Below are 144179 nucleotides of genomic sequence, written 5' to 3' on the forward strand. Positions count from 1 at the left end.
GCCTCAGCTTCTTCCTGGCGTCATTAGCTATCAGAGACATGAAGTGACACCCCTGCTCGAATTTTCTCACGAACTCCGCCACACTGCGGTCTCCCTGTCTCAACGTCATAAACTCCCTAGTCAGTCAGGAGCATACCTCATCAGTGAAGTACTTGGAGTAGAATACTCCTTGAAACCTTCCCACGTCAGGGTTTGCAGATTCACCGAAACTGATGCTCCTTCCCACCATAACCAAGCATCTTCCTTAAGCAAACAAGTGGCACACCTAACCCTATCAGCATCCTACAGCTCCATAAAGGTAAAGATCACCTCTATGGACTTAATCCATCCCTCGGCCACCATAAGATCAGTCGTACCTCCAAAATCCTTAGGGTCCATCTTATGGAATCACTCATACACTGCCTCAGGCCTCGTCCTCCTATCCACCTCAGTATTGTTCCTCACAAACTGCGCAAAGAATTGAGTCATGACCGCAAGCATATGAGCCTGAAGGTCTGGTGGTGGACGTGGAGGGGAAAAACTCTCTGCTCAACACGAGCATCATGACCCTCACAGTCAATAACACGTCTAGGAGGCATCTTGTTTCATAATTTAACCCAACACGTAACAAACATGCATTACCGAACTACTCATATAACATGCTAAAATGATTCAAAATTTAAACATGCAGTTTAAAAAAACTCGTACTTACACTTATATTTTAAAATCGTAAAAACTAACAAACTTAAAGCATGACTTCATGAGCTTATCGCAATAAGCAGTAGGCACAACCCTATATCAGGAAACCTTGAGCTCTGATATCAACTGTGACGAACCGTGTCTTAAAATACTACCACTTTAATATTTGCGGAAAAATTTAAAAATATTCTTGTTAAATATTTTTTTATAAATATAACGCGTAAAATAAATCACGGATCACAACTCATACTAAAAATAAAGTTAATATTAAACCTCCATCATTTGAAAACCACAACCAAAATTCCAAGTTAAAAAAATTCACCATAATTTTAAAAATCCAACAAAATATTAAAATTTCAGCATACTAGTCATTAAAATCAGTGCAATAAAAGCAGAGTAAATAATTTTAAAATATACATAATTAAAACTCTCGTGAACTACAAGGTCATTGGATTTGCACTATCCTTGGCCCGAGCTTGCTCACTAGTCAACGCCTCAAGTCTCCTCAACAACATCATCTATATCGATCAAGTCTAGTGAGTCTAATGACTACGCATGCATAAACCGTAAATAACAAGTAATACGTAATAAAAATCCATGCTATTTTAAACATAGCTCGTACATAGAATAATATAAGCATAAATATGTATAACGCGACTTTCCTGCTTAAACATTTTTATAAAATCATATTTTCGTGCTTGTCATAGTAATCATAGTCTTAAATCATTTTGCGTAGAGTTATTTTCAATGCAATTGGCCCATACACATAAATTGTTTGATCAAACTAAACCACAGTATTTCAATAATTAACCTTAGACATATAAGAGTTCCGAATCGAATCTCTTTAGAAATAAGATCTTTTGTCTCATGGTAGCCTGCTCCAGTCCCCTTATGAAACTTTTGTTATTGGGTTAGCCATACACTTTACATGTTTCTAGCGATTCACATGGCATCATCAAATGATACAAGTCTTGTACTAGCCGGAAGAAATCACCACAGCCCTTGGACTGGATGTCCGCTCCCTAACATAACATAATTCATCTGAAGAGGTTGGAGAGGTCCTTGACACGTTATCCGGCTTCCAAACCCGTAACATAATTAGGCCACAAGACAAATCAAATACCTAAAAAATAATTATTTTTCATGTCATATATACTTACGAACATCACGAACCTCATTGGATCATCCTCGGACATGCTGCCACAACATACTAAAATTTATACCCAAAATAGCCCCTAAGGTGCATTCGACACATACGACTCTCGAATTAAATAGAACCACTTAAGACGTACCAAACAACTCGGGACTTGACCCATACATAAAATACATCCTAACCTACTGCCCAAGGCCCTAGACCAGCCCAGAACCATGTTCGAACCTCGTACCATGCACAACGAGCAATCTAGACACAAGCTGCCCAAAGATTAACGCTATGGCATTTATGCGTTCCGTACGAATTCCTATCGATTCTAACTCGAACCAAACCCGAACCAAGCGCTTGAACCTTTAGACATAAATTACGACCTTGGTGCAGCCCGTTCCGGCCCATACACATGTGTCAGCCCTTAAACAAACCAAAACAGCAGCTCTAAGTCGCGAACAACACCCCATGCGTGCAAGCTTGTAACTTACGGCTCCAACAGCTATTTCCACCCAACCAGGACCCTAACCAACCATTACCAGACCTACCTCGGGATCCTAAGACCCCGCATAGACCCTAGCTACACACCTAGGTCCAGCCTAACCACCAACCCGACGCCAAACCCGCGGCCATCATCCTATGTGCGCGACTGCGCTTGTTCCGTCTTCCGTCGCACCAGTGGCCTATCAGCGCATCCTGGACCACCTAACGACATCTAAATACACCCTAAAACATAAACATATGCAGCAGCAAGACATGGGATTGGTCCAGCGAAGACGATGATCAACACTCGAAGAAAAACATAGAAGTTCATGCAATATATATATATATATATATCGAAAAAAGCTTTAATAAAGTTCTAGCACATATATTATTAAAGAAATGAGATTTCAGGCATATTTATATCAAAGTACAGTATATAACATGATCCATTCATAAAGGAAATATTTAAACATGTCTTTGCGTTAAAACACACGAAATATCGACAAATAAACGCGCGGGAAAACGGAGTTCTAACGGAGACGGATTGCTGTGTTTAATGGCTTGAAAAGTCACTAAATTAATAAATATTTTAGTGTGGTGGTTGGCTTAGGTTGCAGGTGGAAGGAAACTCTCGGCCAATGTGTGTGAGTTTAGTGTACGTTTTGGTATATCTTTTGTGTGTGCGTGAGTTTGGAATGAATTTGGGTAGGACTCTACCTCTTATTTAAATAGAGTAATGGCTAGATAATTAGGTTGATTAAATCTCAATTTAATTACTAATTAATCCCTCACAATTTAAATTACTAATTAGACCTTCCAATTTTAAATTAAGAGTCCTAAATTTTTAAAATTCTACCCATAATTAAATACTATCTAATTAGATTAATTAAGTTATAAAAATAATTATTAAAACATTTTATTTTGAGTGAAAATATTTAAATTTCTTATTTTCGAATTTTGCTAAATAAAATGTTTAACATCTCTTTTCACCCGATAATTTAATTTTAGCCCTTAAATGCTAAAATTTACAAATATTTTAAAATACTAAATTTCTTAACTTAAAATAAAATATAACATAAATTTTTTTAACATCTTATTATTCTCCGGTCTTCTTTCCCGGTTCGGTATCGAACATTCATTTGAAAACTAAAACTCATGAAACATTTTAAATATATATGCATTTAAAACAATTTAACGCATAACATGCATTTTAAAATATTAATTAAATAATTAAATTATTTTAATCATACATGAAATTTAGGTGTACTGGTTTTTTTTTTTTTTTGGTACTACAACATAAATAAGTAAACCAAAAAAAGAATGTACCATCATCGTCACATTTTCATTAACAAATGTAAAATCATTTCTATTTTTAATATTTGACATTCAAATTCTCATATCAAGCAAGCATTTTAAATTAGCATTTTAATTCTCATATCAACATAAATACTCATTTCAATATCGCAAAGCACTTCAAATACTCATTCAATTACAAAAAAATAAAAAAAATTCGAATTCTCATATCAACATAAATAACCTACAAATTGAGGATAATCGAGTGAAAATAGAAAACTACAACCTAATTTCTGAACTTTCATCAACAAGAAGAAATAATCATTTCAATATCCCAAAAATCTGTAAAAAAAACACATTATGACATCAAAAGTAACAAAACCCTAGGATTTTGGGATTATATGGTTAGCATATGAGATAAGAGAATAATCTCAACAACACGGAAAAAATTAAATAAGAATTGAAAAAATTCCTCAAATGGGTACAAATTCACAAGAACATTATCCTATGTTTCGATTTCGGATCCTGAGGAGCTTCTCTCAATTTCTTCTGGTTATCAACTCTAGGATTTTTCTACGCCTTTTTGGATTGAGGAGACTTCTTCATTGTTTGAGCTTCTAATATGAGAGAAAGAGAGGGTGAGAGTGTATGTCAAAGGAATCAGAGAGAGTCGATAGAAGATTGCTCAGGGACTTCTCTAATATGAGTGAAGGAAAGAATCCAATCTTTCCATATATATATATATGAAAGCACGAATAAGTTGTAATGGACCTATTTTTGTACGGTTGCCGGTCATCCAAAATACATGTGCTCTGCGCTGGGTTCTCCAACAAACAAAGAATTTGTGATGTCAAGGGAAGGTTGCTTGTCTCATAGTTGTGGAATTCGGTTTTCTCTTTTTCTTCGTCCATTTTCATTCCCATCTACTTGCAACCCCCCTTCCTCCCAAACTTTTTTCGTTCTCCGTCTCATACGTTGTTCGCCTTCTTTTCAGGCAACGTCTGCTTTCCATCCTTCTCTGTCCACCATTTTGTGCGTGGCTCGATCTCCTTTGCTTTGGAAAGTGACAATTTGGTGAGTGTTTTCCTTGGATTTATTTGAATATGGTGTTCTGCTTGTGTTATTTCCCCTACCCTGCTATATTTGGCACCTTAGAAAGTGTCGCCCGTCTATGCTTAGCGTTTGGAAAGTGTCGAACGATGTACGTTAATTTAGTTTTGTTGTCTCGGTGTTCTAGCAGAGGTATATTGTTTGCTCCTTGTTATGCTCCTTGTTGTCTAATTGAGCTACCAAAGGAAATACTATGGCGCACCTCTGTCTGGGCAACTAATCGTTTTATTCGAATTTTTTTGGAATGATTCGTTTCACCTTCCTAGTTACCTATAGCGCACCTGGTTTTAATGCTTGTTTGCCCGTGCTTTGAGGTTGCGGATGACTATATTGCTTTCCATGATCTTATAGGCCCTTCGACTTCGGCTTCACGGTTGTTTCTCTTCCTGGGTTCCGACAGAAATTCGTGGGTTAGCTCTTTTTTTATCCGTCCCTCGGATTTGTTTCGGCTTGTTATCAGTGTCCTGCATTTTATTTGCCTTTTTGTTGCTCAGGCAGTATTTTTGGGATTTTTTATTGTTTTTAATTTGGTCACCTCTTTTTTATTCTTGGGTTTTCTTATGCTTTGTGATTTTTTGGTTTTTTGGTTTCTATTTTAACGCTTAGCTCAGACAACCAAAGTATCTAGTTTGGATTTGATATAAGGGATTTGAAGTCTTTGTTGTGCTTGTGAAAGGGTTTTAAGCTAATTGTTATTGATCTGCAAAATTCACCTTCGTTGTATTTGAGGAAATAAACTATTTAAAATATTTTATTACTTTTTATTTTGTGTAAAGAAAAGGTATAATTCTTTCTATTTTTGGGAGGAAAAAATGTTAGGGTAGGTGCTCGTCGAGCCAAGTTTTGGCCGAGTGTTCACAATGAAACTCTATGTATAAATAATTTTTATTTTAATAATATTTGAAATTATTGTTTTGGCACATCTTTATCTGTATACCCATGCTAGTTGCATACATAAAGTCCTTGAATATACAAATAGTAGAAAGAATATGAGATGCTCATATGATGAGTATCATGAAACTCATATTTGTAATACTATATATTCTAAACAGTTCCTAGTCGATTCAGCTGCCGCTAAGAAGGATATATGTTGCTCGAGTTCGAGACTAGTATCTGATATCTGAGTACAATTTTTCATTGGTAGGTGACATTGTGATGTCCGAACATGCAGATAGGTGCTCCTTGTAGAGTGCACTGAACAACCCTCGATAAAGGACTTTCCAAGTGGTTCTCACTTATCGAGTGAAAACGTCCTAGTTTATGGTTGTACACCATTAGTCCTTATGACTCGGGACAACATTGAGACTCTATATGCTAGCATTGCACTTTGACTTGTTTACCGACTCATGTGGGATCATCAGGTGGCAAGGTTGGGTGTTTTGTCGAAACATATAGGAGTCGATACATTGTAGTCGGGGATTCACCGCTTACCTTCGGGTATGGATATCCTATGTGTATGTAGTTTGAAATCTCTGATCAGAGTATGGTGGTAATTAAGAAAGGGGTTTCTTAGATTACACCATCGATGCAACTACAACATGACACATAGTATCGATTCTTTGACAGCTCTCGATATACCAAAAGTTGTCGAATCGGTCGAAATATATGAGATGAAGGGACCGTACTGTACGCTAACTATAATTGAATGGTTCTTGCAGGAACTATCATTTGATACCTAGGGAATCATGTAAGCGATGCTGCTAGGCGTTTAACATGATTGGTTGGGTATTATCAGACTTGAGTTTTGACGTTCTTATTATCAAGGAGTTGATAAGTAAGAATGGAGCAATTGGGGTATGCTCATATAAGGACATGTTTAGTCCCGAATCACATGAAGATGTGAACCCATGGCTAGTTGTATCAATGAACCATTGAGGGCCACACAAGTGCTAACTTTCTAGATGCCGTTGAGAAGTTAAAATAGTTCAATGTGTTGAACGGCTTATAAAGGAGTTTATAAGCGTAAATAAAAATAGAAGTATGACTTCTATAAGGAGAATGTAAGGTCCAAACTTAAGACGACGTAATCCAACTGCATGCAAATCTAGGAAAATATGAAAATGGGTAATTAATTGATTTAATTGCTAAATTTATTTGTGTGACATGCATGATTTTATGCTAAATACGATTTAATTGTCATCTTGCATAAAATATATTTTTAATGATTATTCAAGTTGCGATCGAGGAACGGAGACTGAAGGCTGAAAACGAAAATTTTTTATTAAATAATTGTTTTTAATTATTTAAGATATGATTGTGAGTTTTTCTTATTTTGAAAATAAGGGGTTTTGAGGTGATTTTATACGCCGGGACGTAAATTTTATCAGCGTTGGTTGTTCAACAAAAATACGAATTTTTTGGCAACCCAGCTATTTAATTCACAAACAATTTTTTTTTACCAAAACTTTGCTAATATTTTATTTAATTCTAACTAAGACTAATGGGCTTAATTTAGGGGCTTATATGTCTAAAGCCTAGTTAGTATTTATTTAAGCTATATATAATACATAATTAGCACCCCAAAACCCTACAACTCTCATAACTCACGCCTCCCCACACTCATTAAAGATTCAGAAACCCTCCCCCACCCCAACACACGACACACACATCTACAATAATTGAAGGGAAAAACCGAGAAGCTCTAGGGAATTCAAGCCAAGGTCTTGCTCCGTTCTTCGACATCGTCAACGATTTTTCGTGCGTATAAAACGCAAAGGCACTCATATTCCTCCTTTCAAACCATCATCACATCATATTACTTTTTTTATGCATGAAAAGTTTGGAAAACAAGAGACACTTTGCAGTATTTTCGTTTTAATGCAATCCATGAAATTTCAAGCATGTTTTTGATCCAAACTTGTGTTATTTACATACATATAAGGGGCTGCCATGATTAGGACATGACTAGACATTGTTTGACATGAATATGTGGCTCACGGGTTTGGGGAGTGGAAGGCTGGGGCTTGGTTCGGTTGGTTCCAGGGGTTTTCCAAGGTCAGTAGGGAGTCTAGGGAAGAGTCCTAGCCATGCTACTCGAGCTAAGGGGTGGGGAGGAGTCCTTGACAGCAAGGACTCCAACGCGAGTGAAGCCGAGGGGGGGACGTTGGTTCTGTTCTTCGCGCAGGCTTGGAGGCTCGGTCCAGGGGGCCTGGGCTGGGTCAGTTCGAATCCTTAGGGCCCTTAGTGGGTGCACAATACGTTGGTTCAGTGGTTGGGGTCGTTGGTAGGGGCCTTGAAGCTAGAACTAGAGTCCTTGTCCAAGAAGGACTTCTCGGCCAGCTTAGGTTAGAGTTGGTGGGCTTCGTTGTTACGTTTGGGGCATTTTCCTTGGGATATTTGGGTCCAGTAGGGTACTTTAGGACGTATGTCAAGTCTTGGATCAACATGGTTCGGGGGTAACTCGTGAAAATCAAGAGATGGCTCGGGTCCAAGATTTTGGGTCATTAGGGTTTTTAGAAGTTAAGAAAATTGATAAACGGCTCACGGGGGGTCGAGTCGTGGTTCATGGGGACTAAAATAATATAAAAAGACTAAATTTAGAATTTAGGAATTTTATATTGAAGTTCGGGATTTTTCGGGATTAAAACGCCTTCAAAACGTCTAATTACGAATTAATTCAAAAGCCTAGTTTTTATGCTAAATAAAATTATGGGAATTTTAAATTAGGCTTAAATAATTATTTGGGACATGTTAGAGTCAAGAAAATCAAGAAAAGGTCAAAAACGTAAAATGTCACGTCCAGGGGTAAAACAGTCTTTTTACACCGGAAAATTAGTAAACGTCATGGCAGTGCCCTATTTGCTGTTCCATATGCTAATATGATTGTTTCACATTGTTTATGAAATTTTTTTATATGTTGAAATCATGATTTTCAAATGTTCATAAATTATTAAGTTAAATTGGACACTTAAAAGATGTGTTGCATGCTTGGTTTCAAAATAAAAACGATACGTATATGCATGATTTTTATTAAGTGATGATAACATGTTGATGGACAGTGAAGGGATTGTGACTAGTACATGTTGGAAATATCGTGAGGGTTATGGTCTCAGTGGGAGCCCAACGATCGTGTTTCCTTGGATACGGATATGAATACGAATACGTGATACAAATACGAATATGTTAATACGTTGGCCAAGGCCCAGTTGACGGGTGAGAGTGTCGCTGGTGTCCCCGCCGCCCAGTACTGTGGTTTTCTTTAGATGGATCCATCGCCCAATACGATCAAGAATACGAGTCACAATCACGATCTGAATTCAACAAACACGAACATGAATATGAATATGAATATGAATATGGACACGAATATGGACATGAATATGAATATGTTTAAGTGATATGTTTATGTCTTTTGAAAATGTTTTTATGCATTACTAAAATGTTTACGAAAATGTTTAAGTTTATGCATCCTCATGAAAATGATATTTTAAGTACAATTATTTTTCGCTGTTATATGTTTACTGTATTACGTATTACTTGTTATTAAGGATAGGACGTGTTGAGTCTTTAGACTCACTAGGTGTGTATGATACAGGTGATATAAATAACTATGATGTTGGAGGTCTTGACGAGTGACTTGCTGGACTGTCGGTGCACATAACCCGAGGACCAGCGCTTCTATTTCCGCATTTTAGTTTATGATTTTACATTAAATATTTTTACGACATTTTATTTTTGTTTTTGAGAGGTTTAGTATGGGCTACACTTTTCAACATTTATTGCTTTTTAGATTTGGTAAAACGATTTACGATTTCTTGTTTTGACTATTCCCTTTTGGATTTTCAAATACTAGTTGGATGGGTTATTTTAAATGGTGCAAAAGTATTTTACTGTATATGTATATGTATAGGCTGTAAGTTTGAGAGTTTAAAAAAAATTTCTAGTACTTTTTAAGAAAACGAATAAGCAGATGTTTCAGTTGGTATCAGAGCAAAGGTCCTGTAAAGGGTTGTGCCACCATCAGCGCGGGGAAGTTCAGTCGTCAAATCTCAATTTGTGAGTTTTACATGCTTTATATGATTTAATATGTTGTTACCTGCATGATAACATGAATAATATTTTTACGTTACATGTTACTAGCTCTTTGAATATTTATGTTGTACATGCTTAAATTGCTAAATGAGTTAGGATATGTCGCATGATTAGAGAACTTAGATTTAAATGCATGTTGATTACGTTAGAATTTGGAAAACGTTCAGATAAAATGCCTCCTAGACGTGCCCATGTTAATAAGAACCAAGCAGAGAACAGTGTGAATCATCAAGGGAATGCACCACCACCCCCTCCTCCAAGGGGATCCTGCTACTCGTGAATTAGAGTGGATGGCTCGCGAAACATCTGCTTATTCGTTTTCTAAAAAGTACTAGAAAATTTTTTTTTCTCCTTAATCTTCGTAATTACAGATATACTTATATATAAATATTTTAAAATATCTTGTCACCATTTTTAAAATAAAACATCCTACTAGTACTTGAAAATCCAAAGGGAGAAGTCAACCATGAAATCGTAAATCCTTTTACCGAACCTAAAAAACGAGCCCCTACCCTCCTACCATAACCTGGCCGAGAACTCCTTGTTGGGCAAGGACTCTTGATCAAGCTTCCTAGCCCTTACTAACGAGCCCAACCTCTGAACCAACGTTTTGTGCACCCACCAGGGACCCTAAGGACTCGACTTGACCCTGCCCAGGCCCCCTGGACCGAGCCCCCAAGCCTGCGCGAAGTTCAGAACTAGCGCGCCCCCCCCTTGGCCTCTCTCGGGTAGGAGTCCTTGCTGTCAAGGACTCCTCCCAGCCCCTTAGCTCGAGTCCTAGCTTGGCTAGGACTCTATCCTTGACTCCCTCGTGACCCTGGCCAACCCCTGGAACCAACCGCACCAATCCCCACCCTTGAAACATAAGACCCGAACCCCTTACAGCCCATGACAGCAAATTGCATGACGTTTTTGTGTACAGGTTCGTGTGTGGAGTTTGTGTGGCGTTTTAGGGGCCTAAAATTCATGCAAAACCTTACCATAACACTTCCTAGACATGGCAGCCCCTTTATGCACATAAACATCACAATTTAGATAAAAATCCTACTTTAAAATTTCATAATACATGCAAAAACGAGAATTTCATAAAGTGTCACTTGTTTTGCAAACTTTTCATGCATAAAATAAATAATATGATGTGCTGATGGTTTGAAAGAAAGAATAGGCGTGCCTTTGCGTAATTTACGCACGAATATCCGTTGACATCGAAGAACGGAGGGACTCCTTGGCTAGCTTTCCACTTGGACTTTCGAAAATCTTTTGAAGGTGTTTTGCAAGTGTGCCGTGTGTGTATGAGAGGGGTGGGGAGAGTTTTCACAATTTGAAAGAGAGTGGCCGATTGTTGTTGCTAGAATAGGGTTTTAGGTGTTTTAATATATTATATACTCTAATTAAATTACTAACTAGGCTTTAGGCCTATTAAGCCAATAATTAAGCCCATTAGTCTTTAATTAGAATTAAATAAAATATATTATTAAAGTTTTGGTAAAAATAGTTTGTGAATTAAATATCCGGGTTGCCAAAAAGTTCGTATTTTGTTGAAATCCAACACCGATAAAATTTACGTCCCGACGTATAAAATCACCTCAAAAACCCCTTATTTTCAAAAATACTAAAAAGCATCGACCATATTTTAAATAATTAAAAATAATTATTTAATACGAACATTTTACGTTTTTCAGCCCTCGGTCCCCGTTCCTCGATCGTCACTTGAATATTCCTTAAAAATACAATTTTATGCATGATGATAATGAAATCATAATTTACATGTAAACATGTATGTCACATAATCAAAGAGCAATTAAAATCAGTTAATTACTCATTTTTCATAATTCCTAGATTTGCATGCAGTTGGATTTCGTCGTCTTAATTTTGGACCTTACAATTCCTCCCCCCCCCCCTAAATAAAATTTCGTCCTCGAAATTAGAACTTACCGAATAGATCTGGATAGCGACTCTTCAAGTCCCTCTCGGTTTCCCAAGTAGCTTCCTCTTCCGAGGGATTCAGCCACTTGACCTTGACCATTGGAATGACTTTGTTTCGCAATCTTCTTTCTTGCCTTGCTAAGATTTGGACAGGTCTTTCTTCAGAGATCATGTTTGGAGTTAATTGAAGAGGTTCATAATTAGGTACATGTGACGGGTTTGACATGTACTTCCGCAGCATTGAAATATGGAACACATTGTGAACTCCTAAAAGCGCTGGTGGCAATGCCACTCTATAAGCTAGTGTCCCAATTCTCTCCAAAATTTCGAATGGACCGATAAATCTTGGACTTAGCTTGCCCTTCTTGCCAAATCGCATAACACCCTTCATGGGTGCTATCGTCACAAATACATGGTCGCCCACTGCAAACTCCAAGTCCCTTCGTCTTTTGTCCGCATAACTCTTTTGTCGGCTTTGCGCAATCTTCATTCTATCCCGAATTTTGACTACAAGCTCGGCAGTCTCTTCAATCACATCCGGACCAATCTCTCTTCTTTCCCCAACCTCGTCCCAATGAATAGGTGATCTACATTTCCTTCCATAAAGTGCCTCAAAAGGAGCCATCCCGATTGATGATTGGAACTATTATTGTAGGTGAACTCTACTAGAGGTAACTTTGGTTCCCAACTTCCTTGGAAATCAATAACACATGCCTACAGTAGATCTTCCAGAATCTGTATAACTATTTCTGACTAACCATCGGTTTGAGGATGGAACGCTGTACTGAACAATAACTTGGTCCCCATCGCTGCATGCAGACTTTTCCAAAAAGACGACGTGAATCTCGGATCCCTGTCAGAAACGATGGATACGGGAATCCCATGCATCCGAACTATCTCTCGAATATAAAAGTCGGCATATTGAATCATGGTGAAAGTCGTCTTAATAGGTAGAAAATGCGCTGATTTAGTAAGACGATCAACTATCACCCATATAACATTGAATCCCTTAACAGTCTTTGACAATCCCACAACAAAGTCCATAGTGATGTTTTTCCATTTTCACTCGGGAATAGGGAGTGGTTTTAATTTCCCCGCTGGTCTTTGATGCTCTGCCTTGACTTGTTGACAAGTCAAGCATTCAGATACAAATCTCAGGATGTCCCTCTTCATGCCTGGCCGCCAATATAATAGCTGCAAATCTCTGTACATCTTGTTACTTCCTGGATGGATGGAGTAAGGTGTGTCATGGGCTTCCTTCATAATAAGATCTCTCAAAGCATCGTCACTAGGAACCCATAATCGATCTCGATAACGAACTATACCATCCACCTCTGAATATAATTTCCGACCCTTGGCTTCATCTCTAGCTCTCCACTTTTGCAACTGCTCATCAGTGGACTGCCCATCAAGAATTCTATCTCTCAACGTCGACTGTACTGATAGTGTGGCAAGATTAGGGGCCTCGCCCCTAGCATAGACTGTAAGCTCGAACCACTGTATCTCGGACTGCAACGGTCCTTGGAGTGATAATTGAGTGATAACTGCTGCTTTTCTACTCAATGCATCTGCCACAACATTAGCTTTCCCCGGATGGTAGCTAATCTCACAGTCATAGTCTTTCACTAACTCGAGCCATCTGCGCTGTCTCATATTCAATTCCTTTTGGGTGAAGAAGTATCAAACTTTTATGGTCGGTGAAAATTTTGCACTTCTCTCCATAAAGGTAGTGTCTCCATATTTTCAAAGCAAAAACTACTGCTGCTAGCTCAAGATCATGAGTATGGTAGTTCTTCTCGTGAATTTTCAGCTACCTCGACGCATAGGCGATAACTCGGTTATTTTGCATAAGAACTGCGCCCAAACAAAGTTTAGATGCGTCAGTATAAAGAACATACTCCCCTTGCCCCGATGGACATAGACAATACTGGCGCTGTAATCAAGGCTTGCTTCAACTTATCAAAACTGTCTTGACACTCGGACCCCCAAATAAACTTCGCATTCTTCTTAGTCAAAGATGTCAAGGGCACTGCAATAGATGAGAATTCCTTGATGAATTTGCGATAATAGCCAGCTAGTCCCAAGAAACTGCGAATCTCGGTAACACTCTTCGGTACTGGCCACTCTTTCACTACCTCAACTTTACTTGGATCGACCTCCACTCCACTACTAGAAATGATGTGGCCTAAGAAGGCCACTCTATCAAGCCAAAACTCGCACTTGATGAATTTCGCAAAAAGCTTTCTATCTTGTAGAACTTGCAGTGTTGTCCTCAAATGTCGACTATGCTCCTCCCTGCTCTTAGAATAGATCAATATGTCATCAATGAAGACTATAATGAACTGATCCAGGTACGGCTGAAATACACGATTCATGAGATCCATGAAGATCGCTGGCGCATTGGTCAACCCGAATGGCATGTCCATAAACTCATAGTGCCCATATCTCGTGCGGAATGACGTCTTATGAACATCTGACTCCTTTACTTTCAATTGATGGTATCCAGATCGCAGATCAATCTTGGAAAATATCAATGCTCCTTGCAACTGGTCAAATAAACCTTCGATTCTTGGCAGTGGATACTTATTCTTGATAGGACCCTATTGAGCTCTCGATAATCAATGCAAAGACGCATACTACCATCCTTCTTTTTCACAAATAATACCGGCGCGCCCCATGGAGAATAACTAGGGCGAATTAAACCCTTGTCTAGCAATTCTTGGATTTGATCTTTTATTTCTTTCATTTCAGCGGGTGCTAGACTATAAGGTGCTTTAGATATAGGAACAGTGCCCGGCATTAGATCAATGGAGAATTCCACTTCCCGATCGGGTGGAATACCAGAAACATCTTCGGGAAAGACGCTAGGAAAATCTCTAACAATATCGACGTCCTCCATATTCTGACTGATAGGAGCATGCGTGGTAGTGACACATGCTAGAAAAGCTTGACATCCATGCTTAATAAGCTTCCGTGCACATAGACAAGAGATGATGTGCGGCATTTGCTTGTTTCTCGCCGCCTCAAAATAAAAGGTTTGCCACTAGGCGGTCGAATAGACACTGATCGCTGACTAAAATCAATCAAAGCTCCATTAGCTGATAGCCAATCCATCCCAAGTATAATATCAAATTCGGGCATAGGGAGCACAATAAGATCCGCCCGAACAACATCCCTGAATAAACGAAGGTCTAGATTCTTGACAATTTTAGACGTGAGCATCTGATCACCGGAAGGAATAGAAACTTTGAAACCCAAACCCATATCTTGAGGAGAAATTTTCAGTCTTTTGATGAAGGTTTCAGATATAAAAGAATGTGTAGCTCCCGAATCTAGCAATGCGTAGGTAGCTACACCTAGGATGATGATCTTCCCTGCGGCGAAAAACGTCTTTTAAATCTTTTCGTGTCGAAACTTAAGGATTTACTATCATTAATTTCCCAAAGGTTAGGTGAAGATTCGTGTTGAACTTAGGTATTTCTTGAAAAATTGCATTTTAGTCCTTCAATTTTCCGAAATTTGCATTCGTGACCCCATATTATCGAATTATTGCCAATAAATCCTGATATTATTTTCAAAAATTCTGATTCAGCCCTTCATGTTTCGAGAATTTCATTATTGATCTATAAAAATTCAGAAATTGCACTTAGGTCACGTATCTTTCGATTTATTGCATTTCGGTCCCTTAAATTTCGGTAATTGCATGTTGATCCTTCCAAAATTCGAAATTCTCCCCAACACCTTAATTATGATTTTCTTTAATTTTGCCCCTAAAAATTTTTATTTGGAATTGATTCATCTTCATATAAAATAAGGCACAAAATTCATAAAATTCTTTATGGTTTCTAAAATCATAACTTAATCGCCTAAGGTAGAACATGCAACTTAATTTCTACTAAGTTAGATCTTGTTCCCAATTCAATTCAAATAACCAATTTAACATTTCATGCAAATGAAAGCAATATAAAAACTGTTAAATGACTAGGTTACCCGTGATGAGCGTAGTGTCTGCCTCTTCTTCAGCTTCCTCGGCATTCATCACATATGCTCTTCCAACCGTAGGTGCTTTCTTCTTCGGGAAATCAGAAGCCTTATGCCCTTCTTCCTTGCAGATGAAGCATTTATAAGATCCCCACATGCACTTGCCAAAATGAAAACGGTTGCACTCCTTGCAAGGTTGCTTATCGGCAGGCTTTGGCGCTGCAGGTGATGGCTTTGGTGATGCTTTTTTCTTTACTTTACCCTGGGGCTTTTGAGGCCCTTGAGGTCTAGGAGGACTCGTATATGGCTTCTTGTTGGGTTGGTTATTATTCTGATGTTGTTGCCTCTTACGCTGTAACTCAAAGTCAATGTCCTTTAGGGATTGCTCAGGCTGATATGCATAGGTAACTGCTGTAGCATAATCTCCAGGACGCATCATCATGACCTTATCCCGAATGGTAGGTCATAGGCCATCCTTGAAATGTCTAAGCTTTTCTTCCGCATCCCTAGCAATAAGTGGTACAGAGTGACAACCCCTATCAAACTTTTTCACAAAATCAGCAACGGATACGTCTCCCTGATGGAGAGTCATAAATTCCCTCTTTATCCGGCCTCTGACATTAGCAGTAAAGTATTTCTCATAGAATTTTGTCTTGAACTGTGCCCAAGTGAGTGTAGCAAGGTCAACACAATGCTCGGCTCTTTCCCACCATAAAGAAGCGTCATCTCGAAACAGATAAGTGGTACACCTCACACTGGTCAGCATCTCCCATATCCAGAGAGCGAAAGTGTACCTCAAGTGAACGTATCCAGCTCTCAGCAGCAAAAGGATCGGTAGTGCCAGAAAATTCCTTCGGCCCTAGCCTTCGGAACTGATCATAAATATCATGCTGTGGCCTAGGTGGCTGCTGTAGCTATTGCTACTGCATCTGCTGTAACTGCAGCTGTAGCTGTTGCTGATGTAACTGCTGCTGCTATAACTGTTGCTCGAAGAGACGAGCCATACCCTCTAATGCACGAGTAGCAGGATCCCCTGGAGGAGGGGGTGGTGGTGGTGCATTTCTTTGACTATTCCCTCGATGATTAATAATGTTCTCTTCCTGATTCTCGATAACGGGTGCACGTCTAGGAGGCATTTTATCTGAACGTTTTCCGAATTCTAACGTAACCAACCTGCATTTAAATCTAATTCCTCTAATCATGAGTTATATCCTAGCTCATTTAGCAATTTAAGCATATAAAGAAATAAATATTCAAAAGCTAGTAAACATGTAACGTAAACATATTATTCATGTCATCAAGCAGGTAACATCATATTAAATCATATAAAGCATGTAAAACTTACAAATTGAGGCTTGACGACTGAACTTCCCGGCGCTGATGGTGGCACCACCCTTTACAGGACCTTTGCTCTGATACCAACTGAAACGTCTGTGTATTTGTTTTCTAAAAAGTACTAGAAAATTTTTTTTTTCTCCTTAATCTTCGTAATTACAAATATACTTATATATAAATATTTTAAAATATCTTGTCACCATTTTTAAAATAAAACATCCTACTAGTACTTGAAAATCCAAAGGGAGAAGTCAACAATGAAATCGTAAATCGTTTTACCAAACCTAAAAAACGAGCCCCTACCCTCCTACCATAACCTGGCCGAGAACTCCTTGTTGAGCAAGGACTCTTGATCAAGCTTCCTAGCCCCTATAACGAACACAACCTCTGAACCAACGTTTTGTGCACCCACCAGGGACCCTAAGGACTCGACTTGACCCAGCCCAGGCCCCCTGGACCGAGCCCCCAAGCCTGCGCGAAGTTCAGAACTAGCACCCCCCCCCCCCTTGGCCTCTCTCGGGTAGGAGTCCTTGCTGTCAAGGACTCATCCCAGCCCCTTAGCTTAAGTCCTAGCTTGGCTAGGACTCTACCCTTGACTCCCTCGTGACCCTGGCCAACCCCTGGAACCAACCGCACCAAGCCCCACCCTTGAAACATAAGATCCGAACCCCTTACAGCCCATGACAGCAAATTGCATGACGTTTTTGTGTACAGGTTCGTGTGTGGAGTTTGTGTGGTGTTTTAGGGGCCTAAAATTCATGCAAAACCTTACCATAACACTTCCTAGACATTGCAGGCCCTTTATGCACATAAACATCACAATTTGGATAAAAATCCTACTTGAAAATTTCATAATACATGCAAAAACGAGAATTTCATAAAAGTTTCACTTGTTTTGCAAACTTTTCATGCATAAAACAAATAATATGATGTGCTAATGGTTTGAAAGAAAGAATAGGCGTGCCTTTGCGTAATTTACGCACGAATATCCGTTGACGTCGAAGAATGGAGGGACTTCCTTGGCTAGCTTTGCACTTGGACTTTCGAAAATCTTTTGAAGGTGTTATGCAAGTGTGCCGTGTGTGTATGAGAGGGGTGGGGAGAGTTTTCACAATTTGAAAGAGAGTGGCCGATTGTTGTTGCTAGAATAGGGTTTTAGGTGTTTTAATATATTATATACTCTAATTAAATTACTAACTAGGCTTTAGGCCTATTAAGCCAATAATTAAGCCCATTAGTCTTTAATTAGAATTAAATAAAATATATTATTAAAGTTTTGGTAAAAATAGTTTGTGAATTAAATAGCCGGGTTGCCAAAAAGTTCGTATTTTGTTGAAAAGCCAACACCGATAAAATTTACGTCCCGACGTATAAAATCACCTCAAAAACCCCTTATTTTCAAAAATACTAAAAAGCATTGACCATATTTTAAATAATTAAAAATAATTATTTAATACGAACATTTTACGTTTTTCAGCCCTCGGTCCCTCGTTCCTCGATCGTCACTTGAATATTCCTTAAAAATACAATTTTATGCATGATGATAATGAAATCATAATTTACATGTAAACATGTATGTCACATAATCAAATAGCAATTAAAATCAGTTAATTACTCATTTTTCATAATTCCTAGATTTGCATGCAGTTGGATTACGTCGTCTTAATTTTGGACCTTACAGCTCGCCTCTTCGAGCAACAGATACTACAACAGCATCTACAACAGCAACACTTACATCAGCAGTTACAGCAGATGCAACAGCAGCAGTTACAGCAGCCACCTAGGCCACAGCCTGATATATATGAGCAGTTCCGGAGGCTAGGACCGAAGGAATTTTCTTGCACTACCGATCCTTTTGCCGCTGAGGGTGGGATTCGTTCACTTGAGGTACACTTTCGCTATCTGGACATGGGAGATGCTGACCGTGTGAGGTGTACCACTTATCTGTTTAGGGATGACGCTTCTTTATGGTGGGAGGAGCCGAGCATGTGGTTAATCTTGCTACACTTAGTTGGGATCAATTCAAGACCATGTTCTATGAGAAATATTTCACTCCGGATGCTAGGAGCCGAATAAAGAGGGAATTTATGGCCCTTCGCCAGGGAGATGCCACTAGTTGCTGAGTTTGTGAAGAGATTTGATAGGGGTTGTCACTTTGTACCCCTTATCGCCAGGGATGCGGAAGAAAAACTCAGACACTTCATGGATGGCCTACAACCTACCATTCGGGATAAGGTTATGATGATGCGTCCTGTGGATTATGCTATAGCAGTTACCTATGTATATCAGGCTGAGTAATCCTTGAAAGACATTGACTTTGAATTACAGCGTAAGAGGCAACAACATCAGAACAATAATCAGCCTAATAAGAAGCCATATACGGGTCCTCCTAGACCTCAAGGGCCTCCAAAGCCCCAAGGTCAAGTCAAGAAGCAAGGACAGCAGAAGCCACCACCTGCAGCACCAAAACCTGCAGAATCAAAACCATGCAAGAAGTGCAATAGACTACACTATGGGCCATGTGTGTGGGGTACTTCTAAGTGTTTCATATGCAAAGAAGAAGGGCACAAAGCAGCTGATTGCCCAAAGAAAAATACACCTACTGTGGGACGACCATATGTTATGAATGCCGAGGAAGCGGAAGAGGAGGCATACACTACGCTCATCACGGGTAACCTAGTTATTTAACATTTTTATATTGCTTTCATTTGCATGAAATGTTGAATGGGTTATTAGAATTGAATTGGGGACAAGATCTAACCTAGTGGAATTTAGGTTGCATGTTCTACCTTAGATGGATTTAAGTTATGATCTTAGAAACCATAGAAAACTATATGAATTTTGTGCCTTATTTTATATGAAAGTGAAACAATTCCAAATAAAAAGTTTTAGGGCCAAAATTATATAAAATCATAATTAAGGTGTTTGGCGAGAATTTCGAATTTTTGGGAGAATCAACATGCAAGTACCGAAATTTAAGGGACCAAAATGCAATATTTCGAAAGATTTGGGATCTAAGGGAAATTTACAAACTTTTAAGGGCTGAATCAGAATTTTCAAAATAATATAAGGATTTATTTGCAATAATTCAAAAATTTGGGGTCAAAAATGTAAAATTCGAAAAATTGAAGGACTAAAATGCAATTTTTCACGAAATGTTTAAGTTCAACACGCAATCTACATATAACTTTGGGAAATTAATGATAGTAAATCCTTAAGTTTCAACACAAAATTTTAAAGGACGTCTTCACCGCAGGGAGGATTATCATTCAAGGAGTAGCTACCTATGCATTGCTAGATTCAGGGGCTACACATTCTTTCATAACTGAAATCTTCATCAAAAGACGGAATATTATTCCTCAAGATATGGGTTTGGGTTTCAAAATTACTATTCCTTCCAGAGATCAAATGTTCACGTCACAGATTGTCAAGAATCTGGAGCTTTGTTTATGCAAGGATGTGGTTCGGGCAGATCTTATTGTGCTTCCTATGCCCGAATTTGATATTATACTTGGGATGGATTGGCTATCAGCGAATGGAGCTTCAATTGATTTTCGTCAGCGATCAGTATCTATTAGACTACCTAATGGTAAATCTTTTGTCTTCGATGCGGTAAAGAACAAGCAAATGCCGGACATTATCTCTTGTCTAGGTGCGAGGAAACTTATTAAGCGAGGATGCCAAGCTTATCTAGCATGTGTCACTACCACACATGTTCCTATCAGTCAGAAATTGGAGGATGTTGATATTTTTAGGGATTTTCCTAGCATCTTTCCCGAAGACGTTTCTGGTATTCCACCCGATCGTAAAGTTGAATTCTCTATTGATTTGATGCCAGGCACAGTTCCTATATCTAAAGCGCCTTATCGCCTAGCACCTGCTGAAATGAAAGAATTAAAAGATCAAATTCAAGAATTGCTAGACAAGGGTTTTATTCGTCCTAGTTTTTCTCCATGGGGTGCACCGGTGTTGTTTGTGAAAAAGAAAGATGGTAGCATGCGTCTTTGCATTGATTATCGAGAGCTTAATAGGGTCACTATCAAGAACAAATATTCATTGCCAAGAATTGAAGATTTTTTTGACCAGTTACAAGGAGCATCGATATTTTCCAAGATCGATCTGCGATCTGGATACCACCAGTTGAAAGTTAAAGAGGCGGATGTGCACAAGACAGCATTTCGTACGAGGTATGGGCACTATGAGTTTATGGTCATGCCATTCGGGTTGACCAATGCGCCAGCGATCTTCATGGATCTCATGAATCGCGTATTTCAGCCGTACCTGGATCAGTTTATTTTAGTTTTCATTGATGACATATTAATCTATTCCAAGAACAGAGAGGAGCATAGTCGCCATTTGAGGACAGCACTGCAAGTTCTACAAGATAGAAATCTTTATGCGAAATTCAGCAAGTGCGAGTTTTGGCTTGATCGAGTGGCGTTCTTAGGCCACATCATTTCTAGTGACGGCGTCGAAGTTGATCCAAGTAAAGTGGAGGCAGTGAAAGAATGGCCAGTACCAATGAGCGTTACCGAGATTCGCAGTTCTTGAGACTAGCTGGCTATTATCGCAAATTCATCAAGGGATTCTCATCTATTGCAGTGCCTTTGACATCTTTGACTAAGAAGAATGCGAAGTTTATTTGGGGATTCGAGTGTCAAGACAGTTTCGATAAGCTGAAGCAAGCCTTGATTACAGCGCCATTGTTATCTATGCCATCAGGGCAAGGGGAGTATGTTCTTTATACCGATGCTTCTAAGCTTGGGTTGGGCGCAGTTCTGATGCAAAATGACCGGGTTATAGCCTATGCGTCGAGACAGCTGAAAATTCACGAGAAAAACTACCCTACTCATGATCTTGAGCTTGCAGCAATGGTCTTTGCACTAAAAATCTGGAGACACTACCTTTATGGGGAGAAGTGCAAAATATTCACCGACCATAAAGTTTGAAATACTTCTTCACCCAAAAGGAGTTGAATATGAGACAGCGCAGATGGCTTGAGTTAGTGAAGGACTATGATTGTGACATTAGCTACCATCCGGGAAAAGCTAATGTAGTGGCAGACGTTGAGCAGAAAGACAGCAGTTATCAATCAATTATCACTCCAAAAACCGTTACAGTCCGAGATACAACGGTTTGAGCTTACAGTGTATGCTAGGGGCAAGGCCCCAAATCTAGCCACATTATCAGTCCAGTCGACTTTGAGAGATAGAATTCAGGATGGACAGTCCACTGATGAGCAGTTGCAAAAGTGGAGAGCTAGAGATGAAGCCAAGGGCCGGAATTTATATTCAGTGGTGGATGGTTTAGTTCGCTATCGAGATCGTCTATGGGTTCCTAGTGACGATTCCTTGAGAGATCTTATTATGAAGGAAGCCCATGACACACCTTACTCCATCCATCCGGGAAGTACAAAGATGTACAAAGATTTACAGTTGTTATATTGGTGGCCAGGGATGAAGAGGGACATTTTAAGATTCGTATCCGAGTGTTTGACTTGTCACCAAGTCAAAGCAGAGCATCAAAGACCAGCGGGGAAATTAAAGCCACTCCCTATTCCCGAGTGGAAATGAGAAAATATCACTATGAACTTTGTTGTAGGATTGCCAATGACTGTTAAGGGATTCAATGCTATATGGGTGATAGTTGATCGTCTTACTAAATCAGCGCATTTTCTACCTGTTAAGACGACTTTCACCATGATTCAGTACGCCGACTTGTATATCCGAGAGATAGTTCGTCTGCATGGAATTCCTGTATCTATTGTTTCTGACAGGGTCCCGAGATTCACGTCATCCTTTTGGAAAAGTCTGCTTGCAGCGATGGGGACCAAGTTATTGTTCAGTATAGCATTCCACCCTCAAACCGATTGGTCAGTCAGAGAGAGTTATACAGATTTGGAAGATCTACTGCGAGCATGCGTTATTGATTTCCAAGGTAGTTGGGAACCAAAATTACCTCTAGTGGAGTTCACCTACAATAATAGTTATCAATCATCAATCGGGATGGCTCTTTTTGAGGCACTTTATGGAAGAAAATGTAGATCTCCTATTCATTGGGACTGAGGTTGGGGAAAGGAGGGATATTGGTCCGGATGTGATTGAAGAGACTGCGGAGCTTGTAGTCAAAATTCGTGATAGAATGAAGACTGCGCAAAGCCGACAAAAGAGTTACGCGGAGAAGAGACGAAGGGACAAAGTGTTTGCGGTAGGAGAGCATGTATTTGTGAAAATAGCACATATGAAGGGTGTTATGCGTTTTGGCAAAAAGGGGAAGCTAAGTCCAAGATTTATTGGTCCATTCGAGATTTTGGAAAGTATTGGGACACCAGCTTATAGAGTGGCATTGCCACCAACGCTTGCAGGAGTTCACAATTTGTTCCACATTTCAATGCTGCGGAAGTACATGTCGAATCCGTCACATGTGCTTAATTATGAACCACTTCAACTAACTCCAAACATGACCTATGAGGAAAGGCCTGACCAAATCTTGGCAAGGCAAGAAAGGAGATTGCGAAATAAAGTCATTCCAATAGTCAAGGTCAAGTGGCTGAATCACTCGGAAGAAGAAGCTACTTGGGAAACCAAGAGGGACTTAAGGAGTCGCTATCTAGATTTATTCGGTAAGTTCTAATTTCGAGGACGAAATTTAATTTAAGGGGGGGGGGAGGAATTGTAAGGTCCAAATTTAAGACGACGTAATCCAATTGCATGCAAATCTAGGAAAATATTAAAATGGGTAATTAATTGATTTAATTGCTAAATTTATTTGTGTGACATGCATGATTTTATGCTAAATACGATTTAATTGTCATCTTGCATAAAACTGTATTTTTAAGGATTATTCAAGTTGCGATCGAGGAACGGAGACCGAAGGCTGAAAACGAAAAATATTTTTATTAAATAATTATTTTTAATTATTTAAGATATGATTGTGAGTTTTTCTTATTTTTGAAAATAAGGAGTTTTGAGGTGATTTTATACACCGGAACGTAAATTTATCGGTGTTGGTTGTTCAACAAAAATACGAACTTTTTGGCAACCCGGCTATTTAATTCAGAAATTATTTTTTTTACCAAAACTTTGCTAATATTTTATTTAATTCTAACTAAGACTAATAGGGCTTAATTTAGGGGCTTAATAGGCCTAAAGCCTAGTTAGTATTTAATTAAGCTATATATAATACATGATTAGCACCCCAAAACCCTACAACTCTCATAACTCACGCCTCCCCACACTCATTAAAGATTCAGAAACCTCCCCCACCCCAACACACGACACACACATCTACAATAATTGAAGGGAAAAACCGAGAAGCTCTATGGAATTCAAAGCCAAGGTCTTGCTCCGTTCTTCGACGTCGTCAACGAAATTTCGTGCGTATAAAACTGCAAAGGCACTCCTATTCCTCCTTTCAAACCATCATCACATAATATTACTTGTTTTATGCATGAAAAGTTTGGAAAACAAGAGACACTTTGCAGTATTTTCATTTTTATGCAATCCATGAAATTTCAAGCATGTTTTTGATCCAAACTTGTGCTGTTTACATACATATAAGGGGCTGCCATGATTAGGACATGACTAGACATTGTTTGACATGAATATGAAAGCTTCAAAACACAATAAAATGTGAGGAACATGAAACACGAAAGCTGGAACCACCCTTGGCCTGTGGTGTCTTGTGGCTCACGGGTTTGGGGAATGCAAGGCTGGGGCTTGGTTCGGTTGGTTCCAGGGGTTGGCCAAGGTCAGGGGGAGTCTAAGGAAGAGTCCTAGCCATGCTAGGACTCGAGCTAAGGGGCGGGGAGGAGTCCTTGACAGCAAGGACTCCAACCCGAGAGAAGCCGAGGGGGGGCGCGCTGGTTCTGTTCTTCGTGCAGGCTTGGGGGCTCAGTCCAGGGGGCCTGGGCTGGGTCAATTCGAGTCCTTAGGGTCCTTAGTGGGTGCACAATACGTTGGTTCAGTGGTTGGGGTCGTTGGTAGGGGCCTTGAAGCTAGAACTAGAGTCCTTGTCCAAGAAGGACTTCTCGGCCAGCTTAGGTTAGAGTTGGTGGGCTTCGTTGTTACGTTTTGGGAGTTTTCCTTGGGATCTTTGGGTCCAATAGGGTACTTTAGGATGTTTGTCAAGTCTTGGATCAACATGGTTTCGGGGTAACTCGTGAAAATCAAGGGATGGCTCGGGGTTGAAGATTTTGGGTCATTAGGGTTTTTAGAAGTTAAGAAAATTGAAAAACGGATCAAGGGGGGTCGAGTCGTTGTTCATGTGGACTAAAATAATATGAAAAGAATAAATTTAGAATTTAGGAATTTTATATTGAAGTTCGGGATTTTTTCGGGATTAAAACGCCTTTAAAACGTCTAATTACGAATTAATTCAAAAGCCTAGTTTTTAAGCTAAATAAAATTATGGAAATTTTAATTTAGGCTTAAATAATTATTTGGGACATGTTAGAGTCAAGAAAATAAGAAAAGGTCAAAAACGTAAAATGTCACGTCCAGAGGTAAAACGGTCTTTTTACACCGGAAAATTAGTAAACGTCATGGCAGTGCCCTATTTGCTGTTTCATATGCTAATATGATTGTTTCACATGTTTATGAAATTTTTTTATATGTTGAAATCATGATTTTCAAATGTTAATAAATTATTAAGTTAAATTGGACATTTAAAAGATGTATTGCATGCTTGGTTTCAAAATAAAAACGATACGTATATGCATGATTTCTATTAAGTGATGATAACATGTTGAAGGACGTGAAGGAATTGTGGATACTACATGTTGGAAATATCGTGAGGCTTATGGTCTCAGTGGGAGCCCGACGATCGTGTTTCCTTGGATATGGATACAAATACGAATACGTGATACAAATACGAATATTTTAATACGTTGGCCAAGGCCCAGTTGACGGGTGAGAGTGTCGTTGGTGTCCCCGCCACCCAGTACTGTGGTTTTCTTTAGATAGATTCATCGCCCAATACGATCAAGAATACGAGTCACAATCACGATCTGAATTCAACAAACACGAACATGAATATGAATTGAGTTTATTGTAACGACCCATTACAGGCCCAGTGGACCGCCCATACGGCCCACTGCCCCGATCAACTTAAGGCTATCCCGATCTTGGGCTCTGCTCTATGGGCCTTGGCCCATCTATGGAACTCTTCCCTCACGGGCTTTCCATAGGCGTCGTACGGGTTACTCATAGAACTCTTCAGCCCTTGCACGGAAGCTTTTGCCTTCCCAGGATCGAATCTAAGACCACATGGATATATAGGTACTAAGCACAATCTAGGTACCAATTGAGTTTATTGTAACGACCCATTACAGGCCCAGTGGACCGCCCATACGGCCCACTGCCCCGATCAACCCAAGGCTATCCCGATCTTGGGCTCTGCTCTATGGGCCTCGGCCCATCTATGGAACTCTTCCCTCACGGGCTTTGCATAGGCGTCGTACGGTTTACTCATAGAACTCTTCAGCCCATGCACTGAAGCTTGTGCCTTCATAGATCGAACCTAAGACCACATGGATATATAGGTACTTAGCACAATCCTGGTACCTAGCTCAATTGGTACCAGGATTGTGCTAAGTACCTATATATCCATGTGGTCTTAGGTTCGATCCTGGGAAGGCACAAGCTTCAGTGCATGGGCTGAAGAGTTCTATGAGTAACCCGTACGACGCCTATGGAAAGCCCGTGAGGGAAGAGTTTCATAGATGGGCCAAGGCCCATAGAGCATAGCCCAAGATCGGGATAGCCTTGGGTCGATCGGGGCAGTGGGCCGTATGGGCGGTCCACTGGGCCTGTAATGGGTCGTTACAATAAAAGGCGCCTTTTATTGTAACGACCCAAGGCTATCTCGATCTTGGGCTCTGACTATGGGCTCTCTCTGGAACTCTAGACTCTTCCCTCACGGGCTTTCCATAGGCATCGTTACTCATAAGCTACTCCAGCCTAGCTCAATTGGTACCAGGATTGTGCTAAGTACCTATATATCCATGTGGTCTTAGGTTCGATCCTGGGAAGGCACAAGCTTCAGTGCATGGGCTGAAGAGTTCTATGAGTAACCCGTACGACGCCTATGGAAAGCCCGTGAGGGAAGAGTTTCATAGATGGGCCAAGGCCCATAGAGCATAGCCCAAGATCGGGATAGCCTTGGGTCGATCGGGGCAGTGGGCCGTATGGGCCGTCCACTGGGCCTGTAATGGGTCGTTGCAATAAAAGGCGCCTTTTATTGTAACGACCCAAGGCTATCTCGATCTTGGGCTCTGACTATGGGCTCTCTCTGGAACTCTAGACTCTTTCCTCACGGGCTTTCCATAGACATCGTTACTCATAAGCTACTCCAGCCTAGCTCAATTGGTACCAGGATTGTGCTAAGTACCTATATATCCATGTGGTCTTAGGTTCGATCCTGGGGAGGTACAAACGCCAGTGCATGGGCTGGAGTAGCTTATGAGTAACAATGCATATGGAAAGCCCGTGAGGGAAGAGTCTAGAGTTCCAGAGAGAGCCCATAATCAGATTTGGTAAAACGATTTACGATTTCTTGTTTTGACTATTCACTTTTGGATTTTCAAATACTAGTTGGATGAGATATTTTAAATGGTGCAAAAGTATTTTATGTATATGTATATGTATAGGCCGTAGGTTTGAGAGTTTAAAAAAAATTCTAGTACTTTTTAAGAAAACGAATAAGCAGACGTTTCAGAGAATGTAACTTTTAATTTATGGAAGTGTTCCTAAATTAAAAGTTGGACAAATAAATAATGTATTTGAAAATTGTGATTTTCATCAACATTGTTATGGACTAAATTAAATTAATTCAAATTTTAAATTAATTAAACACTAGTGGGCCTAGTAATGTCAAAAATAATTAAATTAATTCAAGTATTGAATTAATTAAATAACATTAGGCCTTGTAGAGCCCAATTAGAGATAATTATTAAACTAGTGGGCTTGAGTAAAATCAAGTAAAGTTTAAATGGTCTCAAATGTGTTTGAGACATTTAAATAAAAAGTCCATGGGCCTTGAAATTGTTACAAGCCCAAGTAGAAAGCATGCAAGGGAGGTGAAGGGTTGGAGGACTACTTTTTCAACATCCAAGGCATGACATACACATGCTCACTTTTACTTTTGTATACACCAAGAAAAACACTCCTACCTCTCTCTTCCAAGGCATGTGGCCGAAATTTGAAGGCATTTTCCCCTCAATTTTGTTCTTCAATTGTTGAAGAAAACATTCCCTTCTCAGAGAAAAATGCCTTACATTTTCTAGTGCAAGTGTAAGGTGGATCTTCTTTGTTGGTGGTGGGCTTGATTTTGAAGCAATGTGTGCTCTTGGAAGCTTGTAGATCAATCTTGCCATTGAAGAGCTTAGTTTTTTGACAACTAAGTTGGAGTCATCATCAATCTTTTAAGATTGATAGGTAAAATCTTAAAACACCCTATGAATGTCATTTTGTGTTTTATTGTATTTGCTACACACTATAGTGTTTAGGGTGCTCGGTTTTTGTATGAAAATATTTTTGAAACTTCCGTTGCGCAAGCAAGCACCTTAAATGATCCCCTTTCAAGTGGTATCATGAGCTATGGTCGCTATTTTGTGTAGCATATACATGATATTATATTGAGGTCAATTTCTAACCGCATGAGACAATCAAAAATGACAAATCGTAGGCCGGTTTTTGGGGTGGCTTTGGGCAGCAAGTTGCTGCCCATTTCGGGCAGTTTGGACTGCCCGAGGGGCTGCCCGAAACGGGCAGCAAGGGCAATCCCTGGGCTGCCCGAACAGCCCATTGCTTTTAACAAAAAAAAAATTATGTGCATGTTGGCCGGAATCCGGTGACAGAGATCCAGTGACGGCGATGACGACTAGGGTTTCCAAAAGTGTTTTGGAATATCAAAGTGTCATGGGCATTGAGTTGTTGGGCCATTAGATGGTGGACATATTTTGTGAAATTTAAATTGGCCAAAATGATTTTAGTGAAAAATGATTTTTTGGGCCCTTAAGTTTAAATTTACAAAAGTTGTACATTTTTCTTATAAAATAAAGTTGTAATTTAATTATTTATAGTAAATGGTGATTTACAAGAAATTCGGTTATAAATAAATTAATTAGAAAGTAGACAAAGTAGTTTGTATACTTTGTTAATTTAGTTTATAATCGTGGCGGTTAGTGATTGGATCAAAATATATAATATTGGATCAATTGATTATTGTGATAATTAATTGATGGTGTATGATATGTGATATTATGCATTAAGGATGATCAAAAGCCCAAGCCCAATTTGCTAGGTGTATGCTAGGATATTTTGTGTTGAATGATTGTAATAATTATCAATTTATAAAGTGGGCTTGGTTTATAGCCCGTTCCCACCCCATGAGATGTATCCCTATTTGCCATGGATATTTATTTGTAAATATTAGTATAGTGGAAGATCAAGATTAGAAGATGGTGGCCTTGATGATTATGAAGATCGAAGACATGTAAATATTGGAGGTTTATGTAAAAGTTACATTTGCATCCCATGCATTTCCCTAGGATTGGACCTAGGCCCGTGCTTAGCTCACACGGGCCATTAGTATTGGGGAAATTGATCATCCTTGTTTTGTTTACTGTTTATAATATATGCATGATATGTTATAAATAATGAGTATGTGCGTTATTATTATGATAATAACAAAGTTGCATGAATCCGGCAAGCATACGATCAAACATGGCGAGCTTTTAAACAAAATTAATGATGAGACCTTTAAAAATTAAAAACCCTCATTTTGAATAAGATTCAAAATTAATATCAAGCCCGAAAAGGAGAATTATAAAGGTGTTTATAATTTCCATGTCTTCCATCGACAATGGGTGTATGATGAACGCTACCCGTGTTCGAGGCTCGGCTCATATTATTGAGGGGGCCCTGGACACCAGAAAGTTGTGACTTCCATTGACATGATGATGTGAACTACGTGGAACTCCCATGATTTCGGCTCATATTATTGAGGGAACTCATGGGGACCGTCCATTAAGGTTCAACATCGATGGGTATGGCTTGACACGTAAAGATGAAGGACGTCATATTATAGGGTCCTAATCAAACGTGAGACAAAAATTTACGTAGCGGGTTGCATGGTGATGCAATTGGAAACTACTTTTTAGGAATTATGATTGGCTGATATTATTTGGGATCATAATTTACTAGAGGGTAGTGAAAAATGTCAAAACAGTGAGAGCGAATATTTATGAAGTAAAAGTCCACACTTTATATCATACTAAATATTTTAAAATAGTCATTAACATTTATCTGTTTTACTTTTCAGTACAAATTTGACAATGTCTTCGATTCGCAACCCATTATCTACAATACTCGACAAACACATATTAATCAGACATAATTACCTCAATTGGCTAAGAAATCTGAAAATCGTCTTGAATTCGGAAAGGATAGTGTAAAGGCCTGTATTTCGTATTCGTAATTTTGCGGAATTATTAAAAATTTTCTAAATAAATAATTATTTTGTCCCATTTAATTAAAGTAAACATGTAAATAATTTTAACTTTAAAATAACAGCGGAAACAAATATTGTTTTCAACCAACAATTTAAAAATAATTCAACGTAAACATCAACTTAAAAATAATCCAACGTATTAAAACTGAGTTTGAATAATAAAAAGTGCATAAATTAAATCATGAGGTCCTCGGGTTTACTACTACTGTCCCAAGATCCCTCACTGGTCTCCGCCCGCGGCCTCGACCTCATCAATACCTACAACAATCAAGTCTAGTGAATCTAAAGACTCAACATGTATATATCGTGAATAACAAGTAAATATATCATAAAATCGCATGCATCATAAAAATAAAGTATCGTAGAGCGTACGGTGAAAATTGTATCCATGAATAATTATAACTACGTGCATATCTGAAAATTTATACGTAAAAGCTTTGCTCAATAGAGCTCTGTCATAACATATCATAATTTTTCTGGTAGAGATAATGTTTCTAAGCTAGTGGCCCATAACATAGCGTAAGCGCCTGATCAGACTAAACCACAGTATACTGGGCGGTAGAGATCAATCACAGCCCTTGGACTGGATGTCCGTACCCATACATAATCATAAACCGGTCGTAAGTCACCGGGCGGAGAGGTCCTCGGTTGTTCCTACCGACTTCCAAACCCATAAGCATAAGCTGGCCACAAGACATATAGCATATATCTCAAAAATAAACATTTTATATTTTTATGCACGTAATATAATTATAACCTTATTTTTACCGGATGAGTTGGATCGCTCCCAGGCTTACTGCGACTTACTACTAATATGTAACACATGAAATAAATCTTAACTTGACAAAAACTTAACAATAAAACAAAAAACGAGACGATTAGAACCGATAACTTGATTTTTAACCATGGCTTTGTACCAACCCGAACCAACAGTAAACCGACGTTTAACCATGATTAAAAATACCCCAAACATACTGAAAAATATGCATAATAACTGTAAAACACGAAAATGGGTGAAAGGAATCCAAAAACATAAAACACTCTTTCGAGAGTCATTTTGGTACCTTTCACCGTAAATTCTCGTACGACCTCTAAACTCGACCAAATCACAAACGGCCAAAAACATGACTTTCCTAACTCATTGAGGTACTGTCCAGTCCAAGGCCATGGACTAAAAGCCAGCCAAGAACTCAAACCAACCTCATGAACCGAACAGCAAGTTGCTGTCAAATTACAGCAAGAGCAGCTTGTGTATTTGAGGGGAAATTCTGAAATTTAATGACCAAGGGCTTGAACCACCACCCAAAGACTCTTACCAACATCCTAAGACATGGCTTGGACCATGGCTAAGGGCTAGAAGCCAACCACAAGCCGAGCCAATACCTAGGACAATGCACAGCTCAAACCGAGACCACCCAGAAATTCTGTGCTGTAGTATTCGAATGAATTTGTTGTCTTATTTCGTTCCAGTGGCTATATTATCAACCATGGCACAATCTAGACATGAGGGAGTGTTGTATGAACCATGGCTATAGGTTAGAAGCCAGCCACAATCCACCCAAACACATAGAACCCGAAACTCATCACCCATATCAGAAAAATGAACCATGGAACATGTGTGTGTTTTGTTTTAAAAATTCGATGGGACCATGAACCAAGCTTTGAAAGAACACCTTGGTCACGTCCTAGACATGATAAGGAAGGGTTCTAACCATGGCTACAGTCCCTATGACAGCCATGATTCGAACTCCCATCCCAAACAACCAATTCTTTGTACTGAGTGTATGGACTGAAACAAATGGACTAACGACACTCTAACACCCTCTGAAGCATGCCTATATGAAGCCTTGACAGCCTGGAACCGAAGCAATCACCTGGACTCAGCAAAAACAACTCAACCGTGAAGATAAATACCAAGGGCCGAGATGTTGTACAGAATTTTCCAAAAATTTCTTGCTGTCATATTCATGTTCTTGCTTGAATCATACTTACATAATGGTTTAAACATATCTATAGAACTTGATTGAAGAGCAAAGAAACAATATATACATGCCTGGAATTTGTTTTGAAGAAAAACAAATCAAAACGACAATACGACGCGATGGAACCGAGTTGGATATCTTCCTTTCTTTTCTATTTTTCTGCTGATGTTCCTTCGATTTCAGCTGCTGTTTTTCTGATGTTTTCGAAGCTTAAGGTTGTAGGAAGTGTAAGGGATGAAAGTGAATGATATAGGAGGTGTTAAAGGTGCTATAAAACACATTAAGTTGGAGGTTACAAGTCAAGGGATTGAATGGGTTTTTGACATGCACTTTGGATTCCCTTAGCTGCCGATTCCCATTTCTATTTTTTTTTGCTGCATAATTCGGTGACTTACTTAGTAATTATTTGGGGAGAAATAAGGTGTAATATTGTGTTTGAATTACTACTAATTAGTGAATTAAAAATGGGTAATTGAATACACCATGAAGTCCATTTAGAGGTGATTTGAATGGAGAGTTACCAAACTTTTGAAATGGTTTATGGTTTGACTATAATGTTACTAATATTGCATGTACAATGTTGTTTAAAATCTAATATTTTAAATATTTAAGGTTTTAAACACTCCTACCATACATTTTAGTGCATTAACATATTAATTTATAATAACTTCTTGTATGGTCTTGCCTGGATTCAAATTTAAGTATTTAAATACTATGTTTAATTTCTTGAATATATTAGACTTAGATTAATTTATCCCCATTTGTTTACATATTTTAATTTAAGCCTAAAGAACTTATTTACTAACTTAGCTCTAATTAATTAAATAAATCCCAAAGGCCTTCTTTTTCTTTAAATTAAATTATTCTTTGGCTTAATTTAAATTTAGGAATATTTTCTTATTATTAATCTTATTATTAATCTTATCTCTAATCTCCAAACTCCGGTCCGAGCTCGCGTATGTATCCTGAAAAGATAAAAACTAAACATCTACCTTTAAAATAAATAATCATGATTTAAAATTATTTAAAATGACTTAAACACTTCATATATTTAATAAAAAAATTCCCTTTTTTTATTTAAATAGTAGCAATTATGCATGGCTTATACGTAGTCTGATTTTTCGGGACGTTACAGATAGCATATACACTTACAGAGTCGCCCCCTGTTGAGGCTCTGACTAGCTGCAATCCTGAGAAATTGCAGACTTACAAGGATTGGTTTTACCATGACTTGCGAGCTAAGTGTTATGTGGAGGCTTCTATGAATGATGAGCTGTAGAGGCATTTTGAGGATGCAAAGAGTGATGCTGACATTCATTTGCATCTCAAAGAGCTCTTTGGTGAGCAAACACGGCCTCTTAGGCATTCTATCGTCAAGGAGCTGATCACTTTACGCATGAGAGATAGGGCCTCGGTCCATGAGCATGGCCTAAAGTTGATTGGGCTCGTGGATAAGCTCGTTGGCATGGATCTTACGTTGCCTTCGGAGTTGACCACCGACGTGTTGCTCTTGTCACTGCCTAGCTCATTTGATCCTTTTGTGATGAATTTCAACATGAACAAGCTAGAGCCTACCCTTGAGGAGTTGGTGAACATGCTTGTTACGTTTTAAGCCACCATCAAGGAAGAGAGTCGGTTTTTTATGTGGGCTCTTCATCTGGCACGAAGACTGGTCCACCTGGGAAGGGAAAGAAGTGTTCTTTCCAACGTCCCAAGAAGAACGTGCCCTTTAAGAGGCAAGCTCCGAATCCCGTTGTGGCAGCCACACCAGTAAAGGCTGACAAGACTGCTGATGTTTGTCATCACTGCAAGAAGCCTGGACATTGGAGGCGTAACTGCAGAGAATATCTTGCCCATAAGGGTTCTGAAAATGGTATGTTCTATATTAAAGTAAACATTTCAATTAACTCTACTTCTTGGGTATCGGATACCGGCTGTAGCTCATATCTCTGTAATTATTTGCAGGTGATGGGAAGAAGTAGGAGACTTAGGGAAGGTGAGATCTTCTTAAAGATGGGCAATGGAGCAAGATTTGCTGCCAAGGCCGTAGGAGATGTTTACTTGCTTTTGAACAATGATTTTAAGTTGATTTTAAGAAATGTTTTGTTTGTACCTGATTTGGTGAAAAACATTGTTTCCATTTCTATGCTTGATAAATATGGATATTCTTGTTTATTTAGCAAAGGTGTTTGCAACATTTACAAGAATGAATGTTTGATTGGTATTGGAGAACTTGAAAACGATCTCTATAACTTATAATTGAAAGTTATTCCACTAAACAATGTCCAAGCAATAACAACAACAAACAAACGAAAGCAAGATACTCTTAATACGGCGTAATTATGGCATGCTCGATTAGGACATATTTCCCTAAGAATGATGAACAAGCTAGTGGGAGTTGGCATGTTTGATATGTCTGATATTATTTCTCTCCCAACTTGTGAAACCTGTCTAAAAGAAAAGATGACCAAAATTCCCTTTAAGGGCCATGTGGAGCGAGCCAAAGGGTTATTGGATTTGATCCATACCGATGTGTGCGGTCCGCTTAACATCACCACTAAGCATGGACATGCATACTTCATCACCTTTACCGATGACTTTTCAAGGTATGGGTATGTGTATTTGATTAAATACAAGTCTGAAGCCTTTGAAAGGTTCAAAGAATTCAGAAGTGAAGTAGAGAAACAGTTGGGATGAAGCATCAAGTCACTTCGATCGGATCGAGGTGGTGAGTACTTGAGTGCCGAGTTCCAAGAGTATCATAGAGAGAATGAGATTCTCTCGCAGTGGACTCCGCCTGCTACACCACAGCTGAATGGTGTTTCGGAGCGTTTTAATCGGACTTTGTTAGACATGGTTCGGTCTATGATGTGGTTCACGGAGTTGCCGCCATCCTTTTGGTGATATGCGCTTGAGACAGCGGCACTGTTGTTGAACAATGTCCATTCAAAGGCAGTTGATAAGACAACATATGAGATATGGATGGGTAAGCCTCCCAAATATTCTTATCTTAGAATATGGGGATTCCCTGCTTATGTGAAGCAGACAGTGGGTGTAACGCCCTAGATTCGACGACTGTCCTCACTGTACCAAGACGAGTCTTTTCAGCGTGCTTATGTCCTCACTCACACGCACCTTGGGAAACTTCCCAGGAGGTCACCCATCCCAAAATTGCCCCAAGTCAAGCGCGCTTAACTTTAGAGTTCTTATGCGATTAGCTACCGAAAAGAAGATGCACCTTCGTGATATGAGTAGTACAAATCAAATCTTTTAAGTCCTCTTCAACTGTACAGTCCATTACATTGAACACTCTCGGAATCCCTCTCATTCCGGTGTAGGATCGGTTCATTCATGTTCCCTCCACCTAGAAGTCTGTCAGGAGCCGCTCATTGTCCGTGCAACCTCATGGCACTGGCGATCACCCCCTGCCTTCTTCGGCCCCGGGCCTCACATGCCCACCAGCTTCCTCTTGGTTTGTCCCCGAACCTACACCGTACTCGGAGAGGTCGGCTCTGATACCAACTGTAACGCCCCAGATTCGACGACTGTCCTCACTGTACCAAGACGAGTCTTTTCAGCGTGCTTATGTCCTCACTCACACGCACCTTGGGAAACTTCCCAGGAGGTCACCCATCCCAAAATTGCCCCAAGTCAAGCACTCTTAACTTTGGAGTTCTTATGTGATGAGCTACCGAAAAGAAGATGCACCTTCGTGATATGAGTAGTACAAATCAAATCTTTTAAGTCCTCTTCAACTGTACAGTCCATTACATTGAACACGTCTCGGAATCCCTCTCATTCCGGTGTAGGATCGGTTCATTCATGTTCCCTCCACCTAGAAGCCTGCCAGGAGCCGCTCATTGTCCGTGTAACCTCATGGCACCGGCGATCACCCCCCGCCCTCTTCTGCCCCGGGCCTCACAGTGGGAGATAAATTGAATAGTCGATCCATTTTATGTTACTTTGTGGGATATCCAAGGAATTCAGTTGGATATTATTTCTATCATCCTCAAGAAACAAAGGTGTTTGTTTCTAAGAATGCAACCTTTTTGGAAAATGAATTTCTATTGGATAGAAAAGGGGAGATGATAGAACTCGAAGAGGTTCGAGAGACACCCACAATTGAAGAACCCATACCCGAAGAGCCAAGAGAGGAGATACAAGCTCCTAGAAGATCCGAGAGAGTCTCGAGACCACCTATGATGTATGGTCCGCTTCTTGAAGAGGGCGATGATGAGCCTAACCATGGATGTGATCCATTGACCTTCAAGGAAGCGTTATCCGATGCCGATTCATCCAAGTGACTTGAAGCAATAGAATCTGAGATGAATTCCATGCATTCGAACCAAATGTGGAACCTTGTGGATCCACCTGAGGGAACTATTCCCATAGGGTGTAAATGAATTTACAAGAGAAAACTTGGGGCAGATGAGATGGTATTGACCTTCAAGGCGTAATTGGTGGCAAAAGGATATACTTAAAGACAAGGAGTTGACTTCGAAGAAACCTTTTCTCCAGTTGCAATGTTCAAGTCTATAAGGATATTGTTAACAATAGCTGCATGGTATGACTATGAGATATGACAGATGGATGTCAAGATAGCCTTTCTTAATGGGGATATTAAGGAAGAGATTTAAATGTCTCAACCTGAAGGGTTTACATCTATCGGAAGTGAACATATGGTATGCAAACTTCAGAGATCTATTTATGGTCTAAAGCAGGCATCTAGGAGTTGGAACCTCAGATTCGATAGTACAATCAAAGAGTTTGATTTTACTAAGAATCCTGAGGAACCCTGTGTGTATAAGAAGGTCAGTGGGAGTGCTGTGACATTCATGGTGCTTTATGTTGATGACATTCTACTCATTGGGAATGATGTAGGGATGTTGAAATCAACTAAAATATGGTTAGTGAGTAAGTTCTCGATGCAGGATTTGGGTGAAGCATCTTTTGCATTTGGAATACAGATCTATAGAGATAGATCAAGAAGATTACTTGGTCTCACCCAGTCCACATACATTGATACCATCGTGAAGCGGTTCTCGATTGATGAGTCCAAGAGAGGACATCTACCAATGTGTCATGGCGTGTCCCTATCCAAGTCTATGTCTCCCAAGACTGATGCAGAGATAGCGGCGATGACCAGCATTCCTTATGCATCTGCGATTGGTAGCATCATGTATGAGATGATATCTACACGTCCTGACGTGGCTTTTGCACTAAGTGTAGGGAGTAGATATCAATCGAACCCTGGACTTTCACACTGGAAAGCTGTGAAAGACATCCTCAAGTATTTGAGAAGGACCAATAAGTTGTTCTTGGTCTATGGGGGTGGAGAATTGAAATTGGAAGGCTATACCGACTCTAGCTTCCAAAGCGATATCGATGACTCGAAGTCAACCTCTAGGGTTCGTAGTCATGCTCAATGGTGCTGTTGTCTCTTGGAAGAGTTCCAAGCAAGACAGTATTGCGGATTTCACCACTGAGGCAGAATACATTGCTGCATCAGCTGCAGCAAAGGAGACTGTTTGGATAAGGAATTTCGTCCAAGCTTTGGGCGTCATTCCTAATTGAGTTGCTCCTGTCCCGGTGTTTTGTGACAACACAGGAGCTATAGCTCAAGCAAAGGAGCCAAAGTCTCATCAGAAATCCAAACACGTATTGAGAAAGTACCACATCCTTCGAGAGATTGTGGAAAGAGGAGAAGTGTCGATTGACAAAGTCGACTCCGTAGATAATGTTGCTCACTAACTAAGCCTTTACCTTGACCATTATTCGAGAAGCATCGCGAGTCGATGGGTTTGAAGCATATGGGTAGTTGGCTCTAGTGCAAGTGGGAGATTGTTAGAGTAGGTGCCCGTCGAGCCAAGTACTGACCGAGTGTTCACAATGAAACTCTATGTATAAACAATCTTTATTTTAATAATATTTGAAATTATTGTTTTGGCACATCTTTATATGTATACCCATGCTAGTTGCATACAGTAAAGTTCTTGAATATACAAATAGTAGAAAGAATACGAGATGCTCATATGATGAGTATCATGAAACTCACATTTGCAATACTGTATATTCTAAACAGTTCCTAGTCGATTCAGCCACCGCTAAGAAGGATATAGGCCGCTCGAGTTCGAGACTAGTATCTGCGATTTGAGTACCATGTTTCATTGGTAGGGGACATTGTGATGTCCGAACATGCAGATAGGTGCTCCTTGTAGAGTGCACTAAACTATCCTCCATAAAGGACTTACCAAGTGGTTCTCAATTATCGAGTGGAAACGTCCTAAGTTTATGGTTGTACACCATTAGTCCTTATGACCCGGGACAACATTGAGACTTTATATGCTAGCATTGCACTTTGACTTGTTTACCGACTCATATGGGGTCATCAGGTGGCAAGGTTGGGTGTTTTGTCGAAACATATAGGAGTCGATGCATTGTAGTGAGGGATTCACCGCTTACTTTCGGGTATGGATATCCTATATGTATGTAGTCTGAAATCTCTGATCAGAGTATGCTGGTAATTAAGAAAGGGGTTTCTTAGATTACACCATCGATGCAACTACGACATGACACATAGTATCGATTCTTTGACAGCTCTCGATATACCAATAGCTGTCGAATCGATCGTGATATATGAGATGAAGGGACCGTGCTGTAGGCTAACCATAATTGAATGGTTCTTGCTGGAAACTATCATTTGATACCTAGATAATCATGTAAGCGATGCTGCTAGGCGTTTAACATGATTGGTTGGATAATATCAGACTTGAGTTCTGACGCTCTTATTATCAAGGAGTTGATAAGTAAGAATGGAGCAATTGGGGTATGCTCATATAAGGACATGTTTAGTCCCGAATCACATGGAGATGTGAACTCATGGCTAGTTGTATCAATGAACCATTGAGGACCACACAAGTGCTAACTTTCTAGATTCCGTTGAGAAGTTAAAATAGTTCAATGCGTTGAACGGCTTATAAAGGAGTTTATAAGCGTAAATATAGAAGTATGACTTCTATAAGGAGAATGTAACTTTTAATTTATGAAATTGTTCCTAAATTAAAATTTGGCCAAATAAATATTGTATTTGAAAATTATGATTTTCATAAACATTGTTATGGACTAAATTAAATTAATTCAAGTGTTGAATTAATTAAACACTAGTGGGCCTAGTAGTGTCCAAAAAATTAAATTAATTCAAGTGTTGAATTAATTAAATAACATTAGACCTTATAGAGCCCAATTAGAGATAATTATTAAACTAGTGGGCTTGAATAAAATCAAGTAAAGTTTAAATTGTCTCAAATGTGTTTGAGCCATTTAAATAAAAATTCCATGGGCCTTGTAATTGTTACAAGCTCAAGTAGAAAGCATGCAAGGGAGGTGAAGGGTTGGAGTCTATTTTTTCAACATCCAAGGCATGACATGCATATGCTCACTTTTACTTTTGCATACACCAAGAAAAACACTCCTCCCTCTCTCCTCCAAGGCATATGGCCAAAATTTGAAGACATTTTCCCCTCAATTTTGTTCTTCAATTGTTGAAGAAAAACATTCCCTTCTCAAAGAAAAATGCCTTACATTTTCTAGTGCAAGTGTAAGGTGGATCTTCTTTGTTGATGGTGGGCTTGATTTTGAGCAATGTTGCTCTTGGAAGCTTGTAGATCAATCTTGCCATTGAAGAGCTTAGTTGTTTGACAACTAAGTTGGAGCCATCATCAATCTTTAAAGATTGATAGGTAAAATCTTAAAACAACCTATGAATGTCATTTTGTGTTTTATTGTATTTGCTACACACTATAGTGTTTAGGGTGCTCAGTTCTTGTATGAAAATATTTTTGAAACTTCCGTTGCGCAAGCAAGCACCTTAAACGGTCCCCTTTCCAAAAAACCGTGCTTTCGGGAAAAAAATGTCATATCGGTTAAAAAATGATTAAATGTCGAACTTAGGTAAGGCGTTAGATGTATAGCTTCCTTGAATATTCAGCTTTTTCAAATCTTTGTTAACTTATTTAAACGTCAGCAGCTGGTCTGTTTTGTTGGTTGCCATTATTTTCGTTCGCCCACTAATTTCGATGTTGCTAACTTGCTTCTAAAAAGAATGGCTCAGAAACAGCCTCCCTCGAATCAACACCACTCTTACAAGCAATGTCAGACAACTAAGGATTTTGTATTTACTTCAAAATCGGCATGAATTGTGTGTATGTTGTCTAAACGAACGGATAATTAGCATCTGCATGGAGCAGTGTTCACATCATTTATTACCAAAAAAGAGATGCTGATATAATAAATCGGCAAATTATAAATTCAAGCTCTCTTCGCTTTATGGATTCTAGGTTATAAATTATTTTATGTGCTTGCCAACTGCTGGCTTGTTATACTGCTTCGCTTAAACAATTTTTTATTCTGTTGATATGTAGGTTCACTTTGAGTTTGCTACATTGAACTAGCTGTGTCCTCATTAAGAAGCTTCAACAAATAAAACCTATGGTCATTTCTTCCATTCGCACTCCGTACTAGTTTGATCTTTTATTACAAAGTTATTAGTTCATATTTCAGCACTCTTGGCCTGTTGCTATATATGTTGGTATTTTTGTTCATGTTTATTAGTATAGAAAGCTTTTAAGATTCTTGTGTTGCCAAATCATAGGTTATAATTCACTTTAATTTTTTGTTTTCTCCTGTCATAGCCAGCTTTATTGTAGCCAGCTTTATTTCACAGTTTTTTATATCAGTAATATTAAATTTGGATATTTTGATTTGCTTTATACTATAAATTATCCACGATGACGTGGCTAAGAAAAGAAAACCAAGTAGATATAAACAGGACTAAGAACTCTCGTAAACGAAAATATGTTTGTCCAAATGATCGTAAGTTAGAAAAAAATGCGTCGACGCAAACAAAACAAAACACATGTTTTGCATAGGCTTGATGTGAAAATACTAAGGCCGGCCTATTAATGTGTATAGCAAGTACTCCAGATGTGCTACCTAATGTTCCAGATTGTAAATATTGTGGTGCCAAGTGCATATATGCTAACCCGCAAACATTTTGTTGTTTGTCAGGAGAAATAAATCTTTTATCTTCAGAAATGCCTTCTGATTTGTTACAACTGTATATTGGTAATTATGACGATGCAAAAGAGTCTAATACGTGCATTCGTAGTTACAATAACATGTTTGCTTTCACATCAATGGGAGTACATTGCGACAAAAATTTTGCTAGAAGAAATGCTGGAATTTATACACTTCGTGTACAAGGCCTGCTTTATCATTTTATAGGCCAATTAATATCGCCAGACAACTGAAAATTCAAAAAACTTACAACTATATTTCTTTGACATTGAACATGAACTGTCTAATCCGGTGTGTATTAGTTCAAAATTTAAGGAAACTCTTACAGAAAAATTAATTTGTATTTTGGCGAAAAATCCGTACGGAAAATTTTTTCGCAACCTGAATATGAGAACCTAAACGAATATAAGATTGCTCTGCTGGCTGACCCCGCTACTGATCAACGAGTTTTTAGTCGACCCACTATGTCTCAGGTTGCTGGAATATGGTTATAATCTAACGAGGAAAACCAATACACAGGCCAACATATACAAGTCTATCCAAAAAATAATTGCCCTCAAATAATTAAACATTACTTTGGTTGTTATGATCCTTTGCAATACCCTCTTATAATCCCAAACGGGGAATCTGGTTGGCATCGAGACATAAAATATTAGATCAAAAACAAATAAAAATGCATCTCAGGCCAACTTGTGATGGTCAAACCATCAATTGCATAGGAAACGAAAACAACAGAGAATTTTTTATAGACAGTGAAGCACAAGTATTTTTGATTTAAAATTTAAGGTCCATTACACAATTGTTATGGTTTTTTGTACTTAGAAATGCTTTTTTGTTGTGTAGTTTCGAAAAAAACAAGACACAAAGGTCAACGGTATCGTGCCGTGAGTATTATTGTTACAAGTTGCAAGTGAGAAATAATGATAGGCCCTTCTTACTTCATATTGGTAGGCTTCTACAACAATATATAGTAGACATGTATATTAAAATAGAAACATCAAGGTTAGAATTTTTTAGAACTTCAGACATGCAAAATCGTTTACGAAATGAGGCCTACAATGGGTTATTGGATAGTATTACGCAAGGGAGTTAAATAGGCTCCGACATTGGAAAACGTGTAATATTACCTATGTCGTTCATTGGAGGCCCTAGAGATATGCGTAAAAGGTATATGGATGCTATCGCTTTAGTACAAAGTTATGGGAAACATGATATTTTTTTGACAATAACTTCAAATCCAAATTGGCCTGAAATAAAAGCCCTCCATCTGTCGAAATCCACAATAGGCCTTATTTAATATCTCTGATTTTTCATGGAAAGCTTCAAGTTTTAAGAGATGAACTATTTAATAAGGATATCTTTGGTCATGTTATTACTTAAACAAGCATAATAGAATTCGAAAAAAGAGGTTTACCTCATGCCCATTTTCTGCTAATTTTAAATCAGGCTTCAAAAATGTTTCATCCTGAAGCATTTGATAGAATTGTGTGTGCAGAGTTGCCTGATGCAACATTCTAATCTATATTTGTTTTAATTAGTAGTGAAACATATGATGCATGGTCCATGTGGTTTACTTAATCCAACATGTCCTTGTATGAAAAAACTGTAGCAAATATAGTTACCCTAAAGAATTCTTAGAGAGCACTAGATATGGAACAAATTCATACCCGATATATCATCGTCGAAATGACAAACATGTTGTTACTATAAGGGGTGCGTTACTTGATAGCCGTTGGGTTGTTTCTTACAATCCACATTTACTTTCTAAATTTAATTGCCACATTAATGTCGAAATATGTTCAACAATCCAAGCTATAAAATATATCTACAAGTATATATACAAAAGACATGACAAAATTTCATATAAATTACTTGAAAATGAACAAGATCACATTGTTGACGAAGCAAAGAATTTTCAATCTGCTAGATGGATTTCACCTCCTGAATCTGCAGGGCAAATTTTCAGCTTTGATATTAACCATGTACATCCATATGTTATATGTTTACTGATTCATTTAGAAAATGAACAAGTTGTAACATTTTCTGCTAATCAATCATTGTCAATCCAACGATTAAAAAACACTATGTTAACACAATTTTTCCACATGAACAAATATAACTACGCTCAAAAGCTAAATTGCTTGTATGTAGAATTTCCTGAATATTTAACTTGGCACAACGATTCCAAAGAGTGGGAACCCCGTAAAAAGGAGGTCATAGGCCGAATTTTTAGTTGTCGTCCTTCGGACAATGAAAATTTTTATTTAAAATTGTTGTTAATGCATGTCAGAAAACCAGCTTATTTTAAAGATTTAAGAACAGTCAAAGAGGTAACTTTTACAACATTTAGAGAAGCCGCACAAAATTTAGGTCTGATAGAAAGTGACAATACTGCTGATATGTGTATCAAAGAAGCTGCTTCTTATCTAATGCCTTATGCTTTGCGACAATTATTTGCTATTGTTCTTGTTTTTTGTTACCCAAAAACTCCGATTCAATTATGGTTAAAATACCAAGATTTTCTCTCAGAATATTTTGCTCAAAACAAAGCTCTTACTCCAACTGTAATTAGCCACAAAGTTTTAGAAATAGTTAACAATTATCTTTATTCCATGGGAAAAAAATTGGACGACTTTTTTCATATAGACAAAGATGTAAACCAAAGTTTCGATGATAGCTTTGCAAAAGAATTACAAACTGAACGCGACATTTTTATGCCTACAGAAGACCTATCAGCTGTTGAGCAATTAAATTTAGAACAAAAAATGCTTACAATCGAATCTTACATCATGTTTATAATGATTTGCCAACTGGTTTCTTTATTGACGGCCCTCGAGGTACTGGAAAAACTTTTCTATATAAAGAACTTCTTGCTACAATTCGATCAGCTGGTGACATAGCAATTGCTACAATAACTTCAGGATTTGCAGCATCTTTGCTTCCAAGAGATCGTACTTCAAATTCAAGATTTAAAATTCTTTTAGAGGAAACAATAACAAATCATGTAGCATTAGTAAACAAAGTGCATTAGCACATTTAATAAAACTAGCAAAACTCATTATTAGGGATTAGGCTACGATGGCTAGGCGTGGTATTATTGAAAAATTCTACGAAATTTTACAAGACATTATGGATTCAAAATTTCTATTTGGCGGTAAACTTGTTCTATTTGGTGGTGGTTTTCGGCAAACATTGCATGTTATTCTAAAGAGCACGAAGGATGATATTATAGATTCTTCCATTGTCATGTCACCGTTATGGAGTCAGCTAAATAAAATACAACTCCAAATAAATATGTGTGCATTATTTGACTCTAACTTCTCATCTTGGTTGTTGAAAATTGATAATGGAATTGAAGCTACTAACGAAGACAATGAAATCCAAACCCCATCTCACATAAACATTCCATTCACATATGACATTACGTCTTTGAATAGATTAATAGACATGGTGTTTCCAAACATTACTGATTCCAATTTGGATATCTCTTTATTTGTAAAACGCGCAATACTTACAACAAGGAATGAATTTGTTCACGAAATAAATGATGTTCTTATAAATAAATTTCCTGGCGAAGAAACTACCTACTATAGTTGCGATGAGAACACAAGTAGTTGTGTTATACCTGATCAGGAAGATTTATTCCACTATTTAGCTCCTCAAGAACTTCCTCCATACAAACTAACCTTGGAAATAAATTCACCAATCATATTGTTATGAAATATTAATCCAACTGAAGGACTTTACAATGGTACACGCTTACTTTTCAAGGGTTTTAATAAAATGTTATTTATGCGGAAATTTCAGTAGGCACACATAAAGAAAAACTCGTCTTCATTCCTCAGATAACGTTAGAATCTCCGCATGATAATTTTTCATCTATTCAATTTAAAAGAAAACAATTTACAATACGTTTATTTATGCAATGACAATTAATAAAGCACAAGGTCAAACATTAGATTTTGTTGGTGTTTATTTAAAAGAACCAGTTTTTTCACATGGACAACTTTATGTCGCATTATCGAGAGCTAAAAATATAGATAAAATAAAAGTACTTATTAGACCATCAACACTATTAGCTCAAAGCACTAACTGCACAAAAAATGTAGTATACCGTGAAGTTTTGGATGTTGCACATACCTATTGACGCAGGTTAGCTTTTATCTTTCTTATATTTTTATTAGCAAAATCATTACGTATAAAAATATATTAAATATTCATGTGTATACTTTGTAACATTTATTTAAATGACATTATTAGTTCTACAAAAAATTGTATGTTATAGTCTGCACAATTCAAAATTAGAACTCTTTTTTCAGATACTTTCTGCATATTTGTGCATGAATTACTCATGCGCATTACTTTTCTTATTTTTTTACATTTATGTCATTAGAAGAAAAATGTACAACTTTGGAAAACCTAAAGTCAGATTTCCGCAACTGGTTTGTCAAAGTATTGGTTTCTGAAAAAACTCCAATTCGTTTTTAAAAAAAGGGAAGACAACAAAAACTTGTTTTCATTGACAAAGAGGTAAACTACATTGTACTCCTACAAAACTTTACTTTGAAACTGTTTTTTACTTTATCTATTTATTTCAATAGGATGGAACCATGCAAGGTATAATATATGACTAGGACGTTGAGCAGTTGGACATATTACTTCAGTTATACAAAACATACTACATCGGGAATGTAAATTTAAAGAAATAACTAGCAACGCACCAGCTTTTTGCATCTGCGAAATATCAAATGTTGCTTAGTAGAAGTACATACATTAGGCTTGCAAATGAAGAACATCTACCTACTGATCATGCTTACCAATTAACGACATTTGCACAATGCCCTGAGTTAGCAGATGTGTCAAGTAAACAGATCAGCTAAGTTTTTGTTCCAATTTTCTTTTGCAGCATGCAACTACATTATATCTATATTTATTCATGTGGTTCACTTTTTCAGACTTATTATGCAGCATGATTCATATTTTCCCTCCACGGTTCATTGAGAAGACAAAAAGGAATTTACAAGAGTTTGTAATCGTTAACGAAGAGTAAAGCTACTTTGGACAAATATATAGAATATTAATTGTTCGTCGGAAGCTGCTTTAAAAAAATGAATATTTATTGCTCTCTTTCATTTTTTTTAACTAATTATCTAAAACAGAAAGTAATTTTTTTCTCAACTGGATAGGTGTAGACTATTAATTCTCACCTTATGGGAAGAATTCCTCCAAACCGAGGCACTTTTTTGACTCAAAATGTTCACACTCTTCCTGTGATTTTAGGGATGCGACTTTCTGTCAACACATTTTACGGTACAACAACTTCTGTTGGATTTCACTACGTAAAAAGGAAGAACTGATTTTTTCAAGATTATACATATTGTATCATATATTTTTAGACTTTTGTACCTAACAACATTTGCTTTAGCTCGTATAATATTTTATTGTTGTAGGATTATCCATTGGTACAGTACCAAACAGTACAATCCTATTTGATCCTCCAATACAACAGGCTGAACTACTAAAACAATGGTAATTGATAGCCTCATTACTGATCATGTTATTTTATACGTTTAAATTTAACTTCATTCAGTTGTGGTAAATTTGCTATATGAAATGCTTTTTGCTCTTTAGTTTCCCTGCGATATATTGTGTATAAACTCAGAAGAATGGTTGTGTTATCTTTTTACCATAATAAAGCAAGATATCAACATATCATTGCATTGTGTTAAATCAACTTATAGGTAACAAATCACAAACAAATAGTTCTGTTGAAGGAACATCTATCTTGCTGTATTTGCTTATGCTTTCCTCGTATTTGTGTTTTCTCTCATATTTCTTTCTCATATTTACCCTCTTCCATATGTTCTCATAAATAAATAACTAATATAAAGTCATTTTTTTTAGGCTGCAACCAATAAAGAATACATAGAAATTGTTGTTTCCCAAAAAGTGTACGATAAAGCAAACCAAGAAATAGACCAACCATTTGACTCCCAGATACACAAAATCAGTCAGATCCCGAGCCTTAATGAAGTAGTAAGCATGTATTTATTTACCCACTGATTTATCTAGCTTTAAAGCCAATAAGTAGTTTGAAACATAGACACACTTTGGCATGCAGGTAAAATCATTTTTGATCAAAGCTAGGATAACAATAAAAAACTCGGAGAATTGTGTATACTTTCTAGCTTGTACAGGTTGCTCTAGAGCTTGTGGAGGCGCATACAAGTATGAGTTTACATGTTTTTATTGCAACCATGATTTCCCAAGTCCAAAGCCACTGTAAGTAACTAATATAATTTGAAAACATACACTCATTAAAAACATGCCATCTTACATATGATGTATGTATAGGTTACGATTCCAAACAGAATTGTTTGACGGTACTGGGAATTTACATGCTTATGTTGAGCACAAGGAAGCAAGCATGTTGCTATGTATGTCAGGAGAAGATGTAATCGAGGCCGAAGAAAAGGTATATTTTTTTGACAATTAGTTCTTGCCAATACAAAACTTCCCATACTTGCTCAATACTATTTATCTTATCGACCACAGGAAATTCCATTTTGCCCTGACATTTTCAATCAAAAATTACAAGATTCACAATTCCTTTTCCAACTAAGAACGTCGTGGAACAAAACAAGAGGGAAAAGTTTTGTTCGAAACATAGTCATCGCATGTCTACCAGCGACAAAATCGTCATCAGCATCGCACAGCTATTAAGATAAATATTCTTCTTTCAAAGGTGAAGGATTTTTACAGGTAAACGTAGTTGTATCTGAATCTCAAGAAAGCAACTCTGCAATGCAAGAAGAGCACTTTGAAACAGAGCTTAAAACAAGGCAAGCCAGTATAATAGGTAAAAGAAGATTAGAATGCAGAGAGAAAGTGTTAGGTGAAAGCTTAAAACATGTAAAACAAGATTAAAACACTCATGTAGAAGTTAAAGTCTAGCATGTATATTAGTGCCTCTACTTTTTTTAGTGAATCCAAAAAAGACAGCTATTTTTTTGTATCTAATTTTCATTTTAGTATACTCATTAAATTTTGAAGAATAAGGAAAATATTATCCAACCAAAACGTTAAAAAGCATTTACACAGATACATTTTCGAAATTATAAGATCAACTATAAGATATTTGTACAACTAAAAATTGTTAAAACTATATTAAATGATACCATATTATGCTTTATCATATCCAAAACTTTTCAACCTTATTTACGTAGCATCAATATTTTATCCCTCAACTTACAACTAAATATTGCAATATTATTTTTGTAAACCAAACAAAATAAGAAATGTTAGCAATATTCAGTCAATTAAAATAATTTCATCAAAAAAAAAGACACATTTACAACTACAAAAAATCAGTCCTTGCACAACGCTTTCTATCAAGTAGTCCAACGAGCACACCTTTCCCTCCACCACCAGTTTGGCAACCTCAATATCCACCGCAATCCATCCCACCACCCCAACCCATGAACGAAGATATTCACGCTGCTGGTGATGACGATTTAGACGACGCCTGCTAACGCTCAATACATGAGCTATATACGGTCATTTCCTTTTCTTATGCATTTTACATAATGAACACTTTGGTCTTAGACTAATAAGTTGGACAAAAAAATTATGGAAAATATTTAAGATATGCTCCCGAGTGTCAAGCAAAGCTTTAACTAACTATAGCTTTGTTATTCTTTTGTTGATTCCAACCTCATACATAAATTATTGAATCACTCTATCATATACATCAGCACACCACATTTAAAATAAATTTTTACTGCAAAATATCTATTACTATACCAATCACATAGTTTATAATCTATCAGCATTCTTATCTTCGAAATCTTTTTAATTACAAATTCCATCACAACTTTGTCGTAGATTAGTAATGCTTTGTTATTCATACCAATACCCACTCCTTCAACACCTAAAATAAACATCTAATATATAACTTTTCTAAGACATTACACCTGACAAAATACAATAAATAATCCGGTTACTAAGCTTGCTATTTTATTTTAAAATAATAACTTATGCCCTAACATCTGTCAATAGTTAGAAATGGCTAATCTACTTTCACTGAGGTGGCCAAAAACAATCACAACATATGTCATGGTCCATTTATGACTCACCCTAACTCATATAACATATATAAGTTCATTTACCTTCTTTTAACTTACGATAAATTATTTGAAAATTTTAATACTTTTTCTTCAATATCTACACTTACTGCTTCTAAACCAACTCTAATTAAAAAAAACAATCCTCACTGTGAATGTATCGACTGCAGCCAATGTTACTACAACTTTCTATTTCAAAAAGAATTCGAGGAACTGATGAAAAGGTTTTTCTCAAACCCGATATGGGCCATCATCTTCCGAAGAGCACTTAATATGGAATCAAAGCTTTTTATTCTGCTAGACTATGCAGCCGATATCGAAACAGAGCTGAATCTCAACATTATCTGCCAAACTCAGTATGTACATGAAGCAAATAGTAAAACATTTATCTTATAGTCTAAAAAATGTTTAATTACAAAAAATTAATATGGACCTACTAAAAACTCTGAATTACATTCAACAAAACCTTCATTTATAGTGTTTTCTTTTATTTTATTCTTTACATCATTTTACCTTTTCTAAGTTAGAATACATAAATAATTTTTACTAATGTTATTGATGTGCCATATTTTTTTGCTGACATATCCATTGTCGACCATTTGAGGGTGTGTATAACTTGCAATGTTATTGACAACTAGCTAATGTTTCATATATCTAGCTCGTTCCCAATTTTAATCAGTGCACACTCTTTATAACCTTTAACTTGTAGATATAATCAATAAAAACCAATAAATAATGTAGCTACTCAAAATTTATTAATGTTTATTAGTGAATACGTTCAACAATTTATGTTTACTCCGAGATTACAAATTTAAACAGGCTAAACGACTTGTTCTCACAAATTGTTTAGTTCTCAGTTGTTTAACATGATATTATTAGAATTTCTCAATAATTTCGTTCGCATTTAATTAAATTTTATAATTGGATCCCGATCAATATGCTAGAAAGTTAACTCACTTTATTATCGGATTTGTTTTTCTCAAGTACAACTCAACACCTAGAGACGAAGAATGAAATCAGCTTGTAATAATATGAACATAACTGAACTTTTTAGGCTTTCTAAGTATGTGCTACCTGCAAAATTTCCTTGGCATATGTATAAATTATCATATTGTTATAATATCTACACTTTATTAATATCTGCTAATGCTTTAGCCTGCCTATAACTTCTTTTTAATTATAGTATGACTGTCAATATGTAACAAAATGGAAACGTCATATATTGCACAACAAATCTGGGTAAACTCCTCAAATATTGAGGTGTCAATAGCCAAATATATGTCAATATAAATAAGGATATTGTGGTAATTTTCAGGCAATTAGGGAGCTTAAACACATAAAGTAATGACTCAAGGACTAGAAAATAAAAATAGCCGACAAGGGGACTGTCCATAAATAAATGTTGGGCATTGGAGATTTTATCAGTAATTTTCCGTAATATATACTATATTATTAAATTTGAGATACTTAAAATAATTAATTTTTGATGTCATGGTTTGTTTTAATAATTATATATTAATAAAGTTAGTGTTCAATTCCTACTTAGGTTTATTTTTTTTATAATTAATTTTTTAGTTCATATATCAAAATTGCTACGTAATTTTTCACTATTTTTATAATTATATTTTGATTTTCATTTAAATATAAACCAAATAAATTATATAACGCGTGCATCGGTACACTAATATAAATAAATATTGTCCACAACTTTCATAAAATATTTAAATTTATATTTTCTCTATTTTTAGTTTTATTTATTTTCATAGTTTAATTTTTTTTTTAAATATACAAATGTCTTTCTTCGTATCCAACACAATGAAATTAATAAACCATATTTGATTTTTTTTTTAATTTATTTTTTTTTAAAAAAATTGTTTTTAATTTGAGCTTTACGTACCATACAAAGAAATATCAAGTTCTATGCATTGACATTTATATGCTTCTGATCGATCATTGCACACATTGTATGTATATAATAAATTAACATTTTTGAGTAAAAAATTTTAAAATTATCTTAAAATTAATAAATTTAAAGACGACTTTATAATTTTTTATAATTAGTTAAAATAATCATTTAAAAATATGATATTTTATTTTTAAAATTTATGTAGAAGTCTCATACTTAATAATAAAATACAATAATTTAAATAATTCATATTCTTTTTCCAATCTAATTGAACAGATTTTTGCTCAAGTAATCTACTCATGTATAGTTATCATTTATTTAATAGAAATCATACAAGTTTATTCAATACCTCTTCCACATTATTTTCAAATTTTATATATTAGAAAAACAAAAATACTTTTTGAGATGTATATTTAAAAAAAAATTAAAAAAAAAACCCCAAAATATTCTAATTTTTTGTACACCTAAAATATAAATTTGATTTTTACTTTTATTTTTAAGATTATATAAAAAATAAATAAATAAGTAAAGTTAAACAAAAATGAACTACGACCGGGGTTGTTAAATTTTTAGAAACAATACTAGGGATTTTACTGATACATGCCATGTTTCATCAATTGTATGACTTAACCAGAGATGTAGGAAGAAAGGCAAACATAATAATTAAGTTCCAAGTTAACAACATGATCTAAGCATCGCAACCAAAGTACCATTTCCAAGATCATTTATTCAAATCAAGAAGTTCGTGTCAAATCCACACTTCTAACGAATGCACTCCGCTTAAATGACTACCAAACCTGATCAAAGCTCAAGCTCAAGCTCTGTCCCATGTTTAATTGTGTTCCCAAGCAATGTTCAGCTTACTTGCTGCTGGTGGGCTCCGTACATTGGATAATGAGTCCCCCCATATACATACATGGTTGGATCAGCTGCATATCCAAAACCATCAAAAAAAGGTCCCCCCCTGTAGTATGCCCCGCTCCATTGATCTCCGTAGTCAGCTCTCGACTGCAGACAAAGGACATGAATAAACACAAGATTTTGACCCAAACCAAGCACAGATCAATCTGCTTCCTAGGAAGGGTCATATGCATAAAGTGGTTCGCAACAGGCAACCTTGGCTTGTCCCATGCACTCTTTGAATAAACTTGATTCTGCCTACCATTGGAAACGGAGGGATGTGTTGTGCCTAAAAGAGCCTGCCAACTCTGCTGACTGGTGTATGCCAATCAAAAAATACGGGAAAAAACCAAGAAATAATGTTTCTTAAAAAATAAGTGTGAAAAGTGGAATTTAATCGCCCACCAATTCAATCTTAGTATGTACATTGAAGTACAGGATTCTTGGAGAAAAAACTCACGGTAACGAAAGCACATGAGAATGTTTTGGGAAAAAGCATGCCACGCAAGTTCAACAGAAAACAAGTGTTGCAAAATCTTTAACATGTATTAAAGCCAAAAAAAAAAAAAATGTTAAATTTTGAGGGGACATATTTGTTCATCTTGCTGAGAAATATCTTCACTTCCTAGAAACATAACCAAGCATATACATATTATTTTAGCATGCATTTTATCCAGCTTCACATTCCCCTAGTATATTTAAATTCAACTTTCCATCCCTCTGAAAGATAATTTATTATCATGTTTGTTTTAACACATTGTATTATATTTTCAACGTTTGAAATTACCACCTAACATTAAAAAAATTTAAATAGTCCATCATAATTGAGATAAAAATTTATCTTCATTAGCAAAAATATCCCATTTTGGAAGCATAACCAAATCACTACTGCAGTTCTCATTTCAACTACTACTCCAAATACATTTACACAACATGTTTCCAAATTCCACGAAATATAATCACATATCCTTTGGTCATAAGCTCTTTAAATTGTCGAAAACATGAAAAAAGACCACTGAAAAGTAAGAGAGGATGAAAGGGTGACTCACCTGTTTATTCGCTGGACTATGTCCCCAAGACAGGCGTACTGTTTTCTGTCCAATTGGTGTACCATTCAACTTCTGCATTGCCTCCTCAGCATTGTTTCTTCAAATTCATAACTTTGTTACTTTAATTGATACAGGAAACTAGGACTAGTTTTAACCAGTAAACTACCTGTTCGCAAATTGTACGAATCCACACCCCTTCCCGACTGGGATTTTTACCGATAAAATTTCACCATATTGTGAGAATGGTTGTCTGAGATCCTCACAACTTGAGTTAGGGTCAAGTCCACCAACAAAAATCTATGGAAAATGGTTCATTAGCCTATGTTGTCCGAAAAGAATGATAAGAGAAGGAAAAGGGTTGGATAACCAACTGTAGTGTTCTCTGAATCTCCATTTGACTGGGAGCTTGGGGCAGAGACACCATTCGAGTGTTCACCTATTAAATCATTCTATAGATATTAGACTGCAAATTTACATGTTTTTTGTTAAAAGGGAAAAAAACTAGCATAGAGACAACAGATTGATCCAGAACCCAATACATGGAAAACCACACGTTCATAAAATGGAATGTCAATAACTGAAACCAATTTGATCAAGTAAGAGAATGATGAGAGAGAAAGTGACATCAGCAATACGTAAAATCTAGGTCATATTAAAATTGCAAATGGAGGCTTGATAATGGAATGATTCAAATTTTTTTTCAGGTCCTGTTTCAAAGATAGAATTAGAAACGATTATGCAACCTGCAATGGCTATAACTTCTGCTCATGTTGTCCAAGCCTATCAGCCAAAATTAGAAATGTGTGTGAGAAATACATGCTATGTAGCACGAATACTCCTAATTTTTTTTCTCTAAATTATAGTACACAGATACGACACGGATAAGGATACGACATGCTGATATGCGTGCCGATTGCGGCAAAATCCGTGTCGTTGACTTTTTGTAGATTTGACCAGTCAGATACATCTTTGACACAACTAGGATAGTCCATGGACACTGCGGAGATACGTTTCTCAATTTTTTTTCTTTTTCTTCTCAAATTACTCTTCTAAAGTTGTACATTGTATATATTTACACATATATATAATATAAATATATAAATCTCTACAATTTTTAATTTTTAATACTAAATTTATATAAATATATATAATATTTACATATGTTTTAATAATTGTCGTTTATTAGGCGTATCGTGTCTTATATTTTAAAAATATGCCGTATCGTCATATCCATATCAAATTCCATATGATACCCATACTTGTATCCATGTAACATAGCATACATGTAAAAGCTTTGAAGAAATAAAATAATTGAGATTAAGATTGCTTATCAATGCCTTGAGATGAGTACTGTTGTTGATAACCAGATGCCTTCCTTGGTGTTGCTGCACCTATTCGCATGGGCCTGCCAGAACAATAGACACCATTCATTTCATACATAGCCTGCGATCTTTCATTGTCATCTCCAAACCTAACAAAACCATAGCCTTTCGAACGACCAGTATTGGCATCGATGACAACTTTAGCGGCTTTAACAGAGGGATATTTATTAACAAAAGTTTCATGAAGCAAAGTATCGGTAACATCAGCAGCTAAATCTCCTACGAAGATAGAAAGATCGGAACCATTACTTGAACGTTTATCACCCATGCTAAATGAAGCCCAATTCAAACGAAAAAGTTGATCTGTGTTAGGCATAGTAAGACAAGAATAAGATTGTAGAACTTTCTCAGCAGCAGCATGTGTATAGAATTCCACAAATCCATATCCCTCAGAAGAACCTGTTTGCTTATTGCGAATTACCTTAATGGATGCAACCTGCACAAGTATTATTTCTGATAGTGATATATGAAGCGTGACAAATAAATTCAAGTCAATATAGGGAATTAAGTAACTTCAGCTTCAGGAAGACGAGTCAATTCCACATCTTAAAAACTATGTTTGTTGTGCATGAAATCCTAGTCAAGAACTTTGGTTTTAAATCACTACTTTCCCCTGATAATATTTTGTAACAAGAGTGGAAAGTAGTGATTTGGTTATGCATGAAATCCTAGTGAAGAACTTTGGTTTTAAATCACTACTTTAAAGGTACTTATTAAAACAAGTAACAAATAATTTACACTAGGAAACTAACAAAATGATAAAGAGTGGAAAGTTGACAGATTATGCAAACTAAGCTGTGTTAACAGCTTAGTTAAGGTTTCCCATCAAACTAAGTACTTAGAGCAACTCAAATGATAAAATTATGAAAACAGTTCAATATACAAAGGGAATAAAATATACATAACATGATCAGATCAGATGAATATAAGGACTGAAAGTAAATAGAGGAAAGAGTTTGTTTATGGAAGTTCAAAGCCAAAACTTCTGCGTGTCCATTGTTCTGTTTCCAGAAGAATTCTGCTAGAAGATTTCATTAGTACAACTGTTGTAAAAACCCACTTCAGCTCGGTTCACAAACCCTATTGAGCTGGAAACTCCTATTCTCAATGCTACAACTTACTTTGTTCAAAAACACACTTCTGACAGTTAAACTACTTTCACTATACAACATAGCTCGTGTTTAAACAAATGATGAGAATAAAAGGTGCACAAAGTGATCCTTAATCGATCTGATTGAACTTTAAGCGTGTTCTTGAAGATAGAACTTGAAGAGATACTGATAGAAATTTAGAAATGCTCGATAATATGCAAGATTCCAAATTGCAGAACGTCTTTAACATTTTTTATGCATTCCTCTTTTATAGAAGATTGTCCCAACGTCAATAAATTTGAACGGTAGTCACAAATGTACTGGATGCCTGACAATCTTACAGAGAATGTCATGCGTTCTTGTCGTCTTCCCAAATATAGTATTGGGCAGTTGATTCCCTTGGACACTAGCTAAATAAATCCGTCAACGGATCTTTTATTTTGTTTCAAAGAGAGAATGTTTGTCCATTGTTGATTAAATTTAAATTAAACTGAAAGACAACTGACTGTTGTATTTCATAGTATGTCTTGAGATCAGTATAAGGGTTAGCACAATCAGTCTTGTCTATTTCAGCTCAATTTTATCCTTGACTATTGTGTAAGATCATATCAGTACAACTCTGTTATATAAGATTATCAATTCACTTCTTACTTCAGATCAGATCACTCGACTGTTGTAGCTTAACTGTTGGGCATTGTCAGATTGGATAGATTTAGCGTTTGGCATACTTATGTCAAATCAGCTTAATTCCCTGGGAGATCAGATCTGTGTCCAACAATTCAGTTTTATCTTATCAGCTCAGTTTATAATCACCAAAACTTAAGTCCAAATTTTATGTCAATAATTTCTCCTTTTTTGGTGATGACAAAACTACGGAGAAGAGCAAGAATTGATATGAAATAGTACTTTCAGAGATAAACGGAAATCAATACTTTAACAAGACAATTCTTAAAATAAGAAGATTTAATACTAAATCTATCTTCTGAATGACTCGTGCAAGGAATGGCTTGGTCTGTGACCACCACTTGAACTACTGCTTTGACTACCACCAGAACATCCATGACCACTACCAGAACTTCCAGGTGGTTTCTTGTTCTGAGACAGAAGGGGAGGGGGAGGAGGAGGAGGAATAAATGATTTGGGTTTTTCTAGCTGTTTTTTTCCCCTTTTTTTGGCATCACTCCTATCAGCCTGAAGAAATTCAACAACTTCAGATAGTTGTTTGCCAATAGTCTCGATCTGATTTTACAACATTGCATCTTGTTTGTCAATTATGCAAATCAGATTGGACATTGATCTGACATTTGTGGCTCTTAATTCGGATATTTTCCCGAAAAGCAGATGGACGACTTTGAGTAGCTCTGCGATCTGGGAATTTACATTGGACTTGAAAAGCTCGAGATCTAAGGTAGATGCCAGGTGATCTGCGCGGAGACTAGCTATTTCAGTCCCTGAGTTGGTGAGAGACTGATTTACTGTGTGTGTCCAGTGTACAGAGAATGGGATCCTCAAGAGTATCCTGAGTCTGTTTTGGTTCAAGTTCAAGATGAGGACATGACATTTTGGACAGATAAAGTTCTAGCATATGCTGATCTGAACTGATGTGCAGATCAGTTTTATTACCTGCGGCAGCCTAAACATCCTCAAAGTGTGGTGGCTGATCTGAGTGAAAGATATTATCAAAAAGTTCTTCCACAGTAGTAGAGTTGTGCTGAACTTCTGATTCAATGTGAGGAGGAGGAGTCGGAGTTGTAGGATCCTCAGCTATTTCAGCTGTCCGGGTCAGATGAGATGAAGTGACAATTGATTCAGTTGGCTCAGTGGGTGGAATGGGAGCCATTTCAGCTATTGTGATAGTTTCCAAGGATGAAAGCATCTCAACTGTAGAGGTCAGAGGAACTTCTGGAAGTTTTTCAGGGAGGTCGGAACATAGATGTGTTAATGCATATGCTCAATATGAGGTTCATTTTGTTAATGCTGCTCTAAGGAATCTGCTTCAGTGTGACATGGAGTAGGATCTCTGATTGTTGAATAGATGAAACAGGTTTGCTGGACTGATCGAGCTGATCAAGTTGAGCTCCAAGATCTATCTATTCGGTTGCATCAATTGTTGGTTCTGTCAAGGGAAGAGGGAAGAGCAGTTGCAGATTTTGCCTCATGACTTTTACATTCATAGCCAACCCAAGGGCATCCATCTCGAGCTGACTAATTACAACGGCATCATCTCGTGTTGCTCGACTGTGAGGGCTGAAGTTTTCCCTCTTCTTATTCTGCAAGATCCGCAACATGCTTTTTCTCATCATCATCGCCATAAAGTCTCTTCTTTCCAGGGCTTCTGAGATCAAATCAGTTTCAGTCCATTCCAGGATCTGATTTTCAAGAGTTGTGAGGTCTCTAGCTTCTTTAACGTCTTGATATGAGAAAAGTGAATAATCGTCCTATGATCTACCACCTTGTCATACTTCTTCAGCTTGATCTATATTATTCTTTCTACTTCTTGCATCGTCAGATTAATGACCGTCTGAACAGATGAGATCAGTTCAGTTGGTTCAAGAAGAATTCCTTTGCCTTTAGCTTTTGGATCAATCTGAGACGACAGCCCAGATTCAGTGGAGATCACATTTGTTTCAGCAATTTTAATTCCTAACAGCACTTTGCTGATGGGAATGGTAGGAATCGGATAGAGAAAAGACATGAGTCAACAGCAACTTCTCATCGCCAGTGTCTGTGCTGAGTCATATGAGTCCAGAACCAATTTCCGTTTAACTGATCCGTTGCCTGGGGACTTCTTCTTTTTCTCTTCAACCATTTCCTTCTTGACTTGCACTAGATCATCATTCGTAATGATGTTCATGATTTGTACAATGCTATGAACTTTTCATTAAGCATCTTGTGTACATGCAATGAAGAAGACAAACCTATCAGCACTTGTGACCTTTCAAGTACTCGGCTCCTTGATGCTGCTTGTCTGGAGTACAAATCATTGCGACAAGTATGTTGTGTAGAAAGGTAGACCAATTGATTTTTATGCCAAATGAGATGGCCACCATCAACTCAAATCGTTCAACAGTGAAAGCTGTTGGAAATTATACCGAAGCGATGACGATCACGATGATAATATAGTATCGAAAATGTTGCGGAATAAAATAATCAACAAGAACAAAAAGATTTACATGGTTCACCCAAGATATGCTACGTCCACGGAACACTGCAACTTTTATAACCGGAAGAAATATTACAAGTGTATACACCAATACACTCAATATTTCTCACTCCCAAACCCGAGTATACCGAGAAAATAATTTATCTAACTCACACAAGAGAATTCCCGCACTCAAAAAAATACAATCTTTTTTTCTATGCACTTTCTTTTTATCAAAGCTGAAAAGCTTTTGATTTTGGGATACAATAACTGAAGGAATTGAGGTCTATTTATAACTAATTCCCTCGTTCAGTTATGAAACTTTTTCGATGTGGGATAAATAAGAAAACACGTTTTCTTATTATTTTATTTAATGTGGGACCCACCCCATTAAATCCCACCAAACAATTCTCCCACTTGAAGACTTGATTTCAATCATGTCTTCACATCATCAGTGCAGCAGCTCATACCTCCTTTGTTAGTCCAGGAGACCAACTGAAGTCAAACACAACTTCAGTTTTTCAATGATAACAGCCTTCGTGAGCATATCAGCTGGATTCTTGCTTCCAGGAATCTTCTCAAGCTTCAAGAATCCATTCACCCGATCTTTAAGGATCCCCATTCCAAGGATTTGTTTTGCAGCATCCAAAACTTTCAAAGCAAATTCCTTTGATAACTCTTTCTCGAGTTTATCAATCTCCTCCAGACAAGTTCCTGCTATCAACATATCATCTACATATATCAGTAGTATGATATAATAACCATCAAACTTCATATAACAACAGTGATCAGCCTGATACCTCAGAAAACCATCATTATTCAATACACCATCAAACTTCTTGTACCACTGGATTGGAGCTTGTTTGAGACATACAAGCTCTTCTGAAGTTTGCACAACATTTTCTCTTTCCCTCGTACTTCAAATCCATGTGATTGATTCATTTCTTCATCTAGTTTACCATGAAGAAATGTCGTCTTTACATCTAACTGTTCCAGATGTAAATCTTCTTTTACCATCAATCCAAGTACAGTCCTGATAGTAGTTAACCTTACCACCAGAGAGAAAATATCAGTGTAACCAATTACTTCTTTTCACCTTTTACAACAAGTATTTCTTTGTACCGCTTGCTACCGTCATGTTCTAACCGGTACTCCCACTTGCTATGTAAAACCTTTTTACCTTCAGGAAGTTCTGACAACTCCTACATGTGATTGGATGACCATCACATCTTCCATGGCTAACTCCCACTATTTAAAGGTCTCGTAAACCTCCGATTTATTTTTCACAAAATAAACCCAAAATTTCCTGCTCGAATCGTCAACAGTAGTGCCATAATATCTTGAGTGATCTCCAAGGGATGTCACAGGAGATGGTCCACACAATCAGTATATGTACCAACTCAAAATCCGCCAATTTCGATTCTCTACCCTCTTTTGAAAAGCTCACATTTTTCTGCTTTCCAAAAAATACAGCTTCACACAGCTTGTGTTCAACGATCTTTAATTCCGGTAGCTTTCCGTTTGAAACAAGCATTTTCATTCCCTTCTCACTTGTATCCCCAAGCCTACTATGCCATAGACTTGAATTAGCTCCAGCATCCACATCCGCTAATTTATTTCTCAAACTGGAAGTCATATAAAGTGTTCCAGTTTTCTTTCCTCGAGCAACAACCATGGCGCCCTTTTTCACTTTCCAAGAACCATCACCAAAGGTCACCTTATGACCTTCGTCGACAAGTTGTCCCACTGAAATCAGATTGTGTGTCAACTTTGGTGTCATCTTCATCCGGATATCACCCATACCAATTATTTCCAAAGGTTTTCCATCAGCCAGGAAAACTTTTCTGTAATCTCACGCAATATAATTATCGAATACATCACTATTACCAGTGGTATGGAACGAAGCTCCCGAGTCCATAACCCAAGAATCAACCGGACTTTCCATGGATAGTAACAGAGCATCATGTACCTCCTCAGTAACAACATCATCGTCGTTCTTTGTTGATTTGCAATTCTTTTTCAAGTGATCAGTATCACCACAGCTCCAGCACTTCACATTCTTTTCAAATGTGTTATTGTCTTTTTCATTTCTTGATTTGGATCTACCATGACATTGGCTAAAACTCTTTTCGCCACTCCTGCCCCTTCCTCTATTCTCGAGATTTAGAGCAGAACTTGATAATGTTCCTTCACCAGAATCCATCTTGCGAACTTCTTCGGCAAGAATTTGATCTCTGAAATCATTGAATTTTAGTTTTTCTTTTCCAACAAAGTTGCTAACTGCTACCCGCATCGGTTCCCAATTGTCTGGTAAAGACACCAAAAGAATAAGTGCCTGAATCTCATCATCAAATTTAATTTCAACCGATGTTAGCTGTGAAACACTCGTGTTGAATTCATTGATGTGTTTAGCCACCGATGCATCTTCTACCATCTTCAAGTTAAATAACTTCTTCATGAGATGTACTTTATTATTTGTCGATGGCTTTTCGAACATGTCCGACAAAATGGACATCATCTCCTCCGTTGTTTTTGCCCCTGCCACGTTCTTCGTTAGAGTCAATCGTATTACACCTAACACTTGTCGGTCAAAAAGCTTCCAGTCATCATCCTTCATCTTTTTCGGTTTCTTTCCGGATAGAGGTTGATGCAACTTATTGTTATACAAATAATCAATAATATGTAGTCGACAGAACGTAAAGCCGTCAAACTAGTTGATACCAGGTCCCGATCCATCATCTCCAGCCATCGCTTCGCTAGCCTTAGCAAAAATCTAAAAATCTTTTCTGATATGGAAGATCATACAAAGCTACAACCACATAGCATACTTAGAATTCTTAAGAATTTTCACAACAAGGCTCTGATATCAGTTGTTGGGAAATTATACCGAAGCGATGACGATCACGATGATAATATAGTATCGAAAATGTTGCGGAATAAAATAATCAACAAGAACAAAAGATTTTCGTGGTTCACCCAAGATATGCTACGTCCACGGAGCACTGCAACTTTTATAACTAGAAGAAATATTAAAACAAGTGTATACACCAATACACTCAATATTTCTCACTCCCAAACCCGAGTATACCGAGAAAATAATTTCTCTAACTCACACAAGAGAATTTCCGCACTCAAGAAAAAATACTTTTTTTTCTAAGCACTCTCTTTTTATCAAAGCTGAAAAGCTTTTGATTTTGGGATACAATAACTGAATGAATTGAGCTCTATTTATAACTAATTCCCTTGTTCAGTTATGAAACTTTTTCGATGTGAGATAAATAAGAAAACACGTTTTTTTATTATTTTATTTGATGTGGGTCCCACCCCCATTAAATCCCACCTAACAAAAGCATCAAATTATCCGACCTTAGCAGTCAGGGATTTGGCCACAATATCATTCAGCAGTTTGTACCAAATTTTCATATTTTTCTTCTTGTCTGACGACTTGATGGGTGCTCCAGTCCGAGAAAATTTGAGCTTCATTTCTTCAACATTCATTGGATGCAGTTTGTTGAAGTCAGTGATTCCTTTACATGGCAGCTTGAAGGTCTCAACAAAATACTTCTGATCAAAAGAAATGTTCCGTCCGCCAACAGTGCATGCAACACGTTGACGTTCCATGGTGGCAAAGGCAAAGAATTGAGAAATTCCTTCATAAACGTAGCTAGCACATCCCAGGAAGCCTTTCATACTAGAAGCTTTGAGTGTGCGGAACATGGAAACCATGCCCTCGCCCTGCAACAGATAGACCACATCAAAGTCGACTTGAAGAGTGTTGATGGTGAATGAAGACAATTTCAAGCTTGAGTTTGATATTTGCGAGTTCAAAGAGAACTAAAAGTGCAAAAGTAGTAGGAAATTGATAGGAATACGGAAATAAGAATTGGTCAAACACAGTGAGCATATATACGGTCGTGTAGGGACAAACATGCTAAGCCACGTGTCAGCATGTTTGTGGAAAAAATTTGAAAATTCAAAAATAATTATTAACCATACATTAAAGGCGATAAATAATTATACGTGGAAAGGTAAATTTGAAAATTATTCTGATTTAGTCAAATTAAATAAAACGATTAAATAATATGTAAAGGAGATTTGACCGTTCTTATCAGATTACTTTAAAACAGGTGTCACTAGTTCAGAGCTATAGAATAAGATCGGACTGAGCATAAGCTTGATCTAACTTTTAGCAGGAACTTAGACGTCCGACTACTGTCTTATCAGCTCGATCTAAAATTCCCACTTAGAATATGCAAAACTAACTTAAATCAGCAAGACCAAGTATATTTCTAAAATAAGAAAATTTATTGTCTGGTAAAGGCTTTGCGAAGATATCAGCCACTTGTTGATCTTTTTAGACATGCTTCAGTCTGATGTTCTTCTTCGTAACTTGGTCTCTGATAAAATGGTGTCTGTTGTCGATCTGCTTTGTCCTTGAATGCAATACAGGATTATAGGTGATTGTTACAACACTCGTGTTTGTCACAGAAAATTGGAGAAACATCGGCTCGAACACCGTAGTCTCTTAATTGTTGTTGGATCCAGAGCAGTTGTACACAACAACTTCCAGCTGCTAAGTATTCAGCTTCAGCTGTTGATGTGGCTATAGAAGTTTGCTTTTTGCTAAACTATGAGATCAGTGTATCTCCTAAGAGCTAACAGGTTCCACTAGTTCTGTTCCTGTCTATCTTACAGTCAGCACCAGAATAACCGATTAAATTGAAATTGAAATCTTTTGGATACTAGAGCCTAACACTTTGAGTACCCTTAAGATATTTCAATATTCTTTTTGCGGCAATATAAGGTTTGCCTAAAATCTAGCACATACAAACATCAAACATGATGTCTAGTATGCTAGCAGGTAAGTACTAACGGTGACACAATCAAACCTCTATAAAACGATACCTCAATCGAAGGTCCACTTTCATTTGTATCCAGTTTGATTGAAGAACTCATGGGTGTGGCTGTTACAGAACAACTTTCCATACTAGATGTTTTGAGAAGTGCTTCTGTATATCTAGCTTGATTAATGAAAATTCCATTACCAAGTTATCAGATTTGTAATCCAAGGAAAAATGTCAGCTCAAACTTGTCCTGCATCAGCTATGACCAGCTTAGGTAGATGATTCTTACTCCACCAATAGCATGGTCCAAGTGGATTTGCATCAGCAACAGGAACTTGATGTTGAGCTAGATCAGCTTGAACTCGAACTGGATCGGATTTGTAGTGTCCGAAAACCAATACACGTAAACCCCATGCATGAATTAATTTGTTAACTTAATTAATTAATTTATAATGAGTTAAATGGTGCATGTCAAATGATTTAATTGATGCTAAGTGTTTATATGTTTATTTTTATGCAAATTAAAATGTTTTCTCGAGTTTTAGCTTTTCAGGAGAATATTCGATGCAGGATCGGGAAAAGGAGACTGGAGACGATGTAGGTGATTTAATAAAATTTTGCATTTTTATTTTAAGCCAAGAAAATTTTATATTTCAAATGATTTATGAAATTTAGCATTTTAAGATCATATTTAATTTATTAGATGAATTAAAATATTTTAAGCATTTTATTTGAAATTTTCGAAAATTAGGAGTAAATCTTTAACTTATGGTTTATTATTTTATAAATTTTGTGGGCTTAATTATTTAGCCTAATTAGTAGTTTAGCTATTTAACTAATTTAATTAAAAGTTAACCAAAAAGAAAAAGAAAAAGAAGAGAGCCTCTAAAAACTCACGCACACCTACAAACACACACTCACACTTTTACACACAATAAATAACGTGTAAAGCTATGGTTGTGCTTCTCTTGAGCAGGAGCCTCTTGAGCACTCATCCTAGCAATATTCTGGAGATTTTTGTGAGTTTTTGTCTATGTAACACGGATACCTTAAAATTGTTTTTTTTTGAAGTATCGGATACAGATACGACACGGATACGAATACCTCAAAATCCATATCATTGACTTTGTTTAGGGTTGACCAGCCGGATACGTTTTGGACACGGCGAGGACACGCCATGGATACGGTGTGGATACATTTTTCGGATAAGTTTGGTCAAAATTGCAAATCTTTAAAAGCTTTAGGGTTAATTAAAAAAAATTAAAATTTTAAGGGACTAAAAGGAAAATAATTTAAAATAAATTGGGCTGGGTTTTGAAATCCCTAAATACATTTGCCCGTCTCTTTCATTCTATTTCTGCTCAAGCGGCTCTCAATTCAATCGTGTCGCCCTTCTTCTCTCTTTCTGCCGCTGCTGCTGCCGCCGCCGCCGAAGCTGCCGTCGCACCTGCAACTGCCATCGCCGCCTGCAGCCAAGAGGATAGTAATCTTTTTTGCATTTCTCTTACCATAAATAAATTAACTTTAAATTTTATTTTTTTTTGGAAAATCTCTTGGCTATACAGTGAGTTTTCTATCTCCTGTTTATTATTGGAAAATAATTTTCATGCGTCACAAAAGAGTTTAATGTTATAACTTATTCGTAAGAAAGAGGCTTAGAAGTGTTTGCTTCATTCAGTTGGATTAACTAATTTAAGAACTATTTGATTAAGTATTTAAGTTCTGTAAAGATTTCTAACATATAATTCATAACAAAATAAATTTTAAAAATGAATTATCCAAAGTGTTTGACTTTTGTGATGTCAATAAAATTTTAATTGCATTCTTATCATTTAATCGTCTGAGAAAGAATAATTTTGAACTAGAATTTGTTCAATTTGGATGACACAGCGTATTCCATGGGCCATGGCTTACTTTATGTTTCTTGCTTGTCATAACTTCAAACAGCCTATTTGCAATGGAAATTTTTCAAAATGAGAGTATACAAGATGATGTAGATGATTATTCTCCTTTGTGAAAATTTGTAACGAAGATTGAAAAGGGGGCTAGTGGAGGAAATGTTACTTAATCGTGTAACATATGTACTAAAGTGTGCAAGGGATCGTACTCGAGGGTGAAAGCACACCTATTAAAACTCAAAGGATTTGGAATTGCTGGTTGTGTGGTTGTTTCAATAGATCAAATAAAACATATGCAACAACTTCTGGATGACGCAGAATCGAGAAGGAAAAATACTAAACCGAAAGAAGTACAATTGCCTTCATCATCTGCATCATCAAACATAGCTTCAAAATCCTCATGTAGTGGTCCTTTCTATTTGCAAAGTGACGATCCAACAAAGAAGAGGAAAGGAACACTTGGCCCTCTTGAAAAAGCTTTTAACTTGAATGCGAGAGATGAGTTGCATTCTGAAATTGCGAGTTTTTTTTACACTGGGTGATTATCTTTCAATATTGCTAAAAATCCTCATTATATTCGTGCTTTCAGTATGGCTACTCAACAAACAATTCCAGGTTATCTTCCACCTGGATACAATTTATTGAGAACTACACTTCTTCAAAGAGGACAAACTCATATTGAAAAGTTGTTGGAGCCAACAAAAACTGCTTGGAAACAAAAAGGTGTTAGTATTTGTAGTGATGGGTGGTCAGATGTACAAAGAAGACCGTTTATTAATATCATGGTAGTGTGTGAAAGTGGTCCTATGTTTCTAAAAGCAATAAATTGTGAAGGTGAGTACAAGGATAAAGGTTTCATCTCTAAATTGCTCATTGAAGCCATAAACGAAGTGGGACATCAGAATGTTGTCCAAGTGGTCACAGATAATGCTCCCGTATGCAAGGCCGCTGGGTTACTTGTTGAGGCATAGTACCCACACATATTTTGGACATCTTGTGTTGTGCACACTTTGAATCTTGCTTTGAAAAATATTTGTGCATCGATTGACTCCGTACAAAACAAAGAAGTCTTTGAAGAGTGCAAGTGGATAGCATAAGTATCAGATAATGCTTCGATGATCAAGAATTTTATAATGAATCACAATATGAGATTATCGATGTTCAACGATAACTCGAACTTGAAGATGCGCTCACTTGCAGAGACTCGATTTGCTTCCACGATCATTACGCTTAAAAAAGATTCGGGCAAATCAAGAAATGCCTTGAAAACATGGTGATTAGTGAAAGATGGGATCTGTACAAGGAGGATGATGTATTGAAGGCTAGAGCAGTGAAGTACAAGATATTAGATGATCAAGTCTGGGAAAGCATTGATTATATACTTTCTTTCACAAGTCCAATTTATGAGATGATAAGGAAAGCAGACACTGATCAACCTTGTCTTCATTTAGTATATGAGTGATGGGATGAAATGATAGAGAAGATTAGGGTTGCTATCTCGAAAGGGCCTCACAGTGGAGATTCAAAGTTTTATGAGATTGGTCATGATATTTTCTAGTGCAACGATGGAATAAAAGCAATACACCTCTACATTGTTTGGCGCATTCTTTGAATCCGAGGTAAAACTCTGAAAAATTTAACTAAGTTTTAGCAAATTATACATATCAATTCATATTTAATTATCAATCTTTTTATATAGATACTACAGCAATGAGTGGCTCCAAGAATCTCCCAATCATCTTCCTTCTCATAGGGACATCGAAGTTTCATGGGAAAGGAAAAAGTGCATTGAAAGATATTATTCTTGTTCATCAGAACGAAAAAGTGTCAACGAGGAGTTTGCCTCTTTGTCAGCCGTCATTGATGATTTTTCTGATAATGATGCAATGCGAGATCGAGGTTTGATGTCTCCAACTAAGTGGTGGGTTATATATGGTGCTTCCACACCAACTCTTCAAAGTTTAGCTTTAAAGCTACTTGGGCAGCCTTCTTCTTCTTGTTGTGAGAGAAATTGGAGCACCTACAATTTCATACACTCATTGAAGAGAAACAAAATAACACCACAAAGAGCGGAAGATTTGGTGTATGTTCACAGCAATCTTCGTCTTTTATCAATGAGGAGTCCACATTATAGTGAAGGAGAAAGTAAGATGTGGGAAGTTGGAGCATCCGCATTCGATTCCATGGACATGGAGGGTGTTGCTATCTTCGAAATTGCCAATTTGTCTCTTGATGAACCTGAATTGGAGTCAGTCTTATTTACTGATGAAGGCAGTGTTGGTCATGAAACCGATATGGATGTTTGATTTCTTTTTACTTGCTTAAAGATGGATTTTGCATTTAATATTTTGTACTTAAGATATTATGATTAATGAAATATTACATCTATCTCTATAATTTTTACTTTTCAATACTAAATTATATAAATATATATAATATTTATATATATTTTAGTGATTGTCGTATCCTAGCCGTATCGTGTCTTATATTTTCAAAATTTGACGTATCGCCGTATCCGTATCGTATTCGATACGATACTCGTACCCGTATCCATGCAACATAGGTTTTGGTCAACAAAAACGTCAAGGAATCATCCCCCATTCATCCTCCACGTACCCTCGCGCCGGTATTCGTTTATTCGAGCGTTTAGACACAAAAGCATGTATAAACTTTTCTTTTATGCATCGGTCTCGTCATATTATATATTTTGATGTATATTGTGCATGAAAATTCATTCGTTATGTGCAAAGATTGATGAGTTATGATTTAAACAAGTTCTGCAAATTTTGAGTCACAAAACCCGCCATTTGCTGTCATTTCGATTCCTTCAGTTTATAGATTCGTTTTCTGGAAATGTCTTCAACATATTATTTGTAGTACTCTGTAATACCTTCGATTTGATAGCAAGTTCGTAATTTTCTGATAAGAAACGAGGGAGATATGATTTTTTTATCGTAAAACCGCACAAACTGTGAAATTTTTGTGTCACAAAACCCGTCACTCACTGTTATTTCGAATTCTGCGACTTATAGGTTGATTTTATGGAAATGTTTTCAACATATGATTTGTAGCACTATGCGTTATCTTCTACTCGATAGCAAATTCGTAATTTTCTGATAAGAAACTAGGGAGATATGATTTTTATCGTAAAACCGCACAAGCTGTGAAATTTCTGTGTCACAAAACCCGTCACTCTCTGTTATTTCGAATTCTGTAACTTATAAGTTAGTTTTCTGGAAATGTTTTCAACATATAATTTGTAGTACTCTGTGTTATCTTCGATTCGATAGCAAATTTGTAATTTTCTGATAAGAATTAGAGAGATATGATTTTTAAATGTGTGCATGTTCTTCACGTTTCTCAAGTTTTGGTTGTAGGCTTCGTTGAGATCCCCTGGATCTTTGCTGCTGTGGTTGGGGCAGCATGTCCAGAGCGTTCCAACGAAGTATGGTGATCCATGCCAGCCTAGTACTGTGGTTTAGTCTGATCATGCAATTTATGTTACGGGCCACTTGCTTTGAACATATTTCTACGCAAAATTAAGTATGATATGTATGTTATGATAGAAGCACTTTTATGAAAATGTTTATGCAGTTATGGCACGTCTATTTTTATGTATGTTTAGTTGTTATTTCGCACACGATACTTTCAAATGCATGTGATTTTATGAAGTACTATTTGCAATTCATGGTTTATGCGTGTTGAGTCTTTAGGCTCACTAGACTTTATCGATGCAGATGTCGATGCTTTTGAGGAGACAGGAGGTGCTGACCAATGAACTTGCTAGGACTGTGTTCAGTGCAAACCTGAGGACCGTTATTGTTATGAAAGGATTTTATGCACGTTAAACTTTTTACTCTGATTTTATTTATTCAAAATTTTGTTGGCAAACAAGTATTTTCAAATGCTCGGATTTTATGCACGTTAAACTTTTTACTCTGATTTTTATTTATTCAAAATTTTGTTGGCAAAAAAGTATTTTCAAATGCTCATTTTGGATAACGCTTTTACAGTAGTAATGAATGATATTTTCTTAGGCCATGGAAATATTTTGTACACGGATTATTTTCAAGAATTTAGCCTATCATTTTATTTAAATTCAGAAGGCGAGAGTATACTATTTAAATAAGAAAAAAATTTATTTTCCGCAAATTTTAAAATTGTATTAGTTATTTTGTTACGGGATGTCACATGATAGATCTTAGATATTGTCAACCCTTTGAGCATCAGCATGATCTTCTAAGTTCATATCGATAACTTCATCCTCTTGAGCAATAGGAATGTCTGGTTCACATGGTAGATCATTTGTTCTTCTGATCTGTATCTCATTATCACTGTCAGATTCAAGATTAGTAGATTTCGTTCCATTACTCAGATCATTTAGTTGTGCATTATGTCCATTTGGAACAACAGAAGATTCATCAAAGGCAACAAAAACAGATTCTTCAACAGCTAGAGGGTTTTGCTATTAAACACACGATAGTCTTTGCTAACAGATAAATATCAACCAAATATTTGGAAGTGGGAGATTTCAAGTAGATTGTCATTCCAGATCTCATAAGGTGTTTTTTCAGAATTCTTGTTGATCATTGATCTGTTCTGAGTATAGCATACAGTTTTACAGCTTCTGCTTAGAAATGTTGTGAGATGCCAGAGTCAGCTAACAAGGTTCAAGCCGGTTTTTTGAGGAGTTTGTTTCTTCTCTCGGCAACGCCATTTTGCTAAGGTGAAGTCATGCTTAATCCCATTGTCATCCAAATAAGTAGTAAAAATTTTATTGGTAAACTCAGTTCCTCAGTCACTCAGTATCTTGTCAATCACCGAGGTATTCTCATTCTGACGACGTTATAGAATTTTTGATAAGTTATGTACTGGTCTGATCTTTAGAACTCAGGAAGATGAACCATGTATATCGTTAGGATCGAAAAAAGAGTTTAGAGGAGATTGGTTAAATATAGCAACAAAGACGTCAATCAACACATGGTTAAACTGACGAGAAATAGTATTCGGTTTAAATGTGGAGTTTTAGGTGAAAACTGAAATTCCATAAAGATTTAATGTATCTAGATATAATTAAATTCAATTAGGAATAATTAGATTGTTAGATTTAAATAGGTTTATTAACTCGAGGAATGATTTAATAAATAAATTTGGGATTTCACCATGATTGTCAAGAATTTAATAATAAATTGAATTTTAACATGTGTCAACATAGTACAGTTTGGTACCGTTGTGTGTCTTAGTTCTTTATTTGAAGTTGAATCTCTCTTGATCATTGAATACGTCATTTTAATTGCAATTGTCATATTTAATAGTTTAGATTAATAATTCATATCTCATATTTTTATTTATTTTGTCTAGCTTAAGTTAATTGATAAAAATTTTAATAATTAAATATTAGTATCTGTGGGATCAATACTTGAACTCATTATCCATTTACTATAACTTGACCTAATTCACTTACTAGATTTATTCTCAATCGAAATTGCCAGTCAAGTACAACTCTGTTATATAAGCTTATCAATCACTTCTTAATTTAGATCAAATAACTTGATAGTTGTAGCTTAACTGTTGGGCCTTGTCAGATTGGATAGATTCAGCATTCGGTATACTTATGTCAGACAGTTTAGGTTCTTGGGAGATCTGTCCAACAATCCAGTTTTATCGGAGCTGCTCAGTTCATAATCACCAAAACATAAGTTGAAATTTTATATTAACATTTTTCAATCACTATCTTTTCCCTGATAATATTTGTAACAAGAGGATACAAAGGTACTTATTAAAACAAGTAACAAATAGTTTTCACTAGGAAACTAAAAAACATATTCAACACTAGTACGTTGACTTTTCAACAAAATACAATATACTCTTGTTGGAAGTTCAATTAATTTGGCATTTTGAGTAGATATTCCTATGCTAAAAAGCAGAGTAGAAGTTTTCATCCATTTTCAAAATCAGCTTTCTCTCACAACCAATTACATGATATCCAAAAAGAACATTTCACATGTAGATTTTCAAATTTTAAAGAGTATAACACATTCAAAAATCATTCAAAAGTACAATGAACCAACAAAATATTACATCATGTTCCAAAAACTTTTTATAAAAACACAAATCTTTCAAGATTAAACAAAACCCTTGAGTCGAAAATACTAGAAAGCTCAATTTGAAGGACATTAATAGCCCATCGGAATTAGGTATGTGAACGAACCGAATCGAGTCGAATTTGAAAAAAATTAAAGCTAAAAATAGATACAATGAGCTCGAGCATGTTTCAAAGTTCAAATAATTTAAATTTTGCATCAATTCGGCTCGAATTAGAGCTCGAGTTCAAGTTAACATTGTAGGCAAAATATTCGAACTATTGCTCGAAAACAAATACTTGAAGGCTCGAAATATATTTATTTAATATATAATATAATTATTTTGATAAAATATTCAATTTTGCGAGCGGCTCGCGAACTATCGAACATAATAATTATAGCTCAAGTTCGGTTCGAAAAAATTTTGAACATGTTTGAGTTTGGTCCGAATTGGATAATTTCGAATACGAATCAAATATTTATCGAGTTGGCTCAATTCATTTACACCCCTAATTAGAATAGTAATTTTGAGATCATTCGGAGATGATGAGGCATGTAATTCAAATTGAACAATTTTCGGTATGTTTTTACCTCAATGAATGCTAGAAAGGCAAAGGAACCGAACCTTGACAGTTGATAAATAAATTTTGGAGGAATTTCTACGACTTCTACTTTGTAATCTATTTAAATGGATAAATTAGATCCATTCATTTGTTGCTTTACCAATATCTATTGTCACGTTGCAACTAAGATTTTTTAAATCATGCAACCCAAAAACCACTAGTTTGCAACTCATGGAAATCAATTACGTGATCAAGGCCAATATCAATTGTAGTATTGAACGTTTATCACTTTACCAAAAACAATAACTAACGGTAATAATGCTTAAACTACAACCTAAGCACTACATTTCAATCACTCTCCTAGAAGGGTACAATTATCGCTATCTAACATTGTAACACATGAAATAGCCAGGGGAAACAAACACCACCCAATTTTAAATTTTTATAAAATTGAATACTTCGCTTTTATATTAACATACAATGAAAAACAGTATCTCACCTCCTACATTTGAAAATCTTTAAGATTTTATAGTTTCATGCCTAAGATGAATGCTAGGCTCTTCCGGTTACATGCTTCCAGAACTAATTAAGTGTTCATGTTGAGTAATGTAACACTTCTATAAGAAAAGTCTCAACAGAATTGTGTGTTGAATTTTTTCATATTGAGCTAGGAAACAGAGAAACCATACGATGACCAACTATTGATAGTAAATGAGAAACAGTTGACAATCTAACTAGGCAAGGGAAATATTATTGTCAAGTTATGCAAGATACAATAATCATTCTAGAAAGATGTCGAAACAAATAAAATAGGCCCGACATCTTAGCATATCAAAAAACCAAAGTAGGTTTCACAATACAGAAGCTTAAAAAGTTAAATGCTGCTTTACCCAAAAGTATATGTACAATCAGGAAATAGTCCTATCACTTCAGAATGATCAACTTGCAGAATCCCAGTTCACACAAAAGCCAACTCACCATTCAAAAAATACTTTCTAATTGTATTCTCGAAATAGTACAAAAGTACTAAATTGCCATCCACAGTTTTATGTTCTGAATCAACTGTTATAAATACCAGTTACCCCAAAAAATAATACACATTAAAAAGAAAAAAAACAAACATTACCCAGAACTAGTAAATGAACAGACCAAAACAACATTATTCATGAGTAATATGTACCATGAAGCTTCTGAAAATTTTCCCAACTCATGGCTGACTCATCACTCAACAAATAAATTCTAATTCTAATTCTAATTTAGAAATACTACAAATGTACTCGAATGCCATCCACAGTTTTATATTCAGAATTAACTGTTGTAAGCACCAATCACAAACATTACCCAGAAAATAGTAAATATAGAGACCTAAAGCATCTTATATATTAGCATATGTATCACAAAGTTTCTGAGTATTTTTCCAATTCATAAATACTAATTCATAGACAACTCATCACTCAACAAATACATTCTAATTCCAACGAAGAAATACCAAAAAAGTACTCAAATGCAATCCACAAAATCCGTCTACAAATCGAATCAGTCAATAAAATTAAACCACTCATCTCAACTAGTAAAAATATAATCTTTACACTAACTTCGACTCCATTCCCTATCATACATCTCTTAAACAATACCAGCGATTAACCAAGAATCATAAAAAAAATCCATTAAAGGAATCCTCAATTTTTGTTAAAATAAAAAGTAGGCTTCAAAAAGATATACCTCTCCCGTGGAAGCAAAGCAGTTGCGGAGATAATCCTGATCCATCCAGTTAAGGAGGTCACCAACCCAGATCGAGCGGTTCTCCTCATTGCTTCTGCTATGATGCGGCGACGGCGGCGGCGGTTGGTTGGGGTGGTACGGCATGTAAGGATAATGCGGCGGCGCCATCATCCCATGCTGCATTATCATCCCAGCAGCAGAAGCCGGGTACTGCATTGCCACCCACTGCTGCCCCGGAATCGCCGGCCATAAATCCGGCGGCGGCGGTACAAAATGCTGCCCGCCACCCATGTTAAGGCCATTACTACTTGAATCATTATTGTTCTCTTTATTTTTAGGGGATTCAGACCCGTTATTCGCTTGCATTTTCAAGGAACTTTACTATAAAAACAAGATGTAATGATTGTAAGGAATCTTTCCAAGAATAAATGTGTACATATAGATAGGTATATGGGAGTGTTGTATGTATATGTGAGAATGAATCTGAGTTCTGAATGAAAGAGGAGCGTGGAGGCTGGGAAACAGGATTTCTGAGGTTTTCGTGGAAGCCCTGAGCTGACGAGGGACTCATGTCAGCCGTTGGATCGGGGGATTAGCTTCAAATCTGAACCGTCAACTGCTTACAGGATTCACTAATATTTATGTGTATAATTTATCATTTATCAATTATGAATCCTATGTTACTTTAATATTTTAAAGAAAAATCAAAATTAGAAATACAATTGATTATGATTACATGGCATTGTTAGACCTATCGAACATGTTTTTAAAGACATATAGCCTCAAGATATACAACTATGCAAGGTTTCCGTTATATCATATTCAAATAAACTGAGTTAAGAAAAGGAGGTATTTAAATTTTAGAATAATAATGAATATAAAGTTTATTTATTGAATTTTTACAAAACATGAAAGGATTTATAAAAGATACCAAAGAAGTTAAACATCACAGGATTTTAGCGAGATACCTTAGAAACATAAATTCATAAAAAATCATTCATAAACGCCTTAAACGACATTTCTCGGCTAAGCAGACTGAACGGCTACAACATTAATTTATTATTTTTTGGTTACTCGTACCTTGTGTTTACCATTTCCTGGTTCATCTTTTTACCTTATGTTTGACCAAGAACCTTTATATTACATTAAATTCCCAAATTCAAATAAATCTTTTATTATCTCAATTGTTTTCCAAATTACAAATAAATATAAATCATGTCATAGTAAGGTTATGATTTAACACGAATAGTTTAGCCTGTCATTCAGGCTATTCTCTTGAAATAAAAATAAAAACAGTAAATAAAAACAAAATAAATGAAAAGGTAAACTTACAAAGTTGTATTCAGAACTTGAAGATTTTATTTAATTCGTAAGAAGGGTTGTTTAAAGAGAGAGAATAGAGGGGAGCAAACTCGACTGTGTTCTCTAAAGAACACATTACAACCTATAAATAGATGGAAGAGTCGAACATCAAACCCCGGATTCCAACTAAAATATAAACAGTACAATGCTTTATAAAAGCAAATAGTAACATGGTTACAAAAGTCAAAAAGTCTATAGTGATATTCCACCAACTTTATTAAAGATGAATATCATAATCATGTTTAATATTATCTATTAAGGATTTTTTAAAATTTTCAAAAATATCACTAATATGGGAAGGAATATCTTCCTCTGGGTCTTGATCATCTTGCATCTGCATTAGATGGATGAATTGATTTTCGCTTGATTCAAATGCCATAGATTTATCTGATTTGGAGTCTGAACATCCAATGTTCTTATAAAGATCTTTCTTCATTTCTTCAATGTAGACTTCAATCATCTTTTCTTTAGAATAAATATCAGAATATTTCTAAGTAAGAAGCTTGCAAAGATGAAACGTCTATCTTTTTTTTTTTTAACGCGGAAATATTTTTTTTTAAAGCTCACATTTTGAAATTTATCATTTAAATAAATTGCATGCATTCAGTCCTACTAACAATATAGTTTTAAAATAATCATAAGTAATTACCAATAAAAATATAGCGGAGTATAAACGAGTAAAAATCCTAACATCACACAGTAAAATAAAACAGCGTATAAAATACTCATATCCTCTCAATAACATGAAATCATAAATGTGTGGAAAATCATAAGGTCCTCGGATCGTGTCGCCCACCAGGTCTGCTGACTCAGAGTTCAGCACCTCCAGTCCCCTCGACATCGAACTCACCTGCATCACACACGCCTAGTGAGTCTAAAGACTCAACAGACCTGTACCATAAATAACAAATACATATACATAGCATACAGCAGTGAAAAATATCATATTCAACATATCTTTCATGAACTTTAAAAGCTTAATGTAAACGTGTCATATACAATCGTGACGTGTCAAAACAGTTCATAATTTATCATCGTTCATCATCATTCATCATTTATCATTTATCATTTGTCATTGGTGAATTCAGTTCATTAGAGGTGACTATCAGTACATCATTCATCATTTACGATGGATCCATCATACAAAGAACCGTGGTACCCGACGGCTGTCGGACATCAGTGACAGGATTACCCGTCCACTGTGCCTAGGCCTCATCATCAAAATTTACATATACGTCTTAGACATTTACATATATTTAGATAGCCATAACCAATTCTTGTCATTCAAACATTACCATTTTCATTATTTATAAAAATCATGCACCAATGCAAATTTTCTTAAATCCAAGCATGCGACGTATAACTTCTTAAAATCTTAAAATCATGATCATGATGCATAAACATTTAAAATATCATAAATTTGTGCTCAGGGTATTGCCAGGACCAAAATCTCACCCTGGATGAAAAATGACCATTTTGTCCTATGGAAACCCAAAAATTACCGTTTGGCCCTAGATGTAAAATTTCACGTTTTTTACATTTCCTTAACTCCATTGACTCTAACATGTCCCAAATAATTATTTAAGCCTACATGAATTTTCTCATATTTTTATTTGGCATAAATCGATGACTTTTAAATTAATCTTTAAATATAACATATTAATGTGCTTTAATCCCGAATTAAACCAAACCTTAGCATAAAATTTCCAAATTAAAAACTTAGACTTCTAATAATTATTTGAGCTTAAATATAATTTTTCATAATTTTATTAAGCTTAAATCTAGGCGTTTCAATTAATTCTTTAATTTATGTTTCGTGTGGCGATTAAATCCCGGATAGATTTCAAACTCATTATTTTGATCCAAAGCTTACTAAACTCCTAAAAATGTCCCAAAACATATTTAAAATCATACCTAGACGTATACTCGAGCCCATTTCGTAACATAAACAAATTGTTTTAAAACCTGGACCGGAATCCCGGTTTTAACCCGAATCGACCCGAAACTCAACCGAATTTCTCCCAACTTAAGCCATGCCTAAAACACATCTATCATCTCTTAAATCACATTTTCCAGCCCATTAAGACTCATGAAAACGAGACCACCAGCTGCTGCTATTTTCAGCACAAGCCAAGTTCGAATCCTAATGCGACTAAGCTTCACTATTTCGCATCCTAGCTCATGCCCAAGCAGACAAGCCCCTAACCAACCTCACTTAGACCACTATAGGGAGGTACTAGACCAAAACAACCCAAGGACTTCAGCCCCATGCACGCTGGAAATTGCATCTTCTCGCTAGATATCCAAAACGCTCAAACCCGATCTCTCCTCGGTTCGACTCCCTCGTGCGGCCCTAGAGTCAAGACGAGAAGTGTTCAAGATTTTCCAGATCATGACTCAGACCCATCAAAGACAAGTCCAAGGCCTGGAGTTGCCCTCACACCGTCGGCTTCACCTTTGGTCCGAAACACAACCCAAAACAAGCCACAACTCCACCCAACCTCTCTGCCCTTACCACCCACGGACAAAACACGATTACAGCATGTTTCCCCATAAATTTTATGTGGTTTCATACTTCTAGTGGCAGTAGTTGACAGTCCTCTTGCAGCAAATTACAACAAACGTGAGTTGGATGTTCAATAATGCAAGGACTTGAAACAAAATTGAAAAATCTCCATGAATAATGCTGAACCGAGAATTCCACATACAAATTAACATATAACATCATATATATAGTGTATATTATGCAGAAATAAAAGTATGTGGCATGCCTTGATGTATTAGACACGAGGAGATCGAAGAACGAGCGCCGGAATGATTTCTTATGCAAGAACAAGAAGTGACCGAGGAAACCTTCAGCTGTAGGAGGTTGGAAATATGGAACCGAGAGAATAATGAGGAATGAAGAGGGTGTCGGTTGGTGGGAAGGGTAATTGGTGTAGGGTAGCCTTAATTAGTTATTAGTCAACTTAGCTAATGGTCCCTAAATGATTTAATTAAATGCTTAAAAGAGTTTTAAGCCCAACGAGCTTAGAAGTTGACCCATTAATTCCAAATACACTCCCAAAAAATATTTCGTGTTGAAAAGGTTTTTGAAAATATTAGCCGAACCCTCAAAAAGTCTCTCGATTTGATAAAATTTGTGCACCGTTAAAAATAAAAATCATGCGGGTAAAATACCCCAGAAATCCCATTTTTGCAAAACCCACTTAAAAATACCTTAGATTAATTAATAAAAATTAATCTTGTAATAAAATAATTTTCCTGAAAATTCTCCGGTCTCCGTTCCTCATTCGAGCGCGAAATGAAACTTAAAAATCTTTAATGCATGAACTTTTAAAATTTCATGAATTAAATCCTACTACGAAATAAATATGCATAAAAATAATTAAACACATAATTTAAATAAAAATCCTAGTTTTCATGCATTCGGGTTACGTGAATTAAATTTCTGGACCTTACAAAAGGACTCATTAAATCATGTTCTTTTTATTGTTGCTTATTAAAATCTTTCTGATATAAAGAAATTATTTCTTCCATATGTTGAAGAATTTCGGAGCCATAGAGCTTTCCTGTGTCAGGGTTTTCTCTTAATAATTTGTCCCTAAATTTTGTGGAACTAACCCTCCATAAGCAAGGAATGCCTTCATCGGTATAACCAAATTCTGGTTGTCATCTATATATCTATGGAATTCCGAATTCCATAAAGAACAGACATAAAGTCTTATCATCGATCCAATGTTCTGAAAATAATTTTTTAATAATTGGGGAAACATTTAACCAAGTATTCATTGGTTTTATGAAAACCTCTAGCAAAATTTTTGCTGATGGACCAAATATTTTCCACTATATTAAAAACCAATTAGGAACTAGGTAATGAAAAAAAATTCACAGATTTTTAAAAACAATGTATGTTTTCTTTTTTCGTTTTCATAAAATAAAGTTTTATTAAAACTCTCAACATAATCCCAAAATTAAATTTAAAATTCATTTGATGACTTTGGAAATAAAACTCTTTTTCAACTAATGGAATATACATCATTCTTCAATAGATATAATCTTTTTGATGATAAATTTTGAGAAATTATAACTTCCTTTTTGTTGAGTATTACTATAAAAGTGAGTTATTTCTACACTTTTAGTTTATAAGAGGATATTTTCATAAAATCCTCTTTGCTTATATGAACCATATACATATGATGTATTGGTAAAATATCTTTCCATGATAGTCCATGGAGTTTTTTCCCATTAGATATTTTTTTCTTCTATAAGAAGAATTAAATCTCGATATTTTGACTCTATATATAGAGCTGAATCACCTTCATCATCTTTAATGATGTTAGCATATGATGCTTGAGACTGAAAATCTGTATTGGTTTTCTGTCTTCGTTTCAAGAATTCTTGAAATTCATTATATAAAGAATCATTTTGCTCAGTATTACTGGCTGATGAACTGAAAATATGGCTATAAGCCTTTGTTTCCCATGCTGAGCAATAATATTATGGGGTTTTTCCCTACCACCTCTTTCTCTATAAGAGAAATCTCCTCTTCCTCGAGAACTCATATATGTAAATAAGATCATTAAGATAAATATTCTCGGGTTAAAAAATCTGGTAGGTGGTTATCTTTACCTTTCTTATAAATTATGCCAAAATCAAAAGACGTTAAATGAGTCTGCCATCTTACAAATATTTGTTTAGAAACATCCTGTTTAAAATCTTTCATAAACATAAATTTTGCAGATTTGCAATCAGTTTTTATAATAAACTTTTGATTATATAAATCATCTTGAAATTTTAAAATACATCTCAAAATAGCTAAAATTTCTTTTGCTATTGTAGAATAATTTTTCTAGGCATTATTCCATTTCCCGAAATAAAATCTAATAAGATATTCTTGCTTTGTTTTGGAATATATTTGTTTTAAAATTCCTCCAAAACATATATTAGAAACACCAGTTTCTACAATTTATCCTATTGGGGAATTGCAATTATAAGACAAGGGAGATTTTTAACTTTTTCTTTAATATTTTTAACAACTTCAATATGTGTTGGAACTTTGCAAGTTCGTAATCTTGAATTTGATGTTAAAAAAACTTGTTAATTTGTGTTACTAATAATCTACCTTAGTGTGCAGAAGCTAGGATCAGTCACGAGCTCTTTACATCGCAAACTGAGGACTTAACTAATCGCACAAACTAAATCAGTCTAACTCTTATGTCAATTGAGCAGTCTAGTTGCTAGGTGGTTCAGTAGGAGAACCTCGGAAGTCTGGCCAGCCGAATGAGTGTTCAACCGATGAAGAAACCCAGCTGATCAGTTCAAATGAATGAGAGTTAAACAAGTTCAACTGATTTCACCAGCCCAACTGAAGATCAGTTCAGCTGATTAGTTCGAAACATCAATCAGAATCTCTCAGTTGTAGATGAAGACAAACTCTTTATGAGGATTTCAACTACACACAAAGGTACAAAGTAATTGTCCAGTCAAATGACAATAATGGACGTTGCATCAGAACATTAAAGACAAAACGTTTCAGAAGGGCAGTCGGAAAGTCGAGACGCAAAGTCCAAGAAACGAATTCAAGATACAACGGATACAATAATTGAGTCTCTCTGTACGATCAGTTTTCCGCCTATATAAAGAGAAGATAAGTGAAGACTCAATACATAGTGACAAGAAGCTTCAACGCAAATACGAGAGAAAAGAAAGGGCACGCACATTGCACATCATCTTTCAGAAGCAATCAGCCCAGAGAATCTCTTCACAGTCATATAAGCTTAGATTAGAAGCTTATTTCTCTCAGTGTGTGAGAATATATTTGTTCAGTCCTCACACACACAAACACTCTCACCACCACTCAAATACAGTCTTGCACAAAGACATTAAACTTGTGTAATAGTCTTTCTCACATAGACGTAAAAGAAGTGTTGGCTGGAAGGTGCTGCCTTCAGTCTAGACTAGGAGTTCAGTTAGGCAGTGGGTATGAAACGTCAGCTATTTGTTTTACTTAAAACGTACTAATTTTTTTTTCTCCTTAATCTCCATAATTCAAAATATACATATATATACTTTAAAATACCTTGACACCATTTTTAAAATAAAACAATCAACTAACATTTGAAAATCAAAGGAAAATAGTTCGAATCATAAAATCGTCAAACGTTTTACCAAACCTAAAATAATATTTGAAAAGTATAGCACATACTGTAACCTCTCAAAAATCTCTCCTAACATAAATAAAAATCATAGAATATCTTTAACATAACTTAAAATTATAAATCATAACTAGTGCGGAAAACTAACGTCGGTCTTTGGGTTATGTGCACCTTCAGTCCAATCAGATCAATCATCAAGACCTCCATCAACATTATTATCATAATCACCTGCATCAATCACACCTAGTGAGTCTAAAAACACAACACACCATAATCTTGATAACAAGTACTACATATACAGATCACATACAACAGTGAAAATACTTGTATTTAAAATATCGTTTTCATGAAGATGCATAAGCTTTAAAGATAACATTTTCGTAAACATTTTCATAATGCATAAACTTTAAATAAAAATATTTTCGTAAACATTTTCATGATGCATCAACTTTAAACATAAAAATTTTCATAAACTTTTTCATAAACATTTTCATATCTTTTTGAACATATTCATATACATATTATCATCAACATATACGTATTTCTTTTTCCTTTCGTTGAATTCAGATCGTTAATTGTGACTTTCGTGTTCATCTATATCTATGTGTTGGGCGATGGATCCATCTACATGTAACAACAGTACTGGACTGGCGGAGACATCAGCAATACTCTCACCGGTCAACTGAACCTTGGCCTTACATATTAACATATCATCGTATACATATACGTATCTATGAAAATACGATCGTCGGGCTTCCACTGAGACCGTCACCCTCACGATATCTCCAATATATCATCGTATTAGTCACAATTACTTCACTTCCTTCAACGTTTCGTATTCTCATCACTTTATAAAATTAAACATGAATATAACGTTTTTCTTTTAAACCAAGCATGCAACATATCTTTTAACGTTTTCGTTTTCTCATAAAATCCACAAACATTTAAAATAATAAATCATAACATATTAAATCATAAAATCCGTAAACATTTAAAACCAACATTTGAACCTATTAAATCATAATATTTTGACATATTAAATCATATACATTTAAACCAACATTTTGACATATTAAATCATAACAATTCCATAAACATTTAAAATACATATTTTAACATATAAAAATCCATAAACATTTTAAAATAAACATTTTAGCATATAAAACAGCATTCAGGACACTGCCATGACGTTTACTAATTTTCGGGATGTAAAATTACCGTTTTGTCTCTAGACGTAAAATTTCACGTTTTTTATATTTTCTTAATTCTATTGACTCTAACATGTTCCAAATAGTTATTTAATCTTACATGAATTTTCTCGTATTTTTATTTAGTTTAAATCAAGGACTTTTAAATTAATCTTTAAATATAACGTATTAATGCGTTTTAAATCCCGAAATAAACCAAATCTTAACATAAAATTCCTAAATTAAAAGTTTAGACTTATAATAATTATTTGAGATTAAATAAAATTTTCCATAATTTTATAAAGCTTAAAACTAGGCTTTTCCATTAACTCTTTAATTAACTTATTTTCTTCTCAATTTTTAAACATAACATTTTTATTATTTATTCTACCCATGTGAGCCATGAACCACACCCGTTGACCCATGGTTCTAATTTTAGCTTTATTATTTTCGTTTTTGACACCTAGACGAACACACCGAGCCATCTCCCAACATACTCGAGCCACGCCCAATCCATCTCAAGCCAAACCCGAGTCAACCCATCTAGGAACCCTCCTGACAAAGCCCAAGCCCTGAACCTAGTCCTGGCTCGCTCAAGCTCACCTGGAACTGAGACCATGTATTGCATGTGTGTGTGCGTGAGTTTCCCTTGGGGAATAGGACTCCCACCTAGTCTAGGACCCTTCCAGCCCTTAACCACTCGACCCTTCATGACCCTAACCTTCCCTGGACCACGCCCAGACCCAGCCCAGACCAGCCCAACCCCTATAACCCGGCAGCGAAGCCACCTGAACACAGCAGCAGCCTGCACGTAACTTGCTGCCAAGAACTTCCTTCACGTTTTCCTGTTTGGCTCGAGCCACCCTGCACCAAATCATGACCTGCTCCTCTAGGGACCCTCTTGGACCCATGAAACCAACACCCTTGAGCCCTAGCTCAGAACCGAAGGCAATACACCAGCACTTGAAGTGGCCGAGAACTCCCACATGAACATGGGACCCTACGTTTCTTTTGCTAGGACCTAGCCAACCACACCAGAACCTGAACCAGCCCCCTGTGCACCTTCCTAGAACCTTAAGGACCTAGCCTAGCCCAGCCCAGAGCCTCCTATCCGAGCCTCTCTCCCTGCACAAGCTGCTGAACCTGTACGCTACTCCTTGAAGCTCTCGGGTAGGAGTCCTAGCTTGCTAGGACTCCTCCCAGTCCTCTTAACTCGGGTCCTAGCATGGCTAGGACCCTACCCTTGACCCTTCACGGACCCTAGCCAAGCCCTGTTCCCAACCAAAGCAGCTAAGCACCCAAGTCCATAACCCGTGCCCCTCAAACACTAATGCTACCCGATGGCATCCAGCTTGTTCTTATTCATGTTGCAGCGTTTTTTGTGTGTGTGTGTAGGACCCAAAACTTGTATAAAACCAACCTCTTTCAATTCCTATTCATGGCAACCCCTTAGGTACATGAAATTCACGATTTTTGGATCAAAACCTATGCTTTAAAAATCACCCTAGATGCATGTACGAAAATCTGTCAAGGTGCTCTTGTTTTTTTCATGCAAATTTCAAACATAAACATATAATATGGTGTGATGATGAGTAAAGGAAGAATATGGCGAGCCTTTGCATATTAAATGCACGATTTTACGTTGATGAATCGAAGAACGACGGCACAAAGACGATGACTTGATTTTCCCTTGAAACTTTGAAGAAGTTTGATGCTTTTTTCCCTTCAATAATTGGTGTTTGCCGTGTCTTGTGTTTGAGGTAGAGAGTTTGCAACTTGATGGGGTGTGGGGCGTGGATGGTATGGTAGGGTATGGGGTGAAATTTGTATTTTAAATAGTAAATTAAGATACTAACCAAGCTTAAGCCCTTTAGTGGAGTTAATTAGGCCCAAAAATCTCTTTAGTGCTTAATTAAAATATTTTGTTTAGAAAAGTTTGTTAATTTATTAGCTGGGTTGCCAAAATGTTCGTATTTTTGTTGAAAAACCAATACCGATAAAATTTACGTCCCGACATATAAATTCACATCAAAACTCCTTATTTTCAAAAATATGAAAAGCATGAACCATATTTTAAATAACTAAAATTAGTTATTTATTAAAAACAGTTTACATTTTTCAGCCATCGGTCTCCGTTCCTCGATCGCAACTCGAATAACCTTTAAAAATGCATTTTAATGCAACCATACAGAAAATTATATTTTAAACATGTAAATATGCACATCATAAATAATTTATGCAATTAAAACAATTAATTGAAATACACAAGGAATTTAATAGATCGCGTGCATGTGGTTCTTGTGAACTTTAAATTTTCTAGGCGTTACAGGGTAAGTCCTAAGCTGAGTAGGTTTGTACAAGTAATTGTCTAGTCAAAGAAAAATAATGGATGCTTGCATCAGAGCATTAAAGAGAAAATGTTTCAGAAGGACAGTCGGAAATTCGAGACACAAAGTCCAAGAAACGAATTCAAGATGCAAAAGATACAATAATTGAGTCTCACTGTACGATCAGTTTTCCCGCTTATATAAAGAGTAGATCAGTGAAGACTCAATACATAGTGACAAGAAGCTTCAACGCAAATACGAGAGAAAAGAAAGGGCACGCACATTGCAAATCAGTTTTCAGAAGCAATCTGCCCAGAAGGAACTCTTCACAATCATATCAGCTTAGATTAGAAGCTTATTTCCCTCAGTGTGTGAGAACATATTTGTTCAGTTCTCACACACACAAACACTCTCACCACCACTCAAATACAGCCTTGCACAAAGACGTTAAACTTGTGTATGTAGTCTTTCTCACATAGACGTAAAATAAGTGTTGGCTGGAAGGTGCTGCCTTCAGTCTAGACTAGGAGTTCAGTTAGGCAGTAGGTATGAAACGTCCGCTATTAATTTTGCTTAAAATGTACTAATTTTTTTCTCCTTAATCTCCATAATTCAAAATATACATATAAATACTTTAAAATACCTTGACACCATTTTTAAATAAAACAATCAACTAACATTCGAAAATCAAATGAAAATAGTTCGAATCATAAAATCGTCAAACGTTTTACCAAACCTAAAATAATATTTGAAAAGTATAGCCCATACTGTAACCTCTCAAAAATATCTCCTAACATAAATAAAAATCATAGAATATTTTTAACATAACTTAAAATTATAAATCATAACTAGTGCGGAAAACTAGCGTCGGTCCTTGAGTTATGTGAACCTTCAGTCCAGTCAGATCAATCATCAAGATCCTCCATTAACATTATTATCATAATCACCTGCATCAATCACAACTAGTGAGTCTAAAGACTCAACACACCATAATCCTGATAACAAGTACTACATATACAGATCACATACAACAGTGAAAATACTTGTACTTAAAATATCGTTTCCATGAAGATGCATAAGCTTTAAATATAACATTTTCGTAAATATTTTTATGATGCATCAATTTTAACATAAACGTTTTCATAAACTTTCTCATAAACATTTTCGTATCTTCTTCAATATATTCATAGACATATTATCATCAACATATACGTATTTCTTTTTCCTCTCATTGATTTCGGATCATTAATTGTGACTTTCGTGTTCATCTACATCTACATGTTGGGCGATGGATCCATCTACATGTAACCACAGTACTAGGCGGCGGGGATATCAGCAACACTCTCACCGGTCTACTGAGCATTGGCCTTACGTATTAACATATCACCGTATACATATTCGTATCTATGGAAATACAATCGTCGGGCTCCCACTGGGACCGTTACCATCACAATATCTCCAACATATCATCGTATTAGTCACAATTATTTCACTTCCCTCAACGTTTCGTATTCTCATCACTTTATAAAATTAAACATGAATATAACGTTTTTCTTTTAAACCAAGCATGCAACATATCTTTTAACGTTTTTGTTTTCTCATAAAATCCACCAACATTTAAAATAATAAATCATAACATATTAAATCATAAAATCATAAATATTTAAAACCAACATTTTAATCTATTAAATCATTACATTTAAAATAACATTTTGACATATTAAATCATAACAATTCCATTAACATTTAAAATACACATTTTAACATATAAAAGTTCATAAATATTTTACTATAAACATTTTAGCATATAAAACAGCATTCAGGACATTGCCATGACGATTACTAATTTTCGGGTGTAAAATTGCCGTTTTGCCCGTAGACGTAAAATTTCACGTTTTTGACATTTTCTTAATTCCATTGTCTCTAACATGTCCCAAATAATTATTTAAGCTTACATGAATTTTCTCATATTTTTATTTAGGTTAAATCGAGGACTTTTAAATTAATCTTTAAATATAACGTATTAATACGTTTTAAATTACGAATTAAACCAAACATTAATATAAAAGTTGTTACACACACAGACACTCTCACCACCACTCAAATATAGTCTTGCACAAAGACGTTAAACTTGTGTATGTAGTTTTTCTCACATTGATGTAAAAGAAGTGTTGGCTGGAAGGTGCTACCTTCAGTCTAAACTAGGAGTTCAGCTAGGCAGTGGGTAAGTCCTACGCTGAGTAGGTTTGTACAAGTAGTTGTATAATTCAAAGTCTTCTAGTGGATCCTACTCGAGGTGGTAGAAGGGGTGACGTAGGAGCAGTTGAAGTCTCCGAACATCCATAGACATATCTTGTGTATTTAACTGATTAACTGTTGATTTCAAACTGTTTGGATCAGTTAGAGTATCCGTCAGTTTAGTTGTCACCATAAATGAACTAATGAATGCAAAAACTAATCTACACTTTTTCAGTTATTCAGTTTACATAAGTTAAAATATTTTCTAATATAACAGTCTTCTTCATGAAGGATTACTTCGAGTTTCTTCCGCTTGGTTTTAAAACCAAACTCAATTTAATTCATCGGTTTTAACATTCTTAGAACACGAGCTATTGCAGCTCATTGGAGAATATAGTGTTTGAAATGTCTTTGAAGGCACTAGCACACTCGATCATTCAATTGGTATCAGAGCTAGCTGTTCTAAAAGAACATTTGAAGAAAACTGTATTTTAAAATTTATTACTTTAAATTTGTGTTAAAAGTTATTTAAAAGTATTTCATACAATTTTCAAAACTATTTGAAAATATTTATACGTTGCTCTTTAGCAAAGAGTTGAGAGGATTGGTTCCACAACTAACGTTGTAGCCACTTATCTAGATTCTTAGCTTTGGGGTTCTAATCAGCTTGCAGGGGACTGAGAATCATCTGCAAAGATACACAGCTAAATTGCTCGATGAAAGATTTCAGTTGCAAGCCTACCAGGTCAGTTGTTCTTCAGACGAAACTCATCCATTTTGGGATGTTGGTCAATTTAATCACCAGCTGAATTCCACGTGAGCTTAGTAAGAGTCTGCTCGACCAGTTGGGTAAGCACATGGGTCAAGTTCAAAGCAGTTTAACTCATTTCTCTAGCAAATTGAACTCATGACCGATGCAGCATATCAAGCAACCAGTTGATGGTATATCCAGTTCTGTCACATAAACCAACTGATATCTGATGTTGTTTAAAATATGATATTGTTGTAGCAATTTTTCATTTTCAACTGATGTATATACTCAGATGTAAATACAAGGAAATCTATTAAAATAAACATCAAGTTTATTCATCGATGTTTCTTTGTGACTGAATAGATATTTCCAGATTTCTTGTCTACAATGCTTGAATGATTATAACCACTGAATTAATGAATAGATAATATTTTTCAAATACGGGGTTTTTACTCAGTCTCTGAAAGGGAGTTTTTCTTTTACCCTCAAACTGAAAAATTGTTTTTCAATCAGTTTTTAAAATTCAGTTGTTGAGAAGAATTCTTCCTTTTTCATCAACTGAAGAATGTTTTCTTAATTCTGTTTATTTTTCAAAGAGGTTTTCAATTCAGTTTTGGAGGGGAAATTTTTCTTTTATCCTCTATCTCTAAATGGTTTTCAAAACTTCTTTAATTCAGTTCTTGAAATAGAGCTTTCAACGATGTTTGAATGTACTAGCCCATAAATTGAATATGTTATGCTTAACTGCTCAAGTTTTGTAATCATCAAAAAAAGAAAGATTGTTGAAACTTTTCAAGTTCGCAATCTTGAATTTGATGTAAACAAAACTTGTTAATTTGTGTTACCAAATCTACCTTAGTGTGCAGAAGCTTGGATCAGTCACGAGCTATTTACATCGCAAACTGAGGAATCAACTGATCACACAAACTGAATCAGTCTAACTGTTACGTCAATTGAGCAGTCCAGCTGATTGTCCAGTTGATAGGTGGTTCAGCAGGAGAACCTCAGAAGCCTGGCCAGGCGAAGGAGTGCTCAATTGATGAAGAAACCCAGCTGATAAGTTCAACTGAACGAGAGTGAAATCAGTTCAACTGATGAGTCAACTGATTTCACCAGCCCAACTGAAGATCAGCTTAGCTGACTAGTTCGAAACATCAGTTAGAATCTCTCAGTTGTAGATGAAGACAAACTCTTTATGAGGATTCCAGCTCTACACAAAGGTACAAAGTAATTGTCCAGTCAAAGGACAATAATGGACGTTGCATGAGCATTAAAGACAAAACGTTTCAGAAGGACATTCGAAAAGTCGAGACACAAAGTCCAAGAAACGAATTCAAGATGCAACATATACAATAATTGAGTCTCAGTGTACGATCAGTTTTCCCGCCTATATAAAGAGAAGATCAGTGAAGACTCAATACATAGTGACAAGAAGCTTCAACGCAAATACGAGAGAAAAGAAAGGGCACACACATTGCACATCAGCTTTCAGAAGCAATCAGCCCAGAGAGAACTCTTCACAATCATATCAGCTTAGATTAGAATCTTATTTCCCTCAGTGTGTGAGAACATATTTGTTCAGTTCTCACACACACAAACACTCTCACCACCACTCAAATACGGTCTTGCACAAAGATGTTAAACTTTTGTATGTAGTCTTTCTCACATAGACGTAAAAGAAATGTTGGCTGGATGGTACTGCCTTCAGTCTAGACTAGGAGTTCAGCTAGGTATTGGGTAAGTCCTAAGCTGAGTAGGTTTGTACAAGTTGTTGTATAAATCAAAGTCTTCTAGTGGATCCTAACCGAGGTGGTAGAAGGGGTGACGTAGGAGCAGTTGAAGTCTCCGAACATCCATAAACATATCTTGTGTATTTAACTGATTAATTGCTGTTTTAAAACTGTTTGGATCAATTAGAATATCCGTCAACTGAACTAATGAATGCAAAAACTAATCTACCTTTTTTCAGTTATTCAATTTACACAAGTTAAAATGTTTTCTAATATAACAGTCTTCTTCGCGAACGATTACTTCTAGTTTCTTCCGCTTGGTTTTGAAATCAAACTCGATTTAATTCATCGGTGTTAACATTCTTAGAACACGAGCTATTGCAGCTCATTGGAAAATGTAGTGTTTTATTTGCCTTCGAAGGCACTAGAACACTCGATCCTTCAATTGGTATCAGACTAGGGTAAATGATTTTTCTTTAATATTCATATTAGATAGCAGAATCCTTTGTAAGATTTTTAATATAAGGAGAAATATAATTTAAACTTCCTAAAAAACTTAGTAACTGAGTTTTATTAGTTATAATATCAGGAAATTTTGAATTAAAATCAATACTTCTTTGAATATGAATTATTTTTTTTTTCAATTATATGACCAAGAAATCTAATATTAGTTTGAAACAAAATCATTTTGGATTTTGATATAACCAAAGCATTCTGAATGACTATTTTTCTAAACATATCTAAATGTTTAAAAGTATTTCAACATCTTTTGAAAATACTAGAATATCATCGTTATAAACAATTATAAAATAACTATAAGAATAAAAAATATCATTTATAATTTTTTTAAATTCTGAAGAGGCATTTTTAAAGCCAAATGACATTACCGTCCATTCATAATGTCCTATTAGAACATTAAAAGCAGTTTTATATCTATCAGATTCTTATATTTGAATCTGCCAAAATCCTGATTTTAAATCAAATTTTGAAAATATAATAGCATTAACAAGTCTATCTAATAATTTTTTTATTAGGAATAAGATGCCTAATCCATTTTAGAACCTTATTTAAAGGTTTATAATTTATGACTAATCTAGAAACTCCTCTTTCCTGTTCAGAATGTTTGTTAACATAAAAAGCAATATAAGACCAAGAAGATTGAGAATGTTTTATCAAACCTTTATCTAATAAAGAATATATTTCATTCTTACATAATTCTAATATTCAAAATTCATTTGACAAGTCCTAGATTTTGTAGGAATGTCTTTTTAATTAAAATTATCTTCACAAGATAATGAAATAATATGCTTTTTTCGATTCCAAATAGCATTAGGAAAATCATTACAAATTTCTAAAGAAAATTTATTATGAATAATTTTAATTTTATCATGTAATTTAGGATTTTAATTATATCATCTATAGTTAATATATTTATTACTTCCTTTAAAGAATTTATTTGAAATATTTTTCTATCAGTCTTTTCCTGTAATTCATTTAGTATTCTATTAACAAGTTTAGTTATAAACTGAAAGGAAATAGGTTTTCCTTCAAAATTTCCTATAATCCTTGTTGATTAACAAAAGTTATAGGACATATTTGGTATATAAAGGGAAGTATGTTGGAGATCGATATAGAGTTCAGAGGGGGGGTGAATAAACTCGTTCCTTTCTTTGATGTTTTTGCAAAGGTGCTAGAATCATGTTAGAGATTATAACTTATCTTGTTCGAATATATTTCCAGCAGATCACAATAACTTGTGTGGAAACGATCTGATGGTATAAGGTGAAAACAATAAAACAGTAGGCAGTAGACGGTAGTTGTTTCTAGAAGTTCGAAGATGAAATTTTCTACGTCTCACCTTCTTCTGTTTCCAGAAGGTATCACTAAAAGACTTTGGTTTTTACAGTACAACTCTTGTACCCATCCACTTCGGTAGGACTTACCATTCTCCTACTGAAACTCTTAGTTTCACAACACAAAATAATGAACGCAACAAGGTTATGGAAAAGACTCTTTTCCAGATTACAAACTCTTCTCGATAAGATATAGTAAAGTGAATAGCTTGTGAAGAGATAACGAAACAGCAGCACAAGATGATCTCAAAAGATCAGATATCTGCTATAAAAGAGTGTGCTGCTTTACTGTATATTTGAGCTTGAATATAAAGATAAGTTCTTGATTGCTCAAAACAACGTTGGATAGAGAATGTGTTTCTTGATAATGATAATCGGTGTTTTCTATATTGGATTGATCCTTTAATATATAGAAACCTTGAATCCAACGTCTATAAACAAAACAGATTCTTTGACTTCTGAGTAAATCGGTTATAACTGAAAAAGGGTCATGCAGAAAGCTTCAGACTAATCAGTTTTAGTTTTATACCAAAACTAGTAAGGTGCTTTAAATGTCTTCGTAAAACATTAAATGTTGCAATTAATATTAGTACTATGTAAAGTAACAGTAACATCTTCAAAATCAAATCAAACTTATCAAAGATTGCATCTTTGTGGCGTTTGTCGATTGTTTTTCGCACGGATTGTCAAAACAAGTTCTTTGAAGGTTCGTTTGAAATTCGATTGTTATTATCGTTGATATTTGTTGCTAAGTTATAATCTCTTAGAGGTGAATATCACAAATCGTTACTTGTTTCAAAAGATCGGGACAACATAATTCGATTCTTGTTCGTTATTGAATTCAGGGCTCGATTTCAATAATCGTGTTTGCTTTTCATTCCTACGAGGATTCGTATCATTTGGTATATCAAACGAAAGACGTTAGGTTCTGCTTTCTGCTTAAGCTAAGTTCTGCTACTGCCTTTATAAGCCGTTCAGTACTCGATAATTACTGCTTCTGTTTTAGCGATACGAAGTGCTTCTGCTATTTATGTTGTCTTCTATTTTTACTATCACGACCTACTGATTTTGACTCTCATCACCACAATTAAATTAAGTCTAACAATTTTCCCCTTTGTGGTGATGCCAAAACCTAGATGTCAGTAAAGATAAAGATCAACAGTTATAGAAGCAGATAGAGTTTATAACAAGATAATCGATAAGCAATTTAAACAAAAAGAGTTTAATCATCAGTTCTAATATCTCTGAACAAAGTTTCCTCGTTCTGAGGATCTTCATTTCTGAAAGATGACTCTGCCTTATGTCTGCCATCTCCAGTTCTGCCTTCAGAAGGTCTGCCATTTCCAGTTCTGCCTTCTGATTCCTCTTTTTTGGCATCAGTAGCCAGAATTCGAGTGAACAAGTCATCCACCTGACCAGTAAGAGTATGAATTCCATTATTCAGCATCTCCAAATATGATGCTTGATTGGAAACTCGTTCATTAAGAGCATGAAGAGATTGAGATTGAGACTCAATCTTGGCATCAATTAGTTCGAGTTTCGAATCTATAGCTCCAACTTTGTTGGAGACTGAGCGGATATATGAATCATGATCAGAGACTGTTTTGAATGTTTTAGTTAACTCAGCTTGACGTAGCAAGATATTACTATGACTTTTGAAAACAGATTGCCTGAAGATACTGGTTTCGACATTTAGCTTGGCCAAATATTCTGCCGTGCGAGTGATTTCTTTAGAGATGCGGTCACGAAAGAATTTGGTAGCACTTAGTTCACCAGCATGTTCATGAGAAAACCGTTTTATTATCTCCAAGAGATTGTCAAGATTTCTTTTCAGAACATCTATATCAAATTCAAGGTCAAACTCTTCTTGGGGGGATGGAGATCTTTCTTGAAGACGCTGCATGATATCTGCAATATGAGCAGTGTGTGCAGCTGAACCAGAAGGAGGGACAATCAGTGCAGTAGAATGGAAATATTATGGTTGATCAGTAGATAGAACTGTTGTTGGTGCTGCAGAAGTGCCTTCAGGAGCAGTAAATTGTTCAAGTGCTACTCTTTCTTCTGGCCTGATTGTTTCAGTGGTTTCCATGGGCTCAACATCTGGATTTGATTCAGATGGAACATCTAACAGAGCTTCCATTTCTTCTTGATGTTCATCAGAAAATTTATCCAAATCTGACAATGAAGAAGTAGGAGCAGCATCTGATTCTTTCAAAGATTGTACTGTTGGTTGAGCTTTTGGATTTCCTTCTGGAACTACATCAACAACCTGAGATGCTTCTGGTGCAGTAGCAGCATGAACCATCGATTGAATGAATTCATCAATAGACACCAACTCATGAACAGAGATAAGTGATGAAGATTTAGTAGGTAATGTCGGAGATGCAGGAGTACTGGAGATTTTAGCTTTAGAAGGAGCTGTAGTCTGTTCCTCAACTGGCTTTAACTTGAGGATGTTTGGGACAAGACCTACTCTGTACTACTGAGGCTGTGCAAAAGCCTGTTCCTGAGCAAGAAGTTGCTCATTCAGTACTCTCAATCTGTCAGTCAAAAGTTGAATCACATCTTGATCTTGAGCAGCAGTAGGATTCACAGAATCAAAATTTGACTTGAGATTCTTCAAAACAGAATCAAGTTTCTGACGCTTGAGCTGATCAAGAATGAAGCTTCTTCTGTTAATAACTTCAATCACATTTTTGGTCTTAGCAGAAGCAAAGACTTGCTTCTCATTTTTCACCATTTTTCCGTAAGAACCTGGAGTTCTTAAATATGTGATTGGGTGGAAAACTCTAATCTTGAGCCAATCATCAAAGAAAATTATATCATCACTAGCAGATTTTTCAATTTCATTCAGGTGAAGATCAAAGGTGGTTTGAACAGATGACTTGGCACCAAAATCTTTAGGTTCTTCAATGAGTTTTCCTTTGCCTTTGTCTGATGAGGACGCAGGTCGCACGGGTCTAAAAGCAGAAGACCCTGCGAGAGGTTCTCTAATGACAACTCCAGATGAGGGTCTGAAAAGAAGTGGAAGTGGTTGCAGTAGGGATGACTGCTGGTTTTGAAGAGGGGATAGATACTGGTTTGGACGAGGTGACTATGGGAAAAACTTGCCTCAATGGAACATTATCAAGATCAGCAATGGCTGCTGTCTTCTTGATATGGATGGTGGTTCTTGGTTTATTTTTGGACGAAGTGGCTGGGAGTGAGGTTTTGGTGGGGGCAGCAGATTCTTCATATATGGTTTTATCTGAATCAGTCAAGGAAACAATTATTTTCCACTTGACTTTCTTCTGAGGTTCTTGAGCCTCAGTTTGAGCATCACCGATCTCCTTTTTGAGGACAACAAGTTCTGCCACAGCTGGTTTTGGCCTTAAAGCAAGTACGTTGTCAGCATTGGCCATGGTGACATATGTTCCATCTTGTTCTGACGTAAGCGGAAAACCAGCATCCTTCAACATTTTGCTGATTTGAACAGCAAAACTAGTACCTTTCCTTAAAATCATTTCCTTCATGATTTTGAACATGAAGCGACTCCAATCAACTTTAGCTTCGGAAGTGATGACCATCATTACTTGGAGCTTTTCCTTGGTCAATCTATCGAAAGTTCCAGCCTTGACCAGAATAGCCTTTGCAACAATATCAGCGAGTACTTGGTACTCCATTTTCAGAAGCTTCTTGAAACAAGAGGGAGAAAGTTCCTCTCCAGAAGCTGAGAATGTGGTAAGAGCAGTAGAAATCTCCTCCCCAGTAATAACCGAACATTCAAAATTACCTGAGAATGGAAGAAATAAAGTTGATCCCAGAAGTGCAGCATCGATGGTTATGGATGCATCTACTTGAGAGTAAATGATATTTCCATCCTCAATGGTTGCCTTTGCATAGAAATCCAGGAGGGTGGTCTTTTAAATGATTGCGGGTGCTTCCAGAAATTTTCGAAGACCAGATTTCTCAATGGTCTTGAACATTTTAACAAGGTTTTCATCCTTGATAGTAAGTAATGATGCGAAGTTAACTTCATAAGCATTTAGTGTATAATCTCCAGCCATTTTCTGCAAGTGAAATGATTCGAGGTTGATTGTGTAGTAAAGAGAAATGCGAGAGAAAGCAGTAGCAAGAATGCAACAATCTGAAATCGTAAAAGTGAAATGAGAGAGAGAAGATGCGGTTAAATATTAAAATGTACAGCCGTAAGTGAAAACATAGGGACACGTGTCAATATGTTAACAGTGAGATTCTGAAAAGTTAAAACAAGTGTCAGGTAAGCCAATGATTTTAAAATTTTTAAAAATCAATAAAAAGCGAGCTGTCCAAAGTGGTTGCTAAAAATTTAGAAGAGGATTTGTCGTTTTATGAATATCTACTGGAAATGATAAAGTACTGAAATATATCTAGCACTTTGATAAAATCTAGTAGACACATTGTTTTATCGAAAAGATAAATCTCCTTTTGTATATGACTTGAAACGGAAATATCAATCACAATTAAACAATGTTCCCCCTAAATTAATGCAAATGAACAAAAATAAATGCGAAGATTAAAGATCAGAGGAAATAACAGATGACTGTTGATATTCTTCCAATAGGAACACACAGGAGGTGAAAAGTTGAGTGACTTTTCAACTAGCCCGATGATAGTTATAAATACCTGCAAAGACACAAACTAAATCATTTTAAACATTCAAAAAATGGATAATGTAAGCATTTCACCAGAGTCTGCTTTGGAGTCGGATAAAGCAAGGGAATTCCAAAGACAACTTGCGGCGTCTCGTAAGAAGATATTTGAGGACATCGTTCTTAATAGGATGAAGACCTGGAACCAACTTCTGGATTTGTAGAATGAATAATCAGTTAGATTATTCTATATTATTAGATTTAAGGTGCAGGAATCATCCCTTTCACAAACCACGATAATGAAAAGAGAGTGGGGTGATTCCAGTAAGTTCTAGTTAGGATTTCTACTGTAACTCTCAGTACTGCTGATATCAACAATTGTAATGCATCTGATTTTATGAATGAAATAGTTCATTTTGTTAAACTTCTTGTTATCTACTGTTTGTACTTAATGCATAAAAATAGAAGATAGTAATCACTAGTTATGATAAATCAATTAAACCAAGAATATTACGAAAATAAGAAAACTTATTCTCAGGAAGATGTTTTGTAAAGATATCTGCTGTTTGTTGATCAGTAGGGACATATTCCAGACAAATGTCCTTCTTCTGCACACGATCTCAAATAAAATAGTGTCTGATGTCAATGTGCTTCGTTCTGGAATGAAGTACTGGATTGTGTGTAATTGCTATAGCACTAGTATTATCACAAAATATAGGTGATTCAGAGGCTTGAATTCCGTAGTCCTTAAGTTGTTGTTGCATCCAAAGTAATTGAGAGCAGCAACTTCCAGCAGCAAGATATTCTGCTTCTGCAGTAGACGTGGCTATGGAAGCCTGCTTTTTACTGAACCAGGAGATCAACCTATCACCAAGAAATTGACAAAAACCACTGGTGCTTTTTCTATCAAGTTTGCAACCTGGATAGTCAGCATCTGAATATCAAATAAGATTGAAAGAGTAATCCTTGGGATACCATAGGCCGACATTTTGAGTACCCTTTAAATATTTCAGAATTCGTTTAGCAGCAATAAAATGCAATTTCTTAGGGTTAGACTGAAATCTTACACAAATACAAACATGAAACATAAAATCAGGTCTACTGGCAGTAAGATATAACAATGAGCCAATAAGACCACGATACTGAGTTACCTCTACTGAAATTCCATTTTCATCTTTATCCATTTTAGTAGATGAACTCAATGGAGTGAAAGCAGCATAGCATGTATCCATGTCAAACTTTTTCAGTAGTTTTTTTGTGTACTTAGCCTGATTTATGAAGATTCCTGTATCGAGTTGCTTAATCTGTAGTTCTATGAAGAATGTCAATTCTCCCATCATGGTCATTTCAAATTGTTCCTGCATTATCATAACAAACTTTTCACACAATTTGGGGTTAGTTAACCCAAATATAATGTCATCAACATAAATCTGTACTAATAGAATGTGCTTATTTTTAACTAAAGTGAATAATGTCTTGTCTACAGTGCCGATGGTAAAATCATGATTGACAAGAAATTGTGAGAGAGTGTCATACCAAGCCCTAGGTGCCTATTTCAAACCATACAAGGCTTTGTGTAATTTAAAGACATGATGCGGTAAGAAATGATCAATAAAACCTGGAGGTTATTCAACGTAAACTTTTTCTAGCAGTAGACCATTTAAGAAGGACACTTTTTACATCCATCTGATAAACTTTGAAGTTCTTGAAAGCAGCAAATGCTAAGAATATTCTGATTGCTTCAAGCCTTGCTACTGGTGCATAGGTCTCATCATAATCTATTCCTTCTTGTTGTCTGAAATCTTAAGCCACTAATCTTGCTTTATTTCTAACAACAGTACAATTGAAAACTTAATTTCGGTTGTTTGAAAAACTAAATGTTTAATTTATTGGACTAACTGATCAAGAAGCTTGATGTAACTGAACTACATAAATCAACTGACAGTTGCCTAACTGAAGATTAATGCGCAGTTTATCGAAGGCAAATGAAACCAGCTGAACTGAAATTACGAAGACAAGATCAGTTGGAAACTGATCAGTTGAAATATTCAGTTGAGAGCTTACCAGTGACTTACTTATCAGCTGATCATTCAGCTTTACACGTCATCAGTTGAAAAGGACATTCAACCGACAACAGTACAAAGCAGACCGCAACTCATAGTAGAACGCCGCATTTCAGAGCTTACAATGTACGAATGTCAGAGGAATATTGACGTGGCAATCAACGGATATAAAGATTCAAATTATATTTAATGTTACCGTTGAAGAGAAGCCTATAAATAGGTGAGAAGAGCAGTTGAGGAAACAATCGATCTATCTATTCTTTCAAGCTTGCTGTTACCATGCTAAATTCATCTCTCCTACTCAAGAATAAAAAAACTCACACTTATCTGATTTATTTGTAGCATTTGAGGCTACCTCTCGAGCTTACAAGTACAAACCTTTTTATTGTTTATTTGATCTTAACTAGATCAGTTGTGCTAAGTTCAGTCGAAGAACTGGGAGATATTTAGTAAACTAAGAGTTTCAGTTTTGACAGTGTTAAGTCCAAACTGAAGTGGGTCTGTACAAGTTATGTATCGATCAAAGTCTTTTAGTGTAAGGTCCAAAATTAAGACGACGTAATCCAACTGCATGTAAATCTAGGAAACATGAAAAATGAGTAATTAATTGATTTTAATTGCTAATTAATTATGTGACATAAATGTTTATATGTTAAATGAGATTTTATTGTCATCATGCATAAAATGGTATCTTTAAGGAATATTCAAGTGACGATCGAGGAACGGGGACCGAGGGCTGAAAAATGTAAAAATGTTTTTGTTAAATAATTATTTTAATTATTTAAAATATGGTCGATGCTTTTTAGTATTTTTGAAAATAAAGGGGTTTTGACGTAATTTTATACGCTGGGACATAAAATTTATCGGTGTTGATTTTCAACTAAAATACGAACTTTTTGGCAACCCGGCTAATAAATTCACATACTTAATTAAAGAAAAACTTTGTTAATATTTTAATTGTGTCCTAAATAGACTAATGAGCCCAATTAGATGGCATAATAGGACTAAAAAGCCTTGAAGGTGATTAATTAATATATAAAGTATTGAATAATTAAAACCCTAGTCTAGTTTAGACAAAAATAATTCGGCCACAAACTTCACTTTTCAGAAAACACTCCCCACCCCCCTTGCACGGCACTACACACAAATTGGAGAGGGTTTTCGAAAGGGCAAGCAAGAACAAGCCAAAGTCGCGTCCCGTTCTTCGTCGTCAACGATTATTCGAGCGTATAATACGCAAAGGCACGCCTTAATCTCCTTTGCTCATCCATCATATCATATTATTGTTGGAATTTTTGCACGCACGAAAAACATGAAGTTATTTTCAGAAGTTTCAGTTATTACATGCACTCATGAGAAAACTTAGGAATTTTTTATGAAAATTCATGTTTTATCACGTGAAGGGGCTGCCATGGTCTTAGGTTATAAACTAATAATGTCTATACATGAATTAAAGTCCTAACTAATTCACCATACTCACTAAGTCGAAGGGAAACAAGCAGAACAGGTTGAAGCCGGGAGTTTCTATCAAGTACTTGGGGCGATCGGGTTCCTTGTGGTAGGGGGCTGGAGGGTCACGTCTTGAGCTAGGGCTCTGGCTAGGGATGGGTTTGAGTCAGGGTTAGAGTCCTAGCCATGCTAGGACTCGAGCTGGGTAGCTTTGGAAGAGTCCTTGTCGACAAGGACACTCACCCGAGAAGGTGAAACAGCGCGCGCAGGGGCAGCGCCTGTGCAGGGCTTAGGGGCTTGGTCTGAGGACTTCGGGTTGGGCCAGGGGGTGACCTTAGGGTCCTAGGCAAGTGCTTGTTAGATTGGTTCGGGGCTGGGTTCGTTGGTAGGGGCAGGAGAGCTTGATCAAGTGTCCTTGTCCAACAAGGATTTCTCGGCCAACTTAGGGTGAGTGAGGGAGGCCTTCGTTTTCCGTTTGGGGGAGGGTTTCCGTGAGTTTCCTAGGTCCTGTAGGGTACTCCAACATGTAGAGCAGGTTCTGGTTCATTATGGTCCGGGGGTAACTCGATAAAATTAAGAGATGGCTCGGGGGCGAAGATTTTGTGTCATTTAAGGGTTTTTAAACTAATGAAAATTGGAAAACGGCTCACGGGGGTCGAGTCGTGGTCCTTAAGGGCTAAAATAATATAAAAAGACTAAATTTAGAATTTAGGAATTTTATATTAAAGTTTGGGATTTTTCGGGATTAAAACACCGTCAAAACAGTTAATTAAAGATAAATGAAAAAGTCTAATATTTAAGCTAAATAAAATTATGAAAAAAAAATTCATGTACCTTTAAATAATTTTTTGGGACATGTTAGAGTCATGAAACCAAGAAAAAAGTCAAAATCGTAAAATCTCAAGTCCAGGGGTAAAACGATCATTTTACACCTATAAATTAGTAAACGTAATGGCAGTGCCCTAAATGATATTTCTATGATATTATGATTATTTTTAAATGTTTATGAAATGTACATGATTAAATTACGATTTTTAAATGTCTATGGGATTTTTATGATTTAAGGAAGACATTTAAAAGACATGCTGCATGCTTGGTTTCAAAAACAAAATGTTATGTTATGCATGATTTTTATAAAGTGATGAGAATGTAAATGTTGAAGGAAGTGAAGTGATTGTGACTAATTCGTTAATGTTGGCGACGTCGTGAGGGTTATGGTCCCAGTAGGAGCCCGACGATCGTGTTTCCATCATTACGAATATGCGGTAACGGTTATGTGGTAACGATTTTGTGGTAACGGTAAGGATGGAAATATCATGAGGGGAAAATGCCCCAGAGGGAGCCCATTTATGGGAAAAGGCCCCTGAGGGAGCCCCGACGATCGTATTTCTATTCGAAAAATGATAGGCCAGGGCCCAGTTCACCGGTGAGAGTGTTGCTGGTGTCCCCTGCCGCCCAGCACTGTGGTTAATGTAGATGGATCCATCGATTTATGATCATGATCAGGAAAGTCACAATTAACGATCTGAATTCAACAAAGGAAAAGGAAAAGGAAAAAGGGGAAATGTTTATGATCATGTTAAAATGTTTTTATGTCATGATAAAGGAAAAGATTAAGGTTTATTTATGCAAGTCATGAAAATGTTTATGCTTAAGTTTATGCATCTTCATGAAAACGATATTTTAAGTACAAGTATTTTTCACTGTTATATGTTGACTGTATTACGTATTACTTGTTATCAAGATTATGGTGTGTTGAATCTTTAGACTCACTAGGTGTGATGGATGCAGATGAGGTTGAGGGAGGCCTTGACGGATGATCCTACTGGACTGTCGGTGCACACAACCCGAGGACCGGCGCAACTATTTTTCGCATTATGTTTCATGATTACTGATTTAAGATAAAGATGTTTAAGACTATTTACTTATGCTTTTGAGAAATTTTTGAGAGGTTTAGTATGTGCTTTACTTTTCAAATTATTGCTTTTTAGGTTTGGTACAACAGTTGACGATTTCATTTTATGGCTATTGCACTTGATTTTTAAAATGCTAGATGGTTGGTATTTTAATTTAAAAGGGTAAAATAGGTTATAAAAATATTTTCATGTGTTATATGTCATGGCCGAAAATCGAGCGGGGAAAAAAAATTTAGTACTTTTAAGCAATAAAAAGGGGAGACGTTTCAGTTGGTATCAGAGCGAAGGTCCTGTAAAGGGTTGTGCAACCATTAGCGCCGGGAAGATCAGTCGTCAAGCCTCAAAGTTGTAAGTTTTACATGCTTTATGTGATTTAATATGTTGTTACCTGCATGACGATATGAATATTATGTTTATGATACATGTTTATTAGTTGTTTTGAGTATTTATGCTTTGCATGCTTAAATTGCTAAAATGAATTAGGATATGTCACATGATTAGAGAACTTAGATTTTACTGCATGTTGGTTACGTTAGAATTTGGAAAACATTCAGATAAAATGCCTCCTAGACGTGCACCCGTTATCGAGAATCAGGAAGAGAACAGTGTTAATCGTCGAGGGAATAGTCAAAGAAATGCACCGCCTCCACCACCTCCTCCTCAAGGGAATCCTGCTACTCGTGCTTTAGAGGGTATGGATCGTCTCTTCGAGCAACAATTGCAGCAGCAGCAGTTACAGCAGCAGCAGTTACAACTGCAGTTACAGCAGATGCAGCAACCACCTAGGCCACAACAGGATATTTATGAGCAGTTCGGAGGCTAGGGCCGAAGGAATTTTCTGGCACCACTGATCCATTTGCTGCTGAGAGTTGGATCCGTTCACTCGAGGTACATTTTCGTTATCTGGACATGGGAGACGCCGACCATGTGATGTGCACTACTTATCTGCTTAGGGACGATGCTTCTTTATGGTGGGAAGGAGCCGAGCATGGCGTTGACCTGGCTACACTCACTTGGGCACAGTTCAAGACAAAATTCTATGAGAAATACTTTACTGCTGATGTCAGAAGCCGGATAAAGAGGGAATTTATGACTCTCCGTCAGGGAGACATATCTGTTGCTGATTTTGTGAAGAATTTTTTGATAGGGGTTGCCACTTTGTACCCCTTGTTGCCGGGGACGCGGAAGAAAAACTTAGGCATTTCAAGGATGGCCTACGACCTACCATTCGGGATAAAGTTATGATGATGCGTCCCGAGAGTTATGCTATGGCAGTTACTTATGCATATCAGGCTGAGCAGTCCTTAAAGGACATTGATTTTGAGATCCAGCGCAAGAGGCAGCACTACCAGAATAACAATCAGCCGAATAAAAAGCCAAATACGGGTCCTCCTAGACCTCAAGGGCCTCAAAAGCCCCAAGGTCCCGTCAAGAAGCCAGCTCCACCAAAGCCACAAAATCCTGGAGCACCAAAGCCTGTTGAAAGGCAACCATGCAAAGAGTGCAACCGTCTTCATCTTGGCAAATGCGAGTTGGGATCATTTAAATGTTTCTACTGCAAGGAGGCTGGTCACAAAGCTATTGATTGCCCAAAGAGGAAAGCAGCTACTACGGCACGAGCTTATGTTATGAATGCCGAGGAAGCTGAGGAAGAGGCAGACACTACACTCATCACGGGTAACCTAGTCATTTAACGTTTTTATATTGCTTATTATTGCATGAAATGTTAAATTGGTTATTAGAATTGATTTGGAATCAAGATTCAACCTAGTGAAAAATTAGGTTGCATGTTATACTTAGTTGGATTTAAGTTATGATTTTAGAAACCATAGAAAACGATTTGAATGTTGTGCCTTATTTTATGTGAAGGATGTAATGATTCCAAATAAAAATTTTAGGGCCAAAATTAAAGGGAAATCATAATGAGGGGTTTAGGAAGAAATTTCAAATTTCTGGAGGGGTTATCATGCAATTTCAAAAATTTAAGGGACCATAATGCAATATTTCGAAATATAAGGGACCTAAGTACAAATTCTGAATTCTTAAGGATCAAAAGGCAATTCTCGAAACATGAAGGACTAAATCAGAATTTTCGCAATAATGTAAGGACTTAATTGCAATAATTCGAAAATTTGGGACAATAATGCAAATTTCAAAAATTTGGAGGACTGAAGTGCAATTTTTCCAAGAAATGTTTAAGTTCAACACGAAATCTTCTTATAACTGTGGGAATTAATGATAGTAAATCCTTAAGATTCAACGCAAAAAGTTATAAAAGACAATTTTCATCGCAGGGAGGATCATCATCCTAGGCGTAACTACCTATGCATTGTTAGATTCAGGAGCTATACACTCTTTCATATCCGAAACCTTCATAAAAAGACTGAAAATTACTCCTCAAGATATGGGTTTGGGTTTCAAAGTTTCTATTCCTTCCGGTGATCAGATGCTCACGTCCAAAATTGTCAAGAATCTAGAGCTTCGTTTATTCAGGGACGTTGTTCGGGCAGATCTTATTGTGCTCCTTATGCCCGAATTTGATATTATACTTGAGATGGATTGGCTATCAGCGAATGGAGCATCGATTGATTTTCGACAGCGATCAGTATCTATTAGGCCACCTAGTGGTAAATCTTTTGTCTTTGAGGCGGCAAGAAACAAGCAAATGCCGCACATTATCTCTTGTCTATGTGCGAGGAAGCTTATTAAGCATGAATGTCAAGCTTATCTAGCATGTGTCACTACTACACATGAATCCATCAGTCAGAAGTTAGAAGATGTTGATATTGTGAGAGATTTTCCTAGCGTCTTTCCCGACGACGTTTCTGGCATTCCACCCGATCGTGAAGTGGAATTCTCTATTGATCTTATGCCGCGCACTGTTCCTATATCAAAAGCACCATATACTCTAGCACCTGCCGAAATGAAAGAATTGAAAGATCAAATTCAAGAATTGCTAGACAAGGGTTTCATTCGCCCTAGTTACTCTCCATGGGGCGCTCCGGTATTGTTTGTGAAAAAGAAAGATGGCAGCATGCGTTTTTGCATTGATTATCGAGAGCTTAATCGGGTCACTATCCAAAATAAGTATCCACTGCCAAGAATTGAAGATTTATTTGATCAGTTGCAAGGAGCATCGATATTTTCTAAGATTGATCTGCGATCTGGATATCATCAGTTGAAAGTCAAAGAGTCTGACGTTCACAAGACAGCGTTTCGCATGAGATATGGGCACTATGAGTTTATGGTCATGCCATTCGGGTTGACCAATGCGCCAGCGATCTTCATGGATCTCATGAATCGTGTATTTCAGCCATATCTGGATCAGTTTATTATTGTCTTCATTGATGACATATTGATCTATTCCAAGAACAGAGAGGAGCATAGCCGTCATTTGAGGATCGCACTACAGGTATTACAAGACAGAAAGCTATATGCAAAGTTCAGTAAGTGCGAGTTTTGGCTTGACAGAGTGGCGTTCTTAGGCCACATCATTTCTAGTGATGGCGTGGAAGTTGATCCGAGTAAATTTGAGGCAGTAAAAGAGCGGCCATTACCGAAGAGTGTCACCGAGATTCGCAGTTTCTTGGGACTAGCTGGCTATTATCGCAAATTCATCAAGGGGTTCTCATCTATTGCAGTGCCTTTGACATCTTTGACGAAGAAAAATGCTAACTTTATTTGGGGATCCGAGTGTCAAGACAGTTTTGACAAGTTGAAGCAAGCCTTGATATCCGCACCAGTGTTATCTATGCCATCGGGGCAAGGGGAGTATGTTCTATATACCGACGCTTCTAAACTTGGTTTGGTCGCAGTTCTGATGCAAAACGACCGAGTTATCGCCTATGCGTCAAGACAGTTGAAAATTCATGAAAAGAACTACCCTACTCATGATCTTGAGCTTGCAGCAGTAGTTTTTGCACTAAAAATTTGGAGACACTACCTTTATGGGGAGAAGTGCAAGATATTCATCGATCATAAAAGTTTGAAATACTTCTTCACCCAAAAGGACTTGAATATGAGACAGCGCAGATGGCTTGAATTGGTAAAGGACTATGATTGTGACATTAGCTACCATCCGAGGAAAGCTAATGTAGTGGCAGACGCATCGAGTAGAAAAACAGCAGTTATCACTCATTTATCACTCCAAAGACCGTTGCAGTCCGAGATACAGCAGTTTGAGCTTACAATGTATGCTAGGGGCGAGGCCCCTAATCTTGCCACATTATCAGTACAGTCGACTTTGAGAGACAGAATTCGTGATGGGCAGTCTACTGATGAGCAGTTGCAAAAGTGGAGAGCTAGAGATGAAGCCAAGGGCCGGAATTTATATTCAGTAGTGGATGGCTTGGTCCGTTATTGAGACCGTCTATGGGTTCCTAGTGAAGATTCCTTGAGAAATCTTATTATGAAGGAAGCCCATGACACACCATATTCCATTCATCCGGGCAGCACAAAAATGTATAGAGATTTGCAGTTGTTATATTGGTGGCCAGGCATGAAGAGGGACATTCTGAGATATGTATCCGAGTGTTTGACTTGTCAGCAAGTCAAAGCAGAGCATCAAAGACCAGCGGGAAAATTGAAGCCACTCCCCATTCCCGAGTGAAAATGGGAGAATATCACCATGGACTTTGTTGTGGGATTGCCAAAGACAGTTAAAGGATTCAATGCCATTTGGGTGATAGTTGATCGTCTTACGAAATCAGCGCATTTTCTACCTGTTAAGACGACATTCACCATGGTTCAGTATGCCGACTTGTATATTCGGGATATAGTTCGGCTGCATGGGATTCTTGTATCCATCGTTTCTGACAGGGATCCGAGATTCACGTCGTATTTTTGGAAAAGTCTGCATGCAGCGATGGGGACCAAGTTATTGTTCAGTACAGCGTTCCACCCTCAGACCGATGGCCAGTCAGAAAGAGTTATACAGATTTTGGAAGATCTACTGCGAGCTTGCGTTATTGATTTCCAAGGCAGTTGGGAACCAAAGTTACATCTAGTGGAGTTCACCTACAACAATAGTTTCCAATCATCAATCGGGATGGCTCCTTTTGAGGCACTTTATGGAAGGAAATGTAGATCTCCTATTCATTGGGACGAGGTTTGGGAAAGAAGAGATATTGGTCCGGATGTGATTGAAGAGACGGCCGCGCTTGTAGTCAAAATCCGTGAGATAATGAAGACCGCACAAAGCCGACAAAAGAGTTATGCAGACAAAAGACGAAGGGACTTAGAGTTTGCAGCGGTCGACCATGTATTTGTGAAAATAGCACCTATGAAGGGTGTTATGCGCTTTGGCAAGAAAGGCAAGCTGAGTCCAAGATTATTGGTCCATTCGAGATTTTGGAGAGGATTGGGACACTAGCTTATAGAGTGGCATTGCCACCAGCGCTTGCAGGAGTTCACAATGTGTTCCACATTTCAATGCTGCGGAAGTACATGTCGAATCCGTCACATGTGCTTAATTATGAGCCTCTTCAACTAACTCCAAATATGACATATGAAGAGAGGCCTGTCCAAATCTTAGCAAGGCAAGAAAGACGATTGCGGAACAAAGTCATTCCAATGGTCAAGGTCAAGTGGCTGAATCACTCGGAAGAGGAAGCTACTTGGGAAACCGAGAGAGACTTGAAGAGTCGCTATCCTGATCTATTCGGTAAGTTCTAATTTCGAGGACAAAATTTTATTTAAGGCGGGGGAGGAATTGTAAGGTCCAAAATTAAGACGACATAATCCAACTGCATGCAAATCTAGGAAATATGAAAAATGAGTAATTAATTGATTTTAATTGCTAATTAATTATGTGACATACATGTTTATATGTTAAATGAGATTTTATTGTCATCATGCATAAAATGGTATCTTTAAGGAATATTCAAGTGACGGTCGAGGAACGGGGACCAAGGGCTGAAAAATGTAAAAATGTTTTTGTTAAATAATTATTTTAATTATTTAAAATATGGTCGATGCTTTTAGTATTTCTGAAAATAAAGGGGTTTTGACGTAATTTTATACGCCGGGACATAAATTTTATCGATGTTGGTTTTCAACTAAAATACGAATTTTTTGGCAACCCGACTAATAAATTCACATACTTAATTAAAGAAAAACTTTGTTAATATTTTAATTGTGTCCTAAATAGACTAATGGGCCCAATTAGATGGCCTAATAGGACTAAAAAGCCTTGAAGGTGATTAACTAATATATAAAGTATTGAATAATTAAAACCCTAGTCTAGTTTAGACAAAAATAATCGGACACACACTTCACTTTTCTGAAAACACTCCCCACCCCCCTTGCACGGCACTACACACAAATTGGAGAGGGTTTTCGAAAGGGCAAGCAAGAACAAGCCAAAGTCGCGTCCCGTTCTTCGTCGTCAACGATTATTCGAGCGTATAATACGCAAAGGCACGCCTTAATCTCCTTTGCTCATCCATCATATCATATTATTGTTGGAATTTTTGCATGCACGAAAAACATGAAGTTATTTTCAGAAGTTTCAGTTATTACATGCACTCATGAGAAAACTTATGATTTTTTTTATGCAAATTCATGTTTTATCATGTTAAGGGGCCGCCATGGTCTTAGGTTATAAACTGATAATGTGTATACATGAAATAAAGTCCTAACTAATTCACCATACTCACTAAGTCGAAGGGAAACAAGCAGAACAGGTTGAAGCCGTGAGTTTCTATCAAGTACTTGGGGCGATCGGGTTCCTTGTGGTAGGGGGCTGGAGGGTCACGGCTTGGGATAAAGCTCTGGCTAGGGATGGGTTTGAGTCAGGGGTAGAGTCCTAGCCATGCTAGGACTCGAGCTGGGTAGCTTGTGAAGAGTCCTTGTCGACAAGGACACTCACCCGAGAAGGTGAAACAGCGCGCGCAGGGGCAGCGCCTTTGCAGGGCTTAGGGGCTTGGTCTGAGGACTTCGGGCTGGGCCAGGGGGTGACCTTAGGGTCCTAGGCAAGTGCTTGTTAGGTTGGTCGGGGCTGGGTTCGTTGGTAGGGGCAGAAGAGCTTGATCAAGTGTCCTTGTCCAACAAGGATTTCTCGTCCAACTTAGGGTGAGTGAAGGAGGCCTTCGTTTTCCGTTTGGGGGAGGTTTCCATGAGTTTCCTAGGTCCAGTAGGGTATTCCAGCATGTAGAGCATGTTCTGGTTCATTATGGTCCGGGGGTAACTCGATAAAATTAAGAGATGGCTCGGGGGCGAAGATTTTGTGTCATTTAAGGGTTTTTAAACTAATGAAAATTGGAAAACGGCTCACGGGGGTCGAGTCGTGGTCCTTAAGGGCTAAAATAATATAAAAAGACTAAATTTAGAATTTAGGAATTTTATATTAAAGTTTGGGATTTTTCGGGATTAAAACACCGTCAAAACAGTTAATTAAAGATAAATGAAAAAGTCTAATATTTAAGCTAAATAAAATTATGAAAAAAAAATTCATGTAAGCTTAAATAATTTTTTGGGAACATGTTAGAGTCATGAAACCAAGAAAAAAGTCAAAATCGTAAAATGTCAAGTCCAGGGGTAAAACGATCATTTTACACCTATAAATTAGTAAACGTCATGGTAGTGCCCTAAATGATATTTCTATGATATTATGATTATTTGTAAATGTTTATGAAATGTTCATGATTAAATTACGATTTTTAAATGTCTAAGGGATTTTTATGATTTAAGGAAGACATTTAAAAAACATGTTGCATGCTTGGTTTCAAAAACAAAATGTTATGTTATGCATGATTTTTATAAAGTGATGAGAATGTAAATGTTGAAGGAAGTGAAGTGATTGTGACTAATTCGTTAATGTTGGCGACGTCGTGAGGGTTATGGTCCCAGTGGGAGCCCGACGATCGTGTTTCCATCATTACGAATATGCGGTAACGGTTTTGTGGTAACAGTAAGGATGGAAATATCGTGAGGGGAAAAGGCCCCAGAGGGAGCCCATTTATAGGAAAAGGACCCTAGAGGGAGCCCCGACGTTCGTATTTCTATTCGAAAAATGATAGGCCAGGGCCCAGTTGACCGGTGAGAGTGTTGCTGGTGTCCCCCGCCGCCCAGGACTGTGGTTACATGTATATGGATCCATCGATTTATGATCATGATCAGGAAAGTCACAATTAACGATCTGAATTTAACAAAGAAAAAGGAAAAGGAAAAAGGGAAATGTTTATGATCATGTTAAAATGTTTTTCTGTCATGATGAAGGAAAAGATTAAGGTTTATTTATGCAAGTCATGAAAATGTTTATGCTTAAGTTTATGCATCTTCATGAAAACGATATTTTAAGTACAAGTATTTTTCACTGTTATATGTTGACTGTATTACGTATTACTTGTTATCAAGATTATGGTGTGTTGAGTCTTTAGACTCACTAGGTGTGATGGATGCAGGTGAGGTTGAGGGATGCCTTGACGGATGATCCTACTAGACTGTCGGTGCACACAACCCGAGGACCGGCGCAACTATTTTCCGCGTTATGTTTCATGATTACTGATTTAAGATAAAGATGTTTAAGACTATTTACTTATGCTTTTGAGAGATTTTTGAGAGATTTAGTATGAGCTTTACTTTTCAAATTATTGCTTTTTAGGTTTGGTACAACAGTTGACGATTTCATTTTATGGCTATTGCACTTGATTTTTAAAATGCTAGATGGTTGGTATTTTAATTTAAAAGGGTAAAATAGGTTATAAAAATATTTTCATGTGTTATATGTCATGGCCGAAAATCGAGTGGGGAAAAAAAATTTAGTACTTTTAAGCAATAAAAAGGGGAGACGTTTCATTTAGTTCATATCATATCCTTGTGATAGAATGGGTGATGTAGGAGTTATTTCATTCTTCGAACATCCATAAATCTTTGTGTGTTTTTATTTCAGTTATTTATTCTATCTTTTAGTCAGTTTATTTTCGCAACTGTTATAAGTTAAATTGATTGTCATTGACTGACAAGATTCCTAGTTTCAGTTTGTCACAGAACTGACTCTTCATTCGAAAAGATTCTAAAATCGTGAGTGTTTATTCAACCCCCCTTCTAAACACATCTCAACCAATCAATCGATCCTAAAAAGTGATATCAGAGCAGTTGAATCTTGTCTCAGAATACTCTTATTCACAAAACTGATCAACATGTCTTCATTCAATAAAATACTGATGTTTTTTAGAGAAGATTTTGACGAATGTAAAATCAGAATGCATGCTCATTTAGCTGCACAAGATGACGACATGTGGTATGTCATCACTGAAGGTCCCATGAAGATCCTAAAAGCAAATACAGCAGTTGCCATTACTGATGGGGCACCTCACCGCATAGAAAAGCCTAGAGAGGAATGGACAACTGAGGATAAAAGGAAAGCCAACCTAGATAATGTGACTAATGATATCTTATATAAAACGCTGGATAAATTCACTTTCAGCAAAATCAAGTTGTGAAAAATTGGAAAAGAGATATGGGAGAAACTGATCCAGCCATGTGAAGGAAACGAGCAAACAAAAGAGAACAAGCTATCAGTTGCTGTTCAAAAATTTGACAACATTTAGATGAAGGCTGGAGAATCCATGCATGAATATGATGAGAGGATCAGTGAAATTATCAATGAGCTGAATACACTCGGAAAAGTTTATTCGAACAAAGAAGTGGCATTGAAGGTGGCCAGAGGTCTTCTTAAAGAATGGGATGTCAAGACCATGGCAATGAGAGAGTCAAAGGACCTTAACAAGGTCGAACTTCATGACTTGTTTGTTGATCTAAAGGCTTACGAGTTTGAACTACAAACAAGAGAAGGAGAACCTTCTACACGTGCTTTCACAACTGCTTTAACTGTTGTCAGACTCGAACCAACTGGTTCAGTTGATAAATCTGCTGATCAACTGAGCAATGATGCTATGTCATTGTTTGTCAAAAAATTTGGAAGGTTTATGAGGAGGAATCAAGAAAACTTTCAGAAGCAGTATCAGAAAAATCAATTCAAAGAAGAATCATATGCTTGCTACAATTGTGGCAAATCTGGTCATTTCATAGCAGACTGTCCTAAGCCAAAGAAGGACCGTCGAGTATCAAATAAAAAGGGAAAGAAGCCCTATGAGCACGGCAGAAGGACCAAGGATGACAAGAAATCATTCAAAAAGAAACATGAAGTGCTTTTGGCTGAAGAGAGTAAATCTAAATGGGCAGAAACTGACAGTGACGAGTCAGAACCAGAAAGCCCAATCAGTTCAAGTGAAGATGAAGAGGAAGTCAAGTGCTTAATGGCAGATGATGTTGAACTGGAGTCAACAAGTGAACAGGTATTTGACTTCAGCTCTACTGATTTCACTCGTGAGGAACTCATTACAACATTGCATGACATGGTAAATGAGTATCACAAACTGGCTCGATCATTTGAGAAGGTTAGAACTGAGTAAAAACAAAACAGAAACTGATAAGTCAGTTGAACTGTTGAGTCTAAAAAGGGAGATTGCACTGAAATGATCGAAAATCAAGCTTTTATATGTCAGTTAAAAACAGAAATTTCAAAACATACTGAACTGATTCAAGCTTGGAACAAGTCTTCAGTTGCATTGACTGAAATGCAGAATTCACAAAAATCAGTTGATGATAAAACTGGTTTAGGCTTTAACAGTCATGATGAAAAATCTGCAAGTGATACACAACCAAGGTTGAATGAAAACAAAAGAAAGCACATCACCTTTGTAAAATCAACTATGGTAAATGAATTTTCAGAACCTAGTAAACCAGCTGTTCAATTGACTGAAATTAAGAACAAAAGCAAACGATATGAAATTGGATATAGCTCTGAGAGTTCAACCGATACAAGAAATTGGTCACCTAAACGAATCAGTTACAAAAATCAGTACTCAAGGAATGACTATTACAATTACTACAACTGTAAGCCAGTTCATAAACGATAGCAAAAGAATAGTAAGTTGAAAAAGGATACAAATCATACCATTTCATCCTCACATCACACACATGTTGCCAAGAATTCGAGAAAAATCATTTGGAACACAGCAACTGGTAAGTTAGTTAGACTGGTCCAAGTCTGGGTTCCTAAAGGACTAATCAGTTTAGGACCCAAATGAATATGGGTACCAAAATTATATACTGTGTGTGATTGCAGGTAACAGGTACAAACAAAGAATCAACTTGGTATCTAGACAGTGGCTGTTCGCGGCATATGACAGGAGATGCAAATTTGCTATCTCAACTGATCAAATATACTGGACCAAACATCGATTTTGGAGACAACTCCAAAGATAAAACTGTGGGTAAGGATAAGCTTATCCATGGTAACTTTACAATTAAAGATGTTTTTCTAGTTGAGAATGTGAAGTATAAATTGATAAGCATCAGTCAGTTATGCGACAATAATTTCTCAGTTCAGTTTGGCAGACACATGTGTTCAGTTAGAGACTCAACTGATGAGGTCATCTTAACTGGAAATCATTGTGGAAATACTTACAAAGTCAGTTGGACTGAACAACCTTATGCACTAGTTTGTTTCATTGCTTCCAAGTCTTCTAAAAACTGGTTTTGGCATAAGAAGTTGAACCACTTAAACTTTAAATATATTGCCTATCTGAGTAACCATGATCTTGTAATTGGTTTGCCCAAAATAGATTTTTCAAAAGATAAAGTTTGTTCAGTATGCCAGTTTGGTAAACAAGTAAGATCTTCATTCAAAGACAGAGGTTGTAAATCATTTTCCCGATGCTTAGAACTGTTACATATGGATCTCTTTGGTCCAATACCAATCATGAGTTTAGGGGGAATGAAATACACCTTAGTAGTTGTGGATGATTTTTCAAGATTTACTTGGGTTATTTTTCTCAAATCCAAAGATCAAACTGCTGCACAACTGATTTAGCTCTTCAAAAGACTTTTAAATGAAAAATCAGTTGGGATTGATCGAATAAGGTCTGACGGAGGGACTGAATTCATCAATCAAAATCTTTCAACGTTTTTAGAAAATACTGGAATCAAACATGAGCTCTCAGCAGCTAGAATATCTAAGTAAAATGGTGTAGCTGAGAGAAGAAATCGGACCCTTAAAGAAGCTACTAGAACAATGCTTGCTGATTATGGTATTTCTCAAAGTTTTTGGGCTGAAGCAGTAAACACTGCATGTTATACTCAAAACAAATAAATTATTAATAAGAATCATGTGAAAACACCATATGAGATCTGGCATGGAAGAAAAAGTGTGGTTTCTTATTCAAGATATTTGAATGCAGATGTTTTATTCATGATAATGGTAAAAATCATTTAAAAGTCTTTGATGCTAAATTTGCAGAGGGAATATTTCTTGGATATTCTTCAGTTAGCTAAGCATATAGAGTTTTTAATAAAAGTCCATTAAATGTTGAAGAATCTATTTATGTTGTTTTTGATGAAACTGTACTAACTAATAATCCAACTGATCCAGTTGAGCTAGTTGATCGATTTACAGAGATCAGTTTGGAGGATGAAAACGAAGAAGAAAATCATATCAATAGAAATATCCTTCAAACACCTGTACCAGAAATACTAGATAAATTTGTTGAACAGGAACCTGCTCATGATAATCAGTTGGTGGAGCAAACAGATGATATTCAGTTACCAACTGATACAACTCCAACTGAAACTGAAAACATTCAATTGCCAATAGAAGCAGTTGCTGATATGGAAGCAACAAATACTGAGCTCAGATGGAAGAAATCACATCCTCCAGAATTGGTGATAGGTAATCCATCTGACCCGGTAAGAACAAGAAATCAAATGCTTAATTTGTTCATTCATTCTGCTTTTGTCTCACAACTGGAACCAAAGAAAACTGACGAAGCTCTTGCTGATCCTATCCGGATAAATGCTATGCAAGAGGAGCTAAATCAGTTTACCCATAAAAATGTCTGAAACTTAGTTCCAAGACCAGTTTTCAAAACAATTATAGGTACAAAATGGGTATTTAGAAATAAACTGAACGAATATGGTTAAGGTGAACGCAACAAAGCAAGACTTGTCGCACAAGGATACAGGTAGGAAAAAAGAATTGACAATGAGGAAACGTATGCACAGTAGTGCATTTCTGAATGGTCAGTTGCAAGAAAAAGTTTATGTTGAACAACCACCAGGTTTTATCAATCACTCTTTTCCTGATCATGTCTATCATTTGAACAAAGCTTTATATGGTCTTAAACAAGCTCCAAGAGCTTGCTACGAGACACTTTTAAAATTCTTAACTGATCATGATTTTACTGTTGGATCAGTTGACAAGACCTTGTTCAAATTTTCTAAGAATGATCACATTTTACTTGTGTAAATATATGTTGATGATATTATATTTGGGTCAAGTAACCCCAAATTATGTGAGAAATTTGCTAAGTAAATGCAGGACAAATTTGAGATAAGAATGATGGGTGAACTGAAATTCTTTCTCGGACTACAAGTGAAGCAACTGGACACTGGTATTTTTATAAGTCAGACCAAATACACGAAGGAATTGCTCAAGAAATTTGGCATGGAAACATGTTCAGCTGCAAGCACTCCCATGAGTTCATCAGTCAAACTGGACAATGATCAAGGGGGAATATCAGTTGAGACGACATTCTACAGAGGTTTAATAGGTTCATTATTGTACCTAACTGCTAGTCATCCTGATATCGTATTTTCTGTTTGCATGTGTGCTAGATTTCAAGCAAATTCTAAGCAATCACATTTTACAGTTGCCAAAAAATTTTAAAATATCTATAAGGCACTCAAAATGTGGGATTATGGTACGCTAAAGACTCTTCTTTCAATTTAGTTGGATATTCAGATGCAGATTATGCAGGATGTAAGCTAGATTGTGAAAGCACCAGTGGATCTTGTCAGTTTCTAGGAGACAAACTGATCTCATGGTTCAGCAAGAAGCAAACATCCATAGCGACTTCCACAACTGAAGCAGAATACCTTGCTGCTGGAAGCTGCTGTGCCCAACTGCTCTGGATTCAGAAACAACTGAAAGATTATGGAGTTGATGCTAAAGAATCTCCCATATTTTGTGATAATACAAGCACGATTGCAATAACTTACAATCCAGTTCTTCACTCAAGGACCAAGCACATTGATGTCAGGCATCACTGCATCAGAGATCATGCCCTGAAGAAAGCTATCAGACTGGAATATGTGTCAACTGAACAACAAGCTGCTGACATATTCACCAAACCATCGCCAGAGACTAAGTTTTCTCACTTTCGCAATATACTTGGTTTAATTGATTTATCTTAATCAGTTTTATTGTTGCTTTGCCAATTGCTGTTCATTCAGTTTGTCATTTATTATTTAAATGCTTATCAACTGATGTCAGTTAGTCATTTATCTGTTATTATGTTCAGTTCGTTAACTGTTTGTCAACTGATGTCAGTTTGTCATTTATCAGTTATTGTATTCAGTTTGTTAACTATTTATCAACTGATCAAAGTTAAGTTTTGCAGAAAGATCAAGAGTCAACAACAACGATACAAATCAAGATTTCATTAAGAATAAAATCGAAACCATACAACATCATTTAGTTCTCTTCCTAAAGCATCTTGCCAAACATTTAACCAATTAATAAGTTCATGGAAATGCAGTTCTCTGAAGGACTCTGAAGTAGAGATCTTCTCAAGATGATGTCACTCTTTCCACAGCAGCACATGCAACAGAACTACATCGGTGACAATCTGTGAAACGTGACAGACGTTAAAATGCCTGAAGTACCTTCTTGCTACAGCTCTCTGTTTGGTAGTGGAAACTGAACCGTGTCGTCGAATAGACTGGAGATCTTGAACTTTAACCCAAGAAGACATGACCTTCATCAAGACGTATTCTTCGATGTCTTTCTTCACAACTTCCAGTTGAGGAACTGCAGGCATCTAGTATGCTAGAACTAGACAAACTAGACAAACTATACATACTGAACTTTTGTTATCTAACACTTTTCTTATCTTATTTATAGACAGGTTACGCTTAATATTCAAGAAGATGAAGAGACTCAAGTCAACTGAAACGTCTTTTGACTTTATCAGATTGAGTTTTTCTTACCCTTACTTTTAATTATATGCATTTATTGAGGGGGAATATTGATTTGAAAAGTTAACTGAGAAGACAATAGTCAATTGGTTTTCAACTGAACTGACTAAGTTCTCAACTGGTCATTCAGTTGCTGATCTAACTGATCTTCTCTAATAAATTAAATAATAAATCTAATAATATTCTATATTAAATGATGTGTCTGTTTGTCGAAGCATTAATTGCTGTCTTTAATGAATAGTATTTTGAAATGTGGACCCACATAATCCATTAATACTATACACACGCTTTTACCAAACGTACACACGTTTTTAATTCAAATTTTTCTGGACTGACACGTGTCCAATAGTTTGAACAGTCACTTACATCAGTACTATACCCGCTCCAATTTAGTTCTTCTCCTTACGCTTACTTCAAATTTAGAGAGCAAAAGCAAATTCAAGTTCTTTTTCTCGCAGAAAAACATTCATTCAAATGGCAAATCAGATCCCAACTCATGTCATTAACGCATTGGCAATCGACTTTTACTCAGTTATGACTGTACCAGATGAAGCTGTGAAGAACTTCTTCATCAAACTGGAAGCAGCAGGACTGAAACAATTTTTGGGATTTCTTCCCAAGTAATCTATCCTAAAGAGATCCAGGATCTCTATGCCAACGACTATGTCACTACAAATGGCTATATCAAATCTACTGTAAATGGTCAGCTGTTTATCATTGACGAGGACTTCTTCTACAACCTTTTCCAACTGCCTACTGATGGGCTATTTAACCTCTCTGAAGTAAAGGCATATGATGTTGAGGAGATGCAAACCCTTCTATATGCTGATGGTCGGAAAATCAAAGTTTCTAATCCCAAGAAGGAACTGAAGCCAGAGGTGTAACTGCTGGCAGATATAGTAGCCAAAGGGCTTTTAGCAAAGGCTGGATCCTTCGCTGCACTTACTCTTGAGAATTTCAGGCTATGACTGCTATCATGGCTGGTCAAAGAATGAACTGGAAGAATATAATTTTCAATATCCCAAGGAACATGTTTCAATCGTCCAAGCAATCAAAGGGTTATGCGGTGCAGCTCCGCTATTTGTTGAAAGTTAAAGGGCTGGTGACTGGTGATTCTGAAAAATCCTTAAAACTGAAAATCTTCAATGCTAAGAATGTCCAGCAACCAAAGCAGAAAATGGACATGTCTCTTGAGCAGTTCTTGAAGATAAAGAAGGAGATTGGGACACAGGAGGCTCCCCAGTCAGTTCAGAAAAAGAAGACTCTTCAGAAGAAAACAATCAAGTGCAAGTTGATTGTCAGTCAAAATGACTCAAAAAAGACTCCATCTCCCAAGGTCGTCAAGAAGCCACGAACCTTGAAGACCAAACCTGCTATTGCAGTTGGAATCATTCCAACTGAAAGATTGATGCAGTCGGGGGCTCAACAGCCTATCAAGGATATCCCTCTGAAAGCTGTTCCAACTGAATCCTCAACTGAGGATCAGTTACCTCTGTCAGTTGTTCTTCCAAAGAAGGTCATCGAATCTGGTGAAAAGAAGAAGCTTGCTGGATTTAAGGCTCCATTGATCACTATCTCTGGATACACCCCTCTACCTCTCGACAGACCAAAAGGGATAGTGATCAGAGAACAAATTGATGCAACTACTTCGAGGTTGAGCATTCCTCATGCCCTGACTGACTCAAAAGGCAAGGGCAAAATGCAAGAAGAGCCAGGCCAACCAACGCAATTCAAACGCACATTGATCTCATTTGGCAAGAGATCAATGAATTTTCAGAAAAAAAGCTCAAGGCTTATAATGAATGGGTAAGATTCAGAACTGAAGTCTTTGCCAAGCAGCTTCAGAAAAAGTCAAAATTGAAGAAATTCGTTGACTTGGAGAATATTGTTATGAAGGTAGTCAAGGCATCTACTATTGTTCAAGCTCTGGAGAGAAAGAAATATTTATTCAATCAACTGAGAGCAAAGAGGCTGCAGAAGATAGTCGCTCAACTGCGGATGAACTATGATCCTACCAGTCCAACAGCATACAATGACAAAGCTGTGCATGACCAACTGGACTCAGATCTTCTCTCGTTGTAGATGGAGATAAAAAATTGGGAAATGGATCAAGAACTGATCATTCCAGCAGCCTCGCAAGGATTTTCATCAGTAGAGCCAGCTGAACAATCAGTTCAAGAGTCTTCTTCTAAACAAGCAACTGCTCCTTCCACTTCAGTTTCTTAACATCATAATCTTCAGCACCTCCCTCTTCAACTGCTGATCCAAAGCTTTATTCAGAAGCTGAATTATCATTGGTCAATCTTGATGAGGTCATCAAATCAGTCACCTCTGATATTCAGCTGGAAACATCAAAATCAATTGAAGATGTTGTCTTGACTGAGGAACCAGCAGATCAACCTATTATTTCTGAAGAACCAGCCGAGAAGGCTATTTTTGGAGAAATTGAAGAGCCAGTTCAGTCAGTTGTCATGACTGAACAGATAGTTTTGGAACAAACTGAAGAGGCTCAGCTGCACTCAGTTACAACTGAAGAAGTGCCAGCTGAAGAGCCAGTTATTCAACCAACTGAAGAACCAGTTTTTGAATCAGCTGTGCAAGCAACTGAACAACAAACTGAAGAACCTTCTTCTACTTTTGTTCTTCCTAATGTGTCTTCTCCTCTCCAGAATCAACAGGAAATTACAATTGAAAATGTTTCAGAAATAGTGACGTATGAAACCGAAGAAACTGACGGCACTTTGGTTGTCTTTACTCAATAGGAAAGGGTTCAGATTCCAGAAACTTTTGGAGCCATGTCTCCTAGTATTTCAGACAATGAAGCCCTATTTGAAGAAATTCAGACTATTCAGTCCAACCTCGTCAGTACGATGAATGTCATTTCTGAAATACAATCAACTCAACTTGCACACTCACTGAAGCTTAACTCTACCAATGAGTTTACTATGAACATACTACAACAAACCAATCAGAATGTGACCTCTCTCTTTGTACAGATGGAAGAAATCAAGAACGATAGACTGTCTACTTAATATCATTTCCAAACTCAAGCATTAGTCGACAGACGCTTTGATTTTCTGGAGAGTACAGTCACCAAGAGGATTGATATGCTGCAAAATATTGTGATGAATGCTGTATCAGATATCACAACAGATGTTTGTATTCTATCCAAGAAAGTTGATGTGCTTGACAAAAAGGGGGAAATAGGAGAGTTAGAAGAGGTAAAAGATCAGAAAGGAGAAGACAAAGGAAAGAAGAAGAAATGAAGATCATCTGACTTCAGTTATTGGTTGAAGACTATAGAAGAAATTCTTTATTCTTTTATTCTTTGTACGAATCTGTACATAGATTAGTTCCTGATTTTTTTCTTTGTACGAATCTGTACATTAGAAGAATTATTTTATCTACAATGAATTTGAAGAATATTTTTGAGTTCAGCTGATCAGTTCATACTTTACAAGTTTTGTCAAATACCAGAAATGGGGAAATTGTTGGAAACTTAATTTCGGTTGTTTGACAAACTAAGTGTTTAATTTATCGGACTAACTGATCAAGAAGCTTGAAGTAACTAAACTACATAAATCAACTGACAGTTGCCTAACCGAAGATTAATGCGCCGTTTATCGAAGGCAAATGAAACTAGCTGAACTGAACTTACGAAGACAACTGACTGATCAGTTGGAAACTATTCAGTTGAAATATTCAGTTGAGAGCTTACTAGCAATTACTTATCAGCTTATCATTCAGCTGTACACGTCATCAGTTGAAAAGGACATTCAACCGACAACAGTACAAAGCAGACTACAACTCGTAGTGGAACTCCGCATTTCAGAGCTTACGGTGTACGAATTTCAGAGGAATATTGACGTGGCAATCAACGGATATAAAGATTCAAATTATATTTACTGTTGCCGTTGAAGAGAAGCCTATAAATAGGTGAGAAGAACAGTTGAGAAAACAATCGATCTATCTATTCTCTCAAGCTTGCTGTTACCCTTCTAAATTCATCGATCTTACTCAAGAATCAAAAAGCTCACACTTATTTGATTTATTTGTAGCCTTTGAGGCTACCTTTCAAGCTTACAAGAACAAACCGTTTTATTGTTTATTTGATCTTTACTAGATCAGTTGTGCTAAGTTCAGTCGAAGAACTGTGAGATATTTAGTAAACTAAGAGTTTCAGTTTTGGCATTGTTAAGTACAAACTAAAGTGGGTCTGTACAAGTTTTGTATCGATCAAAGTCTTTTAGTGCATATCCTATCCTTGTGATAGAAGGGGTGGCGTAGGAGTTATTTCAATCTCCGAACATCCATAAATCTTTGTGTGTTATTACTTCAGTTTTTTATTCTATATTTCAGTCAGTTTATTTTAGCAACTGTTATCAGTTAAACTGATTGTCATTGACTGACAAGATTCTTAGTTTCGGTTTGTCACATAACTGACACTTCATTCGAAAAGATTCTAAAATTGTGAGTGTTTATTCAACGCCCCTTCTAAACACATCTCAACCAATCAACCGATCCTAACAAGTACCTTCTTCATTTAGTTTGTTTCAAAATACCCACCGAGTTCCAATAACTGCTTGATGAGATGGTCTAGGTACAAGAAACCACACTTTGTTTCTTTTAAATTTGTTCAGCTCTTCTTGCATAGCTTCAATCCAACTGGGATGCAGAAGATCTTCTTCAATCTTCTTTGGTTCATCCTGAGAGATAAAAGCAGCATGCATATATTCATTTATCATTTGCCTTCAGGTTCTTAATGGAGCTGCTGGATTTCCAATAATCAGAGATGGGGGGTGTGATTTTCTCCAAACAAAAGGGTTTAGAGGGATTTCTTCCTGATTCAATGGATATGGATCATGCTCAGGTAAAGCAGTATTAAGTTCTGGAATGTCAGCTGCTGGTTCTGGTACATCATGTGTCTGTACAACTGGTTCTACCATAGGAATGTCTGGTTCTGGATTTTTAGCATCTTTGACACTTGGTTCTGCATCATCTTCACTATCCAGTTCAAGAAGAATTCTGTCTAATCTTTTACTTAGATTTGACAAGTTAGAAATTTCAAGAGCATGCTATCTTTATCAAAGACGACATGAATAGATTCTTCAACATTGAGAGTCCAATGATTGAAAATTCTATATGCTTTGCTTACTGCTGAATATCCAAGAAAAAGTTTAGCATCTGATTTTGAGTCAAATGCTGATAAATAATTTTTACCATTATTATGCTCAAAGCATCTGCAACCAAACACATGAAAATATGATACATTATGCTTACTCTCTTTCCATATCTCATATGGAGTCTGATTATGCCACTTGTTGATCATGATTCTGTTTTGTGTGTAACACGCTGTGTTGATTGCTTCTGCCCAGAAGCGCTGGGAGATGTCTGCATCTGCTAGCATTGTTCTAGCAGCTTCTTTAAGAGTTCTGTTTCTCCTCTCAGCTGACAGAAACTGATTTTTCATTTTGAATTTTTTTCAGAAACTTGATCAAAAGGCCACTGGTTTGATCTTTTCCAGCAATAAAGATTACCCAAGTAAATCTAGAAAAGTCATAAAAAACGACAAGAGTGTATTTCATTCCCCCTAAGCTCATGATAGGGATTGGACGAAACAAATCAATATGCAATAATTCCAAACATCTTGCTATTGATTTAATACCTTTATTATTAAAGCTAGATCTCTTACTTCTTTGCCAAGTTGACATGTAGAACATACATGATTCTTAACGAAACTAATATCAAGTAAACCATCAACTATATTCTGCTTCTTGAGATTATTGATTGACTTGAAGTTAATATGATTCAATCTCTTGTGCCATAGCCAATGTTATCAATTAGGGAGGCAACTAAACATGTAGGAACATTTACATGATCTTTGTTCCATGATACTTTGTAAGTATTGCCTTCTCATTTTCCGGTTAAAATTATAGACTCATTAGTAACCATTATCGCACAATTGACTAATACTAATTAAATTGTAACAGAGATTTTCAACCAAGAGCACATCATTTATAGTGATATTACCATGAATAATCTTACCTTTACCCACGGTTTTATCTTTTGAGTTGTCTCCAAAAGTTATCTTTGGTCCATTACAACTCATTATTTCTGAAAGTAGACTCTTTTGTCCAGTCATATGCCTGTAACATCCACTATCCAGATAAAATGTAGAGCTGCTTATCTTGCCTTTCCTCTCATGTTCCTGCAAACACAAGTTTTAGTAACTGGTACCCAATCTATTTGGGTCCAAGCCTTATTAGTCATTTAGGAACCCACATTTGTACAATTCAAGGTGATCTTGTACTTTGGGTATCCCTAGAGGTGCGTGTAACATAAGGTCTATTATTGTTATTTCTAACAAAATGCATTTTAGGATGTTGTTCTCCCCTTCTATTTTTATCGTCTGGTCTATATCTCTTCTGAGCTGGTCTACAATTATAGCACTGGTAGTTTCTAACCTTCACAGAGGTTTTACTCCTTAGTTGAATCCTCCACTGGATCCAGCACTCTAATGGAATCTACTCTTAGGTTTAACATAACCCAGACCATAATGTTAACTTCTGTTTGTATGGTCTACAAACCTTTCAATTTGAACAGTCGGTACTCTGGTTCTTGTACCACACTGGATTTAACAAAGTGAATGTATTTCAATTTGCACATATCCAGTTTTGGCTTTGTACTTGTTTCAGAAGTGCTTTCATTATACTGAATCTGAGACCACTCCTCTCTCCAGATTGCTTTTGTAATTCTTGCATCTTCTCTAATGAAACAGAGGAATTATTCCATGCATTCACCAGTACCGATAGCTTCTGATTTTCAGACATCATCGTCTGGTAATCTGCATTTACTCTGTCATTCTCAGTTATCAATTTACTTATCTCAACTTTTAGACCATTGCAGTTGTTTTCTCGCAAGCAAGTGAACTAACTGATTTGATATTTCAAGTTTTGATTTTCAATTGTAACTTCCTCGAATGACTGAGAAAGTCTTGAGTACTCTTCTACCATATCATGCAATGCTTTAACTAAATCATTTCATGTAAATTCATAAGAATCAAAATCAAATACCTCTCCAGATGTCGAGGTTGATTCAGTGTTCGCCATGAGACACTTGATTTTTTCTTCATCACTACCGTTGGAATGGCCATCTCAGTCAGAAGACTCAGAGCTAGAATCCGTCCATTTAGATTTACTTTCTTCAGCAACCATTGCTTTGCGGTCTCTTCTAGATTTCTTATCATTCCACTTGTACTCCTTCTTCTTTTGGTCATTCTTCTTAGGTTTCTGGCAATCAGCAATAAAATGTCCAATTTTTCCATAGTTGAAACATGCCATATCACTAGGTGGTGAATCCTTCTTAAAGTTTCGGTTTGGATTTTGGTATGCTCGGTGATTCTTTTCATGAATCTTGAAAATTTCTTCACAAATAAGGACATTTCATCATTGATGATTTGTTCAGCAATCTTGTCAGATGTGCTTTCAATAGCAGCAGGAGGTAATACACTTGGAACTACCGTAGCGGTAGCAGTAGCAGTAGCAGTAGCTGCAAGAGCCTTGGTAGGTGGATTCAACAAGGGCTCTTCTCCAATTCTTACTTCCAATTGAAACTCATAGGCTTTTAAATCTGCAAACAAGTCGTGTAGCTCCAACTTGTTCAGATCTTTTGAAACTCTCATAACCATTGTTTTGACATCCCATTCCCTGGGTAAAGCTCTCATCACCTTGAGTGCCACTTCTCTATTGCCATGTTCCTTTCCCAAAGCTGCTAGTTCATTTACCAAGCTGCTGAATCGCTCATCAAACTCACTTATATTTTCTCCAGCTTTCATCTTAAGATTTTCAAACTTTTGCATTACCACAGAAAACTTGTTTTCCTTTGTCTGTTCATTTCTTTCACAGATTTGGATGAGTTTCTCCCAGATCTCTTTTCCTGTAGGACACATTTTGATTTTTTTGAAGGAATTCTTGTCAAGTGTTTTGTAGAGAATATCCTTTTGCAACATTGTCTATATTTGCTTTCTTCTTGTCCTCGCTTGTCCATTCACTTCTTTGCTTTTCAAGCATTTGTGGTTCACCTTCAGTAACAACAATAGCTGTATTAGGCTTTAGAATTTTTAAGAGACCATTTGTGATGACAAACCACATATCATCGTCTTGGGCTGCAAGATGAGCTTGCATCCTGATCTTCTAATCATCGAAATTCTCCTTTGAGAACATAGGGACTTTGCTGAAACATGCCATTTCTGTTGTAGATTTTCAAAACAAGAATAACCAGCTCTGATACCACTTGTTGGGGATCGATATAGAGTTTAGAGGAGGGTGTGAATAAACTCGTTCCTTTCTTTGACGTTTTTGCAAAGGTGCTAAATCCTGTTAGAGATTATAGCTTATCTTGTTCAAATATATTTCTAGCAGATCACAATAACTTGTGAGGAAATGATCTGATAGTATAAGGTGAAAACAATAAAACAGTAGGCAGTAGACGATAGTTGTTTCTGGAAGTTCGAAGATGAAATCTTCTACGTCTCCCCTTCTTCTGTTTCCAGAAGGTATCACTAAAAGACTTTGGTTTTTACAGTACAACTCTTGTACCCACCAACTTCAGTAGGACTTACCATTTGCCTACTGAAACTCTTAGTTTCACAACAAAAAATAATGAACACAACAAGGTTCTGAAAATGACTCTTTTCCATATTACAAACTCTTCTCAATAAGATATAGTAAAGTGAATAGCTTGTGAAAAGATAACAAAACAGCAGCACAAGATGATCTCAAAAGATCAGATATCTGCTATAAAAGAGTGTGCTGCTTTTCTGTATATTTGAGCTTGAAGATAAAGATAAGTTCTTGATTGAGTAAATCAGTTATATCACTGAAAAAGAGTCCTGCAAAAAGTTTCAGAATAATTAGTCTTAGTTTTATACCAAAACTAGTAAGACGATCTAAATGTCTTCGTACAACATTAAATGGTGCAATTAATACTAGTACTATGTAAAGTAACGACAACATTTAAGACTTGTAACTATCAAACGAAAGACGTTAAGTTCTACTTTCTGCTTAAGCTAAGTTATGTTTCTGCTTTTATAAGCTGTTCAGTACTCGATAAGTACTGCTTCTGTTTTAGCTATAAGAGTGCATCTGCTATTTATGTTGTCTTCTGATTTTACTATCACGACCTACTGATTTTGACTCTCATCACCACAATTAAATTAAGTCTAACAAAGTCCTAAAATTTATTGACTTGAAATATCTTTTTCTAATAAAAAACTTCTAGAAATACAAGTTTTATCCTTACATATATAAGCTTTTGGTAATTTATAATTGATTTCTAAAGGTTCTCCTCCAGCATGAGAAAGAGAATGAGTAGTTTTATTAAAATACTTAGTAGGAATTAATCCTTCTTGTATAACATTTAAATCTGCCCCATTATCAATCATAGCTATAAAATTTTTCTTATAAGAATTATCAATTAATAAGGTAATATTTGTATGCCATTTTTGAGATATGATCATACTTAATACAGATAAATATTGTTGATAAGTAAATAACATATTATTAAATTCTTCACTATTTAAACTAAAATCTTCATTAGATATTTCTTTATTATTTTCAATAATAGAAATTCTATTATTTAGATTTAAATTATTTTGCTGTAGAACTTTTATTTGTTCTTTAAAAATATTTATTTCTTTAATTAAATCTTGTATAGTAACAAGACTTTGTTGACTCTATTTTTCTGCAAGAGTTTAATAATCTCTTTCATAGAATAAGTTTGATTTTCTTGCTGTAATATATTACTAGTTTGATTACTAGTTGAAGGAGTGTTTTCTATTTGTTCTATAATATTATTTCTTAAATTAGAATATTTAATCATTTTTAAAAATTCTGTAATATTATTATTAGTTAATACATTAAGATCTTTAAATTGATAAATGAGTTTATAAAACTCATCATTTTGATTTTCAATATTATTTATAGGATTTATACAAGATTGTCCTTGTATACAACCATCACATTCTTCTTTTTCAGAATCAATATCTATTATATCTTCTGAATTATAAGATTCATTTTCTGAAATATTATCGGAAAGATTATAATCATAATCAGATTCTAAATTTGAATCCATTATTATTTTAAATAAAGTTTCTTTTTAAATTATGATCTATATCTAAATTATTAATTTTTGTTTTAGCACAACATTGATTAGCATAGTGTCTAGGCTTATTACATTTCATGCAAATAATTAATTTATTATTTTATATTTTTTAGATTTTTCTTTTCTTTCTGCTTTCCGTGATTCATGGCTTTCTTTTCTTTTATGTTTTTTTGTCTTTTTGTCTTTCAGACTAATGTCTCTTTTTCTATAAAGTTTTTTGTCTTTATTTATTATTTTATTTTTTCTTTATTAGGTATGTCAATACCAAATTGATCACAAAATTGACCAATTTGTTTTCTTTCTAGTAGATTTTTTTAATTTGATTATTTAATTTTAATTCATTACAAAGAGCAAAACCCTCTTGAATATAAATACTTATTAACTTACCATAAGTATAATTATCATAATTTATAGATACATTATCATTTTTTAATATTTTTCTAATTCTTTCGGCAAAAATACCTGGAAGACCATCTATAAATTTAGTTTTCCATTGACTACTATTACAATCGGGTAACTCAAATATACGAGATAGAAAAGTATCTTTATACCAACTAAAATCAGTAAGTGTTTTACATCTTAAATTACTCAAAAGAGTACGAATATTTTCACTATTATCGGTAAATCTACCAGTAAAATATTCTATCATAGTCATTACTAATGAATAAACTGCATTATCAGTTTGAATGTTATTTTCTGTTTTAATAGAATTTAAGATTTCATCCTGTTGATATTTATTTAAATAATTATCCCACCAACCCTTAAGTTGACCATAAATCCTGATATTATCATTTTAACAATATTTTTACAAGTATTACCTACAGTTTTGCAAACACTACTATACATAAGCATTATGTGAAATATTATAAATATGTTTATTAGTAAAACCATCTATATTCCATTCATAAAAACTTTTTCTATTATAACTATTAGAAATTTTGTATTCTTGTTCTTCAAAAGGAACATCCATTGGAGTAGGTATATCATAATAATATTTATTTTGGGTAGGTTTATCTTCCCATTTTAATTTATTAATTTCTTCATTATAAGATTTTTTAATATTTTCAGACTCTTCATTGAGAGTATTTAAATAAAAGTTTTTAAATTTATCTTCTAATACTTTTTCTAATTCAGAAATGGAAAATTTAAATTTGAAATCTTTTATTTCTGGAGGTGATTGAATATAATATGAAGCAATAGAAACTATTTTAGTTTCTTCTTCTTTGTGTATATGAACATCAGGTTTTATTTGATTTATAGCAAAAATAAGTTTATCTATGCTATCTTTTAAAGAAATAATTTCCTCACCTATAACTGTAAGATAAAGATTTGTATAATTTTATTTTTCAATAATTTGATTAATATGTTTAACAGTTATATGTAACATATCATTTTCAAGTAATTTTGAAAAAACATTAAAATTTAAAACTTTATTATTTTTTTCTATTATAAAATATTATTGAGAAAGATAAACAGATTTTTGAATCTGTCCAGAAGAAAGTTTATAAGTTCTTTCTAAATCAGAAATATAATCTATAATAAGTGTTTTAAAAAACAAAGGTACAATATATATTAATTTATTCTGGTTTTCACAAAACTTATAAAATTCTATAACAATATATTCATATTCTTGTTCAGAGAAACTTTTAAAATACCATTCTCTGAAAGATTCCCATTTGAGTTGATAAAATTCTGCATTTATCTTGGCTCTAGCCATAGAACCTTTAGTAAAGTCTATTAATATCTATTAAATAGTAAAATTCATTTATGAAACTGTATTAGTTTATCTAACTTTTTGAATGTTCTGATGAACTATATTATTTTGATTTATAATTAAATCTTCTACAGTATCATTTACAGAATATTTTATTTCTTCTCTGATTTGAGAAGTAGAAGCTCTAGAAGTTTGTGGTATATCCACCATGTAATCTAGAGGTGAAATAAAAGAATGACTAGATCTTGATCTAGCATAAACAGAAGATGTTAACAATATTCTTTTTTCATTATTGAATTGTCTTTGAACAGATCCTTCATTTGTTTGTATATTTTATTGTAAATCCATATTTATTATAGGATTCGAGGAAAAACTTGTTCAATTATCCAATTTTATAGAAACTCAATTTATTCTCATTTTATAGATCTACGTGTTGTAATATTAGATCTATTAAAATTAGTTTCTATATGAATAGTTTCATTTAATTTTTTATCTATTCTTTTACACATAGGATTTAGTGTAAATAATGGTTTATAATAAATACGATGACAAGTTACATATTACTTCTGTTCCAGGAGTATAACTATAATCATGTGTTTTAACAATTAATGTTAAAGAATCTAATATATTTATATCAGACAAAGATAAAGATAAAGATAAAATAGGATAAACATCAAAATATACTGGACCATGTGCCAGACTAGATTGAATTATTCCCATAAGGGATTGTTTCTAATTTAAATTTCTATCATCCCTTAAAGCTGCTATAAAGCTTTCTGATAAACCTTCTAAAATCAAAGGTCTAAAGGCAATTTAAATTAAACTTATATGAATAAATTTATAATTTTTGTTATAAGGTATGATATCTTTATTATTTAATAATCTAATTATCATTTCTTTATTATGAAGTGGTACCGAAGATTCTGTAGTTTTAACTACCTATTGGAAACCAATTCTTTCAAAGGTTCCTAATTTATAAATCATTTTAGATTATATCTTAGGAATAGTCCATTTATTTAATAAATCTAAATTTTCTGGTAAATCTCATATTCTTCATTTAAACTGTTTTGAACAGTTTCTTTCATACTGAATATATTCATTAAATCAAAATGTTAAATCATTAACCAAACTATTTCCATGACTCTGTAAATCAGTCTTTTATGTTTAATATTAATGCATATGTATTATATAATATAATTTTTTTTAAAAAATCAAATTCTTAAGTCCAAAGTTACAAAATGTAGCTTCTATGAATTTTTCGTCACTAAGTCATTTTTTCACATTATACACACATATTATATGGTTTCTACTTCTCGAAAGAACACTTAGAAATCATTTTTCCTTACTATGTCCAATTTTAATATAGTTTTTATTTAAAAAACACTTAAAAACAAAGTTGTTCTCAAACAATGGAATTTAGAATTTTAACCTCTTTGTTAGAATATAATTTTATATGATTTTAGTATGTTGGGTTGCAATAATCACTACCAAAAAAAAGGGGATTAGCGACGGTCCAAACCGTCGCTAAAACGGTAAGGCGACGGTTGTAGCGACGATTTGGTGGTCCGTAACCGGAGGTCGCGTCGCCTTCATACAGCGACGGTTTTTCAATAACCGTTACAAAAAGCGACGGTTTTTTTGAACAACACCGTCGCTATGAAGCGTCGGTTAAGATAAAAAGACCGTCGCTAAATCAGTGACCGTCGCTATATTAAGCGACGGTTTTTGCACAAGCGTCGCTATATTAAACGACGGTTAAACATACCCGTTGCTATATTAAGCGACGGTTTATGACAAAACCGTCGATATATATAGCGATGTTTTATCAAACACCGTCGCTATATTTAGCGATGTTTATTTAAAAAACCGTCGCTTTATTCACCGACGGTCTATCAAAAAAACCATTACTTAAGGAAGCGACGGTTTAGATAAACCTAGTAAAAAACAATGATTTACAAAATAAATAATCTACTACGCTAAAATTTATAAATAAAATACTATAAAAAAATCAAATATTAAATTTTCTGTAAAGAAAACGCTTTAAAAAACTTACGTGTACGAATTTAATAGATTCACGTAACACTGGAGGATCACACCGACGACCAAATCTACGAAATGAATACAAAAAAATGTTAGTACAAAATAAAAAAACCGAAACGGTGAAAAAATTGAAAGATTTCCGTTACTAGAGAAGAAAGGCGAAAATCGCGTAAAGAAAATGTTCGCGAACCTCGGTACCTGGATGTTCGGTGTGCGATCTATTCATAAAAACAATATTCATACATTAAATTTTTTTCACTAAAACAATATTCGCACACTTTTGTTAGTATAAGGTTTAAGCTTATTAACAACGCGCTCGGATAGGCACGCTGTCAATAAATTATTACATCGTGCATTAAAAGAATGCTGTTGATACTACGCTGTGAAAATTCAATTTCCTTGTAGTGTTTAACAATTTCTAGGCTATGAAATGTAATGTCCAGCCGTCCTTATGTCTTACATGTAAAGTCTAGGAAATTCGAATTACGTAATCTGACTGCATGCAATCTGGGGTTTTATTTAAAATATGTGTTTAATGATTTTTATGGATTGAATGCATGATTATTGCATGTATATGTGCTTATTTCATTGTTTATTAAGGTTTCATGCATTAGGGCTTTAAGTTGCATTTCGTGCTCGAACGAGTAACCGAGACCGGAGATAATCAGGAAAAATATTTTTATTGAATAATTAATTTTAATTAATTAATATGAGGTATATTTAAGTGTGATTTTTGAAATTGGGCCTTGGTTGGGTATGTTTACTCGTCGGGTCATATTTTTAACCAGTACGCAAAATTCAGCGAATTGAGGGACTTTTTGAGAGTTTGGACAATATTTTCAAACACGTACCTAAACGAAATATATTTCGGGAGTGTTATTAGGCTTGAAGAGTTTATTTTAGTGCTCAATGGACCAAAATTAACCCTTTAAATTTTAATTAAGTGTCTATTATTGTATTATATTATGGCTTAAAATTAAAACTAAACCCTAAACCTAATACACTCAAGGTGGCCGCCCCCTTCCACATTCAGCAGCCATTCTTTTTCGAAAAAACCACCAGCTTTCTCGATTTTTCTCTCTAGGTTTCAAGAAAAGTTTCTTTCCCGACTCTCCGGTGCTAGTCCTACGCATATCTTTAAGTTTTCGAGCACATAATCGCTAAAGCACGCCATGTATCACTTTTTCTCATCATCCACGCCATTCATATGCTGATATATATGTATTTGCATGAGGAATTCTCCGATATATTATGTGGTGTCATTTTGTTGCTAGCTTTGACATGAAAAGTGCATTCTTTTGTTACATACTCGTGTTTTGTTTGTGGTTGTGGAACGTCCAAAAGCCAGCCTACGTAAACCACATGCATGCAAACGACTTAAATTGTTTATAACTTGCTTTGTTTAATTGATTTTAGATGCTTACATGGTGCATAATATATGATTAAAGGTATGACTGCATGACTAAATGATTAGATGACATGATATCATGAGAATTGAAGAGTTTCCCGAATATTCGATAAATAGGCTATGCAAAAGAGACCGGAAACGACCAAGATAAAATAAATATATTTCAATAAATATATTCAAGGCTTATTAATACGACTAAGTTTGATTAAATTTTTTTAAAAATGATAAAGTTCAAATTATTTTTACGAGACGAGCTCGATTTCATCTGGGAAGCCGATTTTGGGCAAACGAGGGGTTTTTAAGAGATCAAATTATTATTTTTGGAACTAATTTTTATAAACTTTTATTTTTCAATTAAATAGGTGTTATTAGGCCTAATTTACCTAAGATTAGTAGGCCCAATTGCTCCTAAAATTAAAAGTCCAAAACCCAAGCCCATTATCATGCAAATTGAAATCTATAAAAAAAATTTAAAAGCTAGGTATTTTGTACACATACCAACCGAAATTTACACACACAACACACACATACTTTTGGAAAATTCCAAGGGAAGAAAACAAGGGGACTTCATCGCCCGTTCGTTATTCTTCGCACTCCACGTCGACGATCGCATATTCGAGCATTCTAAAATGCAAAGCACGCTTTTAAACTTCTTTGACACACCATTCAAATTATAATATGCATGTTTTATTTATTTTTGCATGAAAAACATTTGAATACAAATCGCTTAATGTTTTGATGTTATTTTTCAAAGTTTTGATTATTTTACGATTGTTTCAAAAACGTTATGATTCTTAAGGACACACAGCAAATAAATTGTGTTTAAGGATGGAAATTGAGTCATCTATAGGTGGAACGTAGGCTGGAACCGAGCTTGGCCAAGGATGTGTGAACATAGGGTATTCTTCATTGATTTTCCTTGAGTTGGGGGTCGGCTTGGTGGGAGTCTTGCATGTAGCTCAGCCAGTGCTTGGGCAGGGACCGTGCTAGCTACAACTTGAGGCTAGGAGGAGTCCTAGCAAGGCTGGAGTCTTGGCTTGGGCGAGGAGAAGCCATGTGCAAACCCTAGGAGATCCTAGGGCATGCGCGCGCGCGGCTACGAGAAGGAGCAGGTCTCGCGTTGGTCAGGGCTAGTTAAGGGCTGGTCTAGGGACGGCTAGGTGTGCGTGGAGTCAGTGTCCAAAGCCGAGAGGAGTCCTCGCATGGCTGGAATCCTCATTGCGCAAAGAAGCAAGGATGACTCGGAGTCTTGGTCCAGGAGAGTTTAATAGGGTCCATAGGAGGTTTGGTCATGGGATGGCTCGAGGTGGCTTAATCGTGGTTCAAGGAAATCGAGAGTTGGCTCGAGAAGGAAGCTAGTGTTCGAATTATGGCTAGGAAAAAAGAAAACGAGTTCGAACAATGGTCCACGAGGGTCAATTAATGGTTCACGAGGGTATTTTAGGGATACAAAGTTCATGTTTAAAGTTGGAAAGAAAATATTAAAGTTGGGGTTAATTCGGAATTAAAACGCTTTACAAATTATTAATTAACGAATTAAATCAAAAAGCCCAAGTTTATGTCAAATAAAAATATTAAAAAATATATTTAAGCTTAAATAATTATTTGGGATAGGCTCGAGTCAACAAAAGTGAGCAAAAGTTAAAATTCGGTAATTTTAGGGTCCAAGGGCAAAACATTCATTTTACACCTGGGTAGTACGAAAAGGGTTGGCAGTGTCCCGAAAAATCATAAAGCATGCTTAATGATATTTTGTAACATTTATGATGTAAATATGAGATTTTATAAATTATGATAAAGTTATGCAATTTTTACTGTTAAAATGTTATTTTACGAAATTGGAAAAGGACGTGATATTTTATGATTAAAAGAAAAAAATATTTTGAAGGATGTGAATTGACTGTGACAAAGAAGATATGATATATGATTTTTGGGGATATTGTGAGGCAAAATTCCCAGAGGGGGCCCGAATACAGGGAAAGGCCCCAGAGGGAGCCCAACGATCGTATTTTCATTTTACGTCGGTGCCTAGTGCCCGTCCCCATGCGCAATGGTGTGCTAAGACTGATCATTCGACCAGAAGATAAATGCTAGTCACTTTCAAGGATCAAATTTCACACAAAATGATAAATGATTGAAAGCTTTACGATTTGACGATTTACATTTTATTTATGATTACAAGTTATTTTAAATAAAAGTATGATTTTAATGCATGTGCTTGTATATGTATTATTTGCTACTCATGTTTAGAACATGCTGAGTCTTTAGACTCACTAGATTTGAATGCTGCAGATGATGATGATATTGAGGGAGGCGCTGACGCTTAAGTGGCTCGAGTCCGGCAGTACACTCCCGAGGGACATTTATTTTCCGCATAACCTTGATAGTTAAAGTTTTAAAAGATTTTTTGTTAATGATTTATTAGAGATTTTTATGCTTTATTTTGATGTTAGTTGATCTTGTTAAAGGTCGACGTATGATTTTTGGTTAATTGACGATTTAGAGATTTTTATGCATTTGAGATTTTAATGTTAAACTATTTTGATTTATGGAAGTGTTAAGTCATTTTTAAATGGTGAATTTAGAAATGATGTAAAAAAAATTTCGTAGGATTTCAAAGTTAAAAGTAGTGGACGTTTCAGTTAGTATCAGAGCCAAAGATCCCAAAAGGGTTGTGTTATTGCCACTCTGAGAAGCTCAAGAAGTCACGCCTCATGTATGTGGGTTTTTATCGCTTTAGATTTTGTATGCTGAACCTTAAATGCTTTTATGATACATGATATTGAGGTTAGTTACATGTTTCAATTAAAATGTTAAATGCATGTTGGTTACATGGTATGGACGATTTGTACAGGGATGCCTCCTACACGAGTTCTTCGAAGGGATAATGAGGATAGACATGAGGAGGAGATTCTACAGCCTCCACCTAATCAATGTGCTAGCCGGTATGGCCCGTTGACTAGAGCAGCATGTGGGAAATCGGGCGAGGGTCCAACCGAAAGGTGTCTATGAGAGATTTAGGAGGATGGATCCCACATATTTTTTTGGCACTACTGACCCATTCGTGGTTGAGGGATGAATTAGATCTTTAGAGATGATCTTTCGATATATGGATATGGCAGACGTGGACCAAGTTCAATATACCATCTATCTGCTGAAAGGTGACGCTTCCTTATGGTGGGAGGGAGCGGAGCGAGGGGTGAATCTAGCGACATTGAATTGGGAGGATTTTAAGAGGGTGTTCTATGATAAACATTTCACTACCGACGTTCGTTCGAGGTTGAAGAGAGAGTTTATGAGTCTCCACCAGGGGAACTTGTCTATTGCTGAGTTCGTGCAGAAGTTTGTAGGGGTTGTCATTTTGTGCCCTTGATTGCTAAGGATTATGCGGAGAAGTTACGACACTTCTTGGATGGATTGAGGCCGACGATCCGTCACGATGTGATGCTCACTGATCTTGTTGACTATACTACTGCCGTTGCCAAAACTATCGAGCAGAGCTGTCACTTAAAGATATTGATTAGGAGATGTAGCGTAAGAGGAATCACGCCCAACAAGCTTGTCAGCATAATAAGAAGCCTTATATGGGAACACCGAAGCTGCCGGGACAGACAAAACCACAAGGACAACCACTTAAAGAAAATGTCGCGAAGACTACTGAGAAGCCTCTGTGCAAGGAGTGTGATCTCCATCACTATGGTGAGTGCATGTGGGGCACATACAAGTGCTTCAAGTGCGGATCAATGGGGCATAAGACTGGTTTTCCCAAACTCAAGCAACCCACGACTGGAAGGGCTTACGTGATGCATGCTGAGCAAGCGGAGCCAAACACGACGCTTATTACAGGTAATCCAAAAATTCAAGTATTTAGAACTTCCTTACCTCTTGAAATAATAATCATGAATTCTAGAATCAAATTGAGGTGCATGGAACTTGATGACTTAGAACTGTATGTTTCAAATTCTAGGGTTTAAGGAATTGAATTCTTGCAAACACTAAATTACATGGATCAAATTGTAAAACATTGAAAATTAAAGGGACTAAAGAAAAATTTTGAAAATCTCTAGGGATAAAATGACAAAAAGAAACTCGAAATTTCAAAGGGTTAAAATAAAAATTTTCGACTTTCAAGGGGCCACTAGTAATTTTTGAAAACCTAAGGGGCTAGACAGCAATTTTCGAAAAATGTTGAGTGAAAGTTTAGAAAATTTCGAAATTTCCTAGGACTTAATTGCAAAATTCAAAAATTTAAGGGGTCATTTAGTAATTTACGAAAGCTCAAGGGGTCAAAATGCTAATATGGGAACTAGAAGGGCTTAGATAGTAGGAAACCTTTTGAAACTTTATGGCCTTAATCGAGAATAATACGAATATTACCAGGACGAATACTATTAGCGGGACTAGCTACCTACGCTTTACTAGATTCGAGAGCTACACATTCTTCATATCTGAATCTTTCATGAAGAAATTGGGAATCTTACCAGTGGACGTGGAGTTGGAATTCAAAGTTACAGTGCCTTCTGGTGAACACATGGTTTCTAGTAGCATGGTTAAGGATGTGGAATTTAAATTGCAAAAGAACATTATACAAGCAGACCTTAGAGTACTACCAATACCCCGAGTTCGACATTATTTTGGGAATGAATTGGCTCACACTGAATGGGGCTACTATTGATTTTCGGCGGAGGTCAATATCTATTAGACCACCGAATGGAAAAGAATTTATCTTAGAGGTGGAAAAAAAAAACAATAAAATGCCACATATTATTTCATGCATGCATGCGAAGAAGCTTATTCAAAAGGGTTGTCAAGGTTTTCTCTCTAGTATTCTATACGCACCCGACACTGACAGTCGATATATTGAGGATGTGGAGGTAGTTAAGGATTTTTCGGACGTATTTCTCGACGATGTTTCTGGCATCCAACCTGAAAGAGAAGTGTAATTCGCTATTGAGTTGATGCCCGGTACAACGCCGATCTCTAAGGCACCATATCGATTAGCACATGCTGAAATGGAGGAATTAAAGGATCAAATTCAAGAGCTACTAGACAAGGGATTTATTTGCCCTAGTTTCTCTCCATGAGGCGCGCCAGTGTTATTTGTGAAAAAAAAGGATGAGACTATGAGGTTGTGCATCGACTATAGGGAGCTAAATAGAATGACAGTGAAGAATAAGTATCCATTGCCTCGAATCTAGGATCTATTTGATCAATTGCAGGGATCTTCGGTATTTTCGAACATAGATTTACGGTCGGGATATCATCAATTGAGAGTTAAGGAAATGGATGTACATAAGACGACGTTCAGAACGCTATATGGGCATTGTGAGTTTCTAATGATGCCTTTCAGATTCACTAATGCTCCAGCGATCTTCATGGATCTCATGAATCACGTATTTGAGCCGTATCTCGATCAGTTCATTATTGTTTCATCGACAATATCTTGATCTGTTCCAAGAGCCGTGAGGAGCATGATCAACATTTGAGGACGACCTTGCAATTTTTAAGAGATCGAAAATTATATGCAAAGTTCGGTGGCATTCTTAGGCCACATCGTGCCAAGAGAGGGAGTAGAGGTCGACCCATCTACGGCCCGAGTGAGTTAAGCAATGGCCAGCGCCTAAAAGCACGATGGAAATACGCAGTTTCTTGGGTTTAGCTGGCTACTATTGTAAGTTCATCAAAAGATTTTCATCCATTGCAATACCCTTGACGTCATTGACAAAGAAGAATGCGAAATTTGTATGGGGACCGGCGTGTCAAAATAGATTCGATCAGTTGAAGCAAGCACTCAATACATCGCCAGTTCTAGCTATGCCGACATAACAAGGGGAATACTTGTTGTAGTTGCGGATATCGTATTTTCGTTGAAAATTATCCAACGCATGATCTTGAGTTAAAAGAATTATCCAACGCATGATCTTGAGCTTGCAGCAGTCGTATTTGCGTTGAAAATTTGGAAGGCACTACTTGTATGGTGAGAAATACAAGATCTTTCGCGGATCATTAAAGTCTTAAAAATTTCTTCACCCTAAAGGACTTGAATATGAGACAAAGACGATGGCTAGAGCTTGTTAAGGACTACGACTGTGACATTAGCTACCATCCCGGCAAAGCTAATGTAGTTGCAGGATGCTTTGAGTAGAAAGGGGACAGTCTTGGCATATTTATCAGTACAAAGACCTCTACAAGTGGAAATTCATCGCTTCGATCTTTAAATTTATGCTTGGGGAGAGGCCCCTAATCTTGCTACATGGACAGTACGTTCCACTTTACAAGATAGAATTCGAGCCGGACAGTCTGATGATGAGAAATTGCAGAAATGGAGAAAACGAGATAAATCGAAGGGCAGCATGTTATATTCAGTCAAGGATGACATTGTTAAGTATCAAGGTCGACTATGGGTTCCTAGTGGTGATTCACTTAGAGTTAACATTATGATTGAAGCTCACAGTACCCCTTATTCTGTTCATCCTAGAAGTACCAAGATGTACAAGGACTTGCAACTTTTATATTGGTGGCGAGGAATGAAACGAGACATTATGCGCTTTTTATCGGAATGCTTGACATGCCAACAAGTGAAGGAAGATCACCAAAGACCGGCGGGAATGCTTCGACCACTCCCCATTCCCGAGGGAAATGGGAAAACATTACGATGGATTTCGTGGAAGGATTGCCAAAGACGGTGAAAGGACTCAATGTTATTTAGGTGATAGTGGACCGTCTTACTAAATTAGCAAATTTCCTACAAGTGAAGACGGCTTTTTCCATGACTCAATATGTGGAGCTATATATTCAAGAGATAGTTAGACTACATGAGATTCCAGTGTCTATAGTGTCGGACAGAGACACACGTTCACTTCATCATTATTGAAGAGTCTACATGTAGTATTGTGGACTAAGCTACTATTCAGTACCGCATTTCATCCTCAGACCGACGGTCAGTCTGAGAGAGTCATACAAATTTTAGAGGACCTACTTCGAGCATGCTTGATTGATTTCCAAGGGAATTGGGAACCGAAACTACCTCTAGTGGAGTTCACTTACAATAACAGTTAACAGTCATCTATAGGAATGGCTCCATACGAGGCACTCTATGGAAGAAAATGTAGGTCACCTATCCATTGGGCCGAGGTAGGAGAAAGGACTACGATGGGGCCCGAGATAGTTCAGCACACCGCAGAAATGGTCGCCAAGATCCAAGACAAAATGAAAACTGCTCAAAGTCGATAAAAGAGCTACGCGGACAAAAGAAAGCGAGATCTCGAGGTTACAGTAGGTGATCACGTGTTAATAAATATAGCACCTATGAGTGTTATGAGATTTGGAAAGAAAAGAAACTTAGTCCGAGATTCATTGGACCATTCGAGATACTCGAAAGAGTGGGGGCATTAGCATATCGAGTGGCGTTGCCACCTAATCTCACAGGAGTTCACAATGTCTTCCACATATCGATGCTCCGCAAGTACATGTCTAACCATTCGCGTGTATTGAACTTTGAGCCACTGCAACTTATGCCAAACCTGTCATATGAGGAGAGGCCTACTCAAATCTTGGGTATGCAAGAGAGAAAGTTGCGGAACAAGGTGATAAAGATAGTCAAAGTCAAGTGGCAGAATCACTCAGAGAAAGAAGCCACTTGGGAGATCGAGACAGAAATGAGGAGTTCATATCCCGAATTATTCGGTAATTCTTAATTTCGAGGAAGAAATTTTATTTTTTTTGGGGAGGGGGGGTGGGTGGGGGGGATTTGTAACGTCCAAAAGCCAGCCTATGTAAACAACATGCATACAAATGATTTAAATATCTTACTTGCTTTGTTTAATTGATTTTAAATGCTTACATAGTGCACAATATATAATTGAATGCATGATTGCATGATTAAATGACTAGATGGCATGATTTCATGAGAATCGAAGATTTTCCCAAATATTCAATAAATAGGCTGGGGAAATGATCGGGGACGACCAAGGTAAAATAAATATTTTCAAGACTTATTAATATGATTAAATTTTTCTACAAATTATAGAGTTCAAATTATTTTTACGAGACAAGCTCGATTTTATCCAGGAATTCGGTTTTGGGCAAAGAGGGGTTTTTAAAAGATCAAAATTATTATTTTTGGAAACTAATTTTTATAAACTTTTATTTTTCAATGTGTTATTTGGCCTAATTTACCTAAGATTAGTAGGCCCAATTGCTCCTAAACTCAAGACCATTATGATGCAAATTAAATCTATAAAAAAATAAAAAGCTAGGTATTTTGGACACATATAAGCCGAAATTTACACACACCACGCACATACATTTTCGAAAATTCCAAGGGAAGAAAACAAGGAGACACCATCTCCTGTTCGTTCTTCTTCGCACGCCACGCCAACGATCGCATATTCGGAGCGTTCTAAATCGCAAAGTCACACTTCTAAATTTCTTTGACGCGCCCTTCAAATTATAATTTGCATGTTTTATGTATTTTTGCATGAAAAACATTGGAATACAAATCGCTTAATGTTTAAATAATATTTTTCAAAGTTTTGATGATTTTACGCTTGTTTGAAGAAGGTTATGATTCCTAAGGACATGCTGCCAATATGTTGTGTTTAAGGGATGGAAATTGAGTCGTTTAAAGGTGGAACGTAGGCTGAAACTGAGCTTGGCCAAGGATGGGTGAACATTGGGTTTTCTTCAGGATTTTCCTTGAGTTGGGGGTCGGCTAGGAGGGAGTCTTGCTCACGGCTCGGCCAGGGCTTCGGCAAGGACCGTGTTGGCTCCAAATCGAGGCTAGGAGGAGTCCTAGGTAGGCTGGAGTCTTAACTTGGGTGAGGAGAAGCCATGCACAAACCCTAGGAGATCCTAGGGCGTGCGCACGCTACTACAGGAAGGGGCATGGTCTCGGGCTAGTCAGGGCTGGTTAAGGGCTAGTCCAGGGACGACTAGGGGTGCTTGGAGTCGGTGTCCAGAGCCGAGAGTAGTCCTCGCATGGGTGGACTCCTCATCGCGCAAGGAAGCAAGGAACGACTAGGAGTTTTGCATGTGGGATTTAGCGTGGGCTGGGGCCGGTGCTGGTCATGGAGGGTTCAGTAGGGTCCATAGGAGGTCTGGTCATGGGATGGCTCGAGGTGGCTCGACCATGGTTCAAGGAAATCGAGAGTTGGCTCGAGATGGAAGCTAGGGTTCGAATTATGGCTAGGAAAAAAGAAAACGGGTTCAAACCATGGTCCACGGGGGTCGGTTCATGGTTCAAGAGGGTATTTTAGGGATGCAAAGTTAAAGTTTAAAAGAAAATATTAAAGTTGGGGTTAATTCGGAATTAAAACGCTTTACGAGTTAAATCAAAAAGCCCAAGTTTATGTTAAATAAAAATATTAAAAATTATAATTGAGCTTAAATAATTATTTGGGATAGGCTCGAGTCAACAAAAGTGAGAAAAAGTTAAAAATTGATAATTTTAGGGTCCAAGGTCAAAACAGTCATTTTTACACCTAGGTAGTACGAAAAGGGTAGGCGGTGTCCTGAAGAATCATAAAGCATGCTAAATGATATTTTGCAACGTTTATGATGAAAATATGAGATTTTATGAATTATGATAAAGTTGTGCAATTTTTACTGTTAAAATGATATTTTACGAATTGGAACGGACACGATATTTTTGATTACAATGAAAAAGAAAAATATTTTGAAGAATGTGAATTGACTATAACAAAGAGGATATGATATATGATTTTTAGGAATATCATGAGGAAGAAGGCCCCAGAGGGAGCCCGGTTACGAGAAATGGCCCCAGAGGGAGCCTAACCATCGTATTTTCATTTTACGTCGGTGCCTAGTGAACGTCCCCATGCGCAATGGTGAGATAAGATTGATCAGCCGACCAGAGGATAATGGCAAGTCACTTTCAAGGATCAAACTTCACCTAAAATGATAAATAATTGAAAGCTTTATGATTTGACGATTTATGATTTATTTAATCTTGCAAGTTATTTTAATAAAAATATGATTTTTATGCATGTGCTTGTATATGTATTATTTGCTACTCACGTTTAGAACTTTTCGAGTCATTAGACGCACTAGATTTGAAAATGCTGCTGGATGATGATGATATTGAGGGAGGCGCTGAAGCTTAAGTAGATCGAGTCCGGCAGTACACTCCCGATGGACATTTATTTTTCGCATTAGATTGATAACTAAATTTTAAAAGATTTTTTGTTAATGATTTATTAAAGATTTTTATGCTTTATTTTGATAATAGCTGATCTTGTTGAATGTCGACGTAGGATTTTTGGCTAATTGACGATTTAGGGATTTTTATGCATTTGAGATTTTAAATGTTAAACTATTTTGATTTATTGAAATGTTAAGTTATTTTTAAATGGTGGATTTTGAAATGATCTAAAAAAATAAAATTAGTAGGATTTTAAATTTAAAAAGTAGTAGACATTTCAGGTTGTGTAAGGGGCTGCTGACTTGGGTTGCTAGGGAGCTGTTAACGATGGGAATGAAGGTGTCTAGGGATTGGAGTCTCGAGTTTTCCACGAATGTAGTGAGGGCCGGTTGTTTCTCCTTGAGTGGCTGGGTTTTGTTTGGTCTAGTGTAAGGAAAGGGCCGGCACGGCCAAGGAGGACTAAACCAGGCCATAATGCGATCCAGGAAGGTCCAAACTAAGGCCTAGGGAAGGCCTTACATGGCTGGTCTCGGGCTAAGTGGAGGTCGAGGGCAACTAGGATTGGGTTTGGTATGTTCGAGGGAAGGGCGTGCAACCAATTTCAAGGGGCTGTATGCACGGGTTGAATGGTCCAGGAGGGGGTTCCTTGGCTCGGTCTTAGTCCTAGGGTGTCGGGTTGAGGGCTGGACACGTCCGTTTTTAGGCTAGGATTGATAAAACATGGGATGGTGCAACTAAGGTTGCGACTTGTGCGCGCTGAAAATTTCTAGAAACGTTCAGTCATGGTTCATAGGCCCTAATGGGTCTGGAACGAGTGGTGTAGGGGTTGTGTAGGTTCAAGTCACGGTTTAAGTTGGGAAAAATTTTGTTACGTTTCGGGTTGATTCGGGTAAAAAACGGGACCCCGATCCAAGTTTTAAAACGAATGATATAAGTTACGGAACGAGCTCGAGGTTACCCTTAGGAAATGCTTCTAGTTATGTTTTTAGGTGTTTTAAGGAGTTTGGTTGGCTTCGGGTCGAAATTTTGAGGTCCATGGGTAAAATGGTCAATTAGGGTTTCCAAGTGCAAAATGACCGGTCAATTCGGGTTTCCAAGGGCAAAATGGTCATTTTGTACCCGGGTCGAGTTATTAGTCCTGAAATCACCCTAAAAACGATTTGACATGTTTTAAATATTTATGTTATCACGAATATGACTTTTTATGTAATTATGAAAAATACGTTGCGGGCTTGATTTTCAGGAAAATTTACTTATATGAATGATTTTTATAAGTGAAGTATATGATAATATGTTTTGAAGGATGAGAGTTGGTTGTGACTAATACGATTACACGATAATACGATGACATGTAAAGCCAAGACTCAATTGATGGGTAATACTGTCGCTGATATCCCCGTCGCAGGGTACCGTGGTTATACATAGATGGATCCATCGCCTAATACGATGATATGAAAGTCACAACTAATGAACGGAATTCAAATTAAGAAAATGAACACGTATATGTTGAGAAGATGAGATATGCTATGAACATGTTTATGCTTCGACATGTCATGATTATGCATAAGACTTTTTAAGATCATGAAATGTATTTTTATTACGATACTTTTCACTGTTATCTGTTATGTATATGTATTTGTTATAACGTTACATGTTTGTCGAATCTTAGAATTATTAGGTGTGAATGATGTAGGTTAGCATATTGATCAGGGGATTGGAGGTGCCGAATACTGAGTAGGCGAAGTTGGATGTGCGCACGCG

The 144179-nt window shown here is 36.3% G+C and overlaps 1 protein-coding gene and 1 long non-coding RNA gene across 5 annotated transcripts; one reads left to right on the top strand and one right to left on the bottom strand.

Moving 5' to 3' along the window:
- Nucleotides 1-4936: 4936 nt before the first annotated feature.
- On the top strand, nt 4937-48503 carry LOC142523453 (uncharacterized). Of its 4 annotated transcripts, XR_012814667.1 has the most exons (6): nt 4937-5115; nt 46503-46593; nt 46998-47583; nt 47669-47829; nt 47902-48022; nt 48103-48503. It is a non-coding gene; the product is annotated as an uncharacterized LOC142523453 (long non-coding RNA). The 4 variants fall into 4 exon arrangements; XR_012814666.1 differs by lacking the exon at nt 4937-5115 and having other exon boundaries at nt 46377-46593; XR_012814665.1 differs by lacking the exons at nt 4937-5115; nt 46503-46593 and adding an exon at nt 46649-46857.
- Nucleotides 48504-52123: 3620 nt separating this feature from the next.
- Nucleotides 52124-74766, bottom strand: LOC142522333 (polyadenylate-binding protein RBP47C'-like). Its single transcript, XM_075625639.1, has 6 exons — nt 74251-74766; nt 54863-55343; nt 53897-53961; nt 53692-53822; nt 53526-53622; nt 52124-52584 (listed from the first exon to the last, which is right to left on the bottom strand). The coding sequence occupies exons 1-6, from the start codon at nt 74614-74616 to the stop codon at nt 52432-52434; spliced, it is 1293 nt and encodes a 430-aa protein (XP_075481754.1). The 5' UTR covers nt 74617-74766; the 3' UTR covers nt 52124-52431.
- Between the last annotated feature and the right edge of the window lie 69413 nt (nt 74767-144179).

Source organism: Primulina tabacum, chromosome 13 (genome assembly GCF_025594145.1).
Source record: "Primulina tabacum isolate GXHZ01 chromosome 13, ASM2559414v2, whole genome shotgun sequence".
Taxonomy (NCBI): domain Eukaryota; kingdom Viridiplantae; phylum Streptophyta; class Magnoliopsida; order Lamiales; family Gesneriaceae; genus Primulina; species Primulina tabacum.

Excerpts from the sequence above, each read along its gene's own strand:
- LOC142522333 (XM_075625639.1), bottom strand. The coding sequence starts at position 74,616 with ATGCAAGCGAATAACGGGTCTGAATCCCCTAAAAATAAAGAGAACAAT. Across the intron at positions 53,623-53,691 it reads TTCGTACAATTTGCGAACAG|AAACAATGCTGAGGAGGCAA; the intron begins GTAGTTTACTGG and ends ATGAATTTGAAG. Across the intron at positions 52,585-53,525 it reads ATAGTCCAGCGAATAAACAG|TCGAGAGCTGACTACGGAGA; the intron begins GTGAGTCACCCT and ends CTTTGTCTGCAG.